At 43.9% G+C, this 144,179-nt stretch overlaps 3 protein-coding genes across 10 annotated transcripts; 2 read left to right on the plus strand and 1 right to left on the minus strand.

Moving 5' to 3' along the window:
• Positions 1-568: 568 nt before the first annotated feature.
• LOC147460285 (urea-proton symporter DUR3-like) lies at positions 569-90,028 on the plus strand. Of its 8 annotated transcripts, none has more exons than XM_086511372.1 (16): positions 687-833; positions 1,100-1,153; positions 44,358-44,536; positions 45,990-46,052; positions 46,123-46,252; positions 53,612-53,699; positions 81,822-81,964; positions 82,049-82,136; positions 82,243-82,355; positions 82,595-82,787; positions 83,145-83,248; positions 83,352-83,459; positions 84,195-84,365; positions 88,382-88,527; positions 88,601-88,769; positions 89,318-90,028. In XM_086511372.1, the coding sequence occupies exons 5-16, from the start codon at positions 46,172-46,174 to the stop codon at positions 89,465-89,467; spliced, it is 1,554 nt and encodes a 517-aa protein (XP_086367498.1). In that variant the 5' UTR covers positions 687-833; positions 1,100-1,153; positions 44,358-44,536; positions 45,990-46,052; positions 46,123-46,171; the 3' UTR covers positions 89,468-90,028. The 8 variants fall into 8 exon arrangements, 6 of the variants coding, with proteins under 6 accessions (XP_086367495.1, XP_086367494.1, XP_086367498.1 ...); XM_086511373.1 differs by having other exon boundaries at positions 721-813; XM_086511369.1 differs by lacking the exon at positions 1,100-1,153 and having other exon boundaries at positions 668-813.
• Positions 46,586-50,676, minus strand: LOC147460286 (uncharacterized). Its single transcript, XM_086510031.1, has 2 exons — positions 49,207-50,676; positions 46,586-46,696 (listed from the first exon to the last, which is right to left on the minus strand). Exons 1-2 carry the CDS (start codon positions 50,674-50,676, stop codon positions 46,586-46,588), a joined length of 1,581 nt encoding a protein of 526 aa, XP_086366157.1.
• LOC147460287 (uncharacterized) lies at positions 61,927-62,742 on the plus strand. Its single transcript, XM_086510032.1, has one exon. It carries the CDS (start codon positions 61,927-61,929, stop codon positions 62,740-62,742), a length of 816 nt encoding a protein of 271 aa, XP_086366158.1.
• Positions 90,029-144,179: the final 54,151 nt, after the last annotated feature.

The raw sequence follows: 144,179 nt of genomic DNA on the forward strand, positions 1-144,179 counted from the left end.
GAGAGAGAGAGAGAGAGAGAGAGTGGAACTATGACCTTTGCCCTTTGAAGCTTGTATTTGGATTGGCCAAAAGTCCTTGAACTTTCCTTTTAGTGAGTTCATATAACCAGTGTTTGGGAAAAGTGTGCGCCTTGAGCTGGTTGAAAGAACAAAATAGCCAGTTGAAGGGAAGGGAACAAAGAAAAAATCTGCTTGAAAAATTTAAGAAAATAGAGTTAATCCATTGGAAAGGGATTTTTGTATGTTTGTGAAATTGATTTTTCTTCAACAATTCATGGTGGTCATAAAAGTTCTAGCAACAAAGCTTCCACATAGTGAGTTAGTAAACTTTGCCGCGCAAAAGAATAAATGTTGCATTCGTCACCATCTCACGCATCCTATTCTTCGCTATATGAAACAATGCCAAATACCTTGAAGTTTTGCAAAAATGCAAAAGTTTATAAAAAGCTTAGCCTAACAACTGGCTTTGTTTCTCTTTTGGAGCATTTGAGTTTTCAAATGCACCCTGTAGTGTCTACACTTTTTCTCCAAATTCCAATGGTCTTGGACGCTGAAATTTTACTTGGCGCCTGCTACTTCTATCTTGCATACACTAGCCCTCCCCGAGATCGAGTGGGCCGAGTCTCCATATGCCATTGCCAAGTCTTTCTCTCTCTCTCTCTCTCTCTCTCTCTCCCCCCCCCCCCCCCCCCCCCCCCAAACCAACAACCCACCACCACCCCACCCCACCAAAAGACACAGAGACCATGACCGTGGGAGGCCCGAATTTGTTTGGGCTGCATCAGTACGACAACAAAACCAGCTTCTTCAATGGTCTCACTCTCTTCTCTTCGGTATTTCTCTCAATCTATTATGTGTGTGTGGGGAAAAAAAACACTCCCCAGCTGGTCAAGCCATGGCCCGTTTTACGTAGACGCTGCTTAGTAAATGGAGCATTGCGATGTACTCCATTGATGTTCGATCGTAGCCGCAGTTGTGTGTGTGTGTGTGTGTGTGTGTGTGTGTGGGATGTTTGAGAGAGAAAATTTTCTGTCGTGCCTCCTGCCCCAGTCCTAACGCGTGATTCTCCTGCCCGTCTTCGGGCCATCTTCTGCTGCAGCTCAGTCGCATGAAGCACCTGGCCTTGCTGTGGTCCTGCATGTAGCAATTACCGGTAATTTCTTGCACCCTCATGTGTGTGTGGATGCGTGGGCATTGCTGATGGAGGTGCTGCTCCTTATTTCGAGTGAGAACCATCTTCGAGATGCTGACCGCAAGTGATGATTGACCACAATTGATAGTTTACTTGAAAACTGTATTCTGCAATTGAGGAGATTTCCAAAAGTATGCGCTACACTGATCCACACCAATACCATATACAACTGTATTTCGCAATTGAGTAGATTTTCCAAAAGCATGCGCTACACCTGTGTACATATACATGAATCCACACCCAGATACTAAAGGAACCATACTGATCAAACTCCACAAAAAAAAGGACCTGCCTAGAGTGTTACTAGGACCTGTATCCACTGTCGCTATATTTGTATGCAAGGGCGATGGGAGTGGGTGAGGTGATAGGTGCTCTGTGATCTGCTAGCGCTGCACTGCGTAGCTTGCCTGCAGGGTGGAAGGCCACCGAAGAGATTCGGTGGAGATGGGTGAACGCCAAGAGGTGAAAGGCGAGAGGGCGAATGTCAAAGGTGAAAGGGTGAGGGGGGCTGAGGGCGAGGGGTCAATGTGAACGGCGAGGAGAGCTGCGAGGGCGAGGAACTGAAGACGAAGAGGGCGAGGATGAGGGAGCGAGGCGAATGGCGAGGAGAGGTGCGAGGGTGAGGAGCTGAAGACGAGTAAGGCGAGGACGAGGGTGAGCAGCTGGCGACGAATGGTGAGTGACACAATCAGTAGGGTGAGTCTATCAAGGCGAGTGAGTTCTTAGCTGGCAAGGCGAATGGCAAGTGACGCAACCAGTAGGACGAGGGACTAGAAAATGAAGGGTGAGAAGTAGAGGGACACGTGCAATGACCCAACACAGAAGATAATCATGGAGAGGAAGCAGCACATGTCACAAACTGATGACGTGGTGTCACATGCGCACTTCACTTGTGCCACGTGGACACGCTTCTGCCATAGTCTAGCATCAGCCTTAGCCGGTCATAGTTGCAGACCTTGTCTTGCATAGAACATCCTGAGCATTTTTCAGAGCATAGAATCCTTTTTCCCAAAGTGCACATTTTTCACTTATTTATTAATAAGTGACTTTTGTTGGAAAAATAAGCAGGGCAAATTGCTAAAGAAACTATAAAAGAAAACCATTGGGCACTCAGTAGAGGAGAGGAGGCAGCAGAAGGTGGTGCACCAAGTTGCACCCGGCAGGTGGTCTCTCTCTCAGCAGTATCCCAACGACACTAGCGTTTTTGGAGCAGATTTCAGTCATCAGGGTTTTTGCAACAGTACCATCTCTTTAGCCTCGTCGCACCTCCGATTCCATTCTCGGTAGCAGAGCCTCGCCGGAAAGCCATCTATCGCGATAGATTTCAGTTTTCAGCCTTAGCATTTTTCAGCCTTTACGTTGCCGTTGTCAACACCATCGTCGTCGACATCGTCATCGTCATCGCCATGACACAATACCGCATTTTCAGCCCTTACATCAGCGCTAGTTCTCAAGCCTTAGAGATTAGCCAACGTTTTCAGTTTTCTGCCCTTAGCACAGTAGTCGTCGTCGTCGGCACAGTACCCGATCGCAGCAGATTCCAAGCGATCTCAGTTTTCAACCTTAGTGTTTTCAGATTTCAGCCCTAGCCTCGCGTCGTCGTCGTCGTCGTCGTCAACGATGACATCGTCGTGTCCGGGTCGTCAGCATTGTCGTCGTCGTCGACATCATCGTACCGGCAATACCCATCGTCCACATAATCGTCTTCGACATAGACCAACAGTACCCGTCGCAAACCTCCCTGTCTTTGACATAGATCAGCAGTACTTGTCGTCGACATAGACCATGAGCACCTCGTCGTCGACATCATTGTCTTCGACATAGAACCTCAGTACCTCAATACCCAGTACTTCCAGGCGAGTTACCCCCATCTCGTCCTGAGGACCATACTATTGATCTGATTCCTAGAAGCACACTACCAAATTGGCCACCTTACCGTGTTAGCCGAGCCCAGAATGAAGAAATCATGAACCAAGTGAAAGGCCTTCTTGAAAAGGGTCTCATCCAGCCGAGTACTTCACCCTACTGTTCTCCGGTTTTACTGGTATTAAAGAAAGACGGATCTTGGAGGATGTGCATTGACTATAGAGCTCTCAATAAAATTACTATCAAGAAGATATTTCCGATTCCAAAAATCAATGATATTCTTGACCGACCCCAGGGATCCTCTTGTTTCAGCGGGATTGATTTGAAAAGCGGATATCATCAGATTAGAATCGCTCCGGGAGATGTCTACAAGACAACCTTTCGGACAAGTTGAGGTTTATACGAATTTTTGGTGATGCCTTTTGGACTTACCAATGCTCCAACGACTTTCAATCGAATGATGGATAGGATTTTCCGAGAGCATCGATCTCTTGTGGGCACTTTCTTTGATGATATTATAGTTTTCTCCAAGGATGAAGCAGAACATCGACACCATTTGCTATAGGTTTTTCAGGCATTGCGTGATCACAGATTAGTTATCAATGCCAAAAATAGCTAGTTTTTCTTGCCGGAGATACACTTCGTGGGACACCATCTCAGTAGAGCAGGAGTACAGATGGACCCGGCCAAGATTGAGACTATCCGCGATTGGCCAGACTTGAAGAATGTTCATGAAGTTAGAAGCTTTTTGGGCTTGTGTTCTTACTATCGGCGGTTTATTCGGAAGTTTGTAGAGGTAGCTTGCCCTTTGCACTAATTGACTCAAAAAGGAGTCCCTTTCTCGTAAGAATCAACAGAGGTGACTGCCTTTCAGACACTTAGGGAAAACTGACTACTGGATCAATGTTGGCTTTGTCAGACTTGCAAAAGCCATTCGAAGTTTATTGTGATGCTTGTGGTCGTAGTTTGGGAGCGGTCTTGATGCATTGAGGCCATGTGATTAATTATGAAAGCAGAATGTTTTCAAGGCCAGAATTGATAGCACAGATTTATGAGAAAGAGCTATTGGCAGTCATCCATCCTCTTACACAGTGGCGACATTATCTACTTGGAGCCGATTTCACGGTCTTTACTAGAGTTTACGCTACTTCTTGTCATAGAAGCAGCTTTCGGAAAAGCCGATGCGGTGGGCTAACATCTTGTCATAGTTTCACTTCCAGATTATCCATGTTCAGGGACAGAAAAACTTAGTGGCAGATGCATTGTCTCGGAAGCCCCTAGTCTTGGCAATTTCCGTGATTCATCATAGAAGCTTTGAGGATATGGTTGATCAGTATGCCATCGATTCGGATTTTTCCAATGTGTTTACTGAATGTGTTTACTCAAATACTGAATGTGGAGATAGTGCCAGGGTATTCCATACGGGATGGCTACTTGATGAAGAAAACAATGTTGTGTGTTACACAGCCGTTGAGAGAAAAGGTTTTGACTGAGTACCATTGTCCACCTTTTACGGGTCACCACGGCATTGATACCATCTTGAAAGGTGTGGAGCGTTATTTCTTTTGGTCAAGTTTGACAGGCATAAGACAAAGGGATTACTACAGCCTTTACCCATTCCCACCCGCCCCTCGGAAAGTATTGCAATGGATTTCAACTTTGATTTGCCGAAGACACATAGTAGGCACGATGGCATTTGGACTGTCATTGACAGATTTAGCAAGCAAGCTCACTTCATTCCAGTGAAGAAAACAGTCAAGCCGGACCATTTAGCGAGACTATTCATTGCACATATTTTTCGATTGCATGGCATACCTGAGACAATAGTCTTCGACAAAGATGCTCGATTCATGAGTTTGTTTGGGAGAACATTGGTACACGATTGCAGTTCTCGTCATCATTCCACCCATAGACGGATGGGCAATTTGAGATTGCAAATTCAGTTGTTTTGGATTTATTGAAGTCTTACATCTCTAATCAGAAGACTCAATGGGATTTTTTTTTGCCTTTGGTAGAATTTGCTTACAGTAACACGGTTCACTCTTCGAGGGAAGGCGCCATTTGAGATAATTGAAGGTGCTCGGAAGGTTCCACACTTTCTCAGCACTAAAGACAAGATTTTCGAAGCCGACCAATACACGAGGGACTTGGACATTGCTTTTGCCAAGGTCTGCGAGGCTTTAGAGAAATCTCAAGAACGACATAAGAAGACAGCAGATTGACATCGACGAGATTTAAAATTAAAGGAAGAGAATTGGGTGCTCTTACGTTTTGAGAAGGCACGCCTAAGGAAACGAATGGGAAAGGAGCGGCTTTTCCAAAGCTTAGCATGAGGGATTATGGCCCTTTCCAGATTAAAGAAAAGATAAATGATGTCTCCTCTCGACTCAAGCTGCCCATACCTAGAAGATTCACAATGCATTCTATGTGAGTCTCTTGAAACCTTTTAAAGGTGAGGTGCCAGTCGAAGGGGAGCCTGATGACCAACCGGAAGTGGAAGAGAGTGAGGAGATACTCGTTCCTGAACAAATTTTGGCACACAAGGAAAGAAAGATGAAAGATAAAGTGAATCGACGGTCCTTGGTTAAATTCAAGAACTAACTGGCATTAGATGCACAATGGATGAAGGAGGACCTAGGAGATACTCCTCAGATTTTGGAACTTTACCTTGAAGCATTCGGTTGAGCATCGTCTACTCCAATAGAACCTCGAACTCAGCAAGGTTGAATTTGGTGCAGCGAGATTGCACAAGAGGGGAGTCACTCCGCTCCTTTGTCAACATGTTACCTTGATTGAATAAGGTCACTGATGTCCCCTTTGAATTTCAGGGATACTGATGGGCTGACAGTATTGTGTTGTATAACTTTATGAAACAGAATTCCCGAAATTGAATATGATTGATTTGTACTCTCTCATTTGACTTGTTTGAGTGTAGAAAAATATCTCAACTGGTGAATCAGTTGACTTGACAGCAGAGCAATAAAATGTTCCTCTTGTCATTCCGGAGCTAATGACGCAAACACATTTTCGGGTCCCAAAATAGCAGTTTCCTAAATTTTAGGAGATACTGCCATTGTATCTTTCTAGGTCATCCGACCCCCTTTGTACACTGCAGCCACACCCAGAACTGAAATGTAGCCTTTGTAGCAAAGGATTCCACTTTGGCTAGTCAATGACCCCACTTTGGCTAACCATAGTCTTTGTCCAACCTTAGTGCTCTGTTGCCCTCAGGCCTGGACTCCCTCTGGACAGTTCCACACTAGCTATGCAATGCAGGGCAGTTAGATTTCCCGAGGGGTGTTTCCAAAAAGTGAAAGTAAATAGATAATAAGAAAGAAATCAACAAAAAGGATAGATAGTAGTCACACGCTGATGACATACCCCCCTTTTGAAATCTCAATCGTCGTCGTTTGGATCTATGTCGTACATGCTCACGGTCAACATTGATGTATTCAACACCTGTCGACACATGTACGACACATACATGCTCATTGTCAACCCTGGTGTATTCAACACCTCGTTGACTCATGTATTGCCTACGTGTGAATCCTGTCCCAATGACATAGTGGTAGCTTCGCACTGTGCCATTGCTTTGAGTCACTAACTTTCCAATGACAAAATGGTAGCTACACATTTTGCCACTGTCTTATAGTACACGTTGGATCTCGTAACACTTTCGAGCAGACCCAAACCGACAGTTTAAAAATGCAGTTACACATGTACTCTTTAATAGAAGCAATTACTGTATCCTTGACAAACTGTCAAGAAATACTTACTTCTATAGCACTAACTAAACTTTTGGACATTCCATAAGAGCAATTGCCAAACTGACAATCTGTACAGCTCTAACATTCATGTAACAGGTATTTCATTTGAGCTGACTTTAAATACCATGTACATCATTTCTTTCAAAAGCCATTGTCACACTGACAATCCATGTAGCTTTGAAACCCAAGGGGTCAAGGTAGGTTGCAAATCGAAGGCTTCCAGGTAAAGTGATAACACAGTTGGTGACTCTGCAAGTTCACCTTCTTCCATCCACTTAGCATCCATTGGTGGATAGTTTCTGAACTTTACCAAGTAACGCCTAGCAACCTTGCCTTTCACTTTCCTTTCCTTATGTGCCAAAATCTGTTCCGGGACCAAGATCTCGTCAAGTTCCTCGACTTCCGGCTGATCTTCAGCTGGTATATCTTCTGGCACATCACCCACATAGGGTCTGAGAAGACTCACATGAAACGCATTGTGAATCTTCCAACTGTCAGGCAATTTCAGCCTATATGCAACATCACTAATTATGTCGCACACTTGAAAAGGCCCATAGTAACGCATGCTGAGCTTTGGAAACAGTCTTTCCTTGCCCTTCATCTTCTTTAACCTTGCCGTTTCAAAGCGTAAAAGCACCCAATCACCAAGTGAATATACCACTTCACGACGGTGACGATCAGTTGCTTTCTTCTGCTTTGCCTGAGTCTTTTCTAAGGCCACTTTGACCTTCTTGTACATTTCATCCATGTCCTGAACATACTTATCTGCTTCAAATATCTTGTCCTTTGTATGCAGTATGGGAGGAACTTTCTTGCCACCTTCAACTATCTCAAAAGGTGCCTTGCCAGTTGATGAATGCACTGTATTATTGTATGCATACTCCACCAATGGCAAATATTGCTCCCACTTTCCTTTATGCTCTGACACATAGCACTTCAGCAGATCTAGGACAGTAGAATTTGCCTCTTCTGACTGCCCATCTGTTTGAGGATGAAATGACGAAGAGAATTTGAGCGTGGTGCCCATATTCTCAAACAAGCCTCTCCAGAACAAACTTGTTATGCGTGGATCACGGTCGCTAACAATCGACTGTGGCATGCCATGATACTTGAAAATATTGCTCATAAACAAGCGTGCCATCTGATCTGGCTTTATCTTCTACCTTACAGGAATAAAATGAACCTGTTTGCTGAATCTGCAAATAATGGTCCAAATACCATCGTTTCCTTTCTGCGTTCTCGGAAGATCAAAGATAAAATCCATAGCAATACTTTCCCATGGTTTATCTGGAATAGGTAGTGGTTGCAATAACCCTGGTGCCTTTTGCCTGTCAAACTTGACCTTCTGACAAATTAGGCACTCTCGCACAAAGGCATCTACATCTCTTCTCAATGTAGGCCAGTAGAAGAATGTCTCAACCGCTTTAACTGTAGCATTGATACCACGATGCCCTGCATACAGTGGGACATGACTCTCTTCCATAACTTTGCGTCGCAATGGCTTTGTGACACACAATCTGCCATGCATCATCATGAACCCATCTTTGAGAAGATAGTGTTCATGACGTTGTCCATGCATTAGCTGCTCGAAGACCCTTGCAAAATCTTCATCATTTTCATACTGTTCTCTCATATCATCAAGTTCATGATGATAAGGAATTGACACAGCTGAAATTTGTGGCTTCCTAGACAAGGCATCAGCCACAACGTTCTTCTTGCCTTCCACATGCACAATCTGAAAATGGAACATGGACAAGATATTTGCCCATCGCATATGCTTCTCAGATAACTTTGTCTGTGTCAAGAAGTATCGCAAGGTCTGATGGTCTGTTTGGACAACGAAATCTGCACCTAGCAGGTAGTGTTTCCAACTTAAGAGCGCATGAATCACAGCCAGTAACTCTTTCTCATAGACCTGCATGGTCATCTCTGGCCCTTGCAAAATTCTGCTCTCATAGGCTACTACCCTGCCATCTTGCATTAGCACTGCACCAATGCTACTACCGCAGGCATCACACTGGACCACAAATGACTTCCTAAGATCTGGCAACACAATGACTGGAATTGAAGTCATCCTTTTCTTTAAGAGATTAAAAGCTGAAATCTCTTTCTGTGTCCATCTAAATGTGACTGCCTTCTTTTTAAGAGCATGTAAAGGTGAAGCAATCTCAGCGAAATTTCGGATAAACCTTCTGTAATAAGAGCATAGTCCCAAGAAACTTCGGACATCGTGCACCGTCTTCAAATTTGGCCATGACTTGATCGCTTCAACTTTTGCAGGATCCATTCTGACACCATCCTGTGAGACAATGTGTCCGAGAAAATGAATCTCTTCCAAAAAAAATTCACTTTTCTTTGCATTGATGAGCAACCTATGACTGCGTAGCTCTTTAAACACAATGGCCAAGTGATGCCTATGCTCCTCTTCATTCTTTGAGTAGACTATCATGTCATCAAAGAATGTACCAACAAACTGCTGGTGTGGACGGGAAATTCTGTCCATCATCCTATTGAACGTAGCAGGAGCATTTGTGAGACCAAAGGGCATCACTAAAAATTCGTAAAGGCGAAACGTCGTTCTAAAAGCAGTCTTGTGCACATCCTCTGATCTAATGCGGATCTGATGGTACCCACTCTTTAGATCTATCCTGCTAAACATAGCTGCTCCTTCTAATTTGTCCATAATATCATCAATTCTAGGTATAGGGAACCTATTCTTGATGGTATTCTTGTTCAGTGCACGGTAGTCGATGCACATACGCCATGAGCCATCCTTTTTCTGCACCAACAACACTGGAGAACAGAATGGAGATGAACTGGGCTGAATCAGCCCCTTTTCTAACAGCTCCTGTACTTGGCCCATTATCTCTTTCTGCTGAACCGCACTTACCCTGTACGGAGGCTTATTTGGTGGGCTACTGCCTGGCACCAAATCTATCGCATGGTCCTAGGGTCTCTCTGGCGGTAATTGAGACGGTAATGAATCGGAAAAACAGTCACTATACTGTTGTAAATACATTGACCTTTCTTTATCTAGCACAGATAAATTTGATTCATCACAATCTGACACTTCATGTGCAAAAACCAAGTACGCAGAAAGATGCTTTTTCATTACAGAAGTAATAGCAGAAGCTGATACAGTGGGAATAGACTCCCCTTTAAGCTTTACATCCAGAATGTGAGTCTTTCCCCTGCTCTGTACAGTGATCTTTTTGTTGTAGGCATCCATGATTCCCTGTACACGAAACAACCAAGGAATACCTAACAACACATCACATCCGTCCAGTGGCATGATGTAAAATTCTTTAGCATCTACATAGGACTGGATATGTAGACGCAACTTTCCAATGATGGGTGTCACAGCCTCTGTATGGCCAGGACATGCCAAACCTGCCTCTGCTGTGTACCCCATCTCTTCAGGTTTGATTCCCAACTTTGAAGCCAATTCTGGGGAAATAAAGTTGGCTTTGGCCCCTGGGTCAAAGAAGATAAGCACTGTTCGAACCCTGACCTTTCCCCATGCTCTGCAAAGCTCACTTGTATCTGAATTTGGCTTGTCGCCCACCATATCTGGCACTAGACCAGCCACGGGCTTCTTTCCTTTCTTGTCTTCCTTGTCATCAGAATCAGCTGGCCTTTTCTTTGTAGGACAATTGTAAGCAATGTGGCCAGGCTGCTCACATATACAACATTTGTTCTCTGTCCTCAGGACCTTCTTTTGCTCTTCTGACTTGCGAGGAAAACGTCTTTTCCATTTCTTTGCTGGTCCCTTTTCTGATTCAACCGTAGCTTTATCTTTCCCTGCGTTGGCTGACTCCCGAGTCCCTTTAGGAGCCTCATTGGGAACGTGCTTCTTTGCTGAATTTTTCTTTCCTGATCCTGCCTTGACGCCAGTGTTAAATTCACAATCTTCTCCCTTGAGCAAACCATTGCCAGTGTTTGCTACCTCAATGAGCTGCGTCAAAGTAGTGACTTTTGTCTTCGTACAGTACTTTCTCAATCCTTTAGGTAGGCCACAACAGTATTTTTCAATCTGTTCTGTCAATGGCACAAACCTATAGGAAGTTACTGAAAGTAGAGCTTTCCAAAACTTCCGATTGTAATCATCTAGATTTCTGCAAGTGGCAGCATTAAGCTGGTGCCATTCTGTCATGACATCTGCTTCAAAGTCATCAGATAACCATGCTGCTGCAAAAATCTGCTTGAAGTAAATCCATTTGGACGGAGCTTGCCCTTGAAGCAATAAAGTTGTCCACCATTGTCCCGCATTCCCTGTCAAGAAAGTGGTTGCCTTGCGGACCTTTGAAGCCTCTGTAAAGTTTCCCCCTGCATAGGCCTTGTCAAATTGCTGGAGGAATGAGAGAGCCTTCTTCCTGTCATCAAACCCTCTAAAGGTCGTGAAAGACACACCTTTGCCACCTTTGTACGGAGTTGGCCTCTCCAGTGGCGTTAAATTGTCATATGGAAGTGACTGAAACATGGGAACACTGTTAGCGTTCATTTGTGTTCCCTGACCGCAATTAAGTTGACCTGGCAATGCCATATTTGGCTGCTGATTTGTAATTCGAGCCATACCAAAATTTGCCTGTGGCATCCCAAATTGGCCCTAAGTGCTTTGAAACCCTGGTAGCATGCCCGTGACACCATACATGGGGTTAGGCATCATCGTTTGAGCACCCCCAAACACTGTTCCTGGCGTGTAAAACTGATTTCCAGGTGCATGACCAGCCATGCTCTGGAATACCGATCCACCTCCAAAATAGCCAGGGTGTACTGAAGGTGGTGGGAAGACTTGTTGCATAGCCTGTAGGTTGCTTCCCTGCCCATTAGAACCAGCTATAGGCTGCTGAAAGGTGGCGGGTTGAAGTGGTACAGCTTGAAATAATGGCATCTCAGCCACCTGTTCTTGCACCTTAGGCACAGGTTGTGGAGACGACATGTTCTCCGTCAAGTGTACAGGTGTTTCCATTGACTGTGCAGTATGAATCACATGTGCTTGAGCCTTAACAGGCTTTTGAATATGATCCAGTGACCCAACTTGCTGAGACGGAACAGGAGGTTGCAGAAAGGCTAAAAACCTCGGATTCTGCATTACTTGTGTGAACATAGCCACAACAGTAGCCAATTGGGTCCTGAATATATCATCATCCGTCTGTGGTGGTCTTGAGGACTCACCCACTTCATGTGTCTGTTGACCCTGTGAAGAGGAAACCTCTTCAGTCACATCATCTGGTCTGTCAGCCATAATTGCAATTCCCTGTGTCTGGTCTATGATCCCTTGTGTCTTCAAGCCTAAACTGACCAAGGCTCACTTCTATGGGAAAAAGTGATTTAATCCCGTCGATGGAACCATGAAACCGGCCTGTTCAATCCAAAAAGGGCGGTAGACTTTACTTCAAACCTTGATTTAGCTTTCACCCATTATTAGTCGTCTATTCTACCTGTACTTTCAAGACACAACTCGGGGGAAAGGGATACAGGCTGCTAGATTGCACCTGTATGAGTAGACCGACACCAGATTGGCCCCTAACTTAGGCGCCCCTTTTGGTATTTCTTTATTCTTCAAAAGAGGGAATAAACACTGTGGATCCCTACAAGCTGCCCCGCACAAACCTGGCTGAATTTCCACTGTTCCGGCCCGATTTCGGCAGCATAACTGTACTAGGACCCTTCACAGTCAGTATTCCCACGCATTGAATGACTTTCACGACGCATACGGGCACTTTGCAAAACCTGGCGAGAATCTGCAGCACGCTGAATTCTCTGTTTTCAGCCCCGAAAATGCGCCAGATCACCTGTACAGCAGTCCCCTCGCGTCCCCGAACCTCCTGGGGGTATTAGGGACCGTTTAGGGTCAAAACCCTAAACCTGCAAAAATACACAGCAGGCTGTAATTTACTGTTTCGGGCTCCGTTTCGCGTGCCGGTTGCATCCGTAGCAGGTCCTCGAGCTCCCGCACGTGTAGGGCTACTTGCCCTTTGAATCGGACGAGATTTCTGGCGTGAAACCTCTCCGAATTCACCTGTACCTGCGGAGGATTAGCCGCTAGCTAATCCAGTACCTGTGCAAGAGGCTCTTGCCTCGGCAATCGCGCATGAACCCACACAACTGTACATTGGTCAAATGAAAAGCCCACTAGAGGGGCATAACATACTGCCATAGAGGAGAGAGAGGGCAGTGCGTAGCGTGCAGGGCATGACTCCTGGCACCGCACTGTACATAGGAGGGAAAGCAAGCACTCCATAGCTCTTAACCTGTGACAAAAACTGAAAATCAGCCTTCTCTCTCATTTTAGGCGCCCCCTCCTCTAGCCAGAAGTAGCAGAAGGCTCACAGAGTGACACCTCGCCCAGTTTCTGATTTTGGCCAACTAGGCTAAAAATATCTCAACTGGTGCGTCAGTTGACTTGACAGCAGAGCAATAAAATGTTCCTCTTGTCATTCCTGAGCTAATGACGAAACCCATTTTCGGGTCCCAAAATAGCAGTTCCCTAAATTTTAGGAGATACTGCCATTGTATCTTTCTAGGTCATCCGACCCCCTTTGTACACTGCAGCCACACCCAGAACTGAAATGTAGCCTCTGTAGCAAAGGATTCCACTTTGGCTAGTCAATGACCCCACTTTGGCTAACCATAGTCTTTGTCCAACCTTAGTGCTCTGTTGCCCTCAGGCCTGGACTCCCTCTGGACAGTTCCACACTAGCTATGCAATGCAGGGCAGTTAGATTTCCTGAGGGGTGTTTCCAAAAAGTGAAAGTAAATAGATAATAAGAAAGAAATCAACAAAAAGGATAGTTAGTAGTCACACGCTGGTGACACCTAACATAGACGCATGACTATCGACGAAGTTAAGGCATTGAAGGAGCTACAAAAGACTTTGTGTCGCTTTCGGCGTGGCCCAAAGAAGCAAGCATTGTAGACCTTTATGACTATTCAAGTATCGCACGACCGACGCATTAGAGTGGGCCGGCGAAGAGTCCTTTCTAGGATTCCGGATGTTATTGGCGATCTCCCTCGACGCCATACAGTTCGGTACCAATACCTCACTTTGAAAAGGAGGGGATGTCATGTGACACATCCAACCCTATGTGTCCATGGACAAGCTACAACATGACTAGGGTTCAGTTCAGTCAAGTCAGTTTAGAATAGGAAGTGATCTGGCACTTTTGTGAGTCTGTGCGAAGACCGTGCATGTCCAGACACTTAGAGTAAATGCATATTCTATGGTTGCACAAAGCAGGATCATCAGCATTACCATCAGAATCCATCAGGAGCATTTTTACAGTGCATAGACCTATTTTTCCTATTTTTGACATTTTTCACTCATTATTTTTAAGTGACTTTTGTTGGAAACTAGGTAGGGCAATTTTGCTAAGATAATATATAAGCAAACCAGAGCTAGCACTTTCTGGCAGAAAAGGCAGTAAGAGCACCTTATTCAACAGGCAACTTCTCAGCAGAACCCCATCAGAAGACCTAGCGTTTTGCAAACTGCAACACCTAGCGTTTTTTGCATGGCAGAACCAACCCCGGCGTTTTGCATTGCAGAACAGCCCCGGCATTAGCAGAAGCATCAGATCCATAGCGTTTTTGCATTAGACACAGAAATCAGCCCTAGCGTTTTTGCATCAACAAAGCAACTCAGCGTTTTGCAGATTCATCGCGACGGAACCTCAGTAAGCATCAGCGTTTTCAGTTTCAACAGTCAGACTCTGTAGTAGAACCCCCGAACCTCGCAGATCTTACCTTCCCGTAGCAGATCCTCGCCGCACGGTCAGATCCCGCGAAGTTTGCAGTTTCAGCCCAGAAAAACACATAGAGTCAGAATTCAGCAAATAAAGATTTGCAAATTTCAGCCCTTAGCATTTTCAGATTTCAGCCCGTCTCGTCGTCGTCGTCGTCGTCATCGCCGTTGACATCGTCGGCAAGTCCAAGCATTGTAGAGATTTGTGCAATCAATAGTAGACCGCTATCGCCATAGAGAGCGGGGCCTTCGGAGGAGGGTTTGACAACATTCTGGTGTTGTATTCTTCTCTCTCTATCTCTCTGTCTCAGTACCTTCTGTCACAGTGTTCACCACTTTGTTTGTGATCATTTGCACTCTCTCACTAAAGGAACGGAAGGCTCTCCCTTCCATAAGTAAAAGGAACCTTGAGCACAGTTCGGGGCACTCATCTTGAGCAAAGTTCAACATCCACTTCCGCTGCACCTTACATCGGTTTTGCGTGACCGATCGTCTCCACAATTGGGTTAGCTTTACTAGGAACACAATCAATCAAACCACCAAATTGCTCACAATACTGGAACCATCTAGCTTGACGGTCACTCCAAGGTGTACTCGGTACAAATTGGAGCAACTTGAAGGCATGATGATTCTTACAAACAATCAAATCTCTATCATGCACAAAGTGAGTGTCGTGCTTAGGAGTATGAATGACAGAGAAAGATCTTGACTGACTCGTTTCTAGACTGTGGGACTGTGTACTAAGAGAGACCATGAGACTGCGTGCTTTAGGCTATTTCAAAACATGAGAGTGAGAGATTAATGACACAGACGGAATGTTCTTGTCATAGCAAAGAACCTTCAATTGCGAGAGAGTGTTTTCTTTCCAACTAACTTGTGGATCATAATCTTTAAACCACATGATGCCCAAAATCGTATCACATCCTTTGAGAGGAGAAAACACAAACTTGCGATGAAAACTGACACTTTGAACTAAGACGGTCACATTTGGACATTCATGCGTGAGTGAAGTGCATGCCAGGAGAAAATCCAAAGATCACAATGGAATATATTGGAAGAGATTTCAAACGTGCGCTCTTCACGGGAAAGTCACTAATAGCATCATGCATACTACGAGAATCAAACAAGATCAGCATGCGTTGAGCATTCACATGACAATAACACTGCATGAGAGACTCTTCTACATGATCATTAGAATCTTGGGACACAGTAGTGCTCTCATTTATGGCATTAATAGACGATGTGGATTTTGTGAGTTCTTTGGGTACTTTCTTAAGACAATGTCTTTTCATGTGACCTTTAGTGTGACATTCAAACATCTTCCTTCTTTTCCATATTTGGTTCATTCTTCAAGCCTTAACCAACCTCGTACTATTCCTTAAGAATATTTTTCATCATTAGGGGCTTCCTAAGATTTCGCCTTTCCTTTACTATCACTGTGAGGTGAAGAATTCTGTGCTCTAGATGTAGTGGAAGATTGAGAAGACGAAGAATTACCATTGTTCTTACCATTCTGTTGGTCCTGAGGGGTACTTGACTTGTTCTCCTTTGGCTTACCTTTGTTGTGCTTCATTTCTTGCTCGAGACCGATCCTAACGGCGTCATTGTAGTCGGTAGGTCGGAAGACTTTCATGTCGTATCTGATGTACTCGCCCAGACCAAAGAGGAAAGCCTCTTTGCGATCCTCATCCGACCTACGCAATTGAACACCAATCTGCAAAATACGGTTAGAAAAAGACATAACGGGAGTGCCATTTTGCTTGAGGCCTCACCAATCTTCTTAAACCGATCAAGGTACTACGGTGGCATAAAATGAGCCTTGAGCTTGTCTTGGAAGTTGACCCAACTGAAAGATAGTGGCTTGTCATCCGCGGCAAGATCAAGATGCTCAGCCAATTGTGCCCCTTGCCAGGCTTGAAAATAATTAATGGCATCATCCGGTAGATACATGGCAACAATCAAAACTTTACTGTTTCTATAACCAAGAAATAATCACAGAAGCATCCATCTTACTATCATACATATGAATGTGAACTTCTCGGCGACTGGATTGTTGGTGTCCTCGTCTCTACCTGTGCTACGTGATGACTAGCCTACCTCCTTGAGTGGTTCTCTCTTTGGGGAGAGTACCTGTAGGATCAACTCTTTCATGCGTTGGTCTTGGTGTGCCTCTCGTTGTAACTTCATAAAAGCCCGCTTTTCTTCAGCCTCTATGTGTTGAGTTTCGCGTGGTTGCTCACGTTCTAGCTCCATAATTGCCCTCTTTTCTTCGGTTGCTATGCATTGAGCTTCGCTTGCTTGCTCGCGCTCAAGCTCCATAGCTGCCCTCCGTTCTTCACGTTCTCTGTCCATGGCGGCGCATTTAGCCTCTTGTTGTAGCATCATCTCCATCATAGATTTGACCAAAGTCTCCATAGGATTTGGTGCAATCCATGGCGTAGATGGGGATGGAGCAGGATCGGGAAACTGTCCTCCTGGTGTAGGGACTTCTTCTCCAATTCCACTCTCATCACCTTCATGGAAAGTATCCATTTTGCTTCTGATGATGACCATGCACAGAGTACTTGGGTACTTGGGGTACTTTGGGTCCTTAGGGTGCTTGGGGTACCTGGGTGCTTGGGTACTTGGGGTACTTGGGTGCTTTGGTACTTCGGGTACTTCGGGTTCTTGGTACTTGGTATTCTTGGCTTTCTCTTTCCCAAGCTCAACTCCTTCCTGCGGGTCCACCCCTTGGCGGCCTTGCACTCACACCAAGGTTGCTTTTTCCCACCTCACATCAATTGGTCCGCCGCAATGTGCAAGGTATGCTCTCAATGACTAGAAAAGAGGAATGAGGGGAGGTTAGACAAGCCCTTCTTTTCTGGGGTTCTTGCCACTCTTCAAAGATGCAGATTAAGGATCGACAGGCCCAAGTGGTCTTGGGTTACGTGCGATCACAACAAGCAAAAACAATTATGTGGTTCTTTATGATTCTTTCATTGAGTGATGATACCGAACACTGCCAAAGAGCTCTGATACCAATGTAATGTGCAGCAGAAGTGAATGATGGTGTATGCACAGGATGAGTGCTCAGATCATGCCCAAGATTCCTTTTATTGAAGGGGAGAGAAAGCCCCCCTTTACTTCTTGAGAGATTGTGCAATAGACCAAAACAAGAGAAAATGCAAACTGAGAGTGAAAGTGCTGTGTGTGTGTGTGTGTGTGTGTGAGAGAGAGAGAGAGAGAGAGAGAGAGAGAGAGAGAGAGAGAGAGAGAGAGAGAGAGAGAGAGAGATGAAATGAAATGTAATATTAACGTCTTCAAATGGCCAAAATGACCTATGAGAACCAAAGGTTACATGTGGTGAATCTAATACCAGGTCTGGGTACAAAACGTACAAAGAACTTAAAAGTAAATAGTTGGTAGGGGTGGGGTGAAAGCTGATACAAAGGGAATACAAAGGGTGAACTGATACAATGGAGCTCTCTGACAGTAGAGGCATTATATACATATACATCAGTATCCAAAAGGCTAGAGAGAGAGAGAGAGAGAGAGAGAGAGAGAGAGAGAGAGAGAGAGAGAGAGAGAGAGAGAGAGAGAGAGATATGAAATGTTATATTAACGTCTTGAAAAGGCCAAAGTGACCTATGAGACCAGAAAGTTACAATGTGGTGGATCTGTTACGAAGTCAGAGTAACAAGATGACAAAATGACAAAATAAAATACTATGGAATCCTAAACTGCTAGGTGTGGACTAAGCAGTTAAACAACTAGCTGGGATAGCTAGATCACATGAGATCCAGCATCGGTCGCTGGCGGATCTCATCAATCTCCTCCATGGTCAGTAGTCTGACCGGGCGTCGTGCATGTCGAGCCAAAGTGAGCCGAATCCTCTGATGTAGCCTCCGTCGATGCTGTGTAGTCCTCCGTAGTCGTGGGCGTCTGGATCTCCCCAGCTCAGTCGCTCAATCGATCAGTATGCCTCTGGTGTAAAGCGACGAGCTCTGCTGTGGTAGTAACTCCTCCGGGTGTCCAGCGGCAGCTCTAAAGAAGTCTGTGATCTATCTCTGAGACTGGCTAGCCTCTCCTCTCATCAGGCTCTCTCTGTGTCTGCGCAGCTCGAGCAAGAACAAACCTAGGCATCTCTGATCCTCATATCGCATGACTCTAGAGAATGGTCCAAAGTCCTCTTTGAACAAGCAATGGAAGTGGCCTCGTATCTCGTAGTAGACGGGGCAGTGGCATGTGTAGTGCAACTCTGTCTCAGGCTCGATGTCACACAGGGGGCATGTCCTGGCCTCTGCTGGTACTCCGCTGTATCTCCCAGTCTCGATCCGCAACTGGTGTGAAGATGTGCGTATCTGGCCAATAGCACATCGTATCCCATGAGACAAGTGGGTGACCATGTATTTGGGCCTCGTCACAAAACCATCCTCCGTAAGCTGGAGGAGATGCTCTCTATAGAAGGCCATCTTCGTGCCCAGCTCCTGTGCTGGCTGTATCCATGTCCTCTTGGTGTCTAGCTGAGTCAAGTCCTAGCGAATGAGCTTGGTGATCTCGGACTATGTAAGAGTCAAAGAGGGTGCATCGAGTGAGTACTGGAAGGGAGGCAATCTGTCTATGCTGAACCCAACGCCTGAAACCATGATGTCATCTCCCCATACCAGCATGTTGTATCTCCCTACATGGCTAACTGTCGAGAGGACTCAAGTGCAAGGCGTGCATATCTGTCTCTAGGAAGTTCCCACATGCTGTGTATGAAGGAGGCAGATCTGGTGAGCGCCTCAATTACCAGTGGGGGGGCAGCTAGCTTTGCTCGTACAATAGCACGTGGTACTGAAGCCTTGGCTCTAATGAGCCGCGAGATCATAGAGATCAGAGGCTTCTCCATGTCCCCCCATCCATCACTGCGGCCTGTCCTCCCGTGATGATCCAGTGAAGGTCCCCAAATCTCAGCTCCATAAAGCAATGCAGAAGCCACCAAAGTGTCAAAGAGCCAGAGCTTCGTCCGAGGCTCCTGAAACTGCACTTGTGAACACATCCTTTCCAATCTACCCAATGCTGCATGGGCTCTGGTCAATCTAGTCTTTGCTGCCCTCCTCAATGAAAATGCTGGCCCACTAAAAACCACTCCAAGGTAAGTGTAAGCATCTGTATACTCCACCTTCTCCTGGCCGTATGTGAAGGCGGGCGCTGACCTCTTGATCCACTGTGGGGTGGTATTAAATACCTTGACCTTGGTTTTACCAAGGTTGACGGACAAACCACTTTCCTGGGCAAACCTATGCAAAGCATCCAAGTGACGTTGCTCCCCTCCGGAGAGTCGGAGATCAACACAATATCATCAGCATATAACAATAGTGGAATCCATGTCCCTGCCAGCTGTGCACCCTATCACCATCTCTCTCAATGTAGTTAGAAACCTCATCTACATACATACCAAATAGAGTAGGAGAGAGCGGGCAGCCCTGCTTCACCCCAATAGTGGAGTAAACCGGTGTGGATAGACCCTCTCGGGTGCGTACATGCGCCACTACTGACCTGTATAATGCCATGACTCCCCAAATGAGCTCTGTGGGTACTCCCATCTGCTATAATCTGCGCATCAATCTAGCTCTGGGCACTGTGTCAAAGGCTTTGCAGAAATCCACAAAGCTACAATAGATCCGTCTCCCACGCGATCTGCCCTCCTCAATGATGGCTCTAAGTGTCAAGATACGGTAAGAGTAGAAAAACCCCTCCTAAAACCTGCTTGCCCCGGCTGCGCGTATCCCCTCCCTCTCTGCCCATCTACTTAGCTGCTGCTCAAGAATAGATGCGTACAATCGTGCCAATGTGTGTCCAATCATGATAGTGCGATAGTTCCCAGGCTCCATAGGGTCTCCAGACTTGAAGATAGGTACAATAGTAGATAGGCTCCAAGTATCAGGCAAGCCCTCACATGCACGGTTAAACATAACTGCTAGAAGCTCTGCTAGTAAATCTTTGGCATGCGTGAAATGCTCAGCCACTAAGCCATCATGATCATATGCTCTCCCAGTCCTCATCCTGTCAATGGCCTTCCTTACCATCTCAACGGTGAAAAAAGCACATGTGTGTGGGCATGGATTGGGGGGGTCGGGAAGGGGGGGCTGCTCAGGAACTGTGTACAGAGATGATGCATACTAGCCCCAGGCCTCTGTAGAAGTGATGGCAGGGGGGGGGGAGTGCTCATGAAAGAGCCTCCATGCCTCACGTGAGTCTTGACTCAAGAATAGCTGGTATAGATCCTGCTCTAGGCAAGCCAAAAATGCCCTCTTCTTCTGCCGCACTAGGTGTCGGAAGTCAATCTGTGACTGCCTGTGAGTGATGTCCCCCAAAAGCACCTCCCTCTGAAGTCTAGCTCTAGTGTCCCGGCATTCCTCATCATACCAACTGTTCTGGGGCATGCTCCCCGAACGGCGTCTCTGCTCAAGCTGGGTATGTGGGTATGCCTCTGCTGCTGCATCATGTAGTGTCTGTGTCAGTATAGTAGTAAGCTCCTCCAGAGGTCGCCCTGGCTCCTTTGTGCACAAGCGTTTGTAGATCCCATCTATGTATACAGAGTCCGTCTCCCGCGTGAAGGTGTAGCGAGTAGGGGCTGCTGCCCGTAGCCTGTGTGCTACACTAAACTGAAAAGAAATGGTCAGCGACACAAGAGAATGATCCACTGCCACACCAACAGGTCTGGGTCCAACCGTGAGATCCTGGATACTAGAGATGAGGCTCGGCTGTGCCATGACATAATCCACTGTGCTGGCTCCATGTCTGTGTGGAAAGCATGTAAAACCCCCCGCAGCGGGAAATCTTTGTAGACCATTCAAGATGGCCAATCCATGTGCAGTCCCCATGTCTATGAAGTGTCGTCCATACTCAGTGTGTTCTCCATCCTGTGATAATCTGGATAGGCCCATCTCTGCAACATCCAACTCTCTCAGCATCTCCTGTGAAGTATCATAGAATACTGTCTGATGATGGGTAGTCCTAGCATTGAAATCCCCTAGAATGATGATGTCACCATCTCTAGAGAACTCTATATATATATATATATATATATATATATATATATATATATATATATATATAGAGAGAGAGAGAGAGAGAGAGAGAGAGAGAAATGAAATGTTATATTAACGTCTTCAAAAGGCCAAAATGACCTATGAGACCAATTTGTTACAAAATAGCGAATCTGAAGAAATAGAACAAAAATACTACTACTACTAGAATCCATCCTCATCTACACTTTGGATGTCAAGAGAGTATGGCTCGAATCCTCTGCTGTAGCCTCTATGTGCTGTGTAGCCCTCTCCTCAATCGTGGCCGTCTGGATCTTCGTAGATCCAGTGCTCGGTCGATGATAGTGTCGATAGTGGTCGAATGAGTGTGGGCCGAGCTCTGCAGTGATGGCTCCTCTGGCTGTCCCATATCTAGTGAAAAGAAATATGTAATCTATCTGTCTCTCTCTAGCTCTCCCCCGTAAAGTGTCTATATCTGTGTAGCTCAAGTAGATATAGCCCAAGAAATCTCTGATCCTCATAACTCATAATCCTGGAGAAAGGACCGAAACCCTCTCTGAATAAATAGTGGAAACGACCCCGTATCTCATAGTACATTGTGCAATGACATATGTAATGTAGATCTGTCTCTGGCTTGTAGCAGGCTACAGTGTCACTTTCACAGGACACAGTTACAGTTAGTACAGTTGGTCTGGTCTGTTCACACTGGACGGACACTCTGGGCAGTGACACGTGGCAGGGATACGGATGGTGGCCTAGTGGACATGTGGCCAGGTCACACTTAGCTGGCTGACATTTATGAGCCGTTGGTGGCTCTTTATGATTGTATCTAGGAGTAGTAGCCGTTGGGTCATTATCATTATCTTTTATAGATGGTCGGGTCATCATCGAGGGAGAGAGTCTTACACAGAGCACTGCTTCACCATCCCTGCACATCTGAGCCTCGACAACCCCATTTGTACGTGTGAGTCCTGGGTTGGAGCTGAGTGTTCTGCCACGCCAGAGTCTGTACATGGTTCTTTGAGATAGTCGAGTCCACATGTTCTGGGTCCAGTGTTGTGTCTCTGTTGTTCTATTGTTATCCATTGTTTCTGTGTTTCATTCTGTTTGAGTGAGTTTCCATTTGTTGAGTGAGATTGTCACGCACATTGCACTGAGGGGCACCCACACTGTAGAGAGAACGACACATTATCCGCGCTACAGGTGCTCTTATTTTGGCGATCACGGTGGGACCTCAACTGAAGTCTCACTCTGTTGAGTAGCTGGTTTCTTCGCTTCGCTTGTGTAGCCTGTTGGTCTGGTCCAGTTTCACCCTTGACAGCTAAATCTAGCCGGTCTAGTCTCTCGCCTTGCTGGTCTGGTCCTCTCTCGTCCTAGTCCACCCAGTCCTCGTCCTGGTCTAGTCCTTCTCGTCCCTGGTCTAGTCCTTCCTCGTCCTGGTCCAGGCCAGGTGGTCTAGTCACTCGCCCTGGTCTAGTAGAGTCTAGACCAATGTTCAGCCAAGTGAAGGTTGTCTTGCCCAAGTGAAGGTCTTCTAGCCCAAAGCTTGATGGGGTTGGCGGTTACTGCATGACACATACAAGGAGGTCATTGGAGTGTCAAAGTGCACTACTGAGTCCTCTGAAGTACTACCACAGACGGCGTCAACCCTTGGTGCCCAGTAGAAGCATATTAACCACATCACCCATACCTACTCATACGGCTACCTTCATTCCTTCGACCGGTTCTACATCCTCCAGGTCACCTTCTCTGGTAAGGCTCTCCCCCATTTTGTTACAGCAAGCTAGTGAGCAACAGACTCAAGAGCAAGAGGCCATGGAGGAGCTCACAAGTGTTCTGGCAAAGGTGAACATCAAGTTCCCTACCTTTAAAGGTCTCTCCACAAAAGATGCAGACGACCATGCTCGGAGGTTTGTCTCTCTTTGCAGAGGTCGTGGCCTCAATAGAGAAGACGCATACCTGGTGCTCTTTCCGTCCACCTTGGATGGTCTTGCAGATAAATGGTACAGTCAGTTTGCTGAAAACCACTTTACTACTTGGACCATGTTAAGACAGCAGTTCTGTGAAGCTTTCCGACCAGGGGATTATCAAGAGAAGATTCTAGATGAGTTGGCCAACCTGTTGCTCCAGCCCAAGGAGACATTTGCAGAGCTCATGACCAGAACAAAGTCCCTGGTCGCCAAGCTGCCTTAGCAACCAGGGGAATTCATGGTGAAGAAGTGGGTAGAGAAGGCTCTGCCTAAGACTTCTCAACAAAAGCTCAGAGAAAGTCTCCGTCCTGAAGCCAGTCTGGAGGACTTTGTTGCTACTGCTACTAGAATAGAGGGAGCAAGAAGGCAGTTCACCGACTCTCCTCAGTTAGATACTGCCCCTGTACTCGTGGACACTCCGTCAGACCCCTTGACTTCTTTACGAAGGGAACTGGAAGCCCTAAAGTTACAGCGGGCCCTTTAAGAAGAGAGATCCTTCTCTCTTAGACAGGAGAAGCCTCCACATTAAGAGGCTTATGATCAACTTAAAAGAGTTAGAAGAGCTCAGGTCTCAGCAGGAGACTAAGGCTATGGTATGGTGTAGTTCATGCCACTCTCCAGGACACCCTCATCAGGACTGTCCCCTTCGCTCTTATTGCCACTTCTATGAAAAATCGGGTCATGAAGATAAGGATTGCTACTATATAAAGGGATTGCACAAAATACAGCAAAGTCTTGGTCCTACTCTCCAACAGGGGTTAGCACCAGCATCCAACATGGTTTCCCACTACGGCCATCCCAACTACATGCCACCTTTGCTCAATACCCCTGCTGTCCAAGGTATGTCAAATACTTTCCCGACTCAAAGTTTTTATAATGCTAATGCCACCTCAACCCCTCAGAGCTTCTACACTTCAGCCTCCAACTCCATGCAGCAACCACCTCGTCCCCCGTTTCGTCCTTCCAATCGGCGCATACTCTGCTACAGATGGGGAGAATATGGGCATTATCAGAGCAAGTGTCCTTTACCTGAGGGGTCCCCTCCTTGTCGTCATTGCCCTGATTCGAAGGATCACTACAGTAACGATTGTCCCACACAAAGGGCATCCACGTCTTCAGGCTCGACTCAGAACCAACAAGATTTCACCTTCCCGAAGATAAACTTGATTACTGTGAACACCGTGCCTCAACCATCACCTGCTACTCATGTGGTTAAGCCATTGCAAGTGGAGGAGCCTGCTGGTGTCCTTACTCGGGCATAAAGAGCAGCTCTTGGTCTCAGTCTGCCCACAGGTCCACCTGGCCAGTCCCCACTTCCTCAATCTGGTCTACCTGACCCAAAGGACGAGTCCTTCAAAATTGCTCAGAGCAAACCAACTTCCCTGTTATCTGACATTGATGGAGCCTTCTTGGAAGCAGTGCTGACTTGGAACAGATTAAGGTCCCAAAGGGAGCCCAGTTCGAAGGCGCCAAGCCCACAACAGAAGCCATCTTGAAAAATACTTTTCAGCAGGTGTCACTATACGACATGCTAAGGCTCGACGCAACACTCAGAAGTGACACCCTGTCAGTCATTCAGTCTCTGTACCCAGGGGCTCGGCCTAGTGGCGGGGACCTCCCTGTACAGCCCTTAGATTCTTATTTGATTTCCTATCCAACTGCTCCCCTCATTGATTATAAAAGTCCTCGTCTCATTGTATCTATTCTTGGGCACCAGCTATCCGGCGTCATCGTTGATGGTGGATCTAGAATCAATTTGATGCCCGAATTCACTATGATGGCCTTAGGTCTACAGCCTACCCGACCTGCTCCTTTCACTGTTACATTGGCCGATCAGAGAACAGTCTACCCAGTGGGCATAGTCGACAAGGTGCCTCTGAAGGTACAAGATTTCACTTTTAACTTGGATTTTGTGGTAGTAAATCTTCCCCAAGTAGGGGGAGGTTATCCCTTGCTGATTGGAAGGCCATGGTTGCGACATATGAAAGCACTTCACGACTGGGGAAACGATGCCATGTGGATACATACTCCTGGCTCTCCAATGCAACAAATTCGTCTCGAAGGAGGCATGGATCCGGTCGTTCAACATAGCTCTTTGTCAGTAGAGTCCAACCCTGACTTGGAGCAGCCGGTCCCTCCTGATGGGTCCGATGAAGACTTACTGCAGTGGTTAGAAGCTACCTCTTCGATGCCATGCTATGTAGTCTCTCTTCAACCTTTGCCAACAGATTCACCCTCTCCCCCTGATCCTACACCTGAAGCTACACCTGAAGCCAGTAATCGCAGTCAACCAAGTGCGCCAGAACCAAGTGGACCGGTCTCTGGTGACCATCCTTCAGAGGGTCCCTTGATGGAAACCGTCGGCCTGGGTGAGCCTATAACCCACCATAGAAGGGGGAAAAAGTCTCCCTTGCAAGAGTTGGCCAACACCCCAGCTCCTTCCTTAGCCTCCACTCCATCTGACTCTCCACCCATACCGGAGCACTTTGAGGTATCTGAGGATTTACCATTCGCAGAGCTTCCATCAGGATGGTTGCAGGAAGAGTATGCTGATTTCAACATTGATCAGACGCCAGCTCATAATGTCCAGAAGCTCACAGAGGCGGCACGGTCTTCTCTCCCTGACGCAGCCTCGCCCACTGCACCGCCTGACCCAGTCAGAGAGGTCAACCTAGGCGGCCCTGACAACCATCAGCCCATCTTGTTAGCCGCTTGGTTATGGGATCACCCCGCTCTACTCGACCAGGTAATCTCTTTCGTGCGCTCTTTCAAGGATGTGTTTTCCTGGTCTTACCACGATTTGGAAGGAATCCCAGCAGAGCTAAGAGTCCACACAATTCCTCTGGTTGAGGGGGCTAAGTCGGTCAGAGGACGGGCTTACAAACTGAATCCCAAGTATGCAGAAGCAGTCAAAATCGAGTTGGAAAAAATGCAAGAAGCAGGTATTATTGTACCAGTAGAGCACTCAGAATGGTTGTCTCCTATGGTTATTGCCCCAAAGAAGGAGTCCAACAAAATTCGAGTCTGCGTCGACTACTGGGCTTTGAATAAGGTCACAATCCCGGATGGATTTCCGACACCTTTTATGAAAGAGTCCTCGAAGATGTCGCTGGCCATGTACTGTATAGTTTTATGGACGGGTTCAGCGGCTACAATTAGTTAGGAATACATCCCGACGACCAAATCAAAACAGCTTTTGTGACTCCCTGGGGTATTTTCATCTACACTAGAATGTCTTTTGGGCTTAAAAATGCACCGCCTTCTTTCAATCGCATAGTATATCTCATCTTTTGTCCTCTGCTTACTGATCACCTTCGCATATTCATGGACGACTTTTCCACCTTCTTGGGTGCTCAATGTACGACCCGAGTAGAAAATCTGAAGGAGCATCTTGCTCAGCTCTCTGCAGTCTTCCTCAGGTGCAGAGAGGCATGTTTGAAGCTCAATCCGAACAAGTGTCATTTTTTGGTCACCGAGGGCACACTGTTGGGCCATGTGGTGTCTGCTCAAGGTTTAGCACCTGACCCATAGAAGATAGTGGCCATCTTGAAGTTACCTCCTCCCATAAATCCAAAGGTGTTCAGAGCTTTGTGGGCCACACTGGCTATCATCGCAGGTTTATACGTATATATGCACAGGTGGCTCGACCATTGACCTGGCTCACTAGTCTGCTGTTCCCTTCCAGTGGTCAACACCCGAGGCTGAAGCATTTGCATACCTCAAAAAACGCCTCACTGAAGCGCCTATTCTAGTTGCCCCGGATTGGGCCCTACCTTTTCATGTGCATACAGATGCCAGTCTGCTGGCTGTGGGTGCTGTGCTGACTCAGCCTAGCAAAGAGTTCAACTTGGATCGCCCTGTACATTATGCAAGTTGCTTGCTCACCAAAGCAGAGCGCAACTATAGCACCACAGAGAGGGAAGGTTTGGCTATAGTGTATGCTCTACAAAAATTTCGTCACTATTTGCTAGGGGTCCACTTCACAATTATTACTGATCACCATGCCTTGCGCTATCTGCTTAATAAGCCTCAGGTCGTGGGTCGAGTATGGCGATGGCTCCTCCTATTCCAAGAGTTTGATTTTGAAGTGGTACTTCGTCCTGGTAAGCATCATGTAATGGCTGACCACCTCTCTCGCATTCACACAGTTGAAGAAGCTACCGGGATTGCGGATGACTTTCCAGATAGCAGTCTTTTTAAAATCGATACAACACCGGTGGTACGGCGAGGTCTTACATTTTCTATCTACTGGGCTGTACCCAGAGAAGGCATCTCCATTGCAGAAGAGGAGATTGCTGTTGAAGTCCAGGCCTTTCACTCTGATTGGGGGCCAGCTCTACAAATCGGGACTAGATGGTGTTCTGAAGCGTGGTGTCTCGCCTCATGAGGTGGAGCATATTCTGGAGGATGCCCACAATGGTCCCACCCTGTGGTCACATCACTGGCCAGAAGATTCTACATAGTGGTCTATGGTGGCTCTATGTTTTTAAGGATGCAATAGCATATTCTAAGGTTTGTGATGTGTGCCATCGCTGTGGGCCGAAGCCAAGTAAGCAATTCAACTGTCCTCTGCAGGTCTCGATGGCGTGGCTACCTTTTGAGAGATGGGGCCTGGACTTTGTGGGTCCAATATATCCCCCGGCTCAACCAGGTAATCGCAAATATCTGCTAGTGGCTACAGACTATGCAACGAAGTGGGCGGAGGTACTAGCGACAGTAGATTGCACTGGCAATACAATAGCCAAATTTTTATATGAAAATATTTTATGCAGATTTGGATGTCCCTTAGAGATCACCAGTGATAGGGGCAGTCATTTTGTCAATGACACGATCTCAACTTTGCTGGCCAATTACAAGATTTTTCATCGCAAGTCGTGCTCTTATTACCCTAGAGCCAATGGGCAGGCCGAGAGCACCAACAAGGTTCTGATCGCACTCCTGCGGAAAGCATGTCATCTCCATCCAGCATCGTGGGCTCAGGCTGTGCACGGCACTCTTTGGGCATACCGCATATCTTTCAAAGCAACAACGAATCACACGCCTTTTCAACTCGCTTTCGGTTTGGAAGCCATAGCTCCATTTGAGTTCAACTCCGGATCCCCTAGGGTGGGCAGTTTGCGTGCAAGTTGGGGCATGGAATCTGCTTCTATATCCCGTCTTACCTTATTGGATGAAAGCCGCCGTTTAGCTTCACATGCTCTGCAAGCGGAGCAACTTCGTCGCAAAGCGTGGCATGATCGCCACCTCAGAAAGCCGAAAATAACGCAAGGCACACTGGTGCTACTCTATTAGGCAAAATATTTGAAAAAAGCAAAGAAGCTGGTTCCAGCTTGGCAAGGGCCCTTCGTGGTGGAAGAGATTTTACCACAGGGGGCAGTCCAGTTAGTCACTCTAGAAGGTGTCCCACTGCCTCTGGTAAATGGCTCCAGAATCAAGTGCTATTACTCTGAGAAGCAATCTGCAGCATTTTGCCATATGTTGGTTCAAATATCCCATCTCTCTCATCCCAACTACCTTTCCACCACCCGAACGGGAGTTCTGTTATGTCGCAATCTCTGCTAGGTTTGTAGAAGTTTCCATCTTTCAGTCTGAAGTATCATTTCCCACTCAGTCTCGGTAATTGGGTATTGTCTTCAACTTCTTACAATTCAATCACTCTTTCTCTAATTGTTCTATCATCAGTGTTATTTGACATTAGCACTAAGGTATTTCCAGTTAAGCTCCTAGTCTCTTTGGTGATCTTTTCTTTAAGGTTACTACCTCCTCTCAAGGTCTGCCACATATAAGTAGCTTGTCAGTAAAGATTTGGTAAGTAAGTTCTTAGCCTTGCTTGGCCTTCCTCGAAAATGGCTGAGCATTGTTCCCACTGTGGTCACAATGGGCAAAATTCAAGGACATGCTTGGTATCAAGCAGCGGTAAACTCTTTGCTGAATGCCTCTCTGCAAAGTGTGCAAAGTGATGTATGGTATCCTCACCGGAGGGCCACAGCCTCAAAATTTCGTCTTCAGCATTGGCTGCCAATCATCCCATTTGTCCAATTAGTCTCCCTCCCCTATCTCTTAAATTCGCCCTCCTCTGCTCTCTCCAAATTTGGCTCCCTTCCCTCCCAAATTCACCCAGGCTGAATTAGCCCCTTCCAAAAATTCGCCCCTCTCCTGCCTTCTCCTACCAATTAGAACCCCTCCCCTAGTTCCCAATTCGTCCCTCTCCCCCATCCCTATTCGACCCTGCCCATTTCGCCCCCTATGCCTCCCAATTCGACCCCCTCCCTTCCCAAATTCGCCCTGTGCCTCATATTCGTCCCCTAAAATCGCCCTCGGGTCATATCCGCCCTCCTAATTAGCCCTCTGCCTTCCAATTCCCCCTTCCCTCCCAATTCGTCCCCTCCCCTTTGTCCCAATTCAAAAACTCCCCTTCCCTCTCAATTCGTCCACCTATGCAAAATTCGCCCTCCTCTGCTGAATTGAATTCGCCCATGCAAGAGCTCGTCCTTGCTGCCGGCTGCAAAAATTCGGGCCTGCAAAATTCGCCCTCCTCTGCCTTTACCAATTCGTCCCCTTTCCTTGCTGTCGGCTGCAAGAATTCGGGCCTGCAAAATTCGCCCTCCTCTCCCTATTGGATTCGCCCCTGCCCTATATTGGATTCGCCCCTACCCAGTTCCCTCTACATTCGCCCCAGCCCAAGAAAATTCGCCCATGCCTCAAATTCGCCTAAGCCTTATTAATTTCGCCCCAGATAACTTACTCGCCCCTACCCTCACTTCATTCGCCCCTACCCTAACTTACTCGCCCCAGCCCTAACTTCATTCGCCTATTACCTCTTGATTCGCCCCTATACCCAATCCTCAGTCGAATCCTCTCGCCGAGCCCCACCCTAAATCGCCCCAGCTCCCCTTCTGTCCAGCCTCTGCCTAGCCCAATCCCAAATCGTTTCTATACTCCGCTTGGTCTGCATCTGACTGATTGTGGTGCTTTTCCATCACTTGGTCTACTCAACTGCTCACTGTTTTGTCATCCACCCGGACCTCACCATGGCAGGAGGTAGCAAGCAACAGGAGAAACAACCAGAAGGAAGTAGCAAGAGAAAGGTAGAGTTGAAGAAGAGGAAAGCTCTGGTTGCAGAATCAGAGAGCGAAGCAGAGGAAGTATCTGCAAGCAGCAGCCATGGCATAGATGACTTTACCTCCAGTGACCCAAGTGATGAGAGCTACAAAGCAGACTCAGCAGCATCTGATGATTCAGATGTGAATTCCGAGTCAGGTGCTTCCAGTGATCAAGAGGAACATTCAAAAGTGGCTCAGAAGAAAGGAAAGCAGCCAATCATCACTCATGAAATCAAGAGGCCTGCTTCTTCGAAAAATCGCACAGCATTCTCATTAAATTTTTATATGCAGCAACCTCGACCATCTCTCAGTGAGGTGCTTTCGACTGCTCAGCTACGGACTCTGGGCCTCACAGCATTGGCTGATGCAGATTTACCTGATACGGTTCTAGCAGAGATGATACATCAACTGTTGAAAGACTTTCCAAAGGTCCGGGGCCACAAGCTAACAGCTACAAGGCTTGGCCATGCCATGGGTATGACCAACTTTCCAGCTGTGAAGCCTACTACTCGCACTTTCTCTTTGCTGTCCAAGGATGCGACAATTCAAGCATGTCAAGAGCTATTGAGTTTGGATCACCCGGATTATGAGCGAAACAGACGGCTTCTCGCAATCTTCAGGTATTACTTTCTGGCTCGAGATGCCAAAGAAGACAAGGAAAAAACTGATCTTCTCACTACCTTCTCCCACTCCGACGGGCTATACTGTTTAATCCACACTATCCGTTGTGGATTCCACCAGATTCTCTTTAGCTCTTTGCAGACTAGGGCTAAAAGATTTCGGGCCCAAGTGCAGTTTGTGCAGTTAAGTTTTAAATGTTTTGCGGCACCTCTCTTGGCATGGGTCATAAACATACCTATTAAACCAAATGAAGTGGATGAGGAGCAGGGAACCTCGAAAGGGAAAAGGAAAACCGTGAGCATGCAGGTTGACCCCATAGTCACCAAGAAAAAGAAGATCAAGGCGAAAGTGGTGAAGGATACAGTGAAGTCTCTACTCTCCTTGCTAGTTTCTGAGAGCCAGCAAACTAGGGTACATCTTCAACATCACACGTCTACTTCTACCCCTAGTTCTGCTATGCCGGCGCCAGTGTCTACTGCCGCTCCTCAGGACAGGATGGTCACTTCACCCATACAGGATCCTCTTCCTTCTTCTCCCATCTTCACTCATACACCGGTCAACATATCTCTCTCTCTCCACCCACAACAACAATCTCAAAGGCACCCACTACACCGACTGTACCTACTTCTAGCTCACCAGCTGTGCCACATGTGCGCCCTCCAACATCACATGCATCTGAGGGATCTTCAGGTAGGACCGACTCCACTTCTTTGTTTCAGCTTTCAGAGAAGTTACTTCAGGACTCCAGAGCTGCTATTGCCACCATCGAGCTAGGCGCAGAGCAGCTAGCTGCAACGCACCAGCATCACTCCGCCATATACGCAGCTATGGAGGGATCTCTGCGAGTTGCCGAGAGTGCCATCGCAGATCAAGATGCAACGATTTTTGCACTACAGCAAGCATTGAAGATAAAGTCAAGGATTATTGATGACCTAAAAGCACAGGTGCAGGGATTTCAAGAAATGCTTATGTATGGTACCAGGCCTACCCAGGCTCCTGTGGGATATGGATGGATTGGGCCAGGGATACAGGTCCAGAATCAAGCAGGCTTTGCAGCACCAGCAGGTCACTCTCAGCCCTCTCAGCAGTTCATGGGACACTACCCAACAGGTCCCTCTCAGCCCTCTCAGCAGTTCATGGGACACTACCCACAGCCCCAGTTCTAGTACTTTACTCATCAGGGGTCTCAGGTCCAGATGCCACACATGCAGAGCCAGAGTGTTCCTTGCTGTGACGGTGTTGCTGGTGCACACCGCCATGGTTGTGTTACTAGGCGTCCGGAGTTCACTTCAGGGCAGGTGCTTCCATCCGCTGTGCAGTAGATGGCTGCTACAACCACAGGAAGCCAGGTTATGCAAAGCACAGTCCAACAACCGAATCGTTACACAATCAATGTGATGGCTCTTCCGATCCGGATACTTCTGGAGCAGCAGTGGCGACGACACTTTCCCTTGGGTGACAGGACTGTGCTTTTGCCCCACCTTTCATTGTACATATAGTTACTTTTGCAGTTTCATTCAGTTTTGGCTCACCGAGACGGTGACCAGTCTTGTGGCGGGCAACCTGTAGCAGGCTACAGTGTCACTTTCACCGGACACAGTTACAGTTAGTACAGTTGGTCTGGTCTGTTCACACTGGACGGACACTCTAGGCAGTGACACGTGGCAGGGATACGGATGGTGGCCTAGTGGACATGTGGCCAGGTCACACTTAGCTGGCTGACATTTATGAGCCGTTGGTGCTCTTTATGATTGTATCTAGGAGTAGTAGCCGTTGGGTCATTATCATTATCTTTTATAGATGGTCGGGTCATCATCGAGGGAGAGAGTCTTACACAGAGCACTGCTTCACCATCCCTGCACATCTGAGCCTCGACAACCCCATTTGTACCTGTGAGTCTTGGGCTGGAGCTGAGTGTGCTGCCACGCCAGAGTCTGTATGTGGTTCTTTGAGATAGTCGAGTCCACATGTTCTGGTCCACTGTTGTGTCTCTGTTGTTCTGTTGTTATCCATTGTTTCTGTGTTTCATTCTGTTTGAGTGAGTTTCCATTTGTTGAGTGAGATTGTCACGCACATTGCACTGAGGGGCACCCACACTGTAGAGAGCACGACACATTATCCGCGCTACATGGCTCTAGCTGCATAAGTGGCATATCCCGCTGTCTGTTGGTATCCCTCTGAGCCTACCAGTCTCAATCTCTAGCTGATGTGAGGATGTGCGTATCTGACCAATGGCACACCGCAAACCATGAGACATATGTGTGTCCATGTAGCTGGGTCAAATCACAAACCCATCTCCTGTGAGGTGGAGAAGATGCTCTCTATAGAAAGCCATCTTCGTGTCCAACTCCTGTGGCGGATCTATCCATGTCCTTCTGGTATCCAGCTTGATAAGGTCCTGACGAATGAGTCTAGTAATCTCCACCCGCGTAAGAGACATCGAGGGTGCCTAAAGAGAGTACTGGAAAGGGGGAAGCCTGTCCACGGTGAAACCATGCGTCTGAAACCATGAGGTCATTTGTGGATACCAGCATGAAGTGTCTCCCTGAAGAGCTAACTGTCGGGAAGACTCAAGGGCCAGTCTAGCATATCTGTCTCTAGTAGTATCCCACAAGCTCTGCACAAAGGAGACTGATCTAGTAAGTGCCTCAATCTCCTTAGGAGGGGCAGCTAGCTGTGTTCGAATGATAGCGTGGGGTACGGAGGCCTTGGCTATGATCAATTGAGAGATCATAGATACAAAGGGCCTCTCCATACGTCTCCAACCATCCTGGCCTACAGAAGGTCCCCATATCTGCACCCCATACAACATAGCTAAGGCTACTAAAGTGAGAGAGAATCGACACTCGATGGGGTCCGGAACCCCCCTCCAAGGGTCTCCCTCTCTATTGCTAGAGAGTTGTTTGCTTTAGATTAGATTGCACAAATTTGGTACAATGGTTCTAGATGTTGAGATGCTTGACGATGCTTGCGGAGGATGCTTGGTACTGCGAGGCTAAGAGACTGAAAATTGAAGACTGCAGATGCTATCGCCTGAAGCCTGAAACGTTGGTATGCTGTGATCTGGAAACGTTGGGATCTATGCGAGGTGAAGGGCTGAATGTGCAGGCAAAAACGCTGGAATGCTGATGATAAGGGTGGCTGAAAATGCTGCTTTATGATGCTGAAAACACTGGCTAGATGGTTGCCAAAACGCTGGGTACTGCTTGAAGAGAGAGCCTTGTGCTGCAGGTGCCGGAAGCCCTTGGTGCTTCTGCTCTTTCTTGCCTTCTTCTAGCGCCCAAGGGCTGCCTATATAGGTGCATCCATGCTGGGTCGAGCAACATTAGTTTCAGCCCCATGATTTTATCTAGAAGCCCAAAGGTCACTTAATTATTAAGCGAGCGTAAGAGGTGGTTCACATGCGGTAATAGGTGGTTCATATGCGGTGAATGCTTATGCTAGGGTACTAATGGCTTGTGCAATCCGAGGGTATGCATTTACTCTTAAGTGCGTGGACATGCACGTTCTGCGTACAGGCTCACAAGGGTGCCAAAACGCTTTCTAGGCTGACCTAAACCCTAGAAGTAGGAGTAACAACTTGTGCACATGCATATAGGGTTAAATGTGCATGTGACAATTCCCCTTATAGGTGGGGCTAGCTAGTGAGAGGCAGGGCCTACAAGCTTAGTCCCAAGTATGCAGTAGCAGTCAAATAGGAGATATAGAAGCTGTAGGAGGCAAGCATCATTGTCCCAGCCGAGCACTCTGAATGGCTATCCCCAATGGTCAATGCTTGTAAGAAAAACTCTGATAAAATCAATGTGTGTTGGCTCTGGGTCCTTGAACAAGGCATGTTCCAAGATGGCTTTCGCATGCCAATTATTGAGTGAGTGTTTGAAGATGTGCCCTATACAACTTCTTGGATGGGCTTAGTGGCTAAAATTAGGTCGCCATCCACCTTGATGTTCAGATTCAGACGTACAAGCTATCATTGCACGTTCATTTGGATGTATGCAAACATTGCAATTCCTCTTTCTCAGCTTACCAATGCTTCTGTGCCATTTCAGTGCACCGATAAAGAATCTACAACTTTTGCGTACTTGAAGAAGAGGGTGACAGAGGCACCCATTTTAGTGGCCTTAAACTGGTCTATTACCTTTCATGTGCACACGAATACTAGCATCACGGGTGTAGGTGTTGTGTTCACTCAACCAAGCAAGGATTTCAACTTGGATAGACCAGTGTACTATGCTAACTGCCTTTTGACTCAAGCTGAAAGTAACTACAATATCAGAGAGAGGGAAGGTCTAGCTCTAGCTTAAGCTTTACAGAAGTTCAGACACTAATTGTTAGGAGTTCATTTCACTGTGGTTATAGATCATCATGCTTTACGCTATCTCCTCAACAAGCCTCAGGTTGCTGGTTGGGTCTGTAAATAGCTACTTCTCTTCTACGTGGTATGTGTTGCTAAATTTGGCTTATCTGACAGAAAAATAATTCTAAATGAATTCTTGAATTTTAAGTTGGAGGGTTTTTCTCACTGGAGACATCCGAGTACAGATATTTATAGTGCGTCATTCAGAGTAATGACGGGAGCATTGTCAACGGGAATATCTGTAAGGCCACCAAAAACGGGTACTTTGATGTGTCACATCGGATGGGTAACAGGGAGCATTGGGAAGAAGTATTCGACCATCCGGGAACGGACATCTCTGATGCGTCATATGATGGGTGACATAGAGCATCGCGAAGGAGATTGTACCGTAAGTTCGGTAGGAAAGGACTAGGTGAGGGTATTTCTGATGCGTCACAAGGTGGGTGACGGGGGCATCGAAAAGGGAATATCCCATAGTCGGGAGGAAATTCCCAACTGTGTTAGAATTGTGCACAAGGATGAGCAAGCACTTGAATGAAGATGGGTTCAGAGGAAACTTTGAGGAAAAACGGATGGTTTCTGAGAAAGCGGGTTGCTTTTTGGGAAAGCAGATGCTTTCCCGCGAGGAACTCTATGTCTGCATTGCATCTGTGCATGTGGTTGCATCCAGGGATGCCTGGGAAGTGCTGTGTATGCATTGTTTTCAACTTGTAAGGTTTTATTGAGCTTTTGGGCAGGTTCAAACTTTTTTTTGAAGGACCAGCCGCCCACTCAATAAGTGGGTAGCCCTCAATTAAAATAAGTAAAAAAAAAAAAACCAGTGCTAGCAGCCCACGATGCTTTTCTCTCAGCAACAGCGATCTCTTTCTTCCTTTCTCTAGCGCTCCTCTCCCTCCCCTATTCATGCCGGCAAGGCTGCCCCCATTGCTGCCGGCTGCCAGGAGCACTAAAAGCAGATTCTCTTTCTCTCTCTGGGACTACAGAAAAAGCTAGCGCTAGAAGGAAGATGAGGCTGCTGCAGATTTTCAGCCCCAAAGACGATGCCGCCGGTGATGCCCATGGCTGCCCCGAGTGTACCCAATGTCGCCAAGACCCAGTGCACGAGTTTCATCGCGAAAGTGGAGCAAGTTTCCATCGCGACAAGCTGCTGTTTTTCTCTGTTTTCAGCCCATAAATGTCGTAGACGAGGCTGATATACGAGAAGGAACCCGAGAGAACACCTCTTCTGTGAGTAGGATTGGAAGAGAGGATTCTTTGTGCAGAGATCTCTTTCGGGGAAGTTGTTTTTTCGAGAACCGAGTCGCATCCGAGTGTCGTGACCTTGAAGGTAACGTTTTCCTGTTATGATCTTTGAGTATATTTTTGTAGGTGTACTTCCTCTTCGTGAGGGAGTAGGAACAGAGGAAGGCAAGAGCCTCTGAAGGAGAAAAGCGCTGTGAGGAACTAGAGCAAGATCAGCCCACCCGAGATTGGGAAGTAGATTCACGAATTTGAGAGTGATAGACTCTCGAGTTGGGATCAAGAACTTGAGATTCCCAAGGAAGGACTTCGTGTCCGAGAAAGCAGAGTTGTTCTGCAGAAAGAGGACTCTGGTAGTAGAGTCGGAAAAGGGTTGCCCCGAGCGTGGAAGGTGAGATCCAAACGCGAGAACTTAGATTCTCGAGGATTCAAAATAAGGAACGGAAGTTTCTATGAATAGGTCTTTGCCTTGAGGATGGAAGCTGAGGCTTCTGAGAACCATCAAGTCTTATTCTAGAACGAACGTGGTAATACGTTGGGTTCAAGTGCTTGTATAGACTTCTCCTCAGTAATAAAGATACTATTACGGAGGGGACCAACCAATCTTTTGGTCCCCAGTACTATGTCGATCTTTTCACTCTCTATCTCTCTCACTCTCTCTATTTCTCTCTATATCCTCTGGCTTCAGTATTAAGTGATAAATTCTATTTATCCGAGTATATTTTACATTGCCATGCACTCCCGTTTGTAACAGTGGTATCAGAGCATGGTCTCCTCTCTTTCTCTATAAAGGAGGACGACTTTGGGAAGATACGGGAAGAAACCATGACAAGCTAAGAGAGAAGTAAGAAGGCGGGACCCTAAGCCCTGTAGAAAAAGCTCGTAAAGTTTGGAAAATTTTCCTCTCTGCAAGAAGTCGACAAGACTTGGGATTCTTTGAGAAGGCGACAAGAGCATGATGCTCAGAAACCTAGAGAATGCAAGGAGCAGAATGCTTATCCATGAACATCAATCCGGAACCATAGCGAAGAAATCTTGTCATTTCGAGAAGGATATGAAGGTCTCGCAACTTGAGAACACCCCAATCAAGTTTGATACTTTTGACGCAAGGGAAGATGTTCCAAAATTTATCGCTTTCATTCGACTGTTTGAAGTTGCCTTTGCAAATGGCAATTTCTTAGAAGCGTCGAAGGTGAGGCATGTGACCAAACACCTCAAGGGGAATTGCAAGTACTTGGTGGTATACCAAAGCTCTACAAGGAATTCAAAACAAGACTTGGATTCAATTCAAGGCTGAATTTTCCGACAATTTTTTTCCTCTACGCTTTGAGGAGTGCTAGCTTAAAATACATGGGAAAGCTTAAAATGAGTTGAAAAAGTTGTGGAGACCCAAAAATAGGGGTTTTATGAGTCACGACTTAAAAGTTGCATTTTCAACCAAAGAAAGATGTTTTTTGCAATTCCGTCCACGATGCCTTGTAGACTAGACCTATTCCCATCATTTTGAGTACCTGGAAGCCTATATTCTGAGTTTGTATAATAAAGTTATGACAGAAACAAATTGTCAGCAGCAGCAGCAGGGTGGCCTACAAGCAACAACATGTTAGCTTACAAACAGATATAGACAAGTAATATCTCTTTTGTTTCATCCAATCAAGAAGTGATTGCACTCTTTTATGATGGTACAATATGATGTTTTGAATTTCATGGGATTGATTTTCCCAAAAGAGATGAATGAGTCACGGATTACGGGAATAGGTATTAGTTCACTCTTGCCAAGGTGGCTCCATAACCTCTCTGAGGAAGAAAAGATGAAGAAATTTAACGAAGGACTTTTGCCCAAATTTTGCAGACGCATCCGCAAGATACTTTGCAGTGGATGGTGGAGTCAGCAATACAAGCTGAAAGTGTACACCTCAGTGTACGAAGCATCTAATCCCCACAGTGGGATGGGAACCATTGAACTTAGAAACATCAAATTTTTGTTATGTCTCCTCGAAGTTGCTATCCGGAGAAAGTTTTGGAGTAAAGGAATTCAATCTAACTTTTGAGATTTTGAACCAAAGACCCTCAAACTTTAAGTGAGAGGGCAAGTCTCTGATCAAAGTTACATCTTTGAGGAATCATAAAGTGCGTTTTCTTTTTCGCACAAGGTATGTATATGTCTAACGAGGATGATTGCTCTCGAGTGTTTATGAGAGTAGAACTGAGTTAAAACATTGCTTTATGCGATGAAGTGGTTTGCTCAACCATCCGGAAGGTCATTGATTGATCTGATATCCGATAGTTTTTTTTAACAGATTACCTGCTACTTCGGGTAGGACGTTATGAAGGAACCACCCCTGCCCGGTAAGGGAAGGTATGCTTTTCTCACAAGTAAATGAGCGGGTTTGCTCTGGAACCAGTCGACAAGTCGAGGAATCATCTGGTTGAGCGTGTTCGCTCTGAGAATCTTACGAAAGGAAGGAAATCTTCCGAGTTCAGAAAAGTTGTAACACAGCATGAGTATTATGTACACTTTCGGATACATGGATAGCGCATGAAGATGCAGACCTTGTTGGAAGTGGATTGGCATTTGAGATACCTCTCTTGAGCGCTTTTTGCATGCTGTGATATTCCGACACAAGAATCTTTATGTGAGATGCGTTTGCTCGCTTTGTGTTTCTCTATTGAGAATGGTATTTTGATGGTCGATGATCATCAAGTACGCTACGTGGATTGCCCACTATAGTAGCAAGTTATGGTTATAGCATACGCTTCTTCATAAGCAGGACAAGCACCATTCGCATACTGCTAGTATGAACATGAACTATTTTGTTTGTGCATGTAATGATCAGCCAACTGTTCCAAAATAGAAGGAAAAACCTAAACCACATATGGGAGAACATCCCTGAGATCCAAAGTGGGTTCGCTCTATTGTGAACCAGGTTTGAACATATATTCTGAAAATGCTATGGCTAGAAAATCTTATTTGCTTAAGATTTTGCAAGCCGTCGTTGATGCTTGCAAGGTGAATCGTTTTTTTGCCCTCTGCAAGGAAGACACGCTAATGGGCACCGAGAAAACATTGTTGGTGGCAACACCCGCGGTAGGAAAATGTGGAAAGAAGTACCGTAGTGCACAAGGAATCTTTGGATCGGAATAGTTGGCCTACATTGAGCGAAGGCCAAGACCAACAACTTTCTCTAGTGGTGGCAGACTCTATTTGCCAAAGGAAGACATCCTCACGTGAGATTAATGCTCTATGATTTGGACATACCCTATGTGGGAGGATACAAGAGTTTTAAGTACTCAGGACTAATAGCGTAGAATTACGCGCAAGGACAAATACCTAGATTGATTTCTAGGAGGATTATTCTTCTCGAGATTGAGAAGGTGGAATTGAGTTAATAGATTCTCGGACAAGGAAACTTCTGATCTGTTAGAAAGACGTGAATGACGAGTTCTTACGTGGCTCGTTAGTTTGATGATTGGTGAAGAATATCCTTGAGGTACTAGAGCAAGGACATGAACCGCTAAGGTAAGTATTAAATTTTTGAGTTCAATTTAATCTTGAAGTTCTCTTTCGAGACAAGACCAACTCAACTCACCATTGAGCAGGATTTTGAAGTTTTTCTTTTTCTCCTCGGGCAGTTCAGTTGCACCTCTACAGTTGAGGACAACTGTTTATAAGTGAGAGGGATGTTGCTAAAGGCTTTATCTGACAGAAAATAATTCTAAACGAATTATTGGAATTTTAACTGAGAGGGTTTTTCCACTGGAGACATCCGAGTACAGATATTTGTAGTGCATCATTCAGGGTAATGACGGGAGCATTGTGAACGGGAATATCTGTAAGGCCACCAGGAACGTGTACTTCTGATGTGTCACATTGGATGGGTGACAAGGAGCATTGGGAAGAAGTATTCGACCATCTGGGAACGGACATCTCTGATACGTCATAGGATGGGTGACATAGAGCATCGCGAAAGAGATTGTACCCCGTAAGTTCAATAGGAAAGGACTAGGTGAGGGTATTCCTAATGCGTCACAAGGTGGGTGACGGGGGCATCGGAAAGGGAATATCCCATAGTCGGGAGGAAATTCCGAACTGTGTTAGAATTGTGCACAAGGATGAGCAAACACTTGAATGAAGATGGGTTCGGAGGAAATTTTGAGGAAAAACGGATGCTTTCTGAGAAAGCGGGTTGCTTTTTGGGAAAGCAGATGCTTTCTCGCGAGGAAGTCTATGTCTGCATTGCATCCGTGCATGTGGTTGCAGCCAAAGACGCCTGGGAAGTGCTGTGTATGCATTGTTTTCAGCCTATAAGGTTTTATTGAGCTTTTGGGCAGGTTCAGACTTAAAAAAAAAAAGGGCCGGCCGCCCACTCAATAAAATAAGTAAAAAAAAAAAAACCAGTGTTGGCAGCCCACGATGCTTTTCTCTCAGCAACAGCAATCGCTTTCTTCCTTTCTCCCTCCCCTATTCATGCCGGCAAGGCTGCCCCTATTGCTGCCGGTTGCGAGGAGCACTAAAAGCAGATTCTCTTTCTCTCTCTGCGACTACAGAAAAAGCCAGCGCTAGAAGGAAGATGAGGCCGCTGCAGATTTTCAGCCCCAAAGACGATACCGCCGGTGATGCCCATGGCTGCCCTGAGTGTACCCGATATTGCCAAGACCCAGTGCGCGAGTTTTATCGCGAAGAAGTGCCTACGGAGCAAGTTTCCATTGCGACAAGCTGCTGTTTTTCTCTGTTTTCAGCCCATAAAAACGTCGTAGACTGGGTTGATTTACGAGAAGGAACCCGAGAGCACACCTCTTTTGTGAGTAGGATTGGAAGAGAGGATTCTTTGTGCAGAGATCTCTTCCAAGAAAGTTGTTTTTTCGAGAACCTAGTCGCATCCGAGCATCGAGACCTTGAAGTTAGCGTTTTCCTGTTATGATCTTTGAGTATTTGTTTGCAGGTGTACTTCCTCTTCGTGAGGGAGTAGGAACAGAGGAAGGCAAGAGCCTCTGAAGGAGAAAAGCGCTCCGAGGAACTAGAGCAAGATCAGCCCAAGGGTTTTGTACCCGAGATTGGGAAGTAGATTCACGAATTTGAGAGCGATAGACTCTCGAGTTGGGATCAAGAACTTGAGATTCCCAAGGAAGGACTTCGTGTCCAAGAAAGCAGAGTTGTTCTACAGAAAGAGGACTCTAGGAGTAGAGTCGGAAGGTGAGATCCAGAGGCGAGAACTTAGATTCTCAAGGATTCAGAATAAGGAATGGAAGTTCCTAGGAATAGGGCTTTTCCGTGAGGATGGAAGCTGAGGCTACCGAGAACCATCAAGTCTTATTCTAGAACGAACATGGTAAGACGTTCGGTTCAGGTGCTTGTATAGACTTCTCCTCAATAATAAAGATACTATTACGGGGGGGACCAGCCCATCTTCTGGTCCCAGTGCTGTGTCGATCTTTTCACTCTCTATCTCTCCCACTCTCTCTATTTCTCTCTATATCCTTTGGCTTCAGTATTAAGTGATAAATTCTATTTATCCGAGTATATTTTACATTGCCATGCGCTCCTGTTTGTGACAGTATGCTGATGTAATCCACCTTTTCTTAACAGATTCCTTCCCTTCTTGCTTTACCTCCTTAGAGATAGGAGGCCATCTATACAGAGCTCGACTTGATGGTGTGCTCAGGTGCTATGTCAGCCGTCATGAGGTTCAGAGTCTACGCGAAGATGCTCATGGTGGTGCTGCAACCCATCACTACCCTAGGCACATTACTGCACAATGCATACTGCATAGTGCTTATGGTGGCCATATTTATTAAGAGATTTCATTCAATATGCAAAGTCATGCGACACATGCCAACAGTTTGCTCCCAAGCCCATTAGGCCCCCAAGCCCATTAGGCAGGCCAACAGACCTCTTCAAATTTTAAAGGCCTGGCTTCCTTTTGAAAGATGGGTAATTGATTTTTTGGGTCTATCACTCCCACTGCCCAACCTTGTAAAGCAAAAGTATATCTTGGTGGCTACTGATTATGCTACAAAATAGGTTGAAGTCAAAGCTTCTGTGGACTGCACTGCTGCAACTGTGGCTAAGTTTGAGAAAATCATCTTGGCGGGCTACAGTGGGATGGCTTGGGCTGGCATCGAGTCTGCACTGTCATTGTCTTTTCTCTGGCACGTGTTTCTTTTGCACCACTTATAGAGAAGAAATAGACATTGCTTCATTACGTGTCCTCTTGCCAAGAAGATACAGGCCTTTGTTTCCTCCCTTTGGTTTCATGTTGCTGGTGGATCTTGTTCCCCTTGTGATTAGGGCCTTTTAAAGCGTTCTCAGGTATATCATCTTGAGCATTTTCATCTGCTTTTGGATATGCTTCATTATTGAGGTGTCTTGCATAATTGGACCACCAGAGATGCTTTATTTTCGATTATGCAAATGGTGTTCACAAATACGTATTCCGGTTCAGAGGCATGTTTCTTTGGAATGTACCTTCAGTCATCAATGCTGGGTCATTTATGTGGCAAATGCATGAGTTTTGAGGGATGGCATCTTGGTGGTGGCATGCATTGCCTGATTCTCTAGCATGAATGCTTTGCCATCTTCGCGATGGGCTCTTCATGTTTATGTCCAAAATTGATCTTCTAAACTTTGTACATAGTTTGATTGGTTGTTTGACCATGTACATGTCTTTTTCCTAATGAAATACGATTACGCCATTATAGAAAAAAGTCTTGATTGAGGTCAAGGGAAGAGAGAAAAGGTGCTTGAGGTGGAGAAAGAAAGACTTGTGATGGAGAGGGCTGCAGTCAAGAGTGTGTTTGGACTATGTAATGGAGAGGGAGTTTTGGCAGTGAGACTGAGACATTTGGCGAGAGAGAATATGGAATCGATAGGTTTCCTGAGGTGAAGTTGGTTGTAATTATGGACCAGAATGCCCCTATTTGTCAAGAAATATAAGCTTGTGGGATAGAGCTGGTTGGAATCATGATTTTTGTTCGTTTGGGATGCTTACCATCTTTTCATATGCAACATTACTCTTTCTTCTCAAGAAAAGAAATGATACAGTAACTGACTGGTGTTAAAAGTTAACACTGCTTTAAAGAACCTTCCAATGAGCTTGATTGCTTGCATAAACAGAGAGACAGATTCTTCACTCCTCTCCTGCCTTGCCTCGGTGTTTATTCCCTCCCTTCTTGGCCTCAGTAGCTCAAGCATCTGTCATCCCATTCCCCGCCTTGTAGCGTCAACACCTCTCACATCCAAATCCCCTCCCTTCTTACTTGATGTCTTTTCCCACTTTACTACCTTCGCATGCCCTTGTGTTTTATCGTATTTTCTTGTACAGCTGGCTTGGCTCTCGAGACATATTTAACAGAGTAATTTTCTTGTACACAAAAAGTATAATAGACTTGTCTTTTGCTAGAATAGATTTCTTCATTGTGATAGATATTTGCTCCATATTTATGTTTGCCAGACGCTAAAGCAAAACCTTGCCTTGATTTTTGCAGGGCGTTGGCTATGCAATTGTGCTTGGGTATGGTGCATTCTTTGCAATCCTCACCGTATTGATAAGTATATTTGATAAGAGATATGGTGGTGCAAAGAATACTTCTGAAGAGTTTAACACAGCTGGAAGATCAATCAAAACAGGTCTTGTGGCGGTGGATGTTGTAAGCCACTGGACATGGTAACAAAGCTGTCTCAATACTATAAATGTATTACAACTGTTATTGGAAAGTTCAAATAGTTTTTTTGGAATTACCAAAACCCTACCTTTGTATAGTTATTGAAGAACTTACATACGAAACCTTTTACGCTGAAGTAACTGACAACCTGTTGGAAGCCCCTTTCACTCAACATCCTAAGAAATGTAAAAGGGTGTCGCCCCATTCCTTATCTTTTGCAAGAAGGTTGTCTCCAATCTCAAATTATATGGTGAGGTTCGCATCTACCCGATAGTACTCTTTATACTGTATTAGAGGTGCATGTCCACATACAAAGTGTACAACATCCCCGTCTCTGAAGAGGAGTAGAAAATGTCTGGTAATGTGCACTTTCGTGCTCAGCAGCTGTGAGGGCCTAATCCAGCGTTTTAATCTAGTCTTACAATATCCATGCAAATAATCAGTTCACGTATGTTTTCAGGGAAATGGTAGTCAAGGCTGTAATGAAATGGTGGGCTATCCATCTAAAGCTGACCATGTGCACATGCCGGCATACCAGCATTGGTGTCTTCCTCATCAACAAGTTGCTTGGAGGAGATTTGTGCTAAATGTGAAGATCTTTGCTGTGATAGCTCCTATAATTTGTGGAGAAAAGTCATAGCATCTCAATGACCACTGGAGCAGCCCACATTTCTGCCTTGACAGTCTCATGCGGTACTAATAATTTATACTGAACCACTTGTGCAATCAAGAGTGAAGGAGTACGAGCGGAAGTGTGACGCGAGAGAGAGTGCAAGAAGAAGAGCACGACAATATGGTGAACTCGCTCTACTGTAATGTGTAGAGCATAGTGAGTTCTTATTAGGTTTTAACAAAAGAATATGTGTACATACCTGGCGGCCCGCCCACTTACCTTGGCGACCACATTGGGCTTTATACCCCAACAACCTCCCACTTAAAGTCCAATGTGGTACTTTAAGTGTGAGAGAAGCTACTATACAAGCTAATATACAAGAGATGTAGAGAAGTGATGTACTACCCTACACCTAACTGCTTGCGAAAATGCGCAAAGCTCTCTGAGGGAAGTCCTTTTGTAAGTAGATCAGCAGGATTTTCTGTGGTGTGAACTTTGACAAGCTGAAGTTGCTTATCCAGACAGTTAAAACAGTGGACCCATATTGGTTGGGCGAGCTAGGCTCTGAATTGACTATGGCAGCCATGTTCTAGGATTTTTGGATGCAGGCACCCAAAGCATCACTTTTGTCAAAGGCATTATACTTTGCATTTTAGAGATTGAGGATGCTTTACCATGACTTATCACTTGTATAGTCGTTGGCTTTCTTGTGTATGTTTTTGGGACAGGCCACGTGGCCTTTTCCTTGTACAATCTTCTGTTGATTCAATCAATTAACCACTATGACAAAAAAGAAGAGCACTTCACACAATTCTAAGATGGAAAGCTTTTTGCACAAACAGGGTCTCAACTTTATTGCAGTCTGCAAACGAGACATTCACATATGGAATAAGTGGTTCCTTCTGGTAAGCTCAAACCATGTTCTACTTAACTAACTGTAAAGACCTTCTTGTTGAGGTGATTATTTCAATGCAGGTATGCAACCAGTTCATCTGTTCAGATACTTTTGTTTGGTATAGTTGCTATGGAGATAAAAAGAAGGGCGCCGAAAGCCCATACAGTCTTGGAACTTGTACGGCGTCGTTGGGGCCATTTGGCTAGCTTGGTAAATATTTCTTGAATGTAAACATCAGAAAGAGAATTATGCATTTCAGCTGAGAGGATACACAACTGGGTAGCAATGTGAGTTTTGAACTAATGCAGAGGTTTACAAAGAATCTATCTGAAGGGGCAGTGTCATCCAGGAAAGACATACCTGTGAACGATGTTGGCAATGCCATAAGTTTTACATTTTTCACTAAAAGAATTCCATAGAATTTGTTGTGGATTTGCTAGGTTGGGGAAAAGGTAATGGCTTACATGGGAAGGAGATAACAGCCCATACATAAATGTATAGCCGATGGCATGTGACACACATGGATGAGGTTGGAAGCCTCCATCATGGAAGGCCACAGCTGGTTAATTCCCGTTTGTCATGTATATCCTGTTCTAGCTCCTTTTGAAGCGTCCCATCTTGTGTATGGAGACATTCACTCTGTAAGGCCACTTGCTGCTCAAAACCCAACGTGAAGAATATCGTAGTAACATCCTAATGAGCCTTTGCCCACCAGAGCTGTAGCTGGTTACTGATAGTGTATTCTTTTTAATATCTGAGGAGGCCTTCAAAAGTTATTTCCTGAACCATTCATTCAATTGATTCCAAAATGAGGAGGCTAGCAACATCATACCCTTGCCTAAAATGATACAAATGCTCCAGGGGGTTCGACCTACACTTCAGCTTGCCACAGAGCTTACCCCCCTGGTACAGTGAGAGAGAGGTGTGTTGGGAGCTCGTCTGTGGCCTACACTCTGGTTCATTTGGCAGGCCCGCTGCTTTTGCATCTTCGAGGCTCGCCCTATCCCACCAGCAGAGATTATTCGTGATTTTTGGTTGGAGCTGATTCACACTCTCAGGGGCCGGTTCAAGAGACTCTAGGGCAGCTCCGACCACATGCGGGAGCGTAGAGAGGTTTTCCTGCGATTGTGGTGCCAAGGGCCTTTCTTCACCATGGTCCACGGTGCACCCAGATGGCACTACTATCCACCTGTGTTGCTGTTTCCTCCTCCCATCTCGTGATATAGCCCCCATTGTACATATTTTGTTTTCTCACTAGGAGAGTCTCCCCTTGTTGTTGATGTAGCCCTCTCTAGTAGAGGTGGTTGTGCCCTATGGGAAGTTTTATTAACTAATGGAAGGATCTTTGTAGCGTGGATAACGTGTCGTCGTGATCTCTACAGTGGGTGGTCCTCAGTGCAATGTGCGTGACAATCTCACTCTAACAGACTGAATCTCCCTCAAACAGATGAACAGAAAGGAAACAATAGACATCAACAGAGCTCTCAAAGACACAACAGCAGACCAGAACATATGACTCGACTATCTCAAAGACTGATACAGACTCTGGCTTGGCAACACACTCAGCTTCAGCCTAGGACTCTCAGGTACAATGGGGTGTCGAGGCTCAGATGTGTCGGGATGGTGTAGTGCTCTGTGTAAGACCCACTCTAGACGACTACTACGTACAAAGATCATGCCACTGGCCCAGAACGACTACTCATATGTATCACCATAAAGAGCCACCGACGGCTCATAAATGTCAGCCATGTGGTGACCTGGCCACGAGGTCCACTAGACCACCGTCGGTAGGTACCCTGCCACGTGTCACTCCCAGACCAGAGGGTCCGTCCAGTGTGAACCAGACCAAGTGTAACCAACTGTCCAACTGTCTGTCCTGTGAAGTGACACTGTAGCCCTGCTACAGGTTGCCCGCCACAAGACCGCTCACCATCTCGGTGAGAGGAATACTGAAAAAGCTGTGAAGGAAAACCACTAGGTACTGCATCCGTAGATCTTTCTTGAAGTAGGTGTTAGGACCATGACCATACATACCTCAATTAAAAACACTACACTGCTTGCAATCGCCTTAAGCCTCTAACTAGGCAGGAACCCACCATCCTGCCACGTGTCTCTGCCCAAGTGGAACCGATCAGATCAAAGATCAACTGTAAACTACTGTCGTCTGAAAGTGAAAGTGACACAAGAGCAGGCTACACTTAAAAAAAAAAAAAAAAAACGTTATATATATATATATACATATATATATATATATATATATATATATATATATATATATATATATATATATATATATATATATATATATATATATATATATATATATATATTTATTTATTTATTTAGGGCGAGGGCGAGGGACCAGGGGCTAGAGGCTAGGGGCGAGGTAATAGGGGTTGAGGGCGAGAGGGTGAGGGTCTAGGGGCGAGGGATAAGGGGGCGGGGGCGATGGACTAGGGGCTAGGGGCAAGGGTCTAGGGACTAGGGGCTAGGGGCTAGGGGCGAGGGGACAAGGGGACAAGGGGAGGCAAGGGCGAGGGGGTAGGTAGGTGGGAGGGGGAGGGCTAGGGCGAGGGGGAGGAGGTAGGTAGGAGGGCTAGGGCGAGGGGGTAGGTAGGTGGGAGGGGGAGGGCGAGGGCGAGGGGGTAGGTAGGGGGGCTAGGGGGAGGGGTAGGTAGGTGAGAGGGGGAGGGCGAGGGGGTAGGTAGGTGGGAGGGGGAGGGCTAGGGCTAGGGCGAGGGGTAGGTAGGGGGGCTAGGGCGAGGGGGTAGGTAGGTGGGAGGGGGAGGGCTAGGGAGAGGGGTAGGTAGGGGGCTAGGGCAAGGGGGTAGGTAGGTGGGAGGGGGTGGGCGAGGGAGTAGGTAGATGGGTGGGAGGGCGAGGGCGTAGTTAGGTGGGAGGGGGAGGGCGAGGGAGTATGTAGGTGGGTGGGAGGGAGAGGGCGAGGAAGGTAGGGAGAGGGCTAGGGGTAGGTGAGGGCGAGGGCGAGGGGGAGAGGGGGAGGGTAGGGCGAGGGGAGGGGGAGGGATTAGCTCGAGGGAGAGGGGGAGATGGGAAGGGTAGGGTGCAAATAAAGAGCACGTAGCTATCATGAGCAAGAGAGATATCATGATCTTGGAATTCATCTTGCAGGACGGGTTCGGTGAAGGGAGTTTGCTAGACACAGAGGAGAGCTTTGTTCTGGTCTGAGAAGCAGACACCAAAGGGGTTGTTGTTTGAAGGGGAGTGAACTGCTGTAGAAGAGATTTCTTACTGCTTTTATGCTTCTTCATAGGCTCAGGTGGCACATTAGATTGAGTTGTTGTGGAATCATTTGAAGAGGGTGTTCCTTCAGGCAAAGAGTGAATAGAGACTCCATAACAAGGCATAGATTTGGTAGCCTCCAACCACTCGAGCAGGTCTTTATCTGACCCATCCGGCGGAGTAGGTTGTTCCAGTTCGGGATTGGACTCCATGGACAGGGAACTATGATGCACCACCGGATCCATTCCGCCTTCAAGGCGAATCGGTTGCATTGGGGAGCCAGGGGTTCGTATCCACATTGCATCGTTTCCCCAATCATGTAGTGCTTTCGTGTGTCGTAGCCATGGTCTCCCAATGAGCAATGGGAAGCCGCCTTCTACCTGGGGAAGGCGAACCACCACAAAATCCAAGCTGAATGTGAAATCTTGAACCTGCAGAGGCACCTTTTCTACAATGCCCAAGGGGTAGACAGTCCTCTGGTCGGCCAAAGTCACTGTGAATGGGGCAGGCCTAGTGGGCTGGAGACCCAATGCCAGCATAGTGAATTCAGGCATCAGGTTGATACCCGACCCACCATCTACTATGACCCCTGAGAATTCACGACTCATAATAGAAACGGTTAGACGCGGACTCCTGTAATCAACAAGTGAAGCTTCGGGATAGGATATCATGTAGGATTCGGAGGGCTGCACTGGGAGGTGCCCGCCACTAGACCCTGCACCAGGGTACAAAGATTGAATGATGGCAAGGGTGTCACTTCGAAAATTTGCATCAAGTCGAAGCATGTCATACAATGACACTTGCTGAAAGGTATTCTTCAATATAGTCTCTGCTGTAGGTTTTTCTCTTGGGATCAGTGTCTTCTCAGTTTCCTTGATCTTTTGTAAGTCAGCAACTGCTTCTAAGAAAGCCCCATCAATATCGGAGAGCATAGTAAAAGATCCTTTCTTAGCACTAGGGGATGGCATGTCAGCTGCTGGAGGAGGTGTAAGCATTGGGGAGGAAAGGGTTGTACCTGCTGGAAGATTGAGGCCGAGGGCTGCCCTCTGAGCTCGTGTGAGGACACCAGCTGGCTCCTCTACCAGCTGCAACTTGTCTTGAGAGGCAATCATATGGGCAGAAAGTGGTGGCTTGGGGTTGGTACTAACTGCTATCAAATTGATCTTGGGAAAGGTGAATTCAGGTTGGCTCTGACTTGGGCTCGCAGAGGTAGAGGCGCGTTGTTTTGGACAATCCTTAGTGTAGTGATCCTGAGCCTCAGGGCAAAGTTGGCACGGAGGAGAGCCTTCTGGCAGAGGGCATTTGCTCTGATAATGCCCATACTCTCCACATCTGTAGCATAAAATGGGCCGATTGGAGGGATGGAACGGCAGACGAGGTGGTTGTTGCATGGAGTTTGAGGGTGACGTGTAGAAGCTCTGAGGGGTTGAGGGAGCATTAGCATGATAAAAATTGGGAGATGCGAAGTTGTTGTGCATACCTTGCATAGGAGGTGTTGTCAGCAGAGGTGGCATAGGGTGTTGATGACCATAGGGTGAAACCATGTTGGATGTAGGTGTCAACCCTTGTTGAAGGTTGGGGGCGAGGCTCTGTTGTAGTTGCCGCGTTCCCTTTAGATAATAGCACTCTTTGTCATCATGACCAGGCTTCTCGCAGAAATGGCAGTAAGCTCGAAGTGGGCAGTCCTGAGAAGGATGCCCTGGAGATCGACATGAGCTACACCATACCATAGCCTTAGTCTCCTGTTGAGACCTGAGCTCTTCTAGCTCTCTTTTAAGTTGATCATAAGCCTCTTGATGTGGGGGCTTCTCCTCTCTAAGAGAGAAGGATCTCTCTTCCTGAAGGGCCCGCTGTAACTTTAGGGCTTCCAGTCCCCTGCGTAAAGAAGTCAAGGGGTCTGATGAACTGTCCACGAGTACAGGGGCAGTCTCTACCCGAGGAGAGTCAGTGAACAGCTTCCTAGCTCCCTCTATTCTAGTAGCAGCAGCAACAAAGTCCTCCAGACTGGCTTCAGGACGGAGACTTTCTCTGAGCTTTTGTTGAGAAGTCTTAGGTAGAGCCTTCTCTACCCACTTCTTCACCATAAATTCTCTTGGTTGCTGAGGCAGCTTGGCGACCAGGGACTTTGTTCTGGTCATGAGCTCGGCAAATGTCTCCTTGGGCTGGAGCAACAGGTTGGCCAACTCATCTAGAATCTTTTCTTGATAATCCCCTGGTCGGAAAGCTTCACAGAACTGTTGTCTTAACATAGTCCAAGTAGCAAAGTGGTTTTCAGCAAACTGACTGTACCATTTATCTGCAAGACCATCCAAGGTGGACGGAAAGAGCACAAGGTAGGCGTCTTCTCTATTGAGGCCACGACCTCTGCAAAGAGAAACAAACCTCCGAGCATGGTCATCAGCATCCTCTGTGGAGAGACCCTTGAAGGTAGGGAACTTGATGTTCACCTTGGCCAGAACACTAGTGAGCTCCTCCATGGCCTCTTGCTCCTGAGCCTGTTGCTCACTAGCTTGCTGTAACAAAATGGGGGAGAGCCTTACCGGAGAAGGTGACCTGGAGGAGGATGTAGAACCGGTTGAAGGAATGGAGGGAGCTGTATGTGTAGGTATGGGTGATGGTGTTAATATACTTCTACTGGGTACCAAAGGTTGGCGTCGTCTGTGGTAGTACTTCTGGGGGCTCAGTAGTGCGCTTTGATGCTCTAATGATCGCCTTGTATGTGTCATGCAGTAACCACCACCCCAACCAAGCTTTGGGCAAGAAGAACTTCACCTGGTTGAACAGTGGACTAGACTCTACTAGACCAGGCGAGTGACTAGACCAACTGGCCTCGACCAGGACGAGAAGGACTAGACCAGGGACGAGGAGGACTAGACCAGGACGAGGACTGGGTGGACCAGGGCGAGAGAGGACTGGACCAGCAAGGTGAGAGACTAGACCAGCTAGATTAAGCTGTCTAGGGTGAAACTGGACCAGACCAGCACAGGCGAGACGAAGAAAAACCAGCTAGCTGCTTTACTTGTACTCAACAGAGAGTGAGACTTCAATTGAGGTCCCACCGTGATCGCCAAAATGAGAGCACCTGTAGCGTGGATAACGTGTCGTCGTGCTCTCTACAGTGGGTGGTCCTCAGTGCAATGTGCGTGACAATCTCACTCTAACAGACTGAATCTCCCTCAACCAGATGAACAGAAAGGAAACAATAGACGTCAACAGAGCTCTCAAAGACACAACAACAGACCAGAACATATGACTCGACTATCTCAAAGACTGATACAGACTCTGGCTTGGCAGCACACTCAGCTCCAGCCCAGGACTCTCAGGTACAATGGGGTGTCGAGGCTCAGATGTGCCGGGATGGTGCAGTGCTCTGTGTAAGACCCACTCTAGACGACTACTACGTACAAAGATCATGCCACTGGCCCAGAACGACTACTCATATGTATCACCATAAAGAGCCACCAACGGCTCATAAATGTCAGCCATGTGGTGACCTGGCCACGAGGTCCACTAGACCACCGTCGATAGGTACCCTGCCACGTGTCACTCCCAGACCAGAGGGTCCGTCCAGTGTGAACCAGACCAAGTGTAACCAACTGTCCAACTGTCTGTCCTGTGAAGTGACACTGTAGCCCTGCTACAATCTTTCTCTCGGATTTTTTTTTTGGGATGAAAATGCAGCTTATTTATTCATCTTGAGGAATTGAAGTGGAACTTTGTGATCATTTTTGACATTGTGAATTTAATTCAGAATTTTATGTTTTTGTTCTTATTTTCACCTTAATCAGGGTTTTTCCTGGAACTGTACTGTTAATGTGTAGCTCAAAAGTCCCCAAAGAGTTGGTCTAACGGTAAGGCTTAGGCCTCTTAGCCTATGGGCTATGGGTTCAAAACCCCATTGGGTCACACTCTAGAGGGACACCTTGTGCTCACCTAGTGTTCACGTTGCTAGGGCTCTTGCCCTTGGACACTCGAGTGCATCCTCCTCCTCAGGTGGGTCACCTAACATGGTGATGCCTACATGTGGCTCTTGCCCGATGGTATGCGGCCCTCGCCCAACCATGTAACATGGCTAATATTTGGAAGGGATAAGCACCTCCCGGGGCCCTCTGGTGTTAATGTAATTAGTCTACAAGAAGGAAATGAAATTTGATATTGGTTGAACATTTGACGTGTTAATGTTGTCAACTCATAATCCAACTCATAATCAGATATAATTGTTATGCTCTTAGGTTCTTGAAACTTGTTCTTACGTGCATCTAATAATGCAGTAAGCTGATCTCATTCTTATTCTCACTGACTAAAAATATTGCACAACTTTTGCAGGTATTTCTGTACCTTTGCTATCTGAACAACTTCTTTGTGTGTGCCATTTTATTCATTGGTGCAGGCAATGCATTAACGGCATCTACAGGTGGGTTCATCATTTCCAGGTATTTCTATGTTTCTAGGTGTCTAAACCAGTTATAAGCATCCAGAAACTGTTTGGTTTCAAAGTTATCCATTTGAGACTTTTTGGCATTTGAGGTTTTAAAGTTACATTGGCTTTAAATCTGTAACAGACGAAACTGGCCTGCTATCGAAAACGACATTTAGGCGGAGGTTTCGTGAGAGCGCACTATCGCCAGGTTCAACGAGAGCAAAGAAGCTGTCTAGAGTCAAAGATGACTTAATGTATGAGAAGATACAGGTGATGATCAAGGTGGAGCTGAGCATTTTGAGGGGTGACATTGAAAAAGAGATGTATGCAAATGTAGAGACTTACAAAAAATCTATGTGTGTAGATATGAGGAAAGAGTTGGACAAAGAGATGCTTAGTAAGCGTGACAAGATGTACACATAATTGAAGGTCGAAATGTAGACGATTGTGAGAGCAGAAGTGAATGTAATGGAATGCGTGATGCAAAAAAGATTAGAGGATGCACTTGCTACGTCTGAATCGTGGAAATTAAAAAACGGAAGAACGCATGAATGAAAAGGATGCATTGATCGAAGCACTTAAGGGAGACCTCGCAGCTTGCAAAAATACCCCCGCAAAGGAGGGAGAAAATCAACCCTCAATGATAAAGGAGCTCGAAAGCATTAAGGAGCAGGTGAAAACTCTATGGGAAGAGGAAGAGCAGAAGGCGCGAACCACCTCTTCATGGATGGAGCACCTATTTAAAACGCAGGAGAAGGTTGATAAAGCTGAAAAGTGGATTGCGGACGAAAGAAAGGAAAAGATAAGATGCATGAAGCAACGACGACATCGGCTATCATCAATATGACGATTGAGGAGGAGCAAAAGAGAAAGACTAGAGCCCTTCATGTGCGCGTTGTAGGTCTCAAAGACACTGGAAAAGTAGAAGAAGAAGTGCAAGAGGTCCTGAAGCGCATGAGTATTTCTGAACCCACACACACAGGTGCTTGGAGAGTTGGCAAGAAGGGAAATGATGAGTAAGGAAGGCCCAAGGAAAGAGCACTCATTATACGTTTCCCTACGCTGGAAGCTAGGAAGGAATTTGTGAAGAAGAGACCGACGCTTAAGCAAACATGGATATTGACCTCACTCTAACACATGTAGCACAAATGCAAGAGCTGATTCCGAAGATCAAGGCGGAGAGGGAGAAAGGGAAAATTGATTTCTATAGGGGAGGGAGAGTAGTGTTGGAAAATCGCACCACATGACGGTGCGAGACCTATGGGACCAGCCTTAAATTGACAGCATGGAATTGTAATGGATCAATGAAGCTAGATGTAGGCGCATTTGAGGATAGCTTTAATGGAAGAGACATTATTTTTTACTCGGAAACGCATCAGACTCCTGGCGGCACATTACCTAGAGTGACGGGATACCATTGTGAGACTACTTGTCGGAAGGATGTGAGATCAACGCATAGCGGACGGGGGTCAGGAGGTGGCAGTTAGAGAGGAGCTTCAACCCCTCATTTGTATTGTTTGGAGAGATGAGCAGGGCAGATATATGTGGGTCAAAGTGAGAGTGGAGACAGGGAGGCCACTCTACATTGCAATATGCTATTTTTCCCCTCGCACCTCTCATTATGCATCGCCCAAGGGGTAGTCACCCTACATGATATTGGATGAGGACATATGGGAGTTCTCTAGGGATGGAGATGTCATTCTTTTGGGAGACTTTAATGCGAGGACAGGCCAGTCTTAGACAGCTTTCTACGATACCTCAGAGGAAATGTCGAGAGAATTGGATGTCAGTGGTATGGGATTGGCCAGGTGTTCGCAGGATGAAGAGCACACTGGATATGGGGGATATCTGACAGATTTGGGGATTGCACATGGAGTGGCCATCTTGAATGGCCTCCAGAAATTTCCGGCGTCAAGTGGGTTCACTTGTTTTCCTCATAAACATGGGGCTAGCACAGTGGATTATGTTTTGGCTCAACCCAGTTTTATTCCCTCTAGACAGGACTCTATAGTCAGGCCCAGGCCTATTGGGGTAGCAATAGATCATACTCTCCTCACGTTTACCGTCTCATTCCAGTTCAACACATCTCGACTGGCACAGACATCTACACATACCCGATACAATTTTACTTTGGAGACTAATTCTGCCTATATAGTTGGTATCTACAGACTGTTATGCACAGAGGATCCGGGGAGACCTCTAGTGGAGCTCACTTATATATTGAGAGAGACACTACAAGATGCAACAAAAAAGGCATACCCACACACTGAGCTTGGGTAGCGACGACATTCTGGGAGCATAACCCAGAATAGCTGGCATGATGAGGAGTGCAGAGAGACTAGAGCCCAACTTTTGAGGGAGGTACTTCTAGGAGTCATTACTCACAGGGAGTCACAGATTACTTCTCGGCGTATGGTACGACGAAAGAAGAGGGCATTTCTAGCTCGACAAGAGTAGGATTTATATCAATTATTTTTGAGCCCAAATTCAGGCGAGGCATGGAAACTCTTCCATGAGCACTCTCCCCCACCAATCATCACTTCTACAGAGGTATGGGATTAGTATGCATCATCCCTCTACACAGTCTCGTGACAGCCACCTCTTCGATTTGCCAGAGCCATGCCCACACACATGTGCTTTCTTTACCGCCGAGATGGTAAATCAAGCCATTGACAGGATGAAGACCAGGAGAGCATGTGATCACAATGGCCCTGTAGGAGAGCATTTTATGCATGCCAAAGATTTGCTTGCAGAGCTTCTAGCAGTGATGTTCAACCGTGCCATGTGGGAGGGCCTACCTGATACTTGGAGTTTGTCCACGATTGTACCTATCTTCAAGGCAGGGGACCCTATGGAGCCTGGGAACTACCGCACTGTCATGATTGGACACACATTGGCATGGTTGTACGCATCCATCCTTGAGCAGCAATTGAGTAGATGGGCAGAGAGAGAGGGTGTACGGGCAGTAGAACAGGCGGGTTTCAGGAGAGGTTTCTCTACTCTTGGTCATATTTCGACACTCAGAGCCATTATTGAGGCGGGGAGATCACGTGGGAGACGGCTCTATTGTTGCTTTGGTGGATTTCCGCAAAGTCTTCGATACAGTGCCAGAGCTAGATTGATGCAGAGACTGCAGGAGATGGGGGTACCCAAAGAGTTGATTTGGGGGATCATGGATCTATACAAGTCAGTAGTGGGGCATGTATGCACTCCAGAGGGGATTTTAGATTTGGTTCACTCCACTATTGGGGTGAAACAGGGATGCCTGCTATCTCCTACACTATTTGGCATGTATGTGGATGATGTTGCTGACTACATTGAGAGGGATGGTGATAGAGGAGCACAGTTGGCAGGGACATGGATCTCACTATTGTTATATGCTGATGATATTGTGCTAATTTTCGACTCCACGGAGGGGATGCAGCGTCATTTAGATGCTTTGTACACATTTGCCAATGATAGTGGATTTGTCTTTTAACTTGGAGAAAACCAAGGTTATGGTGTTCAACACCACACCACAGTGGGTCAGGAGGTCAGCACCCACTTTTACATATGGCAAGGAGACGATGGAGTATACAGATGCATATACCTATCTTGGAGTAGTCTTCAGTGGACCGGTGTTTTCATTGAAGAGAGCAATAGAAACTAGATTGACGAGAGCTTATGCAACCTTGGGAGGACTGGAGAAGATGTGTTTGCAGGTTCAGTTTCAGGAACCTCGAACAAAGTTGTGGCTTTTTAACACTCTAGTGGCTTCAGCTATGCTCTATGGGGTTCAGATTTGGGGACCCTTGGTGGACCACCATGGCAGATCTGGTAGCACTGATGGATGGTGATGTATGGAGAGGCCTCTAGTCTTTATGATCTCTCGGATAATTCGGGCTAAGGCCTCAGTGTCACATGACATTATTCAAACCGAGCTAGCTGCCCCCCCTCTCGTGGTCGAGGCCCTTACTAGATCAGTATCCTTTATGCATAATTTATAAGCCCTTCCCAGATATAGATATGCTCGGCTAGCCCTTGAGTCATCTCGACAGCTAGCGCTACAAGAGGACACAACATGATGGTATGGGCAGATGGCATCATGGTTTCAGTTACATGGCTTCAACATGGATAGACTGCCTCCCTTCCAATGGATGCACCCTCCCTATCTCTCACACGGACAAAGACCACTAGACTCATACGTCAGGATTTGATCCAGATGGATAACAGGAGCACATGGATACATCTGACACAAGAGTTGGACACGAAGATGGCTTTCTATAGAGACCATCTTCTCCAACTAACAAGAGATGGATATGTGATCAAACCGGTCTATATGGACACTCATTTATCCTATGGGATACGATGTGCTATTGGTCAGATGCGCATATCATCGTATCAGCTAGAGATTGAGACTGGCAGATTTAGGAGAGTACCAGCAAAGGCCAAGATATGGCAACTTTGTTATATAGAGCCAGTGACAGAGTTACATCACATTTTTCATTGTCCGGTATTCTATGAGATATGAGGCCGCTTTCATTGTCTATTCACAGAGGGCTTTGGACCATTCGCTAGAGTCATGAGATATCAGAATCAGAGAGGCCTTTGGTTGTTTTTGCTAGAGCTGCGCAGACACAGGGAGAGTCGCTTGAGGAGATTAGGCAATGGGAGACATTCACAGAGGGAGATTACTGACTTCTTTAGAGCAAGGACTCAGTAGCTAGATGAGCATGCTCCACAACAGACTTCAAAGCCCACTTATACCAAAGGTATATTAGTTGAAAGAGCCATTGAGCTCGGGAGAGCTAGACGCCTGCGTCTACAAGGACGATCACGACATCGACGGAGGCTCCATCAAAGGATTAGGACTATTCTAGCACGACATGGGAGACGCCCAGTACGACTATATACAGAGGTGGACATTGACGAAGCTCTTCAGTGAGCGATGCAATACTTTCTCGGACAATGCTCGATGCCGGGCATCCTCGGGCACTGATGATGATGATGATGATTTTGGTATGTCACTTTACTTCACTTTATTTTTATTTATATACCCAGACATTGGATTAGATGCACCAAGATTGTATCGCTTTGGTCTCATAGGTCATTTTGGCCTTTCGAGGACGTTTAATATAACATTTCATTTCATTTCATTTCTCTCTCTCTCTCTCTCTCTCTCTCTCTCTCTCTCTCTCTCTCATTCTCATGGGTCTCTCACTGTAAGGTGCAGCGGAAGTGAATGTTGAACTTTGCTCAAGATGAGTGCTCCGAACTGTGCTCAAGGGTTCCTTTTACTTACGGAAGGGAGAGCCTTCCGTTCCTTTAGTGAGAGAGTGCAAATGATCACACAAACAAAGTGGAAAAACACTGTGAATGAAGGTACTGAGACTGAGAGATAGAGAGAGAAGAATATGACACCAGAAAAGTTGTCAAACCCTCCTCCACGGGCCCCTCTCTTGATGGCGAGAGAAGTCTATGCTATTGATTGCACAAATCTGATACAAGGTGCTGATGCAAGTTCTTGATGCTTCGATGCAATGAGGATCTAAGTTGGTGACGACGGCGACGACGAGGGCGGCGACGACGAGGACGACGGCTGGCTGAAAACGCTAACTTCAGGGACACAAAACGCTGATATGTCTGGCTGAAAAACGCTGCAGTCTTGGCTGAATATCACCGCTGAAAACGCTGATGCAGTAGGTCTGAAAACGCGACTGTGCAGGTCTGGAAACGCTGAATATGCAGGTCAGAAAACGCTGAATATGCAAGTCTAAAAACGTTGCTACTGCTGATGAAAAACGCTGATTTTCTTGATCAGAAATGCTGGCTCTGCTTGATCAGAAATGCTGGTTTGCTGAAGTCTTGCTCAGGAGGAACTATAGAGGGCCTGTTTTGCAGGTTCTGGCTGTGATCTCTTAGTTTCTTCTGCTCTACTGAGTGACTGCCAATTTTCTTTTATATTAACTTAGCAAAATTGCCCTACCCAGTTTCCCAACAAAGTCACTTATTAATAATAAGTGAAAAATGGCCAAAATAGGGCAAATGGATTTTGTGCCCTGTAAAATGCTCATGATGGCTACTGACTATAATGCTGATGATCATGCTGTGTGCAACCAGAGGATATGCAACTACTCTAAGTGCCTGGACATGCACGGCCTTCACACAGGCTCACAAAGGTGCCATAACACTTCCTAAGCTGACCTGAACCCTGGAGTCCTGGACTTGAAGTAGCTTGTCCACATGCACATAGGGTTAGATGTGCACGTGACATCCCCTCTTTTTTAAAGTGAGGTAGTGGTACCGAGCTGCATGGCTTCCTTGTAGTCTGCCAACAACTCTGGGTAATCTTTGAAAAACTCTTCGTCGACCCACACTGCTTCGTGGGTTCCTTGATCCTTGAACTTCAAAAAGTATTGTCTGACTTGTTTCTTTGAACCACGGCGAAACCAATGAACAACACTTGCTTCGGCTACATGACTTCTACTTCATCGATGATCTCCGACTCTTCTTCTTAGGAAATGTCTGTCGGAGGTGTTCCCTGAAACACTTTCAACCAAGAAACATGGAAAACGTTGTGCATTGACCATGAGTTAGGCAATTGCAATTTCATCAAAACCTCATTTATCTTTTTAATGACAGGAAATGACCATACATTCTGAAAGACAACTTTGGACACTTCTTTTCAATTTGCTTAAGACGTTGCTTCATGATTCTTAAATACACCCAATCCCCTTCCTTGATAGAAACATCCTGACGATGCTTGTTAGCCTGCCGTGAGTAAGACTCCTGAGCCTTGCTTAGCCGAAGCTTCTCACTTTCAGAAATCTCATCCAACGACTGACTTTCAGTATTGGCATCAGGCATTTGATTGACTGAGCGAGTCAAAAATGACTGGAACGGACGGCCAAAAGCTGCCTCATACGGAGTTCGACCAACAACAGAGGAATAAGAGTCATTCAAAATAGCCCGAACCAATGGGAGATAGAGCTCCCAATGAGACTGCTGATCATGCACATATGACTTTAAAACATTAAAAGCCAACTGATTGTAAATCTTTGTTGGACGCAGAGTCTGAGAGCAGAAGACCCTCGAGAGTTGTACCTTGACGACATAATAATAAAGAAATACTAGAAGGGGCGTCTGTCTGTGGGGCCAGTGCATCTGGATGCGGAACTTTGTCGTACCGTGTTGACTCTCTCTCTCTCTCTCTCTCATTCTCATGGGTCTCTTAGTGTTTTTAGGGTTTCACCACTTCTTCTTTGCTGTTTTTAGGGTTTCAAAATTGCCTTTTGGCTGTTTTTAGGGTTTTATCACTGTCTTTTTGCTGTTTTTAGGGTTTTGTCACTGTTTTTTACTGTTTTTAAGGGTTTCGTCACCGTTTTTGGATGTTTTTTAGGGTTTTGCCACTGTTTTTTGCTGGTTTTTAGGGTTTCAAATCTGGGATTTGCTGTTTTTTAAGGTTTCACAAGCATTTCTTGCTGTTTTTTAGGATTTTTTTAACAAAAAAAAATTAGACTCTCTCTCTCTGTTTTTTTTAGTTATGAGGATCAGAGATGTCTTGGGCTATATCTAATTGAGTTACACAGGCATAGAGGAACTTTACTGAGGAGAGCTGAAGAGAGACAACCCCAGAGACAGATCACAGATTTCTTTCCACTAGATATTGTACACCCAAAAGAACAGACAGAGGAGCAGCCAACAGTGGAGAGGTTTGCCAGCACTACTGGCATTCTCATAGACCGAGAATTGGAGCTAGGGATCTAGACGACCCAGATGGAGAAGAGGAGCTACACAGTTTCGAAGGAGGCTACAACAAAGGATTCGAGCCATACTTTCTCGTCGTCCAGAGTGCAGATGAAGATGGATCTCTATGAAGATGGATCTCTACTTCCCTCCCATATTGTCTACACATTGTACTGCTTAGTTCACACATTTCACACCTTTCACCTTTCACACCTATCAGCTTAGTTTAGGATTCCGCAGTATTTATATTTTGTTATCCTAGCTTAATTTATTTTGTTAATCTGACTTTGTATCAGATACACTGCATTGTAACTTTCTAGTCTCATAGGTCACTTTGGCCTTTTGAAGACGTTAATATAACATTTCATTTCATTTCTCTCTCTCTCTCTCAATCATGGGAAGTGTCGAAGAACTGCCAACGGCTTCCCCCACGTGTAAGAAGACGCATCCCTCGCCGGCGGTCCACAAAGCCTCTTTCATGCGGACAGGGAAAAGGATGTCGGCAATAGAGAAGGAAATGAGAGAATGGAGAAACGAAGCTGAAGAGTGGAGAAAGGAGAGGAGCACTATTCTTCAAAGATGGACCGAAGAAAGAGATGGCATATGTAGGAGGATCGCTTCGCTCGAGGAGAAAGTGGTCATCCAAGATTCCATCATCCGAAATCTACGAGCAAAAAGTGGGCAGCTCGAAGAAGGCGACATTCAGCCATCCATGATGGAAGAATTGAATACCATGAGAGAAGAAATACAGGTTATCAAGGAAGGTGAGGAGAAGAACTCATGGGCTGCGGTCATCTCCGCAACACAAAAGAAAGTAGAGGAGGCCGAAAAATGGATTGAGGTTGCCAAGAAAGGGAAAGGTAAGGAAGCTCCTTGTACACCCACTCTTATTAACATGAACCTCGAAGAGGAACAAAGGAGGAGGATGCGGGCTCTATGTGTGAGGGTAACCGGCCTCAAGGACATAAACAATGTGGAAAAAGAGGTCACAAGCCTCACATCCATGATGGGGGTGGACAAGCCTTCACACACAAAGGCATGGAGAGTGGGCAAGAAGAGTGATGGCCTGGGAGAATCTTCAAAAGGGAGAGCTCTCGTACTACGCTTCCCCTCCTTGAAAGAGAAGAAGGAATTCTTGAGAAAGAGGCCTACTCTCAAGAAGACAGGTATTTTTTTTGGTGATGATCTCACTCTCGCACAGCTTGCGCATATGAGAGAGGTAATGCCAAAGATTACGGTGGCAAGGGAGAAGGGAAAGTTGACCTTTTACAGAGATGGTCGGGTGGTGATTGTAGAGCGGCGCTCTACATGACGGTGTGAGACCTATGGGACCACACTGAAGATGGCTACTTGGAATTGTAATGGATCTATGAGGTTGGACGTTGGTGCCTTTGAGGACAGTTTCAGAGACAGGGACATTGTTTTCTTCTCAGAGACGCATCAGGCCCCCGGACAGCTTATGCCACATGTGGTGGGATACAAATGGGAGACAACCCACAGGACAATCGTGAGATCTGAGCATGGGAGTAGCAGTTTAGGAGGAGCAGCAGTGCTATTTAGGGAGGAGTTACAGCCACTGCTACATATTGTACGGAGAGATGATCATGCTAGATACATGCGGGTGAGGCTGAGAGCTGACACAGGATATACATTGCCATACGTTACTTCCCCCCCCCCCCCCCCCCCAATACGTCAGTATATGTTCCATCTAGATGACAGTTGCCTTTCTCTATACTAGATGATGATGTATGGGAGTTTTCTAGAGATGGTGATATCATCCTCCTAGGGGACTTCAATGCCCGAACATGCAACTCTCAGACAATCTTCTACGGCACTTCAGATGAGATGCTTAGAGAGTTGGATGTGGGTGAGTTGGGGCTTGACAGATGCTCACATGACAGAGAGCAGACGGAGTATGGGAGATACCTCACGGAGATGACGACTGCACATGGGTTAGCCTTACTTAATGGCTTATAGCGATTTCCCGGAGCAGCCGGTTTCACATGCTTTCCACACAGACACGGAGCCAGTACAATGGACTATGTTATGGCACAGCTGAGCTTTATTCCTTGTATTCAGGATTTTATATTGGGAGCCAGACCAGTGGGCGTAGCAGTGGATCATGCACTTTTGACATTTTCTGTTTCATTTCAGTGTAGTACAGCCCAGACATCAGGAGGTAGGTCACATACCTGTTATACATTTACACCAGAGACTGACTCGGTTTATACAGAGGAGATCTATAGCCGTCTATGCACAGCTGGTCCTGGCCTCTCAGTGGAGGAGTGCACCACTTTACTGACTGAGACACTGCATGGTGCAGCATCAGAGGCATATCCACACACTCAGCCGGGTCGGAGGCGATATTCTGGGAGCATACCCCAGAATAGTTGGTATGATGAGGAGTGCAGAGAGATGAGAGCCCAACTTCAGAGGGATCTTCTTTTAGGAGTCATCACTTCCAGAAAATCTCGGATTGCTTCTCGACGCGCGACGGAAGAAACAAGCTTACTTGGCCCAGATGGAGCGAGACTTGTATCAGCTGTTCTTGAGTAGAGACTCAGGAGAGGCATGGTGATTCTTTCATGAGCACTCCCCTCCCCCGGTGATTACTTCTCCTGATGTGTGGGGCCAGTATGCCTCATCGTTATATACGGTTCCTGGATAGGACCCCCTTCCAGATCCTACAGAGCCATGCCCACCTACCAACACCTTCTTTACCACTGAGATGGTAAAGAGAGCCATTGATAGGATGAGGACTAGCAGGACATATGATCAGATGGTCTAGTAACAGAGCACTTTACACATGCTAGAGATATGCTGGTAGAGGTTCTTGCAGTGTTGTTCAATCGTGCTATGTGTGAGGGGCTACCTGTGACTTGGAGGTTGTCTACTATTGTGCCTATCTTCAAAGCAGGTGATCCTACAGAGCCTGGGAATTACCGCACTATTATGGTTGGGCACACATTGGCACGGCTGGATGCATCCATTCTTGAGTAGCAGTTGAGTAATTGGGCAGAGGGTGAGGGTGTACGAGCAAAGGGCCATGCCGGTTTCAGGAGGGGTTTCTCCACTCTTGATCATATTCTGACACTCAGAGCCATCATTGAGGAGGGCAGGTCACATGGGAGACGGATTTATTGTAGCTTTGTGGATTTCCGCAAAGCATTTGACATGGTACCGAGAGCTCGATTGATGCACAGACTGCAGGAGATGGGGGTGATTTGCAAGGGCGACTTCTGGTATGCACAGATGACATCATGGTTTCAGACGCATGGTTTCACCCTGGACAGGCTGCCCCCTTTCCAGTACTCTCTTTAGGCACCCTCGACGTCTCTTTTACGGGTGGAGATTACTAGACTCATGCGTCAGGACCTGATCCAACTGGATACCAGGAGGACATGGATAGACCCGCCACAGCAGTTGGGCATGAAGATGGCTTTCTATAGAGAGCATCTTCTCCACCTCACAGAAGATGGGTTTGTAATTCGACCCAGCTACATGGAGACACATGTCTCATGGTTTGCTATGTGCCATTGGTCAGATACGCACATCCTCACATCAGCTGGAGATTGAGATTGGTAGATTTAGAGGGATACCAGCAGACAACAGGATATGTTGCTTATGCCAGTTAGAGCCAGAGACAGGGCTACATTACATATGTCATTGCACAGTGTACTATGAGATACGGGGCCGTTTCCACTGCTTCTTCAGAGAGGGTTTCGGTCCTTTCTCTAGGGTCATGAGTTTTGAGGATCAGAGATGTCTTGGGCTATATCTACTTGAGTTACACAGACATAGAGACACTTTACTGGGGAGAGATAGAGAGAGATAGTCCCAGAGAAAGATTACAGATTTCTTTTCAAGTGCTAGATATGGGACAGCCAGAGGAGCAGTTATCATTGCAGAGCTCGGCCCACACTCATTCGACCACTACCGGCACTCTCATCGACCGAGCACTGGAGCTATGGAGATCTAGACAGCCACGATTGAGGAGAGGGGCTACACAGCATTGACGGAGACTACAACAGAGGATTCAAGCCATACTCTCTCGATATCCAAAGTGCAGATGGGGATGGATTCTAGTAGTATCTAGTTCTCTTGTACCCAGACATGGTATTAGATTCACCATTTTGTAACAGATTGGTCTCATAGATCATTTTAGCCTTTTGAAGACGTTAATATAACATTTCATTTCATTTCATTTCTCTCAGTTTCACAACCTCGAACAAAGTTGTGGCTCTTTGACACTCTTGTGGCTTCAGCTATGCTTTATGGGGTTCATATTTGGGGACCCTCAGTGGACCAGCATGGCAGATCTGGTACCACTAATGGATGGAGATGTATGGAGAGGCCTCTAGTCTCTATGATCTCTCGGATGATTTGGGCAAAGGCCTCAGTGCCACATGACATTATTTGAACCGAGCTAGCTTCCCCCCCCTCTCGTGGTCAAGGCCCTTACTAGGTCAGTATCCTTAATGCATAATTTATGGGACCTTCCCAGAGACAGATATGTTCCTTAAGTCATCTCGAGAGCTAGCACTACAGGGGGACACAACATTCTATTGTGGGCAGATGACATCATGGCTTCAGTCACATGGCTTCAACATGGATAGACTGCCTCCATTCCAGTACTCCTTGGATGCACCCTCCCTATGCCTCACATGGACAAGGACCACTAGACTCATACGTCAGGGCCGCTTTCATTGTCTATTCAGAGAGGGCTTTGGACAATTGGCTAGAGTCATGAGATATTAGGATCAGAGATGCCTTGGGTTGTTTTTGCTAGAGCTGCGCAAACATAGGGAGAGTCTCTTGAGAAGATTAGGCAATGGGAGACATTCACAAAGTGAGATTACTGACTTCTTTAGAGCAAGGACTTAGCAGCCTGATGAGCATGCTCCACAACAAACTTCGGAGCCAACTTGTACCAGAGGCATATTAGTTGAAAGAGCCATGGAGCTCGGGAGAGCTAGACGCCTACGTCTACGAGGACGACGATGACATCGACGAAGGCTCCATCAAAGGATCAGGACGACATAGTGGGACTATTTACAGAGGTGGACATTGACGAACCTCTTCAACAACGGATGCAATACTTTTTTGGACAACGCCCGATGCCGGGCATCCTCGGGCACTGATGAGATGATGACGATGATTTTTGGTCTTTTACTTTACTTCGCTTTATTTTTATTTTTGTACCCAGACATTGGATTAGATCCACCAAGGTTGTATTAGTTTGGTCTCATAGGTCATTTTGGCCTTTCGAAGACGTTTAATATAACATTTCATTTCATTTCTCTCTCTTTCTCTCTCTCTCTCTCTCTCTAGACTACAACAGAGGATTCGAGCCATACTCTCGATATCCAGAGTGCAGATGAGGATGGATTCTAGTTGTAGTATCTAGTTCTTTTGTATCGAGACATGGTATTAGATTCACCATTTTGTAACAGATTGGTCTCATAGGTCATTTTGGCCTTTTGAAGACGTTAATATAACATTTCATTTCATTTCATTTCACTCTCTCTCTCTCTCTCTCTCTCTCTCTCTCTCTCTCTCTCTATCCGATTCTAGTAATAGTAGTATTTTTGTTCTAGTCTTTTTGTACCCAGACATGGTATCAGATTCACTATTTTGTATTCGATTGGTCTCATAGGTCATTTTGGCCTTCTGAAGACATTAATATAACATTTCATTTGTGTGTGTGTGTGTGTGTGTGTGTGTGTGTGTGTGTGTGTGAGCCATTATTGAGGAGGAAGATCATGTGGGAAACGGCTCTATTGTTGCTTTGTGGATTTCCGTAAAGCCTTCGATACAGTGCCTAGAGCTAGATTGATGTGTAGATTTCAGGAGATTATATAAATCAGTGGAGCATGTACGCACTCCAGAGGGGATTTCTGATTTGGTTCACTCCATCATTGGGGTGAAACAGGTCTGCTTGCCATCTCCTACAATATTTGGCATGTATGTGGATGAGGTTGCTGACTATATTGAGAGGGATGGTGATAGAGGAGCACAGTTGGCAGGGACATGGATCCCACTATTGTTATATGCTGATGATATTGTATTGATTTCTGACTCCCCAGAGGGGATGGAGCGTGTTTTTGCTAGAGCTGCGCAAACACAGGGAGAGTCTCTTGAGAAGATTAGGCAATGGGAGACATTCACAAAGTTAGATTACTGACTTCTTTAGAGCAAGGACTCAGCAGCCTGATGAGCATGCTCCACAACAGACTTCAGAGCCCACTTGTACCAGAGGTATATTAGTTGAAAGAGCCATTGAGCTCGGGAGAGCTAGACGCCTACGTCTACGAGGACGACGATGACATCGACGGAGGCTCCATCAAAGGATCAAGATGACATAGTAGGACTATTTACAAAGGTGGGCATTGACGAACCTCTTCAACAACCGATGCAGTACTTTTTCGGACAACGCCCGATGCCGGGCATCCTCGGGCACTGATGAGATGATGATGATGATTTTGGTCTGTCACTTTATTTTTATTTTTGTACCCAGATATTGGATTAGATCCACCAAGATTGTATCAGTTTGGTCTCATAGGTCATTTTGGCCTTTGAAGACGTTTAATATAACATTTCATTTCATTTCTCTCTCTGTGTGTGTGTGTGTGTGTGTGTGTGTGTGTGTGTAGTAGTAGTATCTAGTTCTTTTGTATCGAGACATGGTTTTAGATTCACCATTTTGTAACAGATTGGTCTCATAGGTCATTTTGGCCTTTTGAAGACGTTAATATAACATTTCATTTCATTTCACTCTCTCTCTCTCTCTCTCTCTCTCTCTCTCTCTATCCGATTCTAGTAAGAGTAGTATTTTTGTTCTAGTCTTTTTGTACCCAGACATGGTATCAGATTCACTATTTTGTATCCGATTGGTCTCATAGGTCATTTTGGCCTTTTGAAGACATTAATATAACATTTCATCTCTCTCTCTCTCTCTCTCTCTCTCTCTCTCTCTCTAAGCCATTATTGAGGAGGGAGATCATGTGGGAAACGGCTCTATTGTTGCTTTGTGGATTTTTGTAAAGCCTTCGATCCAGTGCCTAGAGCTAGATTGATGCGTAGATTTCAGGAGATTATATAAATCAGTAGTGGAGCATGTACGCACTCTAGAGGGGCTTTTTGATTTGGTTCACTCCACCATTGGGGTGAAACAGGTCTGCTTGCCATCTCCTACACTATTTGGCATGTATGTGGATGAGGTTGCTGACTATATTGAGAGGGATGGTGATAGAGGAGCACAGTTGGCAGGGACATGGATCCCACTATTGTTATATGCTGATGATATTGTATTGATTTTTGACTCCCGAGAGGGGATGGAGCGTCATTTAGATGCTTTGTACCCATTTTCCCATGATAGTGGATTGTCTCTTAACTTGGGGAAAACCAAGTTTATGGTGTTTAACACCACACCGCAGTGGGTCAGGAGGTCAGCACCCACTTTTACACATGGCCAGGAGATGGTGGATTATACAGATGCATATACCTACCTTGGGATAGTCTTTAGGGGACTGGTGTTGTCATTGAGGAGAGCAGTTAGACTAGATTGACAAGAGCTTATGCATCCTTGGGAGGATTGGAGAAGATGTGTTCGCAGGTTCAATTTCAGGAACCTTGAACAAAGATGTGGCTTTTTGACACACTCTAGTGGCTTCAGCTATGCTTTGTGGGTTTCAGATTTGGGGACCCTTAGGGAACCACCATGGCAGATCTGGTAGCACTGATGGATGGAGATGTATGGAGAGGCCTCTAGTCTCTATCATCTCTCGGCTGATTCGGTCTAAGGCCTCAGTGCCACATGAGATTATTCGAGCCGAGCTAGCTGCCCCCTCACTCGTAGTTGAGGCCGTTACTAGATCGGTTTCCTTCATGCATAATTTCTGAGACCTCCCCAGAGTCAAATATGCTCGGCTAGCTCTTGAGTCATCTCAACAGCTAGCACTACAAGGGGACAAAGCATGTTGGTATGGGAAGATGACATCATGGTTTCAATCACATGGCTTTAGCATGGATAGATTGCCCTCATTCAATACTCCTTGGATGCACCCTCCCTTTCTCTCACATGGATAGAAATCACTAGACTCATATGTCAGGATTTGATTCAGCTAGATATCAGAAGCACATTGATACAGCCGATACAAGAGTTGGGCACAAAGATGGTTTTCTGTAGAGAGCATCTTCTCCAGCTAACAAAGGATGGATATGTGATCAAACCGGCCTATATGGACACTCATTTATTGTATGAGATACGATGTGCTATTGGTCAGATGCGCACATCATCGCATCAGCTAGAGATTGAGACTGGCGGATTTAGGAGAGCACCAACAAAAGCCAGGATATGCCAGTTGTGTCATATAGAGCCAGAGACAGAGTTACATCACATTTGTCATTGTCCGGTATACTATGAGATACGGGGCCGACTTCACTGTCTATTCAGAGAGAGCTTTGGGCGGTTGGCTAGAGTCATGAGATATCGGGATGAAAGATGCCTCGGGTTGTTTTTGCCAGAGCTGCACAGACACAGGGAGAGTCTCTTGAGTAGACCAGGCAGTGGGAGACATTCATAGAAGGAGATCACTGACGTCTTTAGAGCAGGGACTCAGCAGCCAGATGAGCATGCTTCACAATAGACTTCATAGCCCATTTATACCAGAGGTATTATGTATATTAGTGGACAGAGCGAGTGAGCTTGGGAGAGCTAGACGCCCACGTCTGAGGGTGACCGCGACATTAACGGAGGCTCCATCAGAGGATCAAGACTATGCTAGCATGATATGGGAGACGCCCAGTACGGCTATTTACAGAGGCGGACATTGACGAAGCTCTTCAGTGACCGATGCAATACTTTCTCGGACAACATCCGATGTCGGGAATCCTCAGGCATTGATGATGATGATGATGATTTTAGTATGACGATTGTAGCCTTTTAGTTTAGTCTTTCACTTTACTTTATTTTATTTTTGTAGCCAAACATTGGATTAGATCCACAAGGATTGTATCAGTTTGGTCTCATAGGTCATTTTGGCCTTTTGAAGACGTTTAATATAACATTTCATTTCATCTCTCTCTCTCATTGATCGAGCTATAGAGTTGGGGAGATCGAGACGACCACGACTGAGGAGGGGAGCCACGCAGCACCGACGGAGATTATGGCAGAGGATCCATAGGATTCTAGCACGACACCTAGAGTGTCGATCAGGATAGGCTTCATGCTACTGCTATATTGTATCATGGTGACACTTATCCCCACTTTGTACCTTTGTGGCATTATACCATTGCTCAGCTTACCAGCCACCCATAGGAGTCGGTAGCACTCCTATCTCAGTCTCTAGTTTGTAGCTTTGTACCCAGACTTGGTACTAAACTCACCATTGTAATCAGTTTGGTCTCATAGGTCATTTGGCCTTTTGTAGACGTTAATATATCATTTCATTTCATATCTCTCTCTCTCTCTCTCTCTCTCTCTCTCTCTCTCTCTCTCTCTCTCTCTATAAAACTTTGTATCTGACTTTGTATCAGATCACCGCATTGTAACTTTCTGGTCTCATAGGTCACTTTGGCCTTTTGAAGACGTTAATATAACATTTCATTTCATTTCATTTCTATCTCTCTCTCTCTCTCTCTCTCTCTCCCCCCCCCCCCCCCCCCCCGCCACACCTCCTCATGCTCCTCCCTCGCCCAACCACCCCCATTGCGCCCTGCTGCCCCCTGCATTTTCTGCAGCCAGCCCCGCTGCCCTTGCATTTTCTGCTTTGCCTTGCATTCCCCCTCCCCTCCCCAGGGTAGGTACATGTCCATCAATTTTCTAGTAGGGAATTCACACTGCAGGAAAATTTCCAGCAATTTTTAGAAATTTTCAGAAATCCTCAGAGTTTGCAGACAGAATTTCAGAAATACAAAAACTCAAGAAAATTCAGAAATTCAGATAACATACTTTTTTGTAGATTTTGCAGAAATTGCAAGGGTACGCAAAATGTATGCTTGATGCGGGAGACAATGTATGCATAGTGTGGAAACGTATGTGCTCTTAGTGTCTCTCGTTTTCCGGGCGACGATTAAGCATGAGGAAGCAGAATGATAAAGCCGAATCCTTAGAGGATGCCATTTAAAAGTGCAAAGAGGAAATGATGGAGACCATTACCAAGATGAACCGCAATCTATTGGGCACATTAAAAATGCTCGAAGGGCGCGTGTTGATCCAAGAAAGCAAGATAAATGCACTGGAAGATCGGGTGACGACTCAGGATGAAGAGATTGCGTCACTCAAGAAGGATCTCACCGAAGCACGATCAAGAAACACACTGGAAGAGGGCGAATTGCAACCCTCAGTAATTGAAGAAATCAACACGATCAAGGAGCAAGTACGGGCCATCAAAGAGGGAGAAGAGCAACACAAAGAGATGACGACTTCTTGGGTAGATGTTCTTACAAAAACTCAACAGAAGGCGGATGAACCGAGAAATGGATCGAGGTTGCCAAGAAAGGAAAAGGCAAGGAGATAACGTCCACGTTTACACCCACTATCATTAATCTGACACTAGAGGAGGAGCAAAGAAGACGTGTGCACGCTTTACATGTGAGAATTTGCGGTCTTAAAGACAAAGACAATGTGGACGAAAAGGTAAAAGAACTAATGGCCTTGATGGGGGTTCAGGAGCGGATGTACACAAGAGCTTGGAGAGTGGGCAACATAACAAAAAATGGAAGCTGTGGGGAAACCTCAAAAGAAAGGGCACTCATCCTCCGTTTTCCCTTCATGGAAGCGAAGAAGACCTTGAAGAAAAGGCCAACTCTTAAAGAGACGGGCATCTTTCTCAAGGATGATCTTACCCTCTCGCAGATCGCTCATATGCTGGAGGTAATGCCGGAGATTAGAGCGTCAAGGGGAAAAGGCAAGATTGCCTTTTACCGAGATAGAAGAGTGGTAATACTGGAACGACGCTCCACATGATGGTGCGAGACTTATGGGACCACACTCAAAGTTGTTGCCTGGAATTGTAATGGATCTATGCGTCTTGATGTGGGTGCTTTTGAGGATAGTTTTACTGGAAGAGACATCATCTTCTACTCTGAGACACATCAAGCCCTTGGGCAATCTATGCCTCACATTAGTGGATACAGATTGGAGACAGCTTATAGACAGGAGACACGATTAGAGCACAGAGGACGGGGCTCAGGGGGAGTGGCAGTGTTATTTAGAGAGGATCTGCAGCCGTTGATACATATAGCCCGCAGGGATGAGCAGGCTAGGTACATGTGGGTGAGATTGAGAGCAGAGACAGGCAAATATCTTTACATTGCTATTTGCTACTTCCCCCCGAGTACGTCAGTCTATGCATCACCCAGAGGACAGTCTCCCTTTTCTATTTTGGATGATGACATATGGGAGTTCTCTAGAGATGGTGACATCATCATTCTAGGGGACTTCAATGCTAGGACTACCCATCACCAGACAGTGTTTTATGATACTTCAGAGGAGATGCTGAGAGAGCTAGATGTTGTAGAGACGGGCCTGTCTAGTTATCACAGGATGTGGAATATACTAAGTATGGGCGACACCTGATAAACATGGGCACTGCACATGGACTGGCCATCTTGAATGGCCTACAAAGATTTTCTGTGCACATGGATTGGCCATCTTGAATGGCCTACAGAGATTTTCTGTTGCGGGAGGTTTCACATGCTTCCCACACAGACATGGAGCCAGCACAGTGGATTATGTCATGGCACAGCCGAGTCTCATCTCTAGTATCCAGGATCTCACAGTTAGGCCCAGACCGGTTGAGGTGGCAGTGGATCATGCTCGTGTCGATGACCATCTCCTTCCAGTTCAGTGTAGCACACAGGCCATGAGTAGCAGCCCCTACTCGCTACACCTTCACGCAAGAGACGGATTCTGGATTCTGTATACATAGACGGGATCTACAGATGCCTATGCACTGAGGAACCAGGGCGACCTCTGGAGGAGATTACTACTATACTGACATATACATTACATGATGCAGCAGTAGAGGCATATCCACACACCCAGCCTGAGTAGAGACGCCGTTCAGGGAGCATGTCTCAGAACAGCTGGTATGATGAGGAATGCCGCCAGACTAGAGCTAGACTTCATAGGGAGGTGCTTTTGCGGGACATCACTCACAGACAGTCACAGATTGACTTCTGACACCCAGTGCGGCGGAAGAACTGGGCATTTTTGGCTCGACTAGAGCAGGATCTATACCAGCTATTCTTGAGTCAGGACTCGCGTGAGGCGTGGCGGCTCTTTCATGAGCAGTCCCCCTCCCCCCTGCCGTTACCTCTACAGAGACGTGGGGTCAATACGCATCATCTTTGTACACAGTTTCTGGACAGCCGCCCCTTCCCGGCCCCCCCGATCCATGCCCACACACATGTGCTTTTTTCACCGTTGAGATGGTGAAGAAAGCCATTGACAAGATGAGGACTGGGAGAGCATATGATCATGATGGCTTAGTGACTCAGCATTTCATGCATGCCAAAGATCTACTAGCAGAGCTTCTAGCAGTTATGTTACCGTGCCATGTGTGAGGGCTTGCCTGATACTTGGAGCCTATCTACAATTGTACCTATCTTCAAGTCAGGAGACCCTATGGACCCTGGGAATTATCGCACTATCATGATTGGACACACACTGGCATGGTTGTATGTAGCGCGGATAATGTGTCGTGCTCTCTATAGTGGGTGGTCTTCGGCGCAATGTGCGTGACAATCTCACTCAAACAGACTAAACAGGAAGGAAACAATAGACGTCAACAGAGCTCACAAAGACACAACAACAGACCAGAAGAACATATGACTCGACTATCTCAAAGACTGATACAGACTCTGGCGTGGCAGCACACTCAGCTCCAGCCCAGGACTCACAGGTACAATGGGGGTTGTCGAGGCTCAGATGTGCAGGGATGGTGAAGACGTGCTCTGTGTATAGACTCACTGCTTTCGAGGACGATGCTGTACCAAAGGTGAAGAAGATAATGCCGATGACCAACGGCTACTACTCATATGTAACACCATAAAGGGCCACCAACGGCTCATAAATGTCAGCCATGTGGTGACCTGGCCACGATGTCCACTAGACCACCGTCGGTACCCTGCCACTGCCACGTCACGCCCAGCCCAGAGGGTCCGTCCAGTGTGAAACAGCCTAGACCAACTGTACTAACTGTGTCCTGTGAAAGTGACACTGTAGCCTGCTACAGGTTGCCCGCCACAAGACCGCTCACCGTCTCGGTGAGAGGAAATACTGAAAAAACTGTGAAAGAAAACCATTAGGTACTGCATCTGTACATCTTTCTTGAAGCAGGTTCTAGGCCCAAAAGTGGAGTTTAGACACACTGCACTGCTTGCAAACGTTTTAAGCCTTTGGATAGGCGGGACTCAGTATGATTGCATAATCCAAGAATCCCAATTGGCTAAATAGAATAAAGCTCCACAGCAAAGAGATATGCTCGGTTTGGATCCAGCGCATCTTTATTATTGATAACCATAGTGAGAGGAAAATGACCTGGTCCATGCTTGCAGATAACCTTGCCACACTTTTTGCAGGATGAATAGAGGGACGAGGAGTGGCGGGGATGATGGAGCTCACCTGCAGCTGCTCCCGGCCTAGCTCCACCTCCACCAGCCGCTGAACAACTGAATGCAGGAGCCAGCACCAATGGAGGAGGCCCTGCTGCCAAGAGCCTACAACAGCAGGGGACAGCATTAGTGCCTGCTCTCTTTTGTTTTGGTGACTCTCCTGTAGATGATGGGAACAACAATGTTCAGCGCTCTTGATGATCTCTTTGCCACAACTGTGAACCCTAAGGATCTGGGCATTCTGATTGTGTATAGGATCGAGGGGATAGGGATAGATAGGTGCAAATAAGGAGCACACATCTATCATGAGCAAGACAACTATCATGATCTTGGAATTCATCTTGCAGGACTAGCTCTGTGAAGGGAGTTTGCTAGACACAAAGGAGAGCTTTGTTCTGGTCGGAGAAGCAGACACCAAACGGGTTGATGTTTGAGGGGGAGTGAACTCCTTTAGAGGAGATTTCTTACTTCTTCTATGCTTCTTCATAGGCTCAGGTGGCACATTAGATTTAGTTACCGTGGAATCGTTTGAAGAGGGTGTTCCGTCATGCAAAGAGTGAATAGAGACTCCATAACAAGGCATAGATTTGGTAGCCTCCAACCACTCCAGCAGATCTTCGTCCGACCCTTCAGGTGTAGTAGGCTGTTCTTGTTCAGGGTTGGTTTTCATTGACAAAGAAACTTGCTGCACCACTGGATCCATACCTCCTTCTAAGAGGATGGGTTGCATCGGGGAGCCAGAAGTTTGTATCCACATTGCGTCGTTTCCTTAATCATGAAGTGCTTTAGTGTGTCGCAGCCATGGTCTTCCAATGAGCAAAGGAAATCCGCCCTCTACCTGGGGAAGACGAACCACAACAAAATCCAAGTTGAAAGTAAAGTCTTGTACCTGCAGAGGCACATTGTCCACTATGCCCACTGGGTAGACTGTCTGTTGGTCGGCCAACGTAACTGTGAAGGGAGCAGGGCGAGTAGGCTGTAGACCTAGAGCCAACATAGTGAACTCGGGCATCAGGTTGATGCCAAATCCACCATCCACTCTCACTCCGGAGAATTTCCGACCCAAAACGGACACTGTCAGACGAGGGCTTCTATAATCAGTGAGTGGAGCAGTGGGATTGGATATCATATAGGACTCTGATGGTCGCACTAGGAGGTGCCCGCCACTAGGACCTGCTCCAGGATAAAGTGATTAAATAACAGCAAGGGTGTCACTTCTAAAATTTGCATCTAGCCGCAACATGTCATAAAGGGACACTTGTTGGAAAGTGTTCTTTAAGACTGTCTCTGCTGTAAGCTTCTCTTTTTCTACCTGTTGTTCTTTTGGTATCTTGATCTTCTGCAGATCGGAAACTGCTTCCAAGAAAGCTTCATCAATATCGGAGAGCAAAGATTTGGATTCTTTCATGGCACTGGGGGATGGCTTGTTAACAGCTGCAGGCAGGGTATCCACTGGTGTGAGAATGTGTGGGGGAGTTGAACTTGATGGAATGCTAAGACCAAGAGCGGCTCTCTGGGCCCGGGTGAGGACGCCCGATGGCTCCTCTGCCAACTGCGGCGGCTTATTTTGAGGGGTAACCACGTGGGTAGAAGGGGGCGGCTGAGAAACAGTGCTAATTGCTATCAATTGAGCTTGGGAAAGGCAAACTCAGTCTGGCTTTGACTTGGGTTCGAAGCCGTGGATGCACGAATTTTAGGGCAATCCTTATTGTAGTGATCCTTCATATCATGGCAATGATAGCAGGGAGGGGACCCTTCGGGCAGAGGGCATTGGCTTTGGTAATGCCCATATTCCCCGCATCTGTAGCATAAAATGGGCCGATTCAAAGGGCGAGTCGAAGGGCGAGGTGGTCCTTGCTCCTGGTGCATTGAGTTGGAGGTGGAGGCATAGAAGCTTTGAGGTGCTGAGGGAGCAAGGGTATGATAAAAGCTCTGAGACAGAAAATTACCTGGCATACCTTGCATAGGAGGAGCTGTCAGCAAAGGTGGCATATGGTGTGGATGGCCACAAGGCGAAACCATGTTGGATGCAAGTGCTGGCCCTTGTTGAAGAGTAGGACCAAGACTTTGCTGTATTTGTCGCAATCCCTTGAGGTAGTAACAGTCCTTGTCCTCATGTCCAGATTTTTCACAGAAGTGGCAATAAACCCGAAGGGGGCATTCCTGTGGAGGGTGCCCTGGAGAGCGGCATGAGCTACACCAAACAGTAGCCTTAGTTTCTTGCTGACCCTTGAGCTCTTCTAGCTGGCGCTTGAGCTGTTCCAATGCCTCGTGATGTGGAGGCTTCTCATGTCTAAGAGAGAAGGACCTCTCCTCTTGAAGAGCTCGCTGTAAATTTAGGGCTTCCAGTTCCCTGCGTAAAGAAGTTAAAGGATCAAAAGGACTTTCCAAAAACACAGAGGGGGTCTCTATGTGAGGGGGGTTGGTGAACAACTTCCTAGCCCCCTCTATCCTCGTAGCAGTTGCGATGAACTCCTCCAGAGTGGCGTCGGGTCGGAGACTCTCTCGTAGATTTTGCTGAGCAGTTTTGGGAAGCGCCTTCTCTACCCACTTCTTAACCATAAATTCACCTGGTTGCTGGGGAAGCTTGGCAACCAGAGACTTGGTTTTCGTCATGAGTTCGGCAAACGTATCCTCTGGCTGGAGCACCATGTTGGCCAACTCATCCAACACTTTCTCTTGGTAGTCACCTGGCCTGAAAGTTGCATAGAACTGTTGTCTTAAGGCTGCCCAAGTTGCAAAGTGGTTCTTTGCAAATTGGCTGTACCATTTGTCTGCTAAGCCATCCAAGGTGGATGGAAAGAGTACCAAATAGACATCTTCCCTGTTAAGACCCCGACCCCTACAAAGAGATACAAACCTCCTTGCATGGTCGTCAACATCTTCTGAAGAGAGTCCTTTGAATGTAGGGAACTTGATGTTCACCTTAGCCAAAACGCTAGCCAACGGCTCCATGGCCCCTTGCTGAGCCTGTTACTCAGTAGCCTGCTGTAGCAGAATAGGAGAGAGCTTTACTGGAGAAGGTGATTTGGAAGATGTGGAACCGGATGAAGGAATGGGTGATGTATGTGAAGGTATAGGTGATGACGTTGATGGACTTCTACTAGGTACCAAAGGTCGTCTTCTGTTATAGTACTTCAGAGTGCTCAGTAGTGCGCTTTGACGCTCGATTGACCGCCTTGTATGTGTCATGCAGTGACCACCAATCCAACCAACCTTTGGGCAAGAAAACCTTGAACTGGCTGAAGACTGGTCTACACTCTACTAGACCAGGCAAGTGACTAGACCAACTGGACCAGGACGAGGAGGACTAGACCAGGGTCGAGGAGGTCTAGACCAGGGACGAGGACAGGTTGGACCAGGGCGAGAGAGGACTAGACCAGTTGGACCAGGCAAGAGGAGAACATTTGGACCAGGCGAGAGGAGAACAGTGCAAGGCAAGGTCGGTGAAGCTAGGCAAGGTAGGCGAAGCTAGATAGACCCAACTAGCTTCAAGATTTGCACCTCACAGAGTGAGATTTCAGTTGAGGTCCCACCGTGATCGCCAAAATGAGAGCACCTATAGCGCGGATAATGTGTCGTGCTCTCTACAGTGGGTGGTCCTCGGTGCAATGTGCGTGACAATCTCACTCAAACAGACTAAACAGAAAGGAAACAATAGACGTCAAGAGAGCTCACAAAGACACAACAGCAAACCAGAAGAACATATGACTCGACTATCTCAAAGACTAATACAGACTCTGGCGTGGCAGCACACTCAGCTCCAGCCCAAGACTCACAGGTACAATGGGGGTTGTCGAGGCTCAGATGTGCAGGGATGGTGAAGACGTGCTTGTGTATAGACTCACTGCTCTCGAGGACAATGCTGGACCAAAGGTGAAGAAGATAATGCCGATGACCAACCGCTATTACTCATATGTAACACCATAAAGGGCCACCAACGGCTCATAAATGTCAGCCATGTGGTGACCTGGCCACGATGTCCACTAGACCACCGTCGGTACCCTGCCACTGCCACGTGTCACTCCCAGCCCAGAGGGTCCGTTCAGTGTGAAACAGCCTAGACCAACTGTACTAACTGTGTCCTGTGAAAGTGACACTGTAGCCTGCTACATTGTACGCATCCATGCTTGAGCAGTAGTTGAGTAGATGGGTAGAGAGGGAAGGAATGCGTGCAGCTGGGCAGGCAGGGTTCAGGAGAGGCTTTTCTACTCTTGACCATATCTTGACACTCAGGGCCATCATCGAGGAGGGTACATCTCATGGGAGAGGGATCTATTGTAGCTTTGTGGACTTCCGCAAAGCCTTTGACACAGTACCCAGAGCTAGATTGATGCGCAGATTACAGGAGATGGGAGTACCCACAGAGCTCATTTGGGGGATCATGGCATTGTACAAATCAGTAGTAGGGCACTTACGCACCTCTGAGGGACTATCTACACCGGTTCACTCCACTATTGGGGTGAAGCAGGGCTGCCGGCTCTCTCCTACTCTATTCGGTATGTATGTGGATGAGGTTTCTGACTACATTGAGAGTGATGGTGATAGAGGTGCACAGCTGGCAGGGACATGGATTCCACTTTTGTTATATGCTGATGATATTGTGTTGATCTCCGAATCTCCGGAGGGGATGCAACGTCACTTGGATGCTTTGCATAGGTTTGCCCACGAAAGTGGTTTGTCTGTCAACCTTGGTAAAACCAAGGTTATTGTGTTTAATACCACCCCACAGTGGATGACGAGGTCAGCACCTACATTCACATACGGGCAGGAGACTGTGGAGTATACAGATGCTTACACTTACCTTGGAGTGGTTTTTAGCGGACCTACATTCTCACTAAGGAGAGCAGCAGAGACCAGATTGACTAGAGCCCATGCAACATTGGGTAGATTGGAGAGGATGTGTTCGCAGGTTCAATTTCAGGAGCCTCGGAGAAAGCTCTGGCTCTTTGACACATTGGTGGCTTCTGCATTGCTCTATGGAGCTGAGATATGGGGACCTTCATTGGATCATCATGGGAGGTCGGGTCGCACTGATGGATGGGGGAGCATGGAGAAACCTCTCGTCTCTATGATCTCACGGCTCATTAGAGCCAAGGCCTCAGTACCATGTGCCATTATCCGAGCAGAGCTAGCACCCCCCCCCACTAGTGGTTGAGGCGCTCACCAGATCAGTCTCCTTCATACACCGCATGTGGGAACTTCCTAGAGACAGATATGCCGGCCTTGCACTTGAGTCCTCTCGATAGTTAGCCATGCAAGGAGATACAACATGCTGGTATGGGGAGATGACATCATGGTTTCAAGCGCATGGGTTCAGCATAGACAGGTTGTCACCCTTCCAATACTCATTGGATGCACCATCTCTCACTCTTACATAGTTCGAGATCACCAGGCTCATCCGCCAAGACTTGACCCATCTAGACACCAGGAGGACATGGATACAGCCAGCACAGGAGCTGGGCACGAAGATGGCTTTCCACAAAGAGCATCTTCTCCAACTTACGGAGGATGGTTTTGTGACGAGACCCAGATACATGGACACCCACTTGTCATGGGATACGATGTGCTATTGGCCAGTTACGCACATCTTCTGCGGATTGAGATTGGGAGATACAATGGAGTACCAGCAGAGGCCAGAGCATGCCCCTTGTGTGACATGGAGCTTGAGACAGAGTTGCACTACACATGCCGCTGCCGTGTCTACTACGAGATACGAGGCCGCTTCCATTGCTTGTTTAGAGAGGGTTTTGGACCACTCTCCATAGTCATGGGATACGAGGATCAGAGATGCCTGGGTTTGTTCTTGCTCGAGCTGCGCAGACACAGAGATAGCCTGATGAGTGGGGAGGCTAGCGAGTTTCAAAGACGGATCAGAGATTTCTTTAGAGTAGACACTGGACAGCTGCAGGAGCTACTCCCACAGCAGAGCTCACATTCATCTCACACCAGAGGCACACTGATCGACCGAGCGATTGAGCTGGGGAAATCCAGGCGCCCACAATTGCGGAGGACTACACAGCATCGACGGAGGCTACATCAGAAGATTCGGAGTACTTTGGCCAGGCATGCACGACACCCGGTCAGACTACTGACCATGGAGGAGATTAATGAGATCCGCCAACGACCGATGCTGGATCTCCTGTGATTTAGCTATCCCAGCCAGCTGCTGATTTTGCTTAGTTCACATCGACCAACTTAGGATCCCATATTGTTTTTTGTTCTGTTATGTTGTTATTTTGTTACTCTGACTTTGTATCAGATCCACCACATTGTAACTTTCTGGTCTCACAGGTCACTTCGGCCTTTTGAAGACGTTAATATAACATTTCATTTCATTTTCATCTCTCTCTCTCTCTCTCTCTCTCTCTCTCTCTCTCTCTCTCTCTCTCTTTCTCTCTCTCTCTTCTGGCCTCTCCCACTTTGCTATTCGTGGGGGGGTATTCAGAAAAGAACTCCGGTTCTTGTGCTTGTAAAAAGATTCTCCCCATAATAAAGATTCTCTTTAAAGCGAGGGGGAGGGAACCAGCCCATCTCCTGGTCCCCAACAGTGTGTGGATCTTATCCCTTCTATGCCTATGTCAAATTCTATTTATTTTCAGCTTATGAACTGTTCGTGTGCACTCCCGTTTGTGACGTATGGCATTTATTATTTTCACGAAAACAGATAACATTATTGGTATCAAAGAGGAGTCCTGATGAAGATGGACACAATACATATTTAGAATGCTGGATGTTGTTCACTTCATCCTCTTTTTTTTTGTTTCTCAGGTATGAACATTTACGCAGCTTTGCTGTTGGTACCTTTAACCATAACCATATACACAGTGATGGGGGGTTTAAAGGCCACTTTCACCTCATCATATTTGCATACTGTTGTTATTTTTGTCACCCTCAACTTGTTTATATTCAAGGTTTGATAGTTCTTTTGAGGATTTTTCGTCGCGTTAATGTGTTTACAACTGTGCTACTCACATCTTGTGCAATGGAATGCCAAGGTTTATTCTTCCGACATTTATCCATTAGGAAGCATTGGCAAGGTCTGGAGGAATCTTACAACATATGGGAATTATGTTCCAGTGGACGGTATCTGCTTTTTTTTTTTTACTTCATTTTTCTTACAACATCTGCTTTTCAGCCGCTAGATTAGTTGAACAATTTGAAGATTGTTGCAAGCATGTTTAACTTACAGGGAATAAGGGTGGTAGCTATTTGACAATCCTAAGCAGAGGAGGGCTGGAATTTGGAGTGCTCAATTTTATTGCTAGCTTTGGAAGCGTGTGGTCTGATCAATCATATTGGCAGGCAATTTTGATTATGCTATTTTCGTTTTACCACTTTATTTGTACTATTTTTTATACCACTATTTGAATGTAATTAAACAAATAGGGCTTCAATGATTTGGTAGCATCCCATTGAACACACAAAAAAAGGAAGTAATATGTTTTGTAGATGTTATTATTGTTGTTTCTTTTGGGAGAGAACCTTTTGTTGTATTGAATATATCAAAGGTGGCTTTACTCACTAGTAGGCTTGCCATGCAGAGTGCAATTGCAGCAGAGCCAAAAGCTGCTTTCCGGGCATACATCCTTGGTGGATTGCTTTGGATTCCCATTCCGTTAGCATTGTCAACTTCTCTGGGCCTGGCTGTTCTGGCAGCTGATCTTCCTCTCACAACAGCAGAAGGAAACCAGGGGCTAGTTCCTGTTGCTGCTGCTTATTTTGTCTTAGGAAAAGGTACGATGCTGTCTGTTTGGAAGTAGGGAGCCTGATGAGGTTATTTTACAACCTGGATAAGGGAGCATTGTCTCCTTGAACCAGGTGAAAGTGACTACATGATTTGAACTCTAGGTAAAAGAAAAATCTACTTGTGAGATGTCAAATCAGCTGTGGAATTGAAAGAAAATAGCTCGACTTTTTGAATGTTGGTATGAAAAATTCCTCCGAAGTCACAAAAAGTGGCCAGAGCTCGGATGATACAGCTTATAAAGAGGATAAACCCCACATTCTCAGACACTTGCATTTGCTTATTGAACCATACAACGGGCAATTCAAAAAGATAACAAGGTTGCTTGTTGTTTTTTATTATTTCAGGTGGAGTGGTTCTAATTCTATCAATTGTGTACATGGCTGTAACCTCTGCTGGTTCAGCAGAATTCATTGCAATGAGCTCACTGTTTACGTATGATATCTACAAGGTTTGCAAGGTTTATGCATAATGTATCTTAGTAAGATTTCACTGGCAGCCCATCTTCATGTACATCATCAGATTCAGATGGGTCATTTTTATCATGTATGCAGACCTATATAAGGCCAGAAGCTGGTGGTCAGGAACTGCTTTACGTCTCTCGAGTTGCCGTACTGAGTATAGGACTTGGAATGGGAGCATTTTCATGCTTAATTTACAAGGTTTTATTTATATGAGAGAGATACCACATAGGGAAAAGGTTTTAAACATGAAAGGTCCATTTACTTGTGTCATTTGAAGCAAGAAACTCCTGAATCTCTGTATAACTGCTAAATCTGTACAGTAGCTTCAACTTGTTTGAATGATATTGTAAACATTCAAACGACAATCTGACAGGAGACTGGGTTTCTGTGGGGAAAAATATAGATAGGTGCGTGCACCACCTCCATGGCTTTTACCCCTATTCAACATATCTACATTCACTGATCATTTTTGTACTGATAGGCATGTCATCAGAATCAAGTAGATACTAGCCTTTTAGTGGTTTACAAACCACGGTGTGTGTGAGCGTTGTTTTAAGTTTGTGGATGACACCAAGCAGTAAGATGCTCAACCTACATTCCATTAGAACCTCTTAAGAAGTCCATGTCTAAACGAACATAGGCTTGGAGGTGTGAATCGTCCATCCAATTTTCCTGATGTAAGCACTGAATGAACATCAGGATAGCTAAGTGGGAATTATACCTCATCATCGTAGAACCAGTTCAGTTTGGATGTGCCAAAACATAACTGCCCTTTTTGACTACTCGCTTGTTGTGCCTTGAGGCCTAGGCATTGAACCTTTTCTTTATAGCTCTTTGCAACTTTTTTCTAGCAATCTTTTGGCCTAGAATAACAGGGATGATATGCCCAATAATGATACATCCTCACTAAAATAAAGTTGCTTATTGATGCAGGTTGGGATTGATGTGAACTTCCTGTTTCTTGTGTCGGGTCTGATGATCTCATCAACAGTTCCTGCACTCACATTCATGCTTACATGGTCAGCCGTTCCAACAGGAGCAGCAGTGTCTAGTGCAATAGGGGGACAAATTTGTGCAATAACTGCATGGCTTCTTCATGCCAAGGTATAAAACTTTTTGCAACCAGTATGAAAGTTTTTTCTGGTGATGCCTTAACCAACTCGTAACTTTCTTTATCCTAGGTACAATGAATGAAAATAGATCATTGGGTCAGAAGATAATATAAAAACAACTCAGACATTTAAAGCCCATGAGTTGTGTGGTTCTGCCAATAGCTATCAAAATGTAAGGTATGTGCACAAGTAAAGATATGTATGATACATGCATGTGCACCTCTCCCCCTTCGAAATAATAAGCAAAAACACCCCTTTTTAGCACTGTATAATATTGATCGGAAACCTCAGGATGAGAGAAAAACCACAATCAAGGTAGTGTTCAATGAGTAAGCCATAACTCAACACCCAGAATCTGTAGTATCTGCAGGGGGATCCCATGCATGCAAAAGAAAAAATACAATTTCTGTCTGAGAGATTCTGTGAAGAAGCCAAAGGGGCTTGTTGGGGTTGAAAAGAACACGTGATCATTCTTGAAACTCCAAACGGAGCCTTAGGGAACCCATGTAAAGGAAATGGAGGCATCCTGCAAAGAGCATAACACAGATGCTAAACAACCTGAACCACTCTTGATGCGGTGTACCCCAGCTACAGTGCTGTTAGTCTCTACAGTGAAGTGTCAGCATATAAAAATGTTGTGGACCAGAGTCCCTAGTGAGGGATATTTTATTATTGTATACTTATCAGTATGGGATACCAGAGGATCATCATCATTGTGTCTATTAGTGAGTAACATAAAGTGTAGGGTCTGGAATCACACATAGCAGATTGCACGGTACTATCTAGCCTTGACACCCCCTATGTATCAGAGTAGCACAATTTGTGGTCTGCAGCTGAGTGTCTTGCACTAGGATCTTTGCAATATACAATATATCGTGGCTTGATTGAGCAGTTTATGTGTCTCTCATGTCAGATCTATGTCTATTTCTGTGCGTTGCTTCTATTACTTCACTTTTTTTGTTCAATACAGTTTGCCTTATCATATCTGCACTACACACGATTGAGCACTGAGAGACACTCTGAGCATAGTGAAGGCTACCCACTTCACGCACTGAGCACCAGAACTTTTCTTTGCTACATGTGCTCTCATTACTGGCAGGCTCGGTGGGACCTCAACTGAAGTCTCACTCGCCTTGCTCGCTCAAGCTGGAGGAATAACTAGGCTCAGCCAGTGGTAGATTTGTAGACCAGTCTGCTAGTCCAGCCAAGCAGGTGACTTGGTCAAGAAAGCTGACTAGCCAACTAGTCCAAGCAGGTCGAGCAGTCAACTGGTTGACTAGTCGAAGCAGGTCAAAAGGTGACACAGTGACTGTCTCAGGGGTTGAGTTGACTGTCAAGCTGGTCGACTAGTCCTAGGACTGTGTGGTCCAAGCAGGTCAGCTGTCTAGCTGGTCGACTAGTCAAAGTTGATTGTCTTAACTGGTCTACTCTTCAAGCAGGTCAACTGCCAACTTGCCTATCCCAGGCCAAACTGGTCGGTGTATTGAAGAGTCCTCTGCAGTATCATCAATAGGAAGCGACAACCCCTCTTACCTAGTAGAAGCCCTTCAGCCCCACACCCACTACCTCCCCACGCCTCTATATCCTCGACCCAGCGCAGATACCTTGTCATGAACCTTCGTCATCCCTATCACCTCCTTCCCAACATACTCCACAGCACCTGTCTCTCCCTCAGTTCCACCCAAAAGCCAGCACCCCCACGGCCCAGAGCAAGTATAGCATGCAGGAATGGTTGAGGACCTAGGAAGGGTCAGTGTCAAGTTTCCAACCTTAAAGGGACTCTCAACTGAGGATGTTGACGACGACGTGGGGAGTTTTGTCTCATTGTTCAAATAAGGGCCTGAACCGAGAAGATGCAGACTTAGTGCTATCCCCCTCAAGATTGGATCCTTGTAGACAAGTGGTACACCCAGTTGATGAAAACCACGTTGCAAACTGGTACACACAAAGAGGGCTTTTTCTGCTGCCTTCCGCCTGGAGATTATCAAGAAAAAGCTCTAGATGTAACCTTGTATACAACCTGGCAAGACCTTTGCAAAGCTGATGATGAGGACCAAGGCATTGGTGGCCAAACTGCTTCACCAATCTGGAGACTTTATGGTGAAAAAATGGGTGCAGAAGGCTCTTCTCAAGGCATCTTAGCAGAAATTGCAGGAGCCTCAAGTTCAACTCCAGTCTTGGTGACTAGCTGTAGCCACAAGTATAGGAAGGGGCTATGCCAGCCATTGTCTTTCGGAAGATGCCTTTGTTCCAAATTTACACCAATTAGTTCTCTACTAACATATAGGTTGGATATAACCTATATGTTAGTAGAGAGCCACGCACCCCCATTAATTCAAGTGGAATAACATATAGGCATGCTTTTCAATGATGCTTAATTAAGGCTTACACGTGATTGCACCGCGTGGTGCGGTGTAACCCGCCACGTGGTAACCAGTTGCAAACACATGTCATGAATCTCGATTTACGAAACTTTGAGGGAGAGGGAGAGGGAGAGGGTGAGGTTGAGTGACTGAGAGATGGAGCTAGCTTGAGCCTTGAGGCTTGAAGCCTTGAGGGAGAGGGAGAGTCTAGAGAGAGCCTTGAGGGAGAGGGTGAGGTTGAGAGCTTGAGAGAAAGGGTCCAAAGCCCTAGATTATATAGGAAAGGATGGAAAGGGAACACCCCCCCCCCCCCCCCCCCCAAACAACATTTTTTTTTAAAAAGTCATATTTTTCAAATTTACTGTTCCGGCCATTCCGCGTTCCGCCATTCTGTCCGTTCCGACTGCAATTCCGGTTTTGTCTGGGAACGGAATGCTGTTATGTTCCCATCTCCATTTCGAAAATGTGAAGGGCTTGGGAACGCATTCTTGGCACGGGAGGGCCTTGTTCCGCTCATTCCCTATTACTCTACTTTGTTCCTCTGGTTTCTTTATGCTTGGAGCTTGAGCATAGTTGCCAAGAAAGTCATTTCTTTAAATTAAAGAAACTTACAAAATGTTTTGAAACTTCTCTTGAACGTTTCAAAGACAAATGCTTTTTACTAGTGTTTTAAGTCACATGGTCTTGTCCACATGTTACTTTGAAGTTTTCATATTCAAGGTGAGTTTTTGAACCTCATACATACTCTTTTAATGTTAATTTGTGTGTACGTGTGTCATGAATGTAAGCTTTAATTATACATATATTGGCTTGACACTCAAAGATTTTGATGGAACTTCTATTGTGGCGTTCCATGAACTAGTTGAGACCGTTTCGAAACCTAATGGTTACTATGAGCTCAACGTGTTCAAGCTACAACGAGGTGATCAAAGTATTCCATGGCCTGTTATGTGACTACTCCAGATTTGAGAACCACATAAGGTTTGTATTTTCTCCTCACTGGGGATGCTTAATAGATAAGGAAGGCCTCTAGTTGGAAAAGATACGACTTTGGAAGCAACTTAGGAAGTCCTTTCCTAGAGGCAGGCAGACTTGAAGTATGTCATAACTGGTCAAACTGGATCTCCAAAGGATTTCCAAAATTGCGCAAATAACTCTTTTGTTAAACAATCTAATTATGAGCGTTATATCTTCCTAGATTGGCAAGTTTGGAGCCAACAAAAGGCTGCTCCACTAGTAAAGTGTCTTCTGGAAAAAGAATCAATTTTCGTTTGGTAATTCTCCATTCACCAGAGCTCAACATATAGACAGTCTGCCTCATTAGGGGGTGTAATCAACCAATTTGTTCGAACATGCTTGGCATTCCACGATGCTGCCAAATTAAGCGTTACCCATATTTCTTGTTAAACATGGGTTGCATGCATGTGACAAAGGAACACCAAGTCACTGAAGGATCCACAGTGCACATGCAAATGTACTGGAGTAACGTGTAACTACATGCACAGGTGCACACATGCACACAGCGGCACATCCATGTCTACTTGTAAAACCTCTTGTTCATCTACCTTTTTTAAGACATATTTCTGCTTTTCTGTCATGCTTGTACTGATCTGGTCTTGTAGTAATGATCAATCGTTTGCCACAGATTGCTTATCACAAGTTGACAGTCAGTGACACATTGCAAAGGCTGGGGCCCACTTTGACGGGAACTGTCGTATCCTTGGTGGCTTCGGGCTTGATTTGTACATGCTGGACACTGCTGTTCCCGGACAAAACAGCCAGCTATGAGAGGTCTGTTGTACTCAAGAAATGTACATGTTTGGTACACACCCCCTCAGGTAAACTTATAAGACCTTGTCATTAGATTCAAGGATATACAAACCGTAGATGACGACCTTATAGCTCCATCCGATGGTGAAATGCTTGAGTTGGATGCATCTTTTCGACGGTCTTCCATAGTAGCTGTGGGTCTAAGCGTGCTGCTTGTGGTTTTATGGCCTATACTGACTGTGCCAGCTGGTGTATTCTCAAAGGTAATTGTTTTGACATTCACCTTGTTTCGATGCTGTCTTTTGGCATACACCTCATCTGTCAAATGGAATATTATGAGGCAAAAAGTAAGAGCTTCAACAAAATTTGTAGCTACTTAATGATATAAAAGGAAAGACTGTCAGCATGAATGAGAACACACTATCTATACAAAAAAAATTATTCGCGTTTTTAAATGGTTTTTTGTGTTAGATTTCATGGTCTTTACTTAGTTTGTCAATGGCACTCACGCAAAATAAATAATGGTTCACATATTGAAAGGGTAAACAAATTTAATTTTAAAGTTAGGTAGTTATCATAAGCAGATAATTCTTGTGTCAGGATTGCTCATCAGTCAAGGTAGAAAAGCATGATAAGCTCTAGTTTCCAGCTATTCTAAACATTGCCTTGCTTTCTGGTTTGCCCACTGAAATTTGCAAACAGATATGTTTTCTATCAGACTGAGGATTGTTTTTGCAAGGTTGAGCATAGAAATGTTTCAGATGCATTCAAAATTCCTCTGATTGATACTGATGAAAATTGAATGTTTCAGGGGTATTTCGGTCTGTGGATAGTGATCTCTATTGTGTGGGCACTGGTGGCAACTTTTATATGCACATTTTTGCCATTGATTGAATCTCGACAAATAATCTGCAAAGTCCTCAAAATTGTTTTTCTCAGTGGAAGATCACAAAAAATGTAAACCACTCACCCTGCCATCCATTCTTGTAATTATTTCTAGTTATAGAAACTCACACTAAGCCATTCAGTAGCTCTCATATCAGGCCGACTTTTCTTAGCATTCTTTACAGTTCTTCACAAAAGATCACTATATCCATCAAGTTGTCATTAGGAGGACATCATGAATCTATCTACACCTTGGATTACATATCATAATGTGCATCAATCCAGAATGAGGGCAGCAATTAATTTGCTTGAGGCGTTGTACAACAACGACAATGGTATTGTGTATGAGTGCCACTTTAAGATAGGAATGGGTAGTATGTCTGATGACTTTTGTGTATGAGGGCCACTTTGAGACACTTTATGACTTTCATCTCGATTCAAGCTTTGAATTTTTGTTCTCTACCTTGCTTTTTGGTTCTGTAAACAAAGCCTTAATCGAGAAGGGGGTACATTTGACTATTGCATGTGAAGCATTGAATGACTTTGAAATCTTCTTTAGTTTGTAAATGGGCCTTCCATTCAAGAGCCTAAGATGGGTCCTTTTCATTTGTATTGTTTTAGAATACCATTGTGACCCTTCACCTTGTCCCACCTTGGAAGAGAAAGATAGGTATGCTGCTGCTTTTCAAAATATATTGTGCATATGAATGGAGTGCTCATCATGCTTCAAACTTTGAGCGCTAAGTGCGTTCAATTATGGAAGAACAAAGTCTAGAAGTAGTTGCAAATTGTTCTATTTATTAATGGTTCCATTTGTTGTGCTTATGTAGGTCATAGTGACAGACTATATATAGTCTTATATAAATTTGCAAGAGCAATAGATTACTAGGCTTGTTGCAGGCCAATGGTGGAACATGGATCGGGATCCGAAGAAAATAAGGGCGCACTTAGAACTCTTCCAGCTCTTAGGTCAAAATTTGAAGCACTTGTCGATGTTTACACTAGAAACTTGTAAAATTTTGTGGGTATTCTTAAGGCAAGCTCCGAATCTAGGCAAGAGTTTGCAATTTTGGTGAGTTCAAATACACTAAAACCCATTTTTTTGCATTGCAAACACTTTGGATCAGCTAGAGAAATGAGTGGAAGCCATGACTGTTGAACAATGGGACAGATGAAGCTAATCATTGGTAAAAGGGAATAAATATGGGGGCATGCCATACTTGGGCATGTGAGACCTTGCTGTCCAATAGTTTACCAAAGTGGGTGCTTGCCTTTCAACAGTTGTGTGCGTAGTTAAGAGGGCTCCCCCATAGGCCCTTTTTAGGGTGCTTTTGGAGGGCCCTTTAAAGGGAAATGGGTTGCCCCCCAAGAGGGATCTCCCATGGGCCCTTTAAAGGTGATAATTGGTGCCACTTTAAAATGAAAATGCATTCTTATAGGCCTCTTTGAGACCCCGTCAGAAGTGAAGGGCCCTCAACCTAAGTTGTCTTTCATCAAATGTAGGGAGTCCTTCAACCACCCCCTAAATTAGGGAGATGCCTTTTGGAAGGGTGATAGTAGGTTGAAGGACCAAGAGTTTTCTTATCATGAAACATTTCTATTTGAATGAGCATGATCGGGAAACCCACTCCAGCTCCATTTTAGAAGGGTCCAAGAATTACAAAAGGACCCATTCCTCCACTAGCCTTTTTAGATGGTCTCTGACCCTTTACCTTTTTGATATTTGCTTCTTAAATAAGGTGCATGATCTGAAATGACCTCTAAGGTAGGGTGTCCTACAACCAACATCTAGATTCAAAAGGCGTGTCCATTAGTTGAGATCAAGGTCATTTCATCTTTTGACCCTCTGCCAAAGGTTTCCCTCTTTCTTCTTTAAATGAATTCAAAGTTATGCCTAGTAGGACTTGACTCTATGGGCCTCAAAACTTCTTTAAACTGTGCACTCACATTTTTGAACGCCCCCCCCCCCCCCCCCCCCCCCCCCCCCCAACACACAAAAAAATAAAATAAAAAATGAAGAGCCTATGGGAGAGCCCTTTTATTGCTCCTCTTGAAAGAAAAAGAAGAACTAACTTTAACATGTGTCAGTTATCAAACAATGTCAAGGCCAATGCCATTCTTGAGAGGAAAAGAAAAAAAAACAAATTGCCACATTAACTTTGCCATATGTCACCAATTTGACAAGCGCTATCCAATGGTTCACAATTGCTCCCTAGAAAGGAACGCTTAGGCTTTAGGTAGGCCAAATATTAAGATTGCACCCAAATACAAAGGCTTGATCATAAGCTTTAAACAAGATCAGTTTCCTTATCAACCAAGATCATTTCTTTTCAACAACATTAGATGAGAGACTATATGAGAAGGGGGAGGAAGTATCACCCAAGAAAGGACACAAACATAGTCCGAAGAAATGGTGAGAAGCCAAGAGCAAGGATCGAGGGGGGTAGGAGAGGAGAGAGAGAGAGAGAGAGAGAGAGAGAGAGAGAGAGATTCCATTATCGTCCTCGGAGGTCAAATATGACCTATGGGACCAAGAAAGCGTGTGTACAAAAGGGGCTCCTCTAGCTAAAAGGGTACCATGTCTACAAAAGCACAAATAAATGTGGCATGGGGTGATACAACAAAATTGTAACAACTGTCGCTTATGGGGTGGGTGTGGTTAGGGGAGGAGGGTATACCGGGTGGCGTTTTGTGTCTCTCAATGATGTCTCTACCGCCATGATAGATGGAGCCATAATACATTGGCTTTGTAGAAAAGCTTCATTCACTTGGGAGTCTATTGAGGTGTCATGTAGTAAGTGTAATGCATCCCATCGCCCAAACCACTCTTTTATGTCTTGCATCCATCTTGTGCTCGAGATCTTGCTTTTAAGCGTCTTTTGAATTTTTTTGCTTAGCTTCCTATGCAATTGTAGGAAGTCAATGTGAGGGGTTTTGATGCATCTTTATCATATACTCCACAACCCTTTCCATGTCCATAATCTCAATCGGAAGAGATCACGACTCAAGAAGTAGGAGCATATATGGTGTTTCTGTCTTAATTTGAAGACCGTTCGAAAGAAAATGCTTTTGGACATTCTCAAACTCTTTCCTAATAGACCGTGAGATGCTCTCATCCCACAGTTCAAATCCATAAAGAAGAACTGATGTCACCAATGTGTAAAAAAGGTACTTCTTGAGAACCCAACACTTGATGTTTCCCGCATTACACATGTTCTCAAATACATAGTACACTCTCTTTCCGGTTTCTAAATGACGCATAGCACATCCGTGCCACTTGTGATTGGTCGGAATCTCAAGGCCAAGGTACTTAAAGCTCTCAACAACTTCAAGTGTCTCATTGTTGTACATAATGCATGGCTTCTCTTATGGTTGGTTTTCACAAGCATAACTTTTGTTTTGGATTCATTCACAATTAGCCCACTATGCGAGCAAAAGTTCTCAAGGACAACCATAAGCTTTTTGTACATTCTCTAAAGTGTGTGATGGAAGCACTACATCATCCGCATACAACGAAAGCATGATTATCACATTGCAAATAATGATCTCTTCAATGCTTTCTTCTTGCATAAGGTCAAGTACCATTTCTTACAATGAATATCCTTGTTTAACTCCAATACTGCTTGCAATTTTTTTTGTAATTCCTCTTTCCATGCACAATTAACACATCACCTTCTCATAGATTTGAGAAACCACAAGCATAAACTCACTTGGCACTTGGAGTTCCTTCCATCCTTCTCCAGAAATAGTTACGTGGAATCATATCAAAGGCTTTCTAATGTCCACAAAGCAACAATACAATCTCTTGCCTTTTAACCGACTTTCCCTTATGAGAATACGAAGAGTGACAAGATGATTAATGGTTCTATAGTGTGGACAAAAACTCACTTGTCCTTTTGCACGTTTGTCATTCTCTTCAGCCCAATCGTTCAAGTTTATCTCCGTTGTGCAACCAAAAAACTTTCCCATAAGAGATCCAATCATTATAGTCCGGTAGTTATTTACATTCTTTACATCCCCTCCTTTATGCAAATGCTTGACCCAATTAGTGCTCCAATCACAAGGCATACCATGTTGAAGCGCGAGGTTAAACATATTATACATCTTCTCATGTGAAAATTTCTCCCATCCATTTAATCATTTTTGGCTTGATACCCTGAAGATCTCTAGCTTTGCAAGTGGCCAACTTTTCGAGCGCGATGCACATATTTTTAATAGTAAAAAAAGAGGCTATACATAGGAGTGAACCATAAAATAGCATCTTTCCAGCATTTTGTTGCTCATATAGTTGCCTACAATGTGTGTACATATCAACAAAACTTAAGTTATCAAAACTCTCAACCCGCTTGTCTCAAAAGTTTCTCCAAAATCTTCCACATACATGTTCCTTTTCTTGGACTTGAAAAAATTGATGCTCAACTTCCCATCTTCTTCTCTTCTTTTGAATCAATGCCTTGTATGTATGTAAATGACTATGATATTTGTCTTTGTCCATAGTTGTATCAAACTTTATCAAGGACTTTCGAGCATCTTGACATTTTTTTATTAAACCACCTTTTGTGTGATCTATCTTTGTTGATACCATAGACATGCTTTATGGAAAAACATTGTTTAGCACAAGAACAAATAACTTTTTTGAAATCTTCCCATTGAGTTGCCAATGGTATGTCATATTGAAGCTTTGTCATCCATAACTTTTGCTCAACCATTACAATATACATTGGTGAATCCATACAAAGTAATAATTTCTCTTTCCTTTGGTTGAGATTATCATGCTTACATGTTTCTCCACATGCAAAGTCAATACATAAGGTCCATTGGTCTGATTTTGGGGCCCACTGGCCAAGTGTAAAATTCTTTATGCAATACATGATGACTTCAGAGAGTAGCATACAATCAATCACACTCTATCCCCATTGTGTTTTCTACACGTATGTCCATCGGTTCCACTCCACAAAGATACACCATTGGCAATGAGGCATACATGTGCTATTGCACATGTGTAAAAGTAACTTTTCATAGTGATTTGACTCTTTCTCATCCATTAAAGTACGATCGTACAAGTAAACTTCCTCCAACTCTCTTGAAATGTATGGCATATCAAATTATTGGGTATCATGTTGCAATGTTTTTGTGCGAGCATTCATATCCCCAAAAACAATAGCATCACCTTTGCCTTTAAAATAAGTAATGTCCTCCTCTAAATCAAAAAAATGGTTGATCTCTATCTATGTAAGCATAAAATGAAAAATCATGTGATGAGGAATGTAGTAACCGGCTATAAAAATGGGTGCTCTTTCAGGTGTCATAATTTTTAGCTATACATATCATTTATGCTTGTCATCTTTCACAAGAGATACAAAATCTTACAATCCTTTCTTAACTATATATGCTACCGCTCCTTTTCCTCTTCGTTGCTTGAGATTCTTTGGCCACATCAATGAATGTACATTGTAATCCTCCAATCCATTGGTCCTTTGTGTATCATGCTCCCAAGTTTCAACAAGTACAATTTCATAATAACTAATACCTAATTCTTCTAAATGATTTTCTTATGTTTAACTGATCATTTAATATGGGGAAGTGCCAGGGGAGAAAAGGCTAGAGTATTGGTTAAGCGGGCAGACTAGCCACAGTAGGGATCCAAAGGGGGGGCCATGGAGGTGGACCAATGAGAATTAGGCTAGATTAAATCTAGTTTAATTCATTTAAAAACACTTAATAAAAGAACCAATAAGAATTAAACTCTCTAGCAGACTATTGGGCAGTCTCCCAAGGGGTCCAATGAGCATTCAACAGCCCAATGGCTTGCCTGATTCCTATTGGCCAGGAGACAAAGGGGTCCAATGAGAGTTTAGTTGCATTAATTAATTATCTAAAGCTCTCACAAAAGGGGAAAGGGGGACACATGTCAAAAGGATATCACTTATGCTTCTTAAATTCTATTGGCTAAGCCTGGAGGGGTCCAATGAGGTGCCAGAAGAGGATTTAGCAAGAGGGGTCGACCAAGAGAGAGAAGGGGCTGATTTTTCAAAGGAATTATCCCACACACACTAACACTAGCTCATGTGTGAAGCAAGAAGACTTTCTCTCTCTCTCCTTCTCAAGATTTAATGGAAAGCTTATCACCTACTCCAAGCTTGTGAGAAGGGAGACCTACACCAACAACTCTTGGCTTTGTGATGCAAATCCAACCAAGAGCCAAGCTTCAATGCATACTCATCTCCTCTACCATGATAATTACTAAGCTAAGCTATGCTAATATGAGTGATTATGTGAGGAGATGTACTTCTTTCTCGTAAGACTACTCCTTCCTCTCAATCTACTCTCATACCCCGCTAGCTCTCACCATCTTCGAAGGTGTGTGAGGTCTTGGGTCTGAGACCGTGAGGGAATTGATGTTGTGTTTTATAAGTGTTTTTCTTAGTGCTTGAAGCTTCCATCTTCATTGCACTAGCTAGTTATCGAAGGAACACAAAGAATTGTATTGGAAAATTTCTCCCTTGATGGGGGAAACCTATAATACAAAGCCTTTTGGAGGGGGGACCGGCTCCATGTAAATCCAGTCCTCAACTGTTGTCAATAGCTTAATTTCTCTCTCTTTTGAAGTATTGTTCATGCCTATCTAACTAGGTGTTATGCTTTTTGTTGCTCTCTCCACCCAAGCACTCTTGTCATGCTCATTAGGAATCTATTCTAATGAAATGCTCACTATGTTCATGTTATTTTCCGCTACACACAAGTTACTAGGCCATTAAATTACATTGGTATCAGAGCACAAGGTTTCTCTTTCCTTGCTCAAGAAGGGAGTTCCTCAAGCAAGCTATAAATGGTTGGTATTATTAATTGCACTTGAGTAAGTAGAATAGGGATTTTTCAGCCTTGCAGTGTGCCTGCCTTCATGCAGATAACTAGGCATCACCGTCTCAAGAGCTATGGTCTTAATAGTGGAGTTCTACGGGGCTTGCCTATGGTTTAACCACTATTGAGCTATTAGAAGCTTGACAGGAGCCGGTGTTGTTTTGGTGTTGAAAGACCCTCTCTTCTATTCCTTGCAATTAATGGTATTCGAGCCACGGGTACTGTAGCTTGAGTGCTTTTCTAAAGGGGTAAAGAGGAGTAGAAACTAGGGCTTGAAGTGCCAAAGTACACCTAAAAATATTTACACCTAAAAGTTGTTAGAATGGCTGACAATAGTAAAGAATAGTGAAATTAATGTTGATAGCTTTGATTTTGGTAATGAGCAGGCTACTAATGATGCTCCTATGCTTGTTAACTATCTTGTTTCTAGGATTCAACAAACCACGGGAAATCCATCCCTCCAAAGTGAAGTGCAACGGTAGCTTCATGCTCATGGGATTCTTCAAACTCCCCACCATGAAGAGAGAGTACCTAGGAAGCCTCCTTGCAACACTCCCAAAAGAGGCCTCTCTCCGATTCGGGAAGAAGAAGAGGACCCATACGAAGGGCTCAAAAATTTGCTTCTTGATGATGCATCTCCTTCTCAAAGGAGAACTCAAGAGCCCCCACTGAAGGAACGAGAAAGAAGTGAGTCTCCTGCCACCTTGGGGGAGATGGCTCCATAAAGACGACGGGCAAAATTCTCTCCATCACCTCCTAAATGGAGAAGACCATCGCACACTTCTTCATACCATAATTCAAAGAGGAAAGATAAAAAGCAAGAGAAGAAAAAGGCGAGAAAGAGGTCACCTCTTCTCCATCTTCTTCATCCTCTTCCTCTTATGAAGAAAGTGATGGTGCCATGACAAGGAGGACAAAGGCAAGAAAAAGGTGAGAAAGAGGTCACCCTCTTCTCCATCTTCCTCAAATTCTTCATCTTTTGAAGAAAGCGATGGTGGAACTTTTGAACCATAAAAAATAAGAGGCCATAGGAAATCTTATGTCGCGTGGAAGAGGTCATCCAAGCTCAAGAAGTTCAAAGAGAGAGGAAAGAGCATCTCTTTCCTTACCTATGATGGCACTTTTGGTGCTACAGACAAAGTCTTGGCCTTTATCCAACAATTCGATGTGGCGTTTGGAGATGAGGGCTTCACGAAGTCCTCTAAGCTACACCATGTAGCCATGCACTTTCAAAAGTCCTCCAAGCAATGGTGGTCTAGCCTACGGGCCAACAATGAAACTCCACGAACATGGAAGGCTTAAAGAGCTTCCATCATGAAGCAGTTTTTGGCCACCGATGCCAAAGACAAAGTACTCACCGAATGGCGAAGCTTAAAGCTCTCTCCCTACGAACCCATTCACAAATATGTAGACAAGTTTTGGGACTTACATATCAAAGCCATTGTCTTAAAAAATATGGATTTTGGAGAGCAAAAACAACAATTTTGTGCGGGCTTAACTGAAGAAATGACGGAGTATGTCAACTCCCAAAGGCCACGCACCATATCTGCGGTTATACACCATACTATGGTGGCTTCTCAAATCAATTTCCAAACAGGGGCTAAGAGAAATCTTAAGCCCACGGAAAACAAGGGTTCCGATGAGCCTAAGGGGAAGGACAATGTCCCAAAGTCTCCTAAGGGCAATTCCAAAAACAATAAAGCTAAGGAGAAGGGAGTTTACAAAGGCAAAAAAAAACTCTCTCCTGAAGAGCTTGAGTGTTATCGCAAGGATAGCCATTGTTTCAAGTGCGGCGAGCAAGGGCATGCGTACCGCGCTTGTCCCCAAAAGAACACCCGACATGCGCCTCCTAGAGCTACCTTGGTCAAAATCCAAGAAGAGGAAGCTCACCACAAAGGATCTCCTCTATTCCATGCTTCGGGAAAGGTAAGAGAACATGATGCTTTTATTCTCTTTGACCCTGGTTCTACTCACAGTTTCATATCCACAGAGTTTGCCACCAAGCTAGGCATCCAAGCCTATGAGATGGAAGATGTCCTACCCGCAAATGGTGCTTTCAAGGGTCAAGAAGCTTTAGTCACTCCCTTAATCAGGAAATTGAGGCTCCATGTCCAAAGCTATGTGGACACAGAGACCACTTTTTTATCTCTCCTCTCAAGCACGAAAATGTAATCCTAGGGGCACCATGGTTTGATTGCATGGTTGCCAATGTCAATTCCCTGAAAGAAAAATCTACTTTAAGTACAGGGAAAAAGATATGTACATACATGCCAAAGAGATGGGTAACACCATACCCATTGTACATACGCAAGCTTTCAATAAGTCAATAAAGAGCTCTATTTCCGTGTACATGATTTTGTTAAAGATTCTCAAAATGAACATATTGCTTTAGCAAAAGAATGTTTTCTCAAGGGGTTTCAAGATGTCTTTATTGACGACATCCCTTGTGAACTACCTTCTATACGAGGTAATGATGACCATGCAATTGAACTTCTTCCAGGAAGTTCACCGCCTAATAAACCTCCTTATAGAGCTTCTCAAGCTCAACAAGAGGAGATTATGCAGCAAGTGTATGAGTTAGTTGAGAAGGGCATGGTTAGGCCTAGCTCATCTCCATTTTGCTCACCTCTGTTACTAGTGCAAAAGAAAGATGGCACATATTGTATGTATGTTGACTATAGAGCACTAAATAGGATCACTATCAAAAAATAGGTTCTTTGTTCCACGGGTAGAAGACCTATTTGATAAGCTACAAGGGTCCACCTACCTTAGTAGGATTGACCTAAAAAGTGGCTATCATCAAATAAAGATAGTTGATCAATACATTGTAAAGACCGCATTTTGCACTACGTTTGGTCTTTTACGAATACATTGTCATGCCTTTTGGCTTGACCAATGCACCAGCCACATTCAATTGCTTGATGGAGAAGCTATTTAAGCCTCACCAAACCTTTACTGGAGTGTTCTTTGATGATATTATCATCTACTCTAATTCACTAGACGAACACAAGCAACACCTCTAGGTAATATTTCAAGCCTTAAGAGAGAATATACTTTATATTAATTGAAAGAAAAGTGACTTTTTCTTACAAGTGATTTAGTATTTAGGTCACATTATCTCTCAAGATGGCATCCAAATGGATCCATCAAAGTTAGAGGTAATAAAAGGATGGCCTAAACCAAGGAATTTTCATGAACTAAGAAGCTTAATAGGTATGTGTGCATACTATAGATGCTTCATAGAAGAGTTCTCACAAATTGTGGGACCATTACATGATCTAACAAAGAAAGACGTTAGGTATACATGGTCTGCCAAGGAGAACAATGCTTTCAAAAAGCTTATCTCTCAACTTGTGCTTACATTGCCGGATTTCTCAAAGCCATTTGAGGTCCAATGTGACGCTTGTGGTGATTGCCTTGGAGCTGTTTTTCTCCAAGAAGGGCACGCCATAGCCTATGAAAGTCGAAGGCTCGACCCTGTTGAGCAAGCTCTAGGCATATATGAAAAGGAACCCCTCGCAATTCTACATGCCTTAGACTCATGGAAGCACTATTTATTAGGGACTCCTTTCATTCTGCGGCGGACGGATTACCAAAGCCTTAAGTACTTCATGACGCGGACCAAGCTCTCCGACAAACAAATGAGGTGGAAAAATTCCTTTCGTAATTTCATTTTCATATTGCTCACATTGCTGGCAAGCATAATCAAGTAGCTGATGCACTTTCAAGACGGCCGAGGGTGAATGCCGTTTCCATAGTAGCTCACAATGATCTATCTTCTATGATATATGAGTACGTTATTGATCTCAATTTTAGAGATGTGATTTCAGCCCTTGCAGAAGGGAAGAAAGAGGAACCATTTACTTTACAAGATGGTTATCTTCTCTATGGCAATAGACTATGTGTTGCTAACTCACAACGTGAGAAAGTAATGTATGAATCTCATGCTCCTCCTTATGCGGGGCATAGAGGGATTCAGCCTACCCTAAAAGGGATTGAAACATATTTCTATTGGCCTACCATGAAAGCAAACATACAAGAGTATGTTTCTAAATGTGTGGTATGCCAAAAGACGAAGTTTGATAGAGGGAAGCAACTTGGATTTCTTCAACCTTTGCTAATCCCTAATTCACCATGGGAGAGCATATTCATGGATTTTATCTTTGGATTGCCTAAGTCTATCCATGGGAATATGGGAATATGGACGATAGTAGACAGGTTCAGTAAACAAGCTCATTTTATACCTGTCAAAAAGACTATCAAAGCCCATCACATGGCAACCCTCTTCAATTCACAAATCTTCAAGTACCATGGATTGCCAATGTCCATAGTGTTGGATAGAGATCCTAGAATGACCAGTAATTTTTGGAAGGGTCTCTTTGAGAATTTAGGGACAAGGCTAAGCTTCTCTTCGGCCTATTATCCGCAAACGAATGGCCAAAGTGAAATAGCTAACCTAACCATTCTTGATCTACTAAAAGCCTATGTAATGGAAGTAGATCAAAGGTCCTAAAGGGAGAAGTACTTACCCTTAGTGGAGTATGCCTACAATAACACTGTACATACTTCCAAGGGAAAAGCACCTTTTGAGGTAATTGAGGGAAGATCAAAAAGTCCCCTGCTACTTAAGGTACATGGGAAGATCTTTGTTGCAGATGAGTATAGCCGAGACCTACAAGAATCTTTCCAAAAGATTAAGGATGCTATCTCTATCTCACAACAAACGAAAAAGGATGTTGCTGATAAGCACAGAAGAACCCAAGCCTTTGAAGAAAATTATTGGGTCTTACTTAAATTTCCCAAGGCCCGATTAAGGCACACGACGGGCAAGAATCCTACTATGCTAAGTTAGCAAAAAGGTACTATGGTCCCTTCCAAATTCTTATACCAATCAATGAGATGGCCTATCAATTCAAGTTACCCAGCCATTGGCTCATACACAATGCTTTCCATGTGAGACTACTAAAGCCTTACAAAGGAGATCCACCTCAAGAACCAACTATTGAAGACCCACCGGAGATCGAGGACCAAGAAGAGGTGCTACAGCTCGAGTCCATTCTCCGACATGAAGACAAGGTATTAAGAGGCAGTAAGACTATCTGACAATATCTTATTAAGTTTAAGAATTTTCCTTTTGAAGATGCTAGATGGATGCAAGGCATACAATTAAAGGATAACCTAAACCTTGTCAATGCTTACATGCTTCCCTAGAGTAAGCAAATGTACAAATGTTTAAAATGAACAAAGTTTTTGTCTTATAAGACTGTCTTTTTCGTTTTTGTGCACAAATGTTAAGTAGTATGCATGCTTAGAATCAAGTTTGCAGAGACGATGTCTCCCAAACACCAAGTAGAGCTTGTCACTCTACTATGGAAGATTGGTAGGACTAATGTGCAGACATGCTTGTGGCAGCTTAGTCTCTCAAGCTCCAAATGGATTAGTTATCCATTCTGGAACGATGTCATAGGGTAAGATAGGGATCCTCTACCCGCTAGAAAAAGGACTAATGAATAGGCTTTATCTTCTCTACCCCATAGTCAAGGACGACTATAATTTCAAGAGAGAGGTAATGTCATAATAACTAATATCTAATTCTCCTAAATGATTTTCTCATATTAAACTGATCATTTAATATAGAGAAGTGCTAGGGAAGAAAACGCTAGAATATTGGTTAAGCTGGCAGACTGTGGCCGCAGTAGGGATCCAAAGCAGGGAAAACAGGGATCCAAAGGGGGGGCCATCTGCGAAAGATCAATGTGCAACAATGGGCTTTAAAGACCCTAAAGTTCAGCCCATTAAGACTTCCAAAATGCTAAGGTTCCAAAAATCAAAGGTTGTGTCCAATGGTCAAGTTTATAAAACTTGGATGCTTTGTGTGTGTACAAGTTTTCATGATTCCTACATAGGAGGGGTGCGAGCCCTGTAAGTAGGGGATGAGAGAGAAACACATATACACACTCACAAGATTCCTTTACACAAAGGGAATGAGGGACACATGTCAACTCCCTAGCCTAGAGATGCCCACAAGGTGCACTCAAATCCTATTGTATGGCCATGGAGGTAGAACAATGAGAATTAGGCTAGAGTAAATCTAGTTTAATTCATTTAAAAACACTTATTAAAAGAACCAATAAGAATTAAGCTCTCTAGAAGACTATTGGACAGTCTCCTAAGGGGTCCAATGAGTCTTCAACAGCCCAATGGCTTGCCTGATTCCTATTGTCCAGGAGACAAAGGGATCCAATGAGATTTTAGTTGCATTAATTAATTACCTAAAGCTCTCACAAAAGGGGAAAGGGGGACACATGTCAAAAGGATATCACTTATGCTTCTTAAATCCTATTGGCTAAGCTTGGAGGGGTCCAATGAGGTGCCCACAAGAGGATTTAGCAAGAGGGGTCGACCAAGAGAGAGAGGGGGACTGATTTTTCAAAGGCATTATTCCGCACACACTCACACTAGCTCATGTGTAAAGCAAGAAGACTCTCTCTCTCCTTCATGGAAAGGAGGAATCCCAAACTCCAAGCAAGTGTTTCCGAGCTAATACAAAATCGAGCGACATCTAGAAAAGCACCTTGAACATGTCCATGTTGTAAAATTGATGCAGCTCATGATCAAGCAAGAAAGCATATTCAAAAGTACATTTTTACGATTTTTAACTTCATATATGCATCTTCTCCATCATCTATGTTTACGGCCTCCAAACATCACTTGTGCTTCCAAAATGTCAATGGACGCAAATATACATGGCCTCCCATAGGCCATCTATGGTCAACTTTCCAAAAACCAAAAGTCACGTAATGGTTTTGAAGAGTCAATTGTCAAAAACCAGATAACTCTTTTGGTGTGTCAATTGATTAATATCCATCTCTCTCTCTCTCTCTCTCTCTCTCTCTCTCTCTCTCTCTCTCTCTCTCTCTCTCTCTCTCTCTCTCTCTCTCTCTCTCTCCATAGTCAAAGACTCAAATGTCATTTGCATTGATGATAGACACATGCGGGTATGAATGTAAAATCCCTACAAAATTCAAGTCCTAAAAAATATCGCTTAGTTCTTGGATATCTTTGTGGTCTTGCTAAACACGACTATAAGTAGAGCAACTTCAACACCAATAGCTCTTCCCTTCTTGCACCCTTCCTCTAACAAATAGCCTTTCCTTGGGCTCTCTGATATTCAAATTGATTTGAAAATGTATTCTTGCGTGCCTTTTTAGCCTTTGACGTGTGGATACTCTCCACAAAGAAGTCAACATAGAACACGCATGCATCTCAGCCACAAGACCTTGGATGGAACCACACTTCATCCTTGGCTTATAGTAAATATTGGCTAGATTCCAAATTACAAAACCATCTTTGATGATCTTGGTGATATCCTGCCATACTGAAAGTGAATTGGCCAAGGAAATCTCATTGACCTCATTGGGATTGGGCCATCACACATTTGAGAATGCTGGCTACCAGGCACTTCTGCAGCTTGAGAGAAACCATGGACTTCACGCGAGGTGACACTCACTATTCGCCCGTCTCTCTCTCTCTCTCTCTCTCTCTCTCTCTCTCTCTCTCTCTGTGTGTGTGTGTGTGTGTGTGTGTGTGTGTGTGTGTGTGTGTGAATGGACACATACTTAGGCCCTGGCTCTGATTCTATCGATAAAGAGTACGTGGAATGCAGCTTGACAATGGGGACCACTAGAATGGTATAACCTCTCTATCACACAAGTGTGGTAGATTCATTATTCCATTTCCCTCTTGAATAACAGGTCTTGAGTTCAACTCTCCTCGTCGGATAGATCTTTAAGGTCACTCGGGATAGTTTCCTACGATCTTAAAATTCTTGTGTGTGTGGGTGTGCTAATAAAGAGGAAAATGATATAATCTTTTTATCACCGAAGTGTGGTAGATTGGTTATGCCATTTCCCTCTTGAATAAGAGGTCTTGGATTCAACTCTCCTTGTCGGATAGATCTTTAAGGTCTCTTGGGATAGTTTCCTACGAAGTTAAAATCCTCTCCTTCTTCTTCTTCTTCTTCTCCCCCCCCCCCCCCCCCCCCCCCCCCCCCCCCCCCTCTCTCTCTCTCTCTCTTCCTTCATGCCACTTCTCAATAATTATATAAGGATTTTTTATGGTCTGATTTAATGGGTTCTTTCGCCACTTATATCATTGTTACTTTTTTATGCAATGCAAAGCGCTCTCTCTCTCTCTCTCTCTCTCTCTCTCTCTCTCTCTCTCTCTCTCTCTCTCTGTGTGTGTGTGTGTCTGTGTGTGTGTGTGTGTGTGTGTGTGTGTGTGTGTGTGAGAGAGAGAGAGAGAGAGAGAGAGAGAGAGAGAGAAAATATACCGACTATAGTATCTTCTGAATGAGCAAGGAGAGGATCCCCGCTGCAGGCTGCAAGCCTGCAGGCAAGCTGCATAAGCTCTTGCTCACATACTGGCTCTCTCTTTAAACAAATACCGCTAATACTTTAAAGATGCCAGATTCCTCATGCAGGTTGCACCATCCTCCTCAACCTTTGCATGCACCTCTTGCTCCTTCTCCTTACCATCCTCCTTAGCCTTGTAAGCAGGCTACACCTCCCCCAAGCCCAAGGGCTTCCTCCTCATCCAGACACACACAGAGAGCCGTAAAACATCTTGCAAAATATTGGCTAGGCAAGTGATGAATGAGTTTGGCAGTTTCCTTAGGAATCCCATAAGTGGAAGAAACACTCCCAGCTCAAGCTTCGCCATTCTTGTCGTCCTCATCGTCATCATCCAAACCTAAAAAGTTGATGGGAGCCCTATAAGAGAGCAGTTGCTCCGCCTGAACCTGCATTGTGTGCAACTATGCTAGATTTTGCAGCTTCTTCATCACGAGGAAAAAATAGAGAGAGAGAGAGAGAGAGAGAGAGAGAGAGAGAGAGAGAGAGAGAGAGAGAGAGAGAGAGAGAGAGAGAGAGAGAGAGAGAGAGAGAGAGAGAGAGAGAGAGATTAGCATGCAACCAGACGAGTAGCTGAGAGAAAGAGAGAGAGAGAGATTCTCTTTAAACCTCATCCACTCACTGCTGGAGACACGGGTCTCTTTGTGTTATTTGAGCGCAGCGGCTTCCACTCTGCATCCATCGCTACAATATAGGCTTGATCCAAAGCTCGCAAAAACAATGAGAGCTAATCTGATGAGTCAACCAAAAGTGTTGAAGTGCGGCTTGATAATGGCCACGGCTCCATCTGCTAACCTCTCACATTATGCACGAGAGAGAGAGAGAGAGAGAGAGAGAGAGAGAGAGAGAGAGAGAGAGAGAGAGAGAGAGAGAGACGGCCTTCACTACCACGACAACATTGAGGGAAGGAAAGAGAGAATGGCCTTCGCAGGCTTCTGTGCATGCGACAGAGAGGAAAAAACGTGGTTTGAAAAAACTTTGTTGTGCATGCGACAAAGAGAGAATGAGAGAATTCAAACGACACATGTCTACAACGAGTCGCCTCCGGAAATAGAGAGAGAGAGAGAGAGAGAGAGAGAGAGAGAGAGAGAGAGAGAGAGAGAGAGAGAGAGAGAGAGAGAGAGAGAGAGAGAGAGAGTCGCTACGACTAGAAAGAGGAAATTTGTAAAAGATTATGCATATTTTTTTAAAAAAAATTGAACCACCTACTACCTTTCAAATTATAAAAACTCCCAATGCCACAATGGTACATACTGGCTCCGCTGATATTATATTCATTGGATACTCATCAGATTCCAGTTCTGAGTTGAGATCTCTCTCATGAGAGTAAAAGGCGAATGAGGAGTTCGAACGCGCGACATAATTATGTATGACCTCACAATGTTCTCGTAGCCAACACAGCATGCAATAGGTGTTGCGAGGTTGAACACAATTCCCTGCATATAAAAAATAGCTTGAACCTCCTGCACCCCCATAGCTACCGGTTCCCTGCGTGACAGGATGCAGAGCAGCTGTAGCATGTGGCTGGAGCATGAGCAGCCGAATTCGCCTCGCATCTCCCCCCTCGCTCAGACGTTTATCTGCAAACTTCGACACCTCCCATTCAACTTCGAAATGGATCTCGCATGATTCTATCGTTTTTTCGATTTTCCCCAGCTGGGTACCCCTACTTTGTCATAAATTCCCAAAATGTCTTTCAAATTTTCCAAAATTCCCAAAATACCCCTAGTTGTGAGAGTAAATTTGTCCTAAGATTAAAAAATTTGTAGCTTTTCATAAGAAGATTGATTGTCTACCCCACAATAGACACAACCATTGCAAGCATCATTGCGAGCACTTACACTAAATAAATAGCAATAGAGGGATATTAATCAATTGACACACCAAAAGCTACAAATTAGACCTAATTTTAATGACTTAAGTTGAGGTCAATAGAGGGATATTAATCAATTGACACACCAAAAGCTACAAATTAGACCTAATTTTAATGACTTAAGTTGACCTCGTATGTCATGCTTTTCTCACAAAGAATTTCATGTAGCCATCCATGTTGCCAAATCCTCTCCATCCAAAAACCAAAGCTAGTGCTTATGGATTTCCCTTTTTTTCCACCTTTCATTGCATGTACCCATCCGTGTTGGCACTCATACCTACAAGTAATAGAAAGAGATGATTTTTTTAGGGTTATGCATTTCATATGTACATGTAGGTTGTTGCATGCCTAACAATATTCCGGGGTTAAGCTCTGAAAAAATTGTATTTTAATTGAATAGATCACTTTCATGTTGGCTTAGATAAGTTGATGGTCAACTCAAATCCAATATGGATTGATGCTAAAACATCATTGGAGCTTAAGCTCATGTATAAACCCTCCATTGCAAGCCTTGGCCAAAAACATATTTTATAACTTGGATGCTAATAATAGGACTATTTCTTGGTGAACAATGATTACAAAAAGCTTCTCTAGTATTATGGATGAAAAAATTGGAGGGTGATTTCTATCATTATAATTGACCCAAAAAAGTGCCCAAAATTGCAATTCTTTTATATTGCAATGCATGAACTTTTGAGTTGATATGTCACATTTAATTTTGATGGTTTTTTAAAAAGAATATAGCGATTAGTAACTATTTATATTGATATTGATGCTCTATGCTATAGCATAAGCACATAGGCTCTCATTTTCATGCATGTGCAAGATGAGCTTATAAATTTCTTGCATATAGGTGTCGCAAATTATGAAGATTATGTGGGAAGCCTACTTGAGAAGGATCAAAAGCTAATAGCAAGAGCGGGCAAGAAATATTGTTGAGGCAGAGAGTCTTGGTATCCACTTACTTATCCTTAAAAGTAGAAATTCAAAATCAAGCGGTATCCACTCATCCAACTAGACCCACCTATCTCTCTCTCTCTCTCTCTCTCTCTCTCACACACACACACACACACATTGCTCGCTCGATTTTCTCCTTGCTCGAAAATATTCGCTCGCCATACGGTAGGACTCATGGAAAGCTTATCACCTACTCCAAGCTTGTGAGAAGGGAGGCCTACACCAACAACTCTTGGCTTTGTGATGCAAATCCAACCAAGAGCCAAACTTCAATGCATGCTCATCTCCTCTACCATGATAATTACTAATCTATGCTATGCTAATATGAGTGATTATGTGAGGAGATGTACTTCTTTCTCGTAAGACTAGTCCTTCTTCCTCTCAATCTACTCTCATACCCCGCTAGCTCTCACCATCTTCAAAGGTGTGTGAGGTTTTGGGTCTGAGACCGTGACGGAATTAATGTTGTGTTTTATAAGTATTTTTCTTAGTGCTTGAAGATTCCATCTTCATTGCACTAGCTAGTTATCGAAGAAACACAAAGAATTGTATTATAAAATGTCTCCCTTGATGGGGGAAACCTGTAATACAAAGCCTTTTGGAGGGGGGACCGGCTCCATGTAAATCCGGTCCTCAACTGTTGTCAATAGCTTGATTTCTCTCTCTTTTGAAGTATTGTTCATGCCTATCTAACTAGGTGTTATGCTTTTTGTTGCTCTCTCCACCCAAGCACTCTTGTTATGCTTAGTAGGAATCTATTCTAATGAAATGCTCACTATGTTCATGCTATTTTCCGCTTCACACAAGTTACTAGGCCATTGAATATTACATACAATATCATATTTGCTTGCTAGTTCATCTATGCCAATCCCCGCAATCAAATGGGTATCCATTGCAATTCTGAAGGCATACTTTCAATTGCAACTAGGCCTCATAGGTCGTGCATTCCTATTTGCTTGAGGGACTTGCCTCCTCCTTGGGCACATCTTCATGATAGATCTCCTTGTTTTCCTTATTCCTCTCTTCATATGCCTTACAACGTATATTTTGTTGCTTAATAGTGTAATCTTCATATATAAAACATTTTGTATCCCTAAAATAACTTCAATTATTATCAAGGATAATCTTTTGTTTGGTCTCATCCGCCATGATGCATATAAGTGGTTGTTCTCGTGAGCGAGGAGCTTCTTGCTTACCCACTCTATGTACTCCGTAAACCATAACGTCTTACATGCCAAAGTGGGTTTTGAAGAAATCTTCAATAGAAATGGCAAGAAAAAGAGGTGTCTCTAACGTCTCTTTGAAAATTATACAAATGACAATGTTCTTGGAACGTCGCTCCATAACTTTGAAAATTTCTCTTTTTACCTCAATGTGCAGAGAGGGCATCGGGCTCTTTGGTTGAGGGTATAGATCACCCAAATCGGAGTTCGGATGAAGAAGTTATGATCAAAAGAGTGAACTATTGTCTAATGGGTCAAAAATGGGGGGGGAGAGAGAGAGAGAGAGAGAGAGAGAGAGAGAGAGAGAGAGAGAGAGAGAGATTGAATTATCATCCATAGAGGTCAGATATGACCCATGGGACCAAAGCAAAACATTACAACGCTTTTCTTCTTGGTGAAGGTAATTGATACATATCAGTTAAGGACCGAAAAGTCCATCAAAAGGGTAAAAGAAAAGAACAAAGCCTAGGGGGGGTCCCTTGCAGGGAGAGTTGGCTTAGGAGTTTGAATCTCTTAGATGATGGCTTTATCGCCTTGGTAAATTTCCCGTATACCTTGTCTGCGAGCTTCATGCATCTTCTTGAGTTCTCTTGTTTTAATCTTTAGTTGATTCACGATTAGTTCCTCTGCATCCAAATGTTTTATCCCTTGAGAAGGCAAGATTGGCATAATAGCTTCATCTTCTCTTTCTTATCCTTGAAAGTGAGGATTCAATGCCCAAGTGGCACGCATCTATGTGTGTCATTGATCCAAGTGACAATTTCAGGCTTGATGTTAATTGGTTGAAGAATGTCATTGAGCTTGGTGATTGCTTCTTCGAGGGTGTTCTCATCGGTGCACCATGGGGATTGGAGCCCCGCAATCCTCACCTTTAGGTCAAGGGATTCTTGGAGTTGACATTCTTGTAAGACTGCTTGTATTTTGGTGTCGATATTCTTATGTGTTGCCTCATGCACTTACTTCTGAACGGCTATGACCGACTCAGCAAGGGAGACTTTGGCTTCATTTGCTTTAGCAAGAAGGGCTTCAATCTCTCGTTCCTTTGTGTCCTCAAGGTTACGCACATGTTCCTTGAGTCTTTCATTCTCCTTGATGAGTGCTTGGATGTGACCCTCCAAGGCTGTAATCTTGGCGTCTTGACGGGCCATCGGATCTTTCCTTGGGGTAGTTGCCACCGCAAGGAAACTCTTGCGGGTGCTAGGGATGGGCATACCAAGAGTCGACATTGGACTCGCACAGGCTTGAAATTCATTGGGTGGGACAAACTCCTAAGTTAAACTTAGGCTTTAAACTTGATAGAGCTTGACAAAGCTTCAACTTGTATCGAGAACGACGCTGGCCAGAGTAATGGACACCCAAGCTGCGAGCAGCCAAGAGTAGCGTCCGCTTTTGAATCTCTGAACAAAGCCCTGAGCATGAGCGTGTGCTGTTGTTGGTTGAGCACAGACCTGCCAAAGGGAAAGCTCGCATTTTCAGCAGACTTGCCCTTTTTGTGTTGCGCTGACCTACCTACTAACGATGAGGCTCAAGCATAGGGTTGGGACTTGCAAAGCCAAGGTGCTGATTGTTGTAGTGCAGACTTGCATATGGCAAAGCTCAAGCTTGAGGGCAAGAATTGCAAAGGCTGTAGGTTGTATGTTGAGGGGCTGTGGGTTGTATCTTGCTAAGGATGGGTCATATTCTAGGGTTAACGCCCCCCAAACGGTTTCCCCTTGCCCATGGGAGGACTGTGGGAGAGTTAGGGTTAGGGTTAGAGAGAGAGAGAGAGAGAGAGAGAGAGAGAGAGAGAGAGAGAGAGAGAGAGAGAGATGAATGTGAAAAAAAGCACCTCTATTAAAAATAAGGCTCAATACATTGTTTTATAAGACCTTGAAGACTCATACATAGCTCACCATAACCTCCCAATATCTGGTGCCTACTCTGCATGGTTTCTGAGATCCATCACATGGAGAAGGTTTTATTTCTAGCATCCCCCCCCCTAGAAAATAAAATGTAGTATACATAGACATCTAGCAAATCACCAGACTCAATATTAGCCCCTTTGGGCAACATAGGATGTGTGTACTTATCTATGTAGATTGTTAAAGTAGGACAACATATATAAACAATTGGGGTGGTGTTACCTTCACATGCATAGATAATGTATATAACCCTTCCAATTTTATTGTCTTGATACAACAATTGCAAACAAATTAAAACCTGTAAACATTCAAAATGAAATCTTGAGCCATTGTATCAACATCAAGGACCCTATCCGTCAAGGTCAGGGGTCGGAGGGCAGTAGATCTGCGTCGTACATCTACTGTCAGTTCTGAGCCGGAACAATAGCTTGCACGCGACAAATGACCACCACGTCAGCACTGGGAATGCAAGGCGCACTCATCAAATCAGGTGATGGCAGGTCAGTAGGTGGAATGGCCTGCGCCGCTGACACCTCAGCTCTCGAAATGCATGCGTGAGTCTCCAATCAACATGCACCAACTCATCAGTTGGAAAGGCCTCTGCTGCTGCAAAATCAGCGTTCCAAATACCCCCCTGCAGTAGCCAGAGCACACCCTCGCACAGTACTGGTTTCTGAAGTCCGCAATGAGTTGTGCTCGACCAATGATTGCCTAGCTCCCTTCCCAATGATTGGCCCTCCTCCCCCCGACCTTGACGGCCAGGAATGGTCCTGTGGTGACCATTCCCTGCAATGCTTGCTCCCCCATGGCTCTCGGCCTCCGCCGGTCGTCAAGGGGTCACAAGCATTACAGGGAATGGTCACCACAAGACCATTCCCTACCCCTTAACATATGCGAGAGGATTTTAAATATGTTAATAAGGGCATTTAGACTTTCATCATGCTTCATATTCAATGAATACAAGTTCATTTTTTGAAATTTTTTTTATAGTAGCATCAAATCCTATTTAAGGACTTGCCAAGCTTCAATAGAAAATTCCACAATATGTCGGGAATGTATAAATTACCATCAAATTGCAGTAATAATAATGCCTAGTGCTTGCTATAAGGCTATCATCATAGCACGTTTGACAATTATAGAACTTCACCTTATGATAACTGTTTGACAACATTCCATAGTCCCTCTTTTATGATGCAACCTTCATTGCCATCTCCTTAGCTAGATCTAGCCGTCATAAAATCCTAAAGCAATATCTATATAAGAAGGCACAATTAGTCCTTTACTTGCAATGAGATCAAGCACACAAAGGAAGAACCAATTAGTGGGCATAAAAAGGCCAAGAGGGACAAAAATCTTCCCAACATATACATATTATCCAACACTTTTCTCTTTGTTTTGAAAAGCTCAAATAGAAAAGTGTGGCTCATTTACATAGTGCTCAACCCTTGCACTACGACACAATCTAACCTCCCATGGTGGGATCACATGAACTAATCACAATATTAGGCACCATTTGTGATTGTAGATTCATAGTTTTCATAGATGGGTTGAGCTACTCGTTTGTGAAAAGTTTGAAGGTTCCAGAGACTCCTATTGACCATGAGTATAACGTGGGGTTGGCAAATGGTGCTGACATTACAATGTGGAACACTATTGTTCTAGGAGTGTCACTAGTCATCCAGGAGTATCAAGCTAGTCTTTACTTTGAGTTCACTCATCTAGCTAGAGAAAAAATGTATGCTTGTAGGAAGGGGCTAGTATGTGGTCGCAATCTTGGCAGCAGGTCATATTAGTTCGAATCTGTCGGGATGCTCTCAGGTCTACCAAGCAAAAAAAGCCAAATGGGGCATGTGGAGGAGAGAGCATAAGAGAGAGGAAAGCAGGAGGTGGAGTGCGGAGGGAGGGTGGCGCGCGATTTTTTTTTTTTGTTCTATCTCGTCTGCCAGTCAGCCACCGCGTCCGCTGTGTCTGAGAGGCGCGCGCACACACACACACACACACACACACACACACACACACACACACACTGTTCGGTCGTCAGTAGCATGGCGCACACACACACACTGTTCGGTCGTCAGTAGCATGGCGCACACACACACACTGTTCGGTCGCAGCTGTGTTGGGTGTGCACAAGCCTGCAAGTGATGGTGCGCGCAATGTCGAGGGTAGAGAGAATGCCCAATGGTCCTGTGAGATAGAGGGTGAGGCCGCTGCAGGACGAGGTACTGCTGTCAAGTACACAGAGAGGCCAATGGGATGAGCGACATTAGACGCGGCGAGACAGAGTGCACAGGAAGGCGGGCATGGAGGACCGCGTGTGTGCATCAACTGCTATTGTAAAAGATAATGGCTTGGTAGAATCTTCGGGAGAAATTAATTAACGTATATCAATTTGACCCAATATGAAGGGGCTATTTACCTAGCTGTCTATTTGTCTCACAACTATTTCCACAATACTCTACAGTTTGAGCACCAAGGGAAAGTCATTAAACTACAACAAGACCATAATGTCCTTGTAACCCCAACAATCTCCTCAATTGAGCTATGGCGAGCCTTCAACAAAGGCAGCGTTTCTCAAGAGTATATGCTTGTTATAGTATCTTTGATTCACTTTTGGTAGATGAAACTTGTTTGCAACAAGTTTGTAGTATGCTTTTCCACTCAAACTTGTGAAATGGTTTCTGGGTGGAAGCTACGAAAACTAGAGTTCATGTGGTCAAGAGCTCATTGAACATAAACTCTTGGTGGTGTTTTTCTAAAAGAATCTTGAGAGTATTTGGTCTGAAAATTTGGGTGCATGTGCCAAAGAGCTTAGCAAGAATCTAAACAAAGTCTAAAAAGGGTGTTTTTGTTGGCTTTACAGAGAAGAAAATTCACGGGGTCGTTCCTAAAAATGTCGAGTGAGAAATTGTAGAGGGGCATCATGCTATGACGAGGCTATGCTGAGGGATGCCAAGCTTAAGAGGGAGAGTGCTATGAAATCCAAAACGGATTCTCCAAAAAAGAATCGAACTTGGGGATTTGATAGCTTTTTTAAAAGTGAGAAATGCTTTGTAGCGTTAATAATTCAAAAAGCTCAAGATAACACACAATGATGTGAAGCCTGAGCATAATGCTAGATTGGTTGCCAAAGGTTTCAAAAAAGAGACAAGATATAGATTTTGAAAAGATCTTTTTTGTCAATTGTCAAAATGAGTGCACTACACACATTAATTGCTTTGGTTGCCAAAGATGACATGGAGCTTGTTTGATTGGATATTATGGCTTGATTCTTTTTTTAAAATTTTAGAACTCACAAATAGTGAGTGTGTATAATATATTTTTAAAAAAATTATATTGCAAGCCATGCCCATATCGCATCAAACACATATCGTCAAGGTCCAGGGTCGTCGGGTAGGCCATCTGCGCCGTCAATTTAGTAGCAATTCCAAACAGTAAATTTTACTAATGCTCGTCAGATGTTAGACACGTCAACACTCGTAATCTGCATGGCAATGATTGCCAATCATTGTAAGACTCGTCAGCGTGCAGAATAGCGGGGTGTAGCTGCGCTGTAGGAGAGTACGACACCTCAGCATGCAGAATAACTCACAGCCTGTATCTAGTACTGCACGATTGTACCTGCCTTGAGTCAGAAACTAGTACTTGGCCCAGCTCCCCTGGACCTTGACGGCCGAGAATGGTCATTGAATGACCATTCCCATAATATTGACTCCCACCATGGCTCCCGGCCTCCGCCGGTCGCCATGGGGTCGTCCATATTATGGAGAATGGTCATTAAATGACCATTCCCTACCCCATAAAAGCACGACATAGTCCATACTCGAGCTTTTAACATCAAAGCTCGAAACTCGTACAATCACCGACCACAACAAGGACACAGTGCCAATACACCCAAACAGACCTTGCTAGAACACAATTGGGAGCCACCATAGTATCCCTCCTGTCACAAAGAATGACATGCCCAGATCGTGCAATAGCAAAACCATTAAAAAAGACCAGTTGAAGAAACATACCCAACACCATACGCAAAGGAGCCGAAGCTGACAAAAAAGGAACCACCATCATCACCACAGGCTAATGTTACCAAGAAGCAGGCCATGCCACCACACCAACCTGCTGTCGACTCGCAGTGGGCCAAAAGTCGCAAAGTCCCACAATCCTTGGGCTATTAACGGGGAGCCATGCATCGTCAAAAAGGCCGCTAAGAACTAGCACCACTAAATCGAGCTTGAGGGGACCCCACCCCGATGGAAGAGATTCTTGGAGCCACCAAGCAAAGCATGTCCTATCGCGACAAACTACACCTTTTGAAGATCCCCTCCCCTCATATGCAAGCAAATTATTGAGCTTCAAAGAGAAGTAGGGCTACCACTAGGCCCTCCATGAAAGACAATTACCACTGCCCCACCATCGAACAAAGACTAAAAGGTGGGTGGGCAACCAGTTACTCCCCTCTCGGGGTAACCCATGTCCACAAGCTTACGACACCCCTCGTCATCTACAGAGCAACCGACATCACATTGTAGAGCTCATGCGAGCTCGAAAATAAAGTCCCAAAAAACCGACCAAAAGGGCCCCCACCCAATGAGGCGTTGTTGGAGCCATTCGACATAGAGAGTGCTAGAGTTCAACGCCCCTTACACAAGCAAATCACAAGGCAAAAAAAGGTTGTTATGGCTTGATTCTTACATGGTGGCGTATTTTATCAAGAAAGGATATGGAATGGGGGTACACTTTCTTGGGAGGGGAACCATCCTAGTATTGTTCCTATGTGCACTTAATTACAAGGTTACTATGTTTTTCTAGCAATCTAGTACTCAAAACTTTGAGGTATTAGGGTCCGTCTATCCAATTTAGGCAAGCTTATAGCTAGGCACTACTTATATTTCTACATCCACACCCTTAAGAAAAACTTGGGATCCCCTTCCTGCTTCCAAGTGTAAAGGGAAGAGGAAGGAAAAAGTGGGAAGCAAGAAGAGGAAGGGAAAAGAGAGAGGCTGAAAGAGGAGGGAAAAGAGGGAGGTGGGAATAGGAGAGAAAAGAGGGCATTGAGAATATTCAAAATCCCTTTTTGCCGATCAAAGAGAGTTTCTTGAGGTAAAAGCATCACGTAATTGAGACTTACCTCAAATTGCCTCTAATAAAAATATTCATTTAGAAATTCAAAAAAATTTTCTAAAATGAATGTTATGGAATGGAAGCCCTTCTCTCATTAGTAAGAGCACTCTCTCTAAAAACGCTAAAAGGCAAAAAAAAAAAGGCATCAAACCTCCCCTAATGACTATCATAGACACAACTTGCGATTTGGCTACCAAGTTGATCATGTTTAGCACGTCCTTTGTCCATCAATTTTTTTGGTCACATCTGTCATATCCTTTGCCATCCATCAATTGGGCCTCACTTGGTAGTGACTAGTAGGCTTCTCCAATGCTAGCAAATTTTCCATGCTACAAATTAAATTGCTACCATCAGTACTGGTTTTTTGGTGGAGGTGTTGAAATTTGATCATTTTCCAAATGAGCAAGCTGCTTGCCTCATCTTGCAAGACAAGAATATATTGATGCCCTCCATCCTCTTCTTCAGTCATTGGAGCATTAACCTTTTTCTTCCTTTTATCTATAGGGCTGGTTGGTAAAACTGACTCTACTCCTTGTTTTTTGCCCAAAGTCATCATTATTTTTCTCAGCTTAGGAGAGCTTTCCCCATGTCAATAGGCAATTCTTGTGTCAATAGAATTATGGTGAGTGCTTTTCTACATCTAGATGCCTTCTTGGGGTCCCCTCCAATGAAATCCTTTATAAATTTCTATAACCTCTAATCCACAAGGCATGTCCAAGAAATAGGTTCATTTGTCTTGGAATGTACAAGATATGCCAAAAATCCCTTTGGCATCCTGTCAGCTTTGGGATTCATCCACACATACTACAATAGCCATTCCATATGTAGATGCAACTTCTCTATCTTGGCCTTTCTAATGTAATACTCTCCTTGTTGTTGATCCAAAAAGTAATCATTGCCCACTGCATATGCACCTCTGTTTTCTTGAATGCTCCATCCAATGGTAAGTGCGGTCTTCAAGCCACATACTCAAGTGTAATGTAAAACTTCCCTCCATCTACCTTCAACATGTTTGCAGGGGTTTGTCTACATCTAGCATAACCTCCTCAGGATCTACTCTGACCTCCTACATATGGATTGGGATATATCATGGAGCTTGGGGGGATGCATATGTATATGTGCTTGAGAAACAAGATTTGATGGATCAGAGGTAAACCGAGTGATTTCCATAGCTGCTATGTGCATATTGTGCAAGCAAAGCACATGAGCAAAAACATAGTGCATTGTGTGAACAAAAGAGTGAAGATCGGGTTATGCCCAAAACAAGGGGAAATCTCCATCCACTTTTATAGTTACATGCAATTACTAAATTGGGTTTTATTGAGCTTTTAATTCCACCAATAAAAACACACCATGTGAGATGGTAAAATTGGGGGCTAAGCAAAAAAATTAAATATATGCGATATTAAAAGTTCATCCACGGAGGGCGATTTCAATTATTGCCCAAATCAATGCAAATCTTGTATGGGACTTGAAAAAAATTCATGCCTCAATAGTGATGTTGACAATCAGCCATGGTACAATCAAGTTCATAGTGTTTGTAGCCTCGATAGCATCTTGTCTCAGACTTAGAATCATCGGCTTCAAGATATTGCCATAACATGGCCACAAGGTATGTACCCATTGTCAACAAAAACATGCACATCCATCAACCAAAAATTTTGAAGGCCACTATGAAAGGCATGAATGCAAACGCAAAGAGAACCCACCCCCATCAAGTGTGAGGACAGCTATGTGGATCCTACCCAAAAACAACATGGTATCAATTTTTTGCACGCTTTTGTAAGAAGAATTATGAAAGTTATGTAGGTGTTTATCCCATTCATTTCATGTTTAGATCTTTTTTTTGGTTCATATGTTTTATCAAATTTGGGTACAATCATACTCACAGCATATCTAAAAAGTCCTCCACCTCCTCACCTTTCATTGTTTACTTTGCAATGCACTTAGCTCGCTACTCCTGGCTCGCTCCATGGATGCACTCATCCCCATTGTTGCACCACCACTCATTAAAAAATCAAACAAAGTTTACTTCTCTTTGTCAATGCCCGCAAAGCGTGGTTAAGTGCCACCATTCTACCATCAACAAAAACATTGACCAAGCTAATTACAAGGAGATCAAAAAACCATGTGGATTTCATTTTACTTTGTGTTAACTTTAGTTATCTTCTTGTAACACTCGTAATCCGCATGTTTTTTACCAAAAGTCTGGTTTGCATCTCTCAAAGGTGATTAAACTTGTAAATGCTAGCCTATATCTGGTAGGCAAGGCCTACAAGTAGTGGATGAGGACTTACTTTGAAAATATGTTTTGATGGAGTTTGTTCTTGACAATGAGCCCAAGGGGTCCACTTTTCAAAATTACCTAAAGCACGCGCATTCAAGAGGTATTTATAGATCTTCTACACACACACACACACACACACACACCCCAATATGAATTCAAAGGCCCCTTTTCTTTTATAAGCCTGTATCCTTTCTTAAAACATTCATTTTTAAACCCGTCTTGTGCATGTAATTTTGTGACTTTTTGAGATTTTTTATTAAAAAAAAACCTCTTGGCAAACTCACGTCCTACATTGACTTTTTTGAGGTGGAACCCCAGGGCCAATCACCTAGAGAGATTGTGGCATTAGTGGATGATTTTCTAAATCATTGATTTAATGCATCTTGGTTATTGGGAGATTATATTAATACAAAAGAGATCAATGATATCCAAATGCTTCGAGGATTAAAGAGAGTCCATGCTGATTATAATGAGTATGGAGAGCTCCACCATTGAAAGGAGATCAATTGAGTATCAAGGGCTCCACCATTGATTATAATTAAGATAAGGAGATCAATGATATCCAAATGCTCCTAGGCTTCAAGAGAGTCCCCGTTGATTATATTGAGTGTGGAGAGCTCCACCATTGAAAGGATCTTGTTAAGGCTATTTTTTATGCATAGATACCCAACATCAAGCATTATAGTGCACTTGGAGGTTGTCATTGGAATAAATTCTAAGACTTTCCAGCTCAACAAAACTGATGGCTTTGGTAGCAATGAGCCCTTCATTGTTCATTCAGTGCTTCAAGTTTCTATTCATGATCTTGAATAGATATCAATAATATATCCTATATATTCCAACTTTATGTTGAGATAAAAGTGGATAGAGAATTGATCATTAAAAAATATCTCATTCTCTACAAGAGACCCATGTGTCCTCCCTTTGTAGACATCTTCTTGAATGGAGTTATGCCAAACATCTAAAATGTTATTCAAATAAATGAACCGCTTATAATTTTCTATGTGCAAAGGAAGGTTAGAATTGTCAAGATGGAGGTGAAGCTCTTTGTGCATATAGACATGTTGCACCAAAACTTCCTTGACTCTCTTCCTACCTCCTAAAAGAATGAAATCCATTTTGCTTCCTTTCTAGCATGGGATAAATTGATCTTTGAATAAGCTCTCCTTCTCAAGTCGCCCTTGGTGATTGAAAGTAGGATCCAGTTATTGTGTTTGTCTAATGTGCCATAGGTGGTGATAGATTCAATATATGTATTTGATCACACAAAATAAAGATCTCAGTTTAACTATTTCTTCAATTTTCTCTTTGACCTAAGGACTTTTAAATGAGCAATGATGAAATTCTTGATCTTTAGCATTTTAAGGTGAATAAGCATGCCACTTTTGTGATTAAATTAGATGAAAGTGAATTTGTGAGGGGTGGAAAACTTGACAATAACCCTCATGATTAGAGCTTTTGCCACAAAAGAGGGCCCAGAAAACACTAAATTTTTTTGGTTTCCAATTAGAGAAGAGCATTCGGTGGTTTTGTGCTTTTGAGGTTGATTGTGAGGATTTTAATGTGTTAGATTGGATATTCTACCATACTGGTATCCTTGAAATAATCAAGTCCCAACAAATTGGGAAGGAACTAGATGCTTAGGGGTTTGATAGGTACAAGGTGGACTCGACACATGGGGGGAGACCTAAAGACACTAAAAATATGTGTACAATGTGTCAAAGGGTGTTGATGCTAAAAGCCCTTGTAACTACTTCAGGAGTGCAACAAAGGAGTTGAATCTGCATTAGTTAAATCATTCTTAAGTGCAGTGAATGAACTTTCCTGTAAATCAGCCCATTCATAAGGAGTATTTTCTTTAATTGGAGAGTCAAATAATGAGATTTATGATAAAAATTATAAACAAAATATATGTTATAACTACAAAGACCAATTAAAGAATGTAGCTTATTCAATTCTTTGGATCTAGGCCTTGATAGGATAGCTTCAATTTTCTTGGGATCTACATGTATTCTCTTTCTTAATACAATGTGTCCCAAGTACTCAATTTCAAGTTGGAAAAATAAACTCTTTTTGGAACTCATGTATAAGTGGTTTTGTGAAAGGAGATCAAACACTTGTGTTAAACCATCTTCATGTTATTTTTTATATTTATTGAACACCAAAATACCATTAAAAAAGACAATGAAAAAATCTTGATGATCAATAAAAAATCTCGTTCATCATACAGGTGAAGGTGGCTGGTGAATTTGTTAGACCAAATGGCATGACAAGAAATCCATAATGTCCCATTTGTGTTCTAAATGCAATTTTATAAATATCTTTCTCAAACATTTTGTTTTGGTGGTAGCTTGATTCAAGGCCAACTTTATTGAAAATTTTTCTTCCTTTTAGTTTGTCTAGGAGCTCATCAACTTTGGTAATAGAAAACCTGGTCTTAATGGTTATCTTATTTAAAGTCTTGTAGCCAATACACATACAAAAAATTCAATTTTTCTTTTTAACAAGAAGTATCGAAGCTCTATATGGTGAGCTAGTAGGTCTAATAAGCCTTCAATCAAGTAGGTTGATGATTTGGTTTTGTATGTCCTTATGTGCAATTTGGTTTACATGATAGGGTGCTCTATAGGGAGGTTCCCTACCTGGGATAATATCAATTTTATGGTCTTCAAGGCATGAAGGTGGAGTCCCAGGAGATAAATCATGCATGAAACAATCTTTAAACTGTGAGAGAAAGTCATTGTATGTAGAGTGATATGGAGTTTTAGTTTTAGCAAAGAGTTGGTTTACAAATACTAGGTATGTTTTCTCTTGATTTCTAATGGCTTGTTTGGCTCGAATGTGAGAAAGTCATGAAATTTTCTATGTTACACAATTGTTTGGATGGAGAAATTTTTGTTTTCATAGGTGAGAGTCAATTTTTGTGTTTTGTAGTTGATTGGTGGGTTAAACTCATGTCGCAAAGGCATTTCTAAAATCATATAGATACCATGTATTGGTGAGACTAAAAATGGACACGTATGTGAAAATACATTGATGACTTGAGTTTTACATTTGAAGAATTGATTACAAAAAACAATCTTTACTTTGTGGGGTGAAGAGAAGAGAGAGAGAGAGAGAGAGAGAGAGAGAGAGAGAGAGAGTTGTTGTGTCAGTGGTGTAGATATGAAGTCACGACTACTACCATCATCTAAGAGAATTGTGATAGCTCACCCTTAAATGTGCCCTTCACGTTACGTAAAGTGTGTGAAGATATAGGAATACCTGGATAATGGTCATCATTTTCAAGATCATAACCCTCATCATAACTGGCCTCAACTTCATTGTCATCGTCACGAATAGCATCTTCAATGAGGTTAATGACTGTACCATTTGGGTAGTTGTTGTTGAATGGTCTTTGATTAGAATCATGTATGAATTCATTGGGTTGGAACTGTTATGGGATTGATATTTTACTATTTATTGTAGCTGACAGGTTGAAAAGACTAGATCGAGCTAGGCCTATGAGAATGAAAATATATACATTGTACATTTTATTATTCAAGTGCTCTTTTATGAGCTTTGGCCATTTATGACTGGTCGGCCAGTTTGTACTCAATTTGACCATTCAAGAAATCTATAAATGAAATACGTGCAAGAGGGAAATGGTCACTTTTGCACGGAGGGAGATTGTACCCAATGCTTGTGTCTTCTTCTCTCTTCTCCTCTCTTCTCTCTCGCTGTGCCGGCGTAGCACTTCGCTCTAGGAGGTGCACCTACATGCGTTCTTTCACTGTCTCCCGCTCTCTATCTCTCTCTGTTCGCGTATATCGTTGATTATGTGCTCATGGATTCGCCAGGTATGGAGATTGGTCCGTTTTATGGCTTGTAGTATATTGTTTTTGGTATTTTGCAGGGTTCTCCGCGCTCCCGTCTGTAGCAGTGGTATCAGATCCATGGTTACGCTCTTGGCTCTACAAGTACGTATAGATACACAAAGAACTTCAAAATCAATCCACCGAAGCTAAGTGTGTTTTATCACTATGTTGATAACTTTTGTTTCCTTTTACTTTTGATTTCCGTCTTTACTCACAAGCAAGGTGTGTTTTATCACTATGTTGATAACTTTTGTTTCCTTTTACTTTTGATTTTCGTCTTTACTCACAAGCAAGGTGTTTAAGACTGATTAATTTATGGCTAGATATAGCTAAGTGAACTATATAGCAGAGAAACTAATCACTTATGATGTTGAAAGATAATTGTATTTGAGTTGATGCATCAATGAGCATTCGATTGCGTTTATGGTTGAAAAGTAATACATGTTAATAAAGAATAAAGGATAGGATTAGGAGTCTATGTTGGAGTACTGGAAGTTTAGCTAGGTAGTAATTGAGATTTGAGTAGAGATTCGAACAAGACGGATATGGAAATAATTTCGGTAGAAATTGAAGATGGTCGAGATGATTCTTAAGATTAAGTAATTTTGCTTGGAGGGACATTCAATCACCATTATCGCCGCTAGTCTTACAAGTCCCAAGAGACCTCAAATGAATATCTCGAGCATTTCAACCCAAGAGCTAGGTCCACCTCGTGGGAAAGCCCCCTAACTATACTCAGAACAATTATGGAATTACATAATAAATTCTTGTATAGCCATTGGGCAGCGATACAGCGATAGTAGGAGGCCGACAGTGCAGACAACAAAGACGGATGGTATCAAAATGGAGGGATGACAACCACCGTAGGGGTGTCTTGGGCCTCCTCCTACAACCTTTGGTTTTTTTCTTGGGCTCCAATAAAGCTGGCAGATTTCAACTGCCATGCAAAGAAAATTCCCTAGCGGGCATGCGCATGCGCATGCAACCAAAACCCCCCACCTTCTCTCTCACTGCATCTCGAGTGGCAACCCACCTACAGTGTCGTCATGCATCGTAGTAGCCAGCCATCTTTAGCCTACTGGAAGCCACACACACACACAATATACTTGTTCATTTCTCTCTCTCTCTCTCTCTCTCTCTCTCTCTCTCTCTCTCTCTCTCTCTCTCTCTCTCTCTCTCTCTCTCTCTCTCTCTCTCTCTCTCTCTCTCTCTCTCACACACACTTTCTCTCTCCAACTGCATGCGGTTCTACGGCTTGCATGCGCCGCACTGAACACCACTCATTTGCCAGTCATCTCGTGGTGTTTGGTGGCACCATCAACACTTACCACCAACTCTCTCTCCCTCCATGTGCTCGCAACAGGCAGTCAAACTCTCTCTCTCTCTATATATATATATATATATATATATATATATATATATATATATATATATATCCGTCGTCCTCTTACCCCCGCTCTCTCCAACTCTCTTGTGTTGTGGAAAACCGCCAGTGCAAGAAGGGCTTGACGACCTCAGCAAGCCTCCCATTTTGCTCCATCCCGTAGAGAAGCTCATCGTTCAAACAAGCAAGCCCGTGCAGCTCATGAGCGCTTCACTGATAAAGCGAAGTACAAGCTTGCAAATGCCACATCAGCAGCAACATCCACTTGGAGCACACAGTCAGAGGAGGAAGCGTCGTTGTCATCAACGTCGTCGTCATCGCCAGCCTCATCCACAACGGCTGTCTCAGAGATGGAGCTTTGCGTTGCTGAGAAACGTTTGAGGGGAATGATGACAATATTAGCTCTCAGAGTTTTAGTTTTAGTTCTTTTACTTTGCTTCATTTTATTTTGTACCCAGACATTGTATAAGATCAATAGGGATTGTATGAGTGAGGTCCCATAAGGCTCTGAAAGATGGTTAATTTCATTTCATTTCTCTATCTCTCCCTCTCCCTTTCTCTCTCCCTCTCTCTCTCTCTCTCTCTCTCTCTCTCTCAACGTTGGCGATGCATAATCAACTGCTCTCTCTCTCTCACCTACACACTCACAAGCTTTGTACAAGATCAATATACTTGTGTAGGTTTACGATCAATGCAATTTGACCATTGAAAGTCTCTCTTGTCAATCGTGTGTATCTGTTGCTAACAAAAGGTAGGCAAAATTTCCCCCATAAGGCAGGAAATCATGTTTCATTTGGTATCGCTTTGCAGATTACAATGAGACTTATATTTCCTTTCATGTCTCGACTCGAGGGACACTCGACTTGTTTATTCGGCTATCCATGGTACGAAAATTGAAGTTCAATAAGAGAACTACATGAAGTGCGTCCTTATCAAGCTGTCTCCTTGCTTTCCAACTCACCCAGATTACGAACTTTTTTCACAAGCATGTGATATTTAATTTTCCAAGTAAGTTGCAAGCTGCCATGGAGGAAGAGGATAATTTCAAAGTGCCACCCAAGGTAGTATGGACAAGCTCCAAAATGATGCAATAGAAAATATAAGATGCACCTCTAACAAAAAAATAAAATAAAATCTTATAAGTCTGTCGTTGTTGTGATTTTGTTTTGGCTTTGCCTACTCTCTAGTTGTAATATTCAAGATTTCCTACTGAAAGTAGTCACAAATTGAACACCATTTTCTAGTCCTTGGTATGTTCTCATTGTTTGTGCTAGTGAGTCTATGATATATCACAACATATATACTGACCTTCAACCAACAATAATTTGAAATGAAATTATGATCGAATATGACCATGGTAAGGCTTTACTAAAACTTTTCAACCTCAACCCTTGCCACATACTGTAGACCATCCTCTCGAGAAAGATCAATCCTTTCCTACTTTTATATGTTAAGTTCGTATAATTTGTATAGAAAGAACCAAGACTCGTGGACTTAGAAGGTACTATCTAGCCTAACCTCTTACTCAGTACTTCATTTATTAAGTATGCTAACTCTATTGTCTACAACTGCGACAACCTCTGGTTGTGCCTTCTGCTCCCTTCAAAACACCTCAGTTCCAACCCTGTCCAGCTTGTACGAGTATTCTATTTTTGTGTGACCCCCTAATCCAAATTGTCATTCTATCAATTATAGCTTTCTATGCAAGCACACACAGCTACATACATTTTCAGATGCATCATGCCCTCCAGGTATGTCCCTCCAGTACATCACACATTTTATTTTTTCTTTCTTCTTTAATTTTATTTTTTCTAATCTGCATTGTTTTGTCAACTGAATAGACCAACTCCGTTACTGTAAAAAAACTTACTACTTGCACTGTATGAAATTTTATTGACATGATTATTCATTAGCTCTGCAGCTCCTCATATGAGCTAGGGTGCTCTGGGATTTCGAGCCACAATTTGTAAGTGCTTTCCTACTGGAACACACAATAATTTGGTGTCAAATAGATGGAAAATGTTTTCTTTTATGCCTTGTCTAGTCCATTGATCAAAACCACACAGATTCGACGGTTTAGGCAGTGTGTAAATGCTCATCTTAGTGCAGATTCGTCGATTTAGGCAACACATTGATAAATTGCAGATTCAGGATTTTTAAACTTATACAAAGTGCAGATTCACCGATTTAGGCAGCAATAGTACAGATTTGCCGATTTAGGTAGCACGTCTTATTGGTGTAGATTCACCGATTTAGGCAGCACCAATCACAAAATCATGCTGCAGTGGCTAGCCACCACTGTAACTGGTATGATTTTGTTACTCGGGTACATAATGAAAGTGATTTGGACTTATGCTATGAAATTGGAATTGGATTGGGATTTGGTAATTATAATCTAGTGATTATTATGGCAGTGTTTATGTGATGAGATTATGAGATTGATGATGAGTGTGACCAATGATATACTGATTCATCAGGGTATGACACATACTCCTTATTCTAGCGGTATGGGACACTAGAATAGGTAGTATGTGGATGATGGCAGGCATAAGCAATGTTGTCTAATTTTATAGATTTTTCTTTTACTATATGTCAGTTTTGATACAGATTTATAATCATTGTTTTTGACAAGTATTGTTTGCAGATTTATTATCTTCACAACTGAGGACAGTTGCTTTCCAACGGAGAGGTATGTTATGGGATTGATATTTTACTATTTATTGCAGCTGGCAGGTGAAAAAGACTGGACCGAGCTAGGCCTATGCGAATGAAAATATATACATTGTACATTTTATTATTCAAGTGCTCTTTTATGAGCTTTGGCCATTTATGACCGGTCGGCCAATTTGTACTCAATTTGACCATTCAAGAAATCTATAAATGAAATACGTGCAAGAGGGAAATGGTCACTCTTGCATGGGGGGAGATTGTACCCAGTGTTTGTGTCTTCTTCTCTCTTCTCCTCTCTTCTCTCTTGCCGTGCCGGCGTAGCACTCCGCTCTAGGAGGTGCACCTACACGCGTTCTTTCACTCTCTCCCACTCTCTATCTCTCTCTGTTCGTGTATATCGTTGATTATAAATGTGCTCGTGGATTCTCCAGGTATGGAGATTGGTCCGTTTTATGGCTTGTAGTATATTGTTTTTGGTATTTTGCAGGGTTCTCGCGCTCCTGTCTATAGTAGCAGGAACGACCATTGTTCTTAGTAGTATTATTTGAGTACTTATTTGTATAGCGGCCAAATTAAAAACAGTTAACATTTCACCTTTTTATTATCGTTGGAAGGTTAATAAGAACGTTAATGGTTTGAAGGATTTTGGTAGCCCCTCTAGTACATGTTGTTGTCATTGTTTCCCTGGGGCTAAGAAGGTGTAGCAACATTGAAGAAGGTGCGGCTTTAATTCATGTTCCCATCAGAATTAGGAGAAAAAGGAACTCTCTTGTTATGGAGAGTGTTAATAGGTTAGTGTGGAATTGATATCCACCTTTCTTCTTCTCTACATTAAGAGACAAGTTAATAGCTATTGACAAATAATCTAGCTCAAACGTATCTACCTCAGCACCAATCTATAGTGCTAACCCATATATGTACTTACGCTTTAGTTTCCTATAGTTGACATGTTTAATGGTGGTTTGTCCATCTTCATTTCTACCTAGATGAATTAAATCCCACTAGCAGCATGCTTTATCTTTAATGCCGTGTGGGGAAGAAAACAAATTTTTAACTGCATGCAAAGTACAAGGTCTTCTTCCATGATATTTAGTGGCATTCCACCATAGTGCAACGCTACTAGTGAGGTGATTTGATGCACATTTCACCATGTCACATTCAAGGAAGTCTTTGTCATGAAGGAGTCATCCAATTGATTAACCCAATGCCAAAATAGTGTTAGCATCTCCGAGTGCCGTTAAATTTTTTGAAAGTGAATGACTTTCTACTAATCTTGTTTTGCTTTACAGCATGTGCAATTTCGACATGTAATAGATTATCTTCTAGTTTTTGTCTTTGCATGTGCTCATATGCAAGTGATTGTTAGTGAGCCAATTAACAATTGAAGGTGGTTGTGGAAGGTAAGCCATGATGGCACGCTTTTCTTTTCTCTTTCTTTACATATTTTTTATCTCTTTATATATATATTATTGAATGGCTTTATAATGTGGATATGATTGGTATGCAAACAATGAGAGAATTAAAGAAAAAACCAAATATTTCTTAGATATAAGTTGGTGATGATGTCTAGTCCAGATGTGCAGCATAAAGGCAAGCTTAAAATCCAGTTATGACTATCTGTAAGTGCGATTTGGTGGTCAATTTGCCAATTAATTTTTGATTGAGCTTCAATTTTCAAACCCAATGTTGTTGATTCAAAATTACTCTTTAAAATATGAAATCAAGTGCTGATTACCTCAAACATGAGGCTCAAATACCACCGTTGGGAGAACGTGAGTAAGAATGTCTAATCTATTCAATTTTCCTCACACAGATATACACATCACCTTCTCACCATCTTTCCAAAAAACCAAGTACACACAATTAGACAAGGACACTACACACACACACACACACACACAAGAGAGAATAGGTATGATAGTGATAGCATGTAAGAGAAGGAGATGTGGACACAATTTCAGCACATGCATCTTAGCATAAGAGTTGAGAGAGGATAATCCATGACACCTCTTGTGGAGTTGCGTATTTAATTTTATTATTGACTTATTTTAGGTACCAAATATTTAGGCCCCTTTTACACTTTAGTCCATGATTGGTGGCTATTTTACTTATTGCATGACCATTTATAGGGTGGGTTCTCACTAAATATACAATGAAGCCATATTGGCTTATTGGCAAAGATGTCTACAACATTGTGCAATGTAGATGGCCTAGAGATATTATTTGGTGCTTTATCCTCGATTTTCAAAGCTCCAATCTACATAGCATTAACTCACTATTAGTATAAATGAAAATAGCAATAATTGACCATAGCTCCAATCTACACAACATCAACTCACTATTAGTAAAATCAACAATCACACAATAATTAGATGGTGTTTACTTAACCATTACACACCATCTATCCAAATTTTAATGATACCCACATACAACAGGAGGGTGCCCAATCTCATAACACAAAGACCCAGAAGTAAGAAGTGAAGGGGTCACATAGAAGAATGAGGAGGAGCCAAGGAAGGAAAAAGAAGAGAGGGAGATTGTTAGGGAGGAGTTGGAAGCCAAGGATCTGAGGGAGATTGAAGCCAAATGTCCCTCAAAGTTGAGAAATGTCAATCCAAGTGGCCCTATAGTGGCTTCCTTCCCTAAAGACATCCAATAGAGGAAAGATAATGTGGTTCTAGGTGCTAAGTTGTTTAGCATTATAAAAGCCTATAAGAGGGAATCAATGAATCTATCATTGTGGAATCTTTAAAGTTTGACACTTCTACCAATGTCCTTGCAATAAGGAAGCATGGTCAAAGTTGATAATCAAAATTTTATCTTATTGTAGACTAATGATGTATGACTATGATTTGGATATCTAACAAGAAGTGGAGGTGGTGAATCCTACTGTCTCCCACTTTTTGAGGACCGAATCATGTATCACAATGAACTTAAGGAATGGCCGTCCAATGCCGAGTTTGAGACTTGTGAGAATATTTTTTGCCCTTATCAGAGAGGTATGGTTTTTTTCAAAGGCTATCTAAATTTATTGGTTGTCTCTTTGATCTTCACCAAACACTTTTCTTTTATCACAGCTCACATTCAAGGTTCATAGCCATTGACATTCTTGACAAGACAGCTAAGGTGTAAGTGTCTCTTCTCCTATTTTAATTGAGATAGGTCTTCATTTTTTATGCTTTATATATTTTAAAATATTGTTGTCTCAAGGCTTGTGGAGACAATTGAGCATTGTCCACCTATCTCAAATATCATGGACAATATGGACTTCATAAAAGTCAATGTATAGTTTTGTAATTCTTTATAGTGAAATATTAGTTTGCAATAATGCCTCTTCATTTTCCACCCCTTTGTGTAGCTTCCCTTGTAGTGAAATCCTTCTCATGTGCATGGAATCTTGTGACAAATATTAAATTAATAGTTGAATACATCTACTACACCCAAACAAGGAGTTCAATGTAATTTAATTGTTAGTTGAAATCATGTGCACATATTTATATACTTATTGAAAATTAACACAATATTGGTTATATTGTTGGCCAGATCAATAGTTATTTTTGCCTTGAAAACCATGTGTGGTGGGTTAGGTAAAAAAAATGTCAGCTATAGGCTCAATGTAGAAGCCGCTAGAGGAGGAACATCAAGGCAAATAGCTGGAAAAACAAACCCAAGGAAAAGGCTAGGGAACACTAATGGAACCAAGGTAAACCCTCCAAAAAAAGAAAAGTTAAGGCAAGCACCAAATGGAGAGGCAAAGATGCAGACAAAGATAGAGAAGAAGGAGAAGGAGCTTGTGACCCCAAGAAAGATTCCATGAAGAACACAAACACAAGCTAAGGAGTAAGAGGAGAAAAAGCAAAAAAGAAGAAGGAGCCAAAGCCTACGGAAGAAGAGAAGGTTAAAAAGGCAAAGGAGAAAAAGAAGGAGGAGGAGCCACCCCAAGGAAAGCCAAAAGAGAGTTCAACATTTTTATTACAAGCCAAAGAAATAGAGGGAGTACAAGTTAATTAAGAGAACCATTGCAACATTAGTACAAGCTAATTAAGATAAGGTTCCATTGAAACATTAGTATAATTTGATTAAGAGAAATCTTCCACAAATTAATTAAGAGAATGCTTCCATTGTAACATTAGTACAAGTGTTAAAATTTCATTTACTCTAGCTCTCATGTAGCTCCCAATATGGTCTTTCAATTTCATGAACAAAAGTAGCATCCTTGGGTATAGCTTTCATGCATTTAGTCTAATCCAATTGTGTTGAAAGTAACATGTCAAGGTCTAAAGTATAATCCATGCTATCTTCTAGCCGTTTACATAAAGGGACTAAATACTTTGCAAACCATGGTTGGAGGGAGGTCCTATGTGTGCTCATACACATCACTACCATATACATGGCAACAAGTCCCCCTTTATTGTGGTGCAATAAATGACAACTGGCACATAGAGTATGGGGAAGTGTCATGCCCTATGGACTTGATTAGTCCACAAAGGGAAGCAAGCCCAAAGGTTTGAAAAAATATTTGAATTTCTTCTGAGGCAATGCCTTCATGACAATATCTATAAGATTGTCATGTGTCAATACATAAGCCCAGCTAGTCTCTCTAGATGAGAGTCTCTCCCTGACATAGTGATAATGCACTTCAATCTGCTATATACTAGCATGAAAAACTAGGTTGTCCGCAACTATCAATGTGTTTTGACTATAAATGTAGGTGAGATTGCAAACTCTTTTTCAACTTCCAAATCAGCCATAAAATGTCTGAGACACATGCACTCAACCATAGTTGTGAGAGTTGCCACATAGTAGTAGTAAGCCTTAGAACTAGAGGAGGCCATAGTAGGTTGCTTCTTGATTAACCAATATATGCATGAATTTCTAAGCATGAAACAAAAATCACTCATGGACACTTGTGTGTCATAGCAACCAACCCAATCTCAGAACTAGAGGAGGCCATAGTAGGTTGCTTCTTGCTTAACCATTATATGCTTGAATTTATAAGCATGAAACAAAACCCACTCATGGACACTTGTGTGTCATAGCAACCAACCCAATCTCAGAACTAGAGGAGGCCATAGTAGGTTGCTTCTTGCTTAACCATTATATGCTTGAATTTATAAGCATGAAACAAAACCCACTCATGGACACTTGTGTGTCATAGCAACCAACCCAATCCTAGTCAGAAAAAGCATGTAAATCTTGGTGGCAATGGTGTCCCCCTTGGGATGAAACAGCCCAACATGTAGAGTGCCACTCAAGTAGCCGAATATCCCCTTAACTACTTTCCAATTCTTAGACCCTAGGCTATGCATACATTTGCTCACTTGTGATACTAAAAATTGAATATCTCACCTTTTAAATAATGATGCAAAATTCCCAATCCGATATCTCAAATGTGGCATTCAAATCAGCTTAATTTAGAAATATGTATCTCATGCAGACTAGTGAGCAATAAATTATCCTAATAAACAACAACAATAAGATATACATTATCCGTAGGTTTACTGATCATAGTTGGACTATGTTAAAATCCACATGTAGTCATGATTTTCCATTTTCTCATACCAAGCAAGAGAAGATTTCTTTAAAGTATACAATGCTTTATTACCTCTGCACACTTTCTTTTCTTGTCCTTTCTTGACAAAACCATGAGGTGACACTATGTACACCTCCTCATACAAGTCACCATTCAAGAAAGTTGTTTGAATATTTGATTGATGTACTTACCATCCAAAATAGGCTTCCAATGCACAAGTTCAATCAAGAGTAGTCATATAAGAAGTGAGAGAAAAAATTTCTTCATAATTAATGCTTTTTTGTTGAGCATAACCTTTTGCAACAAGACTTGCCTTGTAGCGATCAATTCTACCATCTAGCTTATGTTTCAACTTATAAACCCACTTTTTATCAGTGGACTTCTTGCAAGGAGGCAAGTCACATACATACCAAGTATTGTTCTTTACAAGTGCATCATATTCATCTTGCATAGCAGCCAATTTTTTGAGTTTTGTGCTTCATCAAACATAAGAGATTCCTTGTTATCATGCATACTTGACACAGTCAAATCATCATTATCTAATGAACAAGAAGCATATGAGAACCCAAAGGAGTACACTTGAAAAATATGCATTCAATTTACTTTCATGCAAAGTTTGCACCAACCATTTTGGCATATTTCTAGCTCATTTTTAGCCATGTCCTCATCAAGTGCATCATTTATATCTACATAAAAAATAGGTTGATCTTTCTAACATCACTTAAAACCTACATAGGCTGAATATTTGTCTCTTCTAGACTTACATTTTTATTCCCACCATTGAAAGGAGGAAACAAGGTATCAAAAATGTTAGGCGAGCTTACACCTGTCTCTTTAGTACATGACAACAAGATGTCGACTTACATCTTGAGAAGTGAAGCTACATTTTGACTATGGATGATATAAGTTGTAACTCTTGATTTTATCACTCTATCCAACAAAAAGGCATTTGAAAGTCTTATCATTCAATTTCTTGCATTGTTGTCGCAAAATCAGAGCATAAACCAAGCAACCAAAAACATACAAGTGACTAGTGGATGGCTTCTTATCTTGCCATGTCTCATACGGAGTCATAGATTACAAAGCTTTGGTGGGACACCTATGTAAAACATCTTTCCAAAAATCATATGGCAAAACCTAGCTTTTGACCATACATTGTGCCATCGCCATAAGTGACCTAATTTTTCCTCTCAGCAACATCATATTGTTGATGTGTATAAGGCATTGTACACTGGTGTTTTCTCCCATGACTAGCCATAAATACATTAAATTATTTTGACATATACTCCCCCTTGATTAGAAAGGAGGGTACAGAGAATACAACTGATTATATTTTTAGTCACAGTAACAAGATTATTTTGAAACACATAAAAACTTTGAACTTAGACTTAAGTGGATATACCTATGTATGCCATGATTATTCATCATTGAAAGTCACAAAGTCCAAATTCTTACTAAAAGAAGGAGTGTGCTGCTACAAACGGAGGCGCGGCTGCCCTGCAAATCATCCAAGATAACACAATATAACACGTAAATCGGCAAATCCCCATACCTGACGAATCCCATAGCACAGAATCGAAGCCATACGCGAGCAGAGAGAGAGATTGAGAGCGCGAGAGGATAAAAGAGCACGTGCAAGCGCACCTCCTATACCGGAGTGCTACACCGGCACGGCGAGAGAGAAGAGAGAAGAGCAACGCAAACACTGGGTGCAATCTCCCCCCGTGCAAGAGTGACCATTTTCCTCTTGCACGTATTTGTTTTATAGATTTCTTAAATGGTCAATTGTGAGTACGAACTAGCCGGCCGGTCATAAATAGCCAAAGCTCATAAAAGAGCACTTGAATAATAAAATGTACAATGTATATATTTTCTTTCACATAAGCCTAGCTTGGTCTAGCCTTTTCCACCTGTCATCACAGTTGCAATAAGTAAGATATCAATTCCATAACATACCTCTCCGTTGGTAAGCAACTGTCCTCAGTTGCGAAGATAAAAATCTGCAAACAATACTTGTCAAAAACAGTAATTAGAAATCTATAGCAAATAGTGAAAGAAAAATCCATAAAATTAGACAACTTATGCCTGCCCTCATCCACATACTACCTATTCTAGTATCCCATACCACTAGAATAAGCAGTATATGTCATACCCTGATGAATTAGGATATCATTGGTCACACTCATCATTGTATAAATCAATTCTCATCAATCTCAAGTTCACTTCCATAAAGAATGTCGCGACAGAAAATCATCATATACCAATTCCAAATCCAAATCCAAATCCAAAATATATTTCCTTTTCTATACCCGGGTGACAAAATCATACCAGTTACAGTGGTGGCCAGCCACTGCAGCATGATTTTGTGATCGGTGTTGCCTCATCCGGCAAGTCTACACCAATAAAACGTGCTGCATAAATCGGTGAATCTGCACTAATGCTGCCTAAGTCGGCGAATCTACATTTGGTATAAGTGTAAAAATCATGAATCTGCAGTTTATCAACATGCTGCCTAAATCGGCTGCACCAAGATGAGTATCTACACACTGCCTAAATCGGCGAATCTTTGTGCATGTGACCAATGGACTAGACTAGGCATAAAAACATAAAAGATGTACTACCTCGTTCACACCACATTGGAGTAAGGTTGAGTAACAAAGTACTGACAAATTATTATGCATTGGCGGAAGCACCTCGGCTCATGTAAGTAGATGCATAGCACAATGTGAAATGATTGCAATAGCAATTTCATTTAATACAAGTATTGACACCATGTTAGAGAATGCAGGTAAGTAAATAGATGGTAATCAAGCTGATAAGTAAGGTATGTGCGTTGATTTTTTGTAACCGTGTTGTTCTCTGTGGAATGGTATATGTGTAGGACTTTAAAAATCATAGAATTTTGAGAGAGTCTTGCTAGTGTATGATTGCTTGTGTTTACGAGAAGATTAAAAAAAAAAAAAACCAAAAGATTAAAAATGTGGAGAGAACTCACCTGTGTGCTTTCTGTAAACGATTAGACTTTGGATGATATACTGCATCTGAAAATATGTACTAGTTTGTGCGTGGGGAGAGATGTACAAGTAGGAGACAACTGCAACTAGAAAACTTAGACCAAAGTATAGGTAACAGATCCAAAATTTGGTAGTGTGGGATTAATAATTAGTCATGAACTTGACAACTACAAAGGGGATTAGTATACAATGGAGACAAATGTGAGACAACTGAGTGGAAAAGAAATTTTCTACAGTTTTAACTTAATAAATGTATGAATCACATTTGATTGGAGTTTATAGGTTAATGTAAGAGACAAAATTACAGTACACAAATTACTTACATACATCTACTAAATGAAGCAATCCTCTTGATATGGCAAAATATTGACTCAAAAATGCTTAATAAAAGAAATTGTTTAAAGGTCATTGACTAGTGTTTAGTCATCATGTAAAGGCTACACTATAAACATTAGATTGATACAACACATAAAGAAAACAATGAGAAATTAATTTGACCTTAGCTGCTCTATCAGACATTTCAAGTTAGACGTCAAAGTATGTAAAAGAATATGCATAAAGAAAATGCCTAGCAAGACCAAAAACTTAAGCTCCTTTTTTAAACTTGTACTAGGTACGTAGTATGAGAGTCTGCATCGTGTACAAATTATGCAAACTAGGCTAAATAATTCCTTGAAAATCAGATAATGCAAACCACACGAGGTAGAACCACTACAAGAGGCTATTCATATTAGCGACGCTCAAAAAGAAAAAATCCCGGTGTCGCTATGAGCGTCGCAAATTTACAAGTAAATTTGCGACGCTCATAGCGACGCCGACTGGGCTAAAAAAAATAACAGAGAGCGCCCAAAAACTCAGATCTCAGATCTGAGTTTTTCGGCGCTCTCAAGCAAGGAGCAGGTAACGCTCTCCCTCTCTCTCTCTCTCTCTCTCTTTCTTCTCCACACACACACACACACACACACACACACACACACACACACACACACACACGAGGAGAGGAAGGAGAGCCAGGTATGCTCCTTCCCTCTCCTCACTCTCATGTTCCCTTCCCCTCTTTCTCTCTCCCTCTCTCTCTCTCTCTCACACACACACACAAAGTGTTTTTGAGAGAGAGAGAGAGAGAGAGAGAGAGAGAGAGTACAAACATAAACAAAAACGCACACACACATACATAAACAAAGAATGCACACACACATTGAGAGAGGAAAAGAGAGAGAGAGCATGCATAAACAAAAAACGCACACATCGAGAGAGGAAAAGAGAGAGAGAACATGCATAAACAAAAAACGCACACATTGAGAGAGGAAAAGAGAGAGAAAACATGCATAAACAAAAAAACGCACACACATTGAGAGAGAAACTAATTTAACGTCGTAGGAAACTAATTAAAATTAAAAGACCTAAAGATCTAGCCGACGAGGAGTTGAACTCAAGACCTATTATTCAAGAGGGAAATGGCATAACCAATCTATCATACTTGGCATGGGTGATAGAAAGGTTATACCATTTATCTCTTTTTATTGGCACACACATCCACACACGCGCACACACACAAGAAGAAGAGAGTTATAACGTCCTAGGAAACTATCCTAAAAGACGTTAAAGATTAGGTTAGATGTAGACTTACGTTAAATTAGATTTAGGTTTATTTAAGTTAAATTAGATTAGATTTAGGTTTATTTTTAGTTAGATTTACGTTTATTTACGCTAGATTTAGATTTACGTTATATTAGATTAGATTTAGGTCTCCATAGACTGCGATGCCTGCATGAAGCGGGTGAAGAAAGCCCTCAATGGAATATAGGGTATTGCTGCCTTCACTCATGGTGGGCTCCGTCGATCCAAAAGTACTGGTGAAATGTCCTTAGAAGATAGGGAAGAAGGTGGATCTTCAGGGCGGCAAGAGTCACTACATCCCCGTCAATGACCATCTAGACAACCTCTAGTCATTCAACAGCAACTTCAAAGTTAGTAACAAGAACAAGAACGGTCCAAAGGGACAATTGCTGTCGTCAGATGTGGATGGAGATGAGGCAGCGTCACCGCCGGAAGTTAACTCTCACATCTTTAGTGATGAGAATGCCAACTCTTGCCGAGTTATGTGAAAAATTATGTGTTAAATCAGTTTTAAGGTTCTTATAATCCCTGTTAGTTTAGTTCTTTGTTTTTAATATAACATAATTTACGTTAGATTTAGATTTATGTTATATTAGATTAGACTTAGGTTTATTTAGGTTTACCCACACACACACACACACACACACACACAAGAAGAAGAGAGTTTTAACGTTGTAGGAAACTATCCCAAAAGACGTTAAAGATTAGGTTAGATGTAGACTTACGTTAAATTAGATTTAGGTTTATTTTTAGTAAGATTAACGTTTATTTAGATTTACGCTTATTTACGTTAGATCGAGTCCACGCAAGAATTACTTACGGTTTAGGGTTTAGAGTTAGACGAACAGTGAAAAGATCTACTGTGAAAAGATGTTAAGATGCTGTGAAGTGCTACAGCTAGAGAAGAGGCAAAGGGGTTTTGTCCACTACATTCAGTATCATGTAGACGTGGGTCTGTAGATTTCTTGTACCCACAAATATAGGTATTGACTAATAAAGACCAGATTATAACCCGGTGGTTCTGATCTTCGTGCACCTCTAGACCGAGGTGTGCGGGGATTGGACATGACTAGAGAATGTGTGTGTGTGTGTGTGTGTGTGTGTGTGTGAGAGAGAGAGAGAGAGAGAGAGAGAGAGAGAGAGAGATAAGACGAAGAATGCCAATAGAATATTAAATTTGTTGTCCAGGTTATGAGATTTTTATCCTCATCATGAGTAGTGACGAGGATATGGGACCGTCCAACCGAAACACCTATCTCTCAACGAGGGTCTTATGTCCTTGTAATCAATGCAAGCATGTTGTGCGACAGACAAGACGTGTTTCTTTGCAGCACGTTCACGAATTTGGCGAGTTCGATCCATCTATTATAGATCGAGTTGTTGCCAATTATAACTCGTCGGACTTTGACGCTGGCCAACAAGCAGCAATCTTGCAACCCAATAGACGTGTTCGCAGGCGCTTTGGTCAAGCAGCATATGTGAGGCCACAAGATGTAGCCTCTGACAGCTCGGGGGATGATCATGCAGAGCACATTCCCAACGAGGCAATGTTTGAGGCCGAGATTGATAAAATGATCGAGACGATCATGGATTCAGAAAGGCTTATCTATGATGATATGAAAAGTGAAGCCGATACGCCATTGTATAATGGAGCACGTATATCTAGATTGAAAGCACTCCTGGTTCTTCTCAACATGCAGGCAAAGTTTGGATGGAGTGACACTAGCGTCACAGCGCTTTTCAGGTGATTTATTACAATTAGTTTACTTTAATAAAACTCTAAATGTATAATGATATGATAGATTTTTACACGACTGTATCGTATTTATATGTTGTGTAGATTGCTTAAAGAGCACATACTACCAGCTGACAATGTGATGCCAGATTCCCGAGATGAAGCAAGAAAGATTTTGCAAAACTTGGGGATGGATTACAATTCTATCCACGCTTGTCCTAATGACTACATTCTTTTCAGAGGGGAATACATAGACATGGAGAAGTGTCCGAAATGTGATTCCGAAAGATATATATCGAGTAGATCTCCACGGGACAAAAATTCCACAAAAGGTTTTGCGACATTTTCCTCTGCTTCCTCGCATCAAGAATTTCTTTGAATGTAAGTCCATGGCCGCCCTAGCATCATGGCATGAGGAGAATAAATCTTCGGATGGTGTGCTACGAATTCCTGCAGATTGCACAGCCTGGAAACATATAGATGGAATATGGTCGGATTTTGCCAGGGAAGCTCGAAATTTGCGCTTAGGCCTGGCTATGGATGGCGTAAATCCATTTGGTCAAAGATCAACATCTTACAGTGTATGGCCCGTTGTCATCGTCAACTACAACATTCCCCCGTGGTTGACTACGAAGAAGGGGCACCTATGGCTAAGCTTGATTGTGCCAGGGCGATATAAAGTGGAGAATATGGATGTGTATCTTTGTCCACTATTGGAAGAGCTACAACAATTGTGGATTGGCATAGAGGTGGTGGATATGAGCCGACACACAGGACGACGGAATGCTTTGATCAGAGGCATTCTAATGTGGACCATGCATGACTATCCCGGGCTAACAGAATGCTCAGGTGATCTATTGACACTCCTCACTCAGACACTGTAAATCTTGTTTTTTCCCATAGTTGATCTATTATCATGTGTATACATGCAGGGCTTCAAACAAGCGGATACAGAGCATGTGTCACATGTGGACCTAGACTGAATGCACGTAGGGCGCCCTCACTGAAGAAGTAAATCTACGAAGGTCATCAAGCGTATCTTCCAGAGAATCATGTGTTACGCGACGGCTTTTTGGGAAGAGAGCCACCAAGGATGTCTGCACAAGCATGGTTAGAGCAGAAGGAGATGTGCGATGACGGATTGCCTCCAGGGATGAAGAGACCATCTCTATGGTACGAGTTACCATACTGGCCCCGACTCATGATCAATCACTTGCTCGATCCAATGCACATATTCAAGAATGTGGGTAATCTACTATGGGAGCATCTGACCGGCAAGAAAGATACTTTGGGAGCCAGAGTTGACCTTAGAAATGTGCATCGTATGGAGCAATATTGGCCGCAAACAGTGTCTGATGGATCGATAAAACTCCCTAAAGCACCATGGATTTTCACAGGAGCCCAAGAACGCAAAGTAAAAGAGACCATTCGATCTTTGAGGACCCCCACTGGCGTAATGCACTCGCTCCGGACGTGTTTTACTAAAGAAGGAAAGCTTACCGGTTTGAAGTCACACGATTGGCATAAAATGTGTCAGGTACGTTCAAAGTGGACTTTAATATCATTGCATAAAATGTGGACTTTAATATCATTGCTGCGCATACTTTACAGTTTATTTTACCGGTTACCATTGAGGGATGTTTGTCTCTCGACATCCGTAACACAATCTACAAACTTGCAAAGCTGGTGCAATGGATCTCACAAAAGGAGATCAATGTAGACTCCATACCATTCGCCAAACTAAATGCTACGGAGCTTGTGTGCAGAAACCTGATGTCCGTACCCCCATCGACACACCGCTAGAGACCCTTGCCGAGACACCCAGGTTCACGTGTCACCGGCCAGAGGGCTTGCCTTACTCCGTCGACTTCAGCGGCGGCATCATCATGGATGATGACGGCAAGAAGGTGATCTCGCGCATGCGTGGTCTTTGCTCTCAGCTGTTTAGACACTACATACTAAACAAATGGAGTGAAGTACCAAGTGATTTAAAAGACAAAGTCATCAGCATACTTCATGATGAGTTTCCCGTTCCAACACGGGATCAGCGCTTCAATGAAGACCTGATGAACGAATGCACGAATACTGCAAACACAAGCGTTCCGAAGTGCAAAAAGAAATCAAGCATGGGTGGAACAGGCCAGATTGGCTGGCCAAAGAAGATTGGAAGAATGCAAAGAAAGCAACGCGCGAGAATCCCGACAAGTGGAAGCAACAAAAGGATGCAACTAGAGCGCGAGTAGAGGCAGGGAGCTCGCACCACTTGGGGAGCGGTGGATGGGCATCATTTGAGGCCGATTTTGTAAGTGTTTTCGCATTGCTCTTTATGTTCGATAGTTTAGGGTTTATGAGTTTTTTAATTCTAACATAATGAAATCTTTGTATGTTTTGACAGTGGTCGATGACAGGACATGATCCCACACCGTACGAGCGCGAGTACGCAGGCAGGAAGGGCTTAAACGCCCTGATGGACATTCTCAGTTCTCGCGGCGGCATGGTTAGTATTAGGGTTTACTCTGTTCTATTTTTTGTATTGTTTTATAAATGTCATTATATGTTTATACTTACTGAAATCTGTCTTATTGTCTTTTTTTTGCAGAATCCGACAGATACGCCGCTTGGACGCGATGAGACGTCTGACTAGACGACGTCAGTTTAGCCGTAGCTAGATAGCATTAGTTTAGGGTTTCTCATAGCTTATGTATCATGAGACGGATTTTATACGTCTTTTTGAACCATGTATATTATTACATTTGTCACCGCAGTTCATTTTGCCAATCAATTCTTTATGCCTATGATGTTGTACAATTGTCATTATTACATTTGCCAATCAATTCATTTTGCCTATGATGTGTACAATTGTCAATTTTACGCTTGTCAATTTTGTAAACAATGCGTCTTGTGGGTGACTATTTTGGGTCTATTATCTATCCTTGCACTTTTTTTAAAAAGTGAATCAAGTACAATATGGTTGATGGGTGGCAGGGCATTCAATGCCCTGTCACCAAAAAAAATCTCTCGGGCGTCGCTATAACCGTCGCTATTTATGGCTCTGGAGCGTCGCTATAGACTTCTGTGTAAACGCCGCTATAACCGTCACTATGACCGTCGCTATGAGCATCTCTATATAGCGACGCATATAGCGACGCCTATAGCGGCGCATATAGTGACGCTCTCGTAGCGACGCTGTTAGCGACGCCGGGGGTTATAAAAACCCAGTGTATTTCCGTCGCTAACAGCGTCACAAGAGCACACAACCTCTTGTAGTGAACCTTGTTAATCAAAATTAAGGGAAGTAAATGTGTAATTAGTTGAAATAGAAGAATAAAGATCGCACAAGTAGGGATGCCAGTTTGAGCATTAACGAGACACTCATACAGTAGGCGTGTTTGTGTGGTCACATGTAACGGCCATGGATAGTGTGCCAAAAATGCAATCAAGATAGATGGGTCACACTGTTAGCTTGCTCAAAATAGCATAGTTGGAATTAATAGGTATATTTTACTAGATATATGATAAACAACTACATAATTACTAAGAAATTATATAAACATAATACTTATCTAAATAATAATAATAATAATAATAATAAATTCAATTGTTTGATTATGATACTAATATAGTTTGTAACCGTAAAAAAAGTATAACACTATTGATTGCAATTACCAAAACGCAATGGGGGGTGAAGAGAGAGGGAGGAATGAATTGCTATAGTCATCGTCTTCAAAACGCCAAAATTTCTTATAAGACCCATCGGCTATAATCCTTGTGGATCCAATTTAATATCCAGGTACAAAAATAAAATGAAGTAAAGTGGAAGATTTTTATGAGAAAAATGTTGTCCAAGAAAGTATTGCACGGGTCATCGAAAAGCTTCGTCAGTGTGTACTTCTGCCACTGTCGTCGGGGGGGGGGGTCAGAATGCTACATTAAACGCCTTCAAAGGCCAAACTTACATATGATACAATCTTGATGGAGCTAATTACAATATCTAGGTATAAAAATAAAACAAAGTGAAGTGTGAAACTAATTCAACAACCTAAAATCTGCATGTTAAAACCATCATCAGCATTGTCGTGAATGCTCGATGGTGCTCCACAGTGGGCGGTGTTCCAAAAATTATTGCAACGATCATTACATATGTGCATCAATGTTTGCTACTGTAGGTAGCTACACTGGTCATCAAGTATCACCTCTATAGGTAGTCGGATTGGGCTAGGGGAGAGGGAGAAAGTGGGGGCGAGAGTAGACGACTTCGAACTACCATAAGTGGGGATTTTGTGGCCGGTCGTGAGCAACTTTGGGGTACTAGTGAGGGGGAAGAGAGATAGAAAAATGAAATGAAATGTTATAATAACCTTTTGTATAATGTGTATGCGACCAAACCCATACAATCCTTAATCCCTGTGGATCTAATCCAATGTCTGGTACAAAAATGATGTAAGTAAAAAAAAAAACTAAAAATACTAAAACTAAAAGCTTGATATTGTGAGTCTAAAATCATCATCAATGTTAATGCCCCAGGATGCCCGGCAACTGGCATTGTCTGAGAAAGAGCTGCACCGTTCGCTGAAGAGCTTGCTCAATGTCTGCCTCTGAAAGTAGGTGTACTGGGAGAGAGAGAAAACGGTGTAGGTAGCCGCATGCAAAAGCGAAGCTGAGGATCGTGTCTCCATGTGTGTGTGGCCATGATCCTGCAGGCTTGTGCACCATGGTTTGGTTGAAGCGGCATTCGAGACCGACTAGGAGTTGTGTGGTGGGTCGAACAAGCGTGCTCCAGCCTATTGCAGCGAGCCATGCGCTGGAGAAGTGGTTAGCACTGGAGAAGTGGTTCGCAACAATGAATAGGCTAGTGGGGTGTCAAATGGAAGCAGGTACATTGTGCGATTGCCTGGCAATTGTAATGAGAGAGAACTGAACATGTTGTATGTCATTGCTAGGCAGTTGTGCTTAGGGATATTACATGAAGAACACAATGTATTGTTAGTAACAAAGAGCGAAAGCCATATCAAAACAAGCCGTACTCGGATCAAGGACCTAGGAAGATAGAGATGGGGAAGGAGTTGGCGGGGTGGCAAAGGCCTAAAAGGTAGTTCAATTGCTGCAAAGTAGTGGTAGAGAGCATAGAAGGCTTGCATGCATGTTCTCGGCGGTGGGAGTGGGTGTGTACGTCGCACCTGTATTGCAGCAACGAGGGGGAGAGAGAGAGAGAGAACAAGAAATTGTTGATAATGGCCGTGAGAGAGAGAAAAAAGGTATAGATGAGAGATAAAATAGGGTTTTTCGTTCCTACTTAGTGGTGTGCAGCTAGAACAAGGAGCGGTCAAAATTGAGAAGAGAAGAAAAGAAAATTTTTGTGGTATACAACTGAGAGTAGTTGGAGAACAAGGCGGTGCGAGAGGTAGCCAAGGCATGTCCCACTTTGCATGGCGGTTTCAAAGCTTTGTAGCTTGCAATGAGAGATTGAGTGCCACCGTTGCTAAAGATTTGTAATATTATACCACAGGTAGTATTCTCGTGCTCACGGTGCACACGCCATGCCATGAATAATGTGTTCCATTCAAAAAGGTGGCGCAGGTGAGCGCCACTTTTTGTGAAACGTTCCCAGCCATCAGCTTTACATGCAATTGATACTCTCCAGCTGTACGATAGCCGTGGACAGTCGTTGTGGTTGATGCACAAATCAGGTCCTTATTTACTGCCGTATGCACAAATGACGGGGTCACTAGTTGAACGACTCTCGTAGTGCATAAACCCTGTTGACGTCAATCCTTTGCCGTGCTGCAATTTCTTGTTGTGCGCTCCATGCTTCTCTATGCTTCTATTGTCACTGACTTTGCTAGTGTTTCCTTTACTGCACCATTGTTAAAGAAGTATGCTTGCATCTTGACGTGGTTGCGGGCATTGAGAGGCGGGAGCGTTAATTTTTTGTCTTGCTGTGTTTGATCATGAGATAACTTGCCATTGCGTGTCCTGCATATGAATGTCGCTACCCATATGACGTCAAACTTGAGGATGCTACTATAGCCAAATGACAAATGACCTCAAAGTTGCTACTATCCTTGTGATCGATTTTGGTCTACTGTACGACTCATGAATTCACAATCTCTAACCTATCATATGTTCTCTCCTACATGTTATCAAAATTAATATTGTGAATCTCCTCCTGAGTCCTTCTCTTTCTTATCAGGCAATACTCACTCTTGTTTAAGGTAACAAGTAATTAAGATCTCACTCATCGATTGTAAACTTATCTCATCTTTCACCTTTCTTTCATCACAAAAGGAAGTGAAAAACAAGAAAAAAGAATTGAGAAAAAAAACTTAGCTATATCTTTGTTG

This window comes from Adiantum capillus-veneris, chromosome 4 (assembly GCF_014529385.1).
Source record: "Adiantum capillus-veneris isolate H3 chromosome 4, ASM1452938v2, whole genome shotgun sequence".
NCBI classification, from domain to species: Eukaryota; Viridiplantae; Streptophyta; class Polypodiopsida; order Polypodiales; family Pteridaceae; genus Adiantum; species Adiantum capillus-veneris.

Bases quoted from the DNA above. Each gene is read 5' to 3' on its own strand.
- LOC147460285 (XM_086511368.1), top strand. From the start codon at position 747: ATGACCGTGGGAGGCCCGAATTTGTTTGGGCTGCATCAGTACGACAAC. The intron at 44,537-45,989 runs GTAACAAAGCTG...TTGCACAAACAG, and splicing joins GTTGTAAGCCACTGGACATG to GGTCTCAACTTTATTGCAGT. The intron at 81,965-82,048 runs GTTTGATAGTTC...TGGAATGCCAAG, and splicing joins TCAACTTGTTTATATTCAAG to GTTTATTCTTCCGACATTTA.
- LOC147460286 (XM_086510031.1), bottom strand. From the start codon at position 50,676: ATGCAACAACCACCTCGTCTGCCGTTCCATCCCTCCAATCGGCCCATT. The intron at 46,697-49,206 runs GTGTCTAGCAAA...GGTTTTGAGCAG, and splicing joins CCAGAACAAAGCTCTCCTCT to CAAGTGGCCTTACAGAGTGA.
- LOC147460287 (XM_086510032.1), top strand. From the start codon at position 61,927: ATGTCGGCAATAGAGAAGGAAATGAGAGAATGGAGAAACGAAGCTGAA.